The sequence below is a fragment of the Amphiura filiformis genome, chromosome 19, assembly GCF_039555335.1.
Source record: "Amphiura filiformis chromosome 19, Afil_fr2py, whole genome shotgun sequence".
NCBI classification, from domain to species: Eukaryota; Metazoa; Echinodermata; class Ophiuroidea; order Amphilepidida; family Amphiuridae; genus Amphiura; species Amphiura filiformis.
The window spans coordinates 54096910-54241088 of record NC_092646.1 but is presented as its reverse complement, the minus strand read 5'-3'; the positions used below and the strand labels follow the sequence as shown (position 1 = coordinate 54241088).

Genomic DNA, 144179 nt, shown 5'->3' with positions numbered 1-144179 from the left:
AATGAGTGTTATATTGGTTTAATAGCTTTTAATGGGGTTTAAGTCCTGCAAAGGTCGTGGTGAATTCCCGGGGGTGAATTCTACTGTAGACAAAACTGCATCATGTACCTTAGAGATGGCACAAACACAAGAGGTGTTACCCCTCCCCACTCCTCAATAAAAGAAAAAGGGGAAAAAATAAAGGAAAATATAAACGAAGAGGAGAAATTTGGAAAGGAGAGAAAAGATAAGAGAAAAGGGAGAAGATAAATATTAATTGCGTATATATATATACTTTTATTGAAAGATTACTTTGAATGAACATCATGAAAGTGATCAAACCATAAAGTATACGCCTAATTTTAAAGACTATAATCATGATAAAGATAATTATTTTCCTCAATACATGTATATTGAACATATTGAATGATTAAATAGTTTGTTAGAATTATGAATGAAAGTGAACACAATCATGATCTTGAAAATGCCGTGTCAACAGAGAAAATGGATCTATCTATTGTCCATAATAGAAATTCTATATAGCCTAGACAATAGACATGATCTATATAACGTTTGTGAATTCATTTAAAAGACTGAGCTCAATGAAGAACCTTATATGCATACAAATTGCATACCCAATAGAAGCTAACATAAGGCATGAATGTTTCTCATTTCATATCATAACATAAATTACTTAACGATATGTTCATGATTCATCTGTTTTTATGGTACAATAACTAAAACTTATCTTCACGATAGATCTGTTATTTCACGTAATTTATTTTAGATCTGTTATTTGTTCTCATCATATTTTTCCGACTCTGATATTTGTGTTAGTTGTATCTGCAAGATTGTTGTGTATTTTGCTTGCTAAGTGCCTACATCGTATAAATCGTTATTGTAATGTGTTATGTTATCACAATCTTTTTATCGGTAGTTGATGTTGCCTTTTGACAATATCTGAGAGATATGTCACACAAAACCTCGAAGAAATAAAGTGAAACGAAATATTGGCATAAAGATCAAAACAGCTTCTTATTCTATGAGAATAAAGTTCCATCTGAAACTGTCACAATAAACATGATAAATGTGAATTAAGTAACTATATGGCAACTCTGTATCAAAACAACTTGTATCTATCCATCGACGCTTAAAAGATATTACATAGCCTACTGCATGGGATTTGATTAAAGGTAAAGATATGCAATATAATAACAAATCAGATAACTCAAATGTAAGGGATGCTTGGAGGTTATGTTGACCTATTTTCAAACTATACTAATTATTTTTCCAATTCCTTTATTAAAGTAAAAATATAATATAATTTATATACATACGATTGCGCAAAAAATTGTGGTTTTTTTTTCAACATTAAAAGTGTAGATTGATTGATTACAGGTAATAATAATCTTCATACTATTTATTGCATGCTCAAAGACTTGAAATCAGCAAAAGTGTAATTTTTAAAACACACCTCAATCAAGATAAAAATTTTTTTGTTACAATGATTTTAGAGAGTTCGATCGAACCCCACAACCCCACCCCGGCTACTGGCCTAGTAGGGCCTCAAATCTGTCAATACGTCAAGATACAGGACAACACAGAAGTATCTATACCAGGAAAGTTCAATTTTATTCGGTGTGAATGGCATTGATATTGCTCATTATTGTTTCATATCAAATTGTAAGCGCTCCTTATTAGCAAAGTCATAGTTCATTGAATTTACAACCGTATGACAAAACAGGCGAAAATAGTAACTTTTTGCACAAGATTTGCAATTTAAAGAGAATTGGCCATTGCTTATTAAAATGAAGCTAGCACATGGACAATATAAATGTGCTCTTTCATTTAATGACATAAAATTTGAAAAATATTTAAGAAATACTTGAGATTTTGACTTTAAAAACCTACATTTTGTGTAGGAATGGGTAATTTTCAACAGTTTACCACATTTGCCTCACTATAAACATTGAATCGCGTTATCTGTTGACCTAATGAAAAAACGTGTTTTTAGGGAAAGTGTTAGCTTTCGCCCTATATAAGAAACTGCTAATTGGATGAAGGGAACACTTGAGATTTTGACAAAACCAATTACAGATGTCTATTTTCCACTATGTCTCACACAGCTCTTATGATGCTATGCACTCAACCGTGTAGTATAAAAACAGACTGCGTAGAGGGTAGACTCGCTGTGCTTGGAAATATCTGTGTGCTCGGGTGTATCGAGGTGGAAATTGAGCGTAGATGCATTTACAAGAGAATCGTTTTTGTAATCAAACCTTTTCATATGTCATTCTAAATTCTATTATATTTAGTAATATGTATGTCACAGTGGCTGCCCAATAATTCTGCCACACTGTGCATGCAAGCATAACAGTGAATTGAAAAGCACGCGCTTCAAAGTTGACCAATTTTAGAAAACATCTATGTCAAAAAATACATTTCCTCATATCCTGCATTTATCCAAATTGTTTGAATTTTTAATATATGGTGTATGAAGACTTTCCAAGGCTACCATCACAATGCATTGACCGATTTCAATTCCGTTTTTTGATTTTTGATACTTTAATAAAGCTCATTCATGTAGAAAATTCTATTATATTTAGTAATAGGTATGTCACAGTGGCTGCCCAATAATTCTGCCACACTGTTCATGCAAGCATAACAGTGAATTGAAAAGCGCGCGCTTCAAAGTTGACCAATTGTAGAAACATTAAGTAACGTGCTTCTGCTGCGCTTATTTTTGGGTGATATGCCTATTAATTTAGCTTTCTTAGGAATTTTATATTTTAAATATTGGGCATGGAATTAACGGAATATTGCGTAAAATTGGGAGTTATGACAAAAAATTACTAACCATTCAGCACACATTTACTTGGCCGTCATGCAGGTATTTTTGCTGTGTCCTGTTCTGACTTGCACTAAACAGTCAATGAAAGTAACAGAAAAATAATTGGATGCACTGTTTATTTTTGATTATTTGTATTTTCAAACACGGTATGGGTAATTCTGGGACACCCTGTATTTTATGAAATTTTAACCATAAAATGCACCCGGAAAATGCATCAATACTGATCGCGTGATTGAAATTTCATTATGTAGTCCCCCCCCCCCAACCTCAACGTCTGACTGTTCTAGATCCACCTCTGGGTCTAGATCCACCCCTGCCACCACTGCCTCCCCCCACCCAAAGGCTTTGCTAACGAGAACGTTAACAAGCAATGTTCATCCGGAGATTTTCACGTTGGCGGCGTGCAGTGACTTTTAACCACTAAAATAGCCCCTGGATTGAACACAATACTGGTCTTTTCAATGATACTAATCTTACAGGTGCAAGTGATCAGCATGATATGGTTCAATGCAGAGGTACCGCGTGAAAGTATTAGTGCAGCGCGGTATATTCAAAAATTGTTTTCACCTATTGCTATGGTAGTTAGTCCGATTATTACGCAACTTCGCCAGCGTATAGTGCGGACACTCTTCACTCGCAAACCACCAAAATTCAGTATCGAAATCAATAGGAACAGAAACAGTATGGTCTACACATTCCATTATATATTTCCCTAAAATTATCACATTTTTTCTCCAAAATCCTATGCAAATGATTCTCCACTCTACGCAGAAATTATGTGCGATAAATCATACAAATTTTACACAATTTGAAATAACTTGAGACAGTATTGGAATATCTTGATTTTGAAGGGCAACATAAATATATAGAGAGTTCCCGTGTTTTGGGTTATCCGCCATCTTGGAGGGAAACCTAAACTCCGTTTACAATTTTCAGAATACCAACACTCGCGCAATAATTAGCAAATGTTATTTTGTAGAATGTAGCACCAATAGGGTCATTGACCAAATCAAAGGAATGAGGAATACGGCGGTGCGAATCACGTTATAAACACTATTGTAGTCCGTTCCGCTTGAAAACACGGGAACTCTCTATTAAGAAATCAAATATCGCGCCCTCGTCGCAACCTCCATGTAATCGCAGGTCGTAAAAGTTAATCCGATAACAATAGAGGGTATTCATTACTTCATCATTTATATGGTTGCTCATGCATAAAATTCCTCCACATAGGCTGTTTAGCTTAATCGGGAAGTGACCTCTTGAAATAATATCACACTGATCAGACTGATCTTTATGTTATTACAGCGAGGCCCACATACAATGTTGAACACAAAGTGAACGATGTTATAACTTGGAGGGCTAACAAACCAACACCGCCAAATTCGACTGACGTGTGTACAACGTTGGATGCTATGAGGAAATTGAACACTCGTTGTCTGATCATGCATGTGTGTTTATGGTTCGGATAGCGGTTACTTAGCAACTCTCGTTCTGCTTGGGTTTATTGAATACACTCTATATAAAGTCATGTCGTTTCCAGTCCCTGGCTGAACTATTTTGTTCAGCTATTGGTTTTTTAATAATTCTTTTACCCCATAGCATTAAAAAACTAGTATTTTGATAATTAAAATAGCTGGATGCGGTATGCAGCTGATTGGGGTGGTTACGGGTCGTTAAAACCACTAACCGCGAAATGAGGATATCGAACTAGTTTGCCCCGCAGGGCTACAAAGAACCGCTAACCGCGTAATATGGATATCCAACTAGTTCGCCTCGCATGGCTACAAAGACCCACTTACCGCGCAATATTTTTTTACCTCAAAAGAATTAATATCTACAAAATAAACACTGACAACTAAGAAAACCAACAAGTAGCCTATAGATGACTTCGTATGGGTCTTTAGAAACTTTCATAAATGGGACCAAGTTTTAAAAAGGGTGAAAAGCCACACAGGAAAGATTTTTTTAACTTTGGCCACTTTTTACGTTTTGAAACGTTTTTTTGGTAGATCAGAACTTTCCAATAATAGGGCAGTACACATGTGCTGCATTGTAGTGTATCATTGACGTGCCACTGAGAATATTTTTACCGGATTGTCACTGTTAACTACTAATTATTTTCATGCAATGATAGATGAAATACATTGAAGTTTACGTAAACCAATCTTCCAAGGAATGTTTTTGCCCCCTTTCTTCTTGGGTTAAGGAATCGGATAGCAACGTATTTTTGTGGGACCTTTGAGCACATTAGACACAACAAATTGCATTCTCAATACGGGGAATGTCCTTCTGATATCAAATAATTTATAAAATTGATATTTTTTATATTTAACAGTCCTCGAAGTAAACTAAATATTTAAAAAAAATGTATCTCTTCAATTTTAAAATGATGGACGGCTTTTCCTCCCAGCTATACTTTAAAGCTATATTCTAACATTTGCTGAGGAGGATATTTTATCAAAAATCTGAGATTTGGAATAAAAGCACAGGAACCATCGTTTAATCATTACGATGGACATCACGATGGAAATATTAGTCTAACGCATAAGCGATGTTCATAACACAGTACGTACATGACGTGGCAGGACGGTCATACACACATCAAAGGATCGTGCCGTAGTACAACCGACGAAGTGACAGGCATTTGGCGACATAGGCGTTGGTAGTAATTCCAATTTCCTTTTACCTCATGTGTTCGGCTCAAAATCAAAAGGGGACATATCTGACGGAAAAAACTAACATTTTATGGAAAAGAAATACTAATCTAATTGTTTATGAAAATTATACAATATGACTTTAAAAAACAAATCATTAGATTTATAAAGTTTAATTCGAGGACTATGACATGAGGTTTTCAACAACAAAAAATTTTTACTTGAAAATTGAAAGTGCCACCGTAAGAAAGAAGGGCTCTACTAAGCATCTCTACTGCATTAGGCACGCTTTAAGCACGGATTTGTAATTGTCACTGCACGGATTTTGATCGCACTGCACGAACGTGCCAAAGGCACGTTAAAATAGTCCCTGTGTTGTTATGGATAATGTTAAAATTAAGGCTTAGGTTATCTGTCAGGGTTGGGGTGAAGTTTAGGGTTACGGTTAGGGTATATGGATTAGGGTTTATACATCAGTTCTTGGGGTTCTGGACTAATGACACTTCGGACTATCGATCTGTAACGCTAAAAGGTCTTGTTTGATCCTTAATGCGTTAAGTTACATATGTCTTTTTTTTTCTTTTTCTTTTTTTGCTTAATATTAGTGTATTATTAAACCATATGTAAAGGGTGCCACAACATCACGCTGAACGTTTAGTGGCATCCTCATCCACTGCTCCGCATACTTCGTCATATTCTAAAATGTCCCTCACTTTTCTGTATACACTCAGAACGCTAGTGAATCGATGGCTTTTGTTATACGAGGTTCACTCAGTCATTTAATGAGGCAATACAAACGATCGAATTTGGTGCTGAAATGAGCAAGATTTTGAGTTACACCTTTTCACTGTCAAATTAATTTTCTCGGCCAAATGGAAAGCATTATTTTTTATTTTTTCAGAAAATGTTTTTTTAATATGCTAGTTTTATCAACATTATTTTTAATTCATACCTAACACTTTCTGTGTGCGTGTCTGTGTATGTAACTTGTTCCTCAGCATTTTACCTTGAAACACGAAGAGACAAAATACACAGACACTACAAAACAAAAATCCATACAATGGTGTTTTGATTGTTTGATGGATATATAATTTCTAATTAATTTGAACACAACAGCTAGTATAACCTACAAAACCAAGAACAGAAGTATACTAGAATCTATTTTCCTTGCCTTTCATGTCAAAAAAGTAGTCATGTTGTTTTATATCTTGTGCACTTTTTAATTAAAAATGAACAAAAGATATTTCTGATTTGTTATTAATTCATATGAGAAGGTGGCATTCTTCACTCTACCCATAAGAGACAATTATTTCAGTAACCATGGTGACCTATTGTATATGAATATCAAACGATTGGTTTGCCAAACTGTATGTATTGTACACTCTTATTTCGTACTATTCATTTTTTAATATAATCTCTACTCATTTATTTTTCTTCCCGTAACTTTTCATTTTGATGAGATATACTATTCATTTTGATTAGGTATATTATCACTTTGAACCGACAATCTTATAAAAAAGAATAGATTTCGTTTAATTTTAACTATTCAAATTGACAAAATCTCCAACTCATTATTTGACAAGATTGCTTATTTCATTTTGACAACCTTCTGTTATAGTTCCCTCTAAGAAGATAACTACTCAAACTTGATATGTTGACATGAATCTAATCATATAATGATAGATAGTATCCAAATGAGACTGACTACAATAGTGTTTGTCACATCTAGTAACATCTTCACTTACTCCATTATGTTGCATTCAATTCAGTTCGATGATGATCTCGGTTAATGTCCTCGACATGTTATTTTGATGAGTCATTTAGAAGCGAAGTCTATTATGTTCCCATTAGAATAGTTTCTCTGGTCCAAAAATGAGTAGATCGTTTAAGCGTGTAGGTTATAGAATGTGTCTTGAGAAAACAATTAACACAGCCAAATTAAAAAGTCTCCATCAGACTCTGATTAAATGGGGATGGAACTAGTGGAGACTTTTTAAATTGGCTGTGTTTAGATAGTCGTCATTGGTCCACTACTGGCGATTTAGTCATGCAATCCTAAAAGAAAGTATACGTATAATTATTGAGAGAATCAGTTGCCATTCAACTGTCAAGATGGTCAAGATTCATCGGTTCTGGAATTATGTTCGTCCGTGGCTCACGATTTAAATCCCCATATTTCAATCATTAAAGACGATTACCTTTGGTTTTTGCTCGATAAAAGCATTTGTGTTTCATCCATTGACGATTCTGCGCTGAATATAAATCAAGCGGGAGAGTCTATATAAGACCTGGACGTTTACCTGGATACGACGTCAAAATGGGAACGAAAAAGCAACATGGTCAACTGCTCGGGCATTTGGCACTAAGTTTTTTGATCACGTTAACTCAGGCCGATACAAACGCAGCAGAACGGATACGAGTGGTGCACTTTTTGTGCAACTACACAACTTTCGCACTGGGTTATAATTGGATGCAACCGGCCTTTAATTTGGCGTCTGAAACAATTCAAAAACGGATTGAAAATGGAATTTACCAGAATTTCACCCTTGATGTGACCTCTTCTTTGCATGGATGTAGTTACTCTGGACTTGGTAATGGTGTTGATTTGTATACAGCACAACCATATCATGCGATTTTTGGACCTCCTTCTAGCGGACCGACTGTAGGTAAGATGTGGTTCTTACAATTACATGTGTGTCCGAAGGACCTGTAAAGCTATCAAAAATATATTGCTGAAAGACTAAGGTCCCGGACTAAGGTGACCCGTGCAGGGAAACATTTTTAGAATTACATGGAAACGTTCTTTGCCCGGTTCTTTGATATAGGCTTATTACTTGATACTTTTTTTTTTATTATTTTTTTTAATATATTTTTAAAATTAATCTTTACATTCTTAAACTACCGTATATTCATTATATTTATTTGAATTTACGCCAAGCCCGGGTCTTTTTTAAGTTATTGGGTTCAGTTTTGGTTCTAGTGACGTAATTTTTCCTTGTTGTAACTGAGCTCGTCAGCTTTGTCCTTTGTTATGAACCGAAAAATAGAAGAAATTATTTCAGTTTTCCAACATAATTATCTAACAGCAAAATTGAGGTTACGATTAAGTCAGCAGATCAAATTAGACAAAAGAAATATTTAAGTCGAGCAGAGAGAGCAGCCAGGACGGCTAAGGTAAGTGTGACATACCTGTTCAAATGATGTTATTTTTTCTTTGAGAATAATGTACTTCAGTGATATTATTGACTGCCGATGAGAGCACTATATAGAATAACATTTTGACCATGGCCATGATGGCTTGTTAGGTTTCTCAAGCTGTCAAGCATTGTTTCTTATGTTACCAATATTATTTCAAGGTATAGTGGAATCTTATTTCGGCTCAAGCATATTCTTTCGTGTAATACGTTATTTACCTTGTACAATACATTAGTTCTACCTCATTTAAACTACTCTAATATAATTTGGGCAGATCCTAACAATTGTAATTTGAATTCTATTTTTGTTAAACAAAAGAGAATTATCAGGTTATGTACCAACTCTACGTGGCTGGATCACACATCACCTTTATTTTCTCAGCTAAATACCTTGAATATTTTTGATATTCATAAACTTATCAAAGCTTTATTTATGTATAATTTCAGTATTAACAACATGCCTTGTAATTTTGCCAATTATTTTGTTAAAAACACGGCCATCCACAATTATTCCACTCGTTCATCGAGTTTGTTTCGTCCTGCAATATTCAAATATGATTTGGCCAGAAATACCATCAGAAGGCAAGGTCCCCTGCTCTGGAATTCCATCCCCGATGATATCAAACTCGCCTTGTCTCCTAATTCTTTTAAACGCAGCTATAAAGATTACTTGATTTCTTTGTACTCATAAATTTATTGTATTCACAAATGCCATGTATCATAAAATTGTATCATTGTACTGTAAGTTAACACACATACTTATATATTTCTCGATTGACCTTTTTATGTCATTGCCATTGCCAACGTCTTTGTCTGTCTGCACTAATCCTGTCAGTCTGCTGTTTGCACCCTCCGTCCTTGTCTGTTGTCTGTAGGCGTCTTTTGTTTTTGCACTGAGGGCAATCACGTCTTTCGAGCTTTGCTCTTGTGATTGTCCTACCATCCTTTTTTCGATATTGTTACTGTATTATGATATGATGATGGTGAAAATAAACTTGAACTTGAACTTGTTAACCTTAAACGCTTGATTTTTAAGCTGACAAACTTGAAAAGCCTCAATACCGTTAAAATGGTTTATAATAAGCATAAATTATGTGCCTATTAACGAGTTGCTCGGACAAGAACGAATTTTTAGGGTAGTTTGTTAAAATTTTCATTTTTTTTCTTTTAGTTTGCAAATAAACTCCTTAACAAAAGTTTTGGAAAGTTTTTTCAAGCATCAATATATATGTGATATGTTCATTTCGTGTTGCATATCAATGGACAGCTAATTTATTCCCCTTTACAATGACACCGCGTTTGAAACAATGACCTTTTTCACGGCTGAGTACACGTCTTATGAATGTAGTGGGGGTCTCAAACAGAATATGAAAAATTGGCCAATATTCTGTCAAACAGAATCATCATACACTGGAACAAGGAAACATTCAAACATTACAAACTAGCGCACGAGATCAAATTAATAATACTTAATCGTTATGTTCAAACAAAACTAGTCACAAACATCAATAGTGTGTTGAAAAACCTCCTCCTCATGCTACTGATCACACGTTCCTGTGGGACGGCATTCCATACTTCAGCCAGGATTCGTCGCAGGTCATTCAATGTGGTTGGCTACTCTGGCACGCACAGCACGACCAAGCTGGTCCCACAAGTGTTCAATCGGGTTGAGGTCTAGGCTGATGACATCCCATTCCATTCTTTCTACTCCCATAATTCTGCAGGTAGTTGTTGATTACCCTGGATCTGTTTTGGCGAGCGTTTTCATTTCATATTGGAGCATTGTAATAGGTGAATAGGTCCCAGATTACGAAAATATGGGATGGCAGCTTGCTGCACAGAATAATGGTCAATTTGTTATATTCTGTTTGAGACCCAACTACATTCACTCAGCCGTGAAAAAGGTCACTGTTTCAAAATTATGCGCATGGTTTTGAAATATTTGGAGCCTGTTTAGGCTGAATTCACCACAGTTGGTCCAAACAGTGATTGCATAATCAAACTGAGGAAGGACCATGCTATTATAAATAGTAATTAGTGAACTTCTCGTGGTTGTTTGACGGGATTAATTAATTTTTATTAAATTTTTTTAATCAAATTTATTAATGTTTCTAACAAAACAATATATAATGTTCAATTCTAGACCTGAACAATACATTTTTTGTAGATATCTTTGATATAGATATTATTTTATTCTAAATCAAATTATTCCCCTTTTTCGTGATAATTTTTATTTTATAATCCGAACATTTGTGTGCAAATTGAGGACGCTATTTACATATATTTTGAATTTAAACTCCTTACATATCATGATAAAAAGTTGTTGAAAATGTCCTTGCCATTTGTTAGTCTTTTTTCTGATGTTCTAATAATATGTCTACCCCTTTTAAAGATGCAAACTAGATTTAAGATAAATAACGCCATCATTGTCCAAATTTATTTAAATATTACTACATGTTTTACTTGCTCATTCCATTTCAAACATGTTAAATTGGAATCAATATGAAACTAAGATATTTACCATGTTTAAACGACGTGACATTATCTATCTCACACCTGATAAAATACTACTTGGGGCTGATAGAGTATGCTCATTGACACAAACACATTGGGTTCGGTTGTTCGATATATGCTTTGAACCACTAAAGGTCGATTCATAGTGTATATTCGAAGGCGATGCACTATGAACCGACCCTAAATTCTCGCCAAATGATACAAATCTATTCATAAGTATCTTGTGATTAACCATATCAAAAAGCAGCACCACTATTGTTACCACTGTCAATTTCCATGTTCCCTTGCTGGCGGAAACAAGATTGACCTACATACAAAACATTATTTTCAGTGATATATTTATACAACTAAAAATAGTTGTGTACGATCTTCTCAAAGACATCTCCTGATTCCCACTAGTCAAATTTGGATAACACCGACAACTTTCAGATCATCCGTTAAATTATCACGCTTCAATGACGTATTAAAAACCTTTTCAGAGAAAAGGAACAATGGCAACATATCATACTTTCATACTTAAGGGTATACGATGTATTGTTGGTCGAAGCAGCAAAAAAAAAAATGTAGTTCACAGCATCTTGCGAATGGTGGTGAGCTTTAGCAAAAATTGCATTGCTCAATTCATAGCGAGCGTGTAGAAGAATTCAAATATCACAGATATACTTTTGTAGGTCCTGTGGTTCTTGAATTATGTCGTAAAGAGGGCTGAAACAACAACACTTTTGTAAAACGTATACATAACTCATTAACAACATTAAATTAAGCAAGTTTTCAAAGTATATGATTTGTAGAATGAACTTTTGCAAAACACCAGAGTGTTATTTTTCAATAATATATTGATTCAGATAATGAAAATCGATTTTTTTTTTGGCTGCTTCGACCAACAATACCTCGTATACCCTTAAAGGGGCATTTCGTGATCCACAGCCTCATCCCCCCCCCCCAACTTTGTTCAAAAACAAATTGAGATTTTTATGCCACTGGAAACCTCTGGCTACATAATGTTTATGTGCCAAAAATGTCTTGCCGATTAATTCGTTTAGCAAAAAATATCGCCAACGAAATTACAACACTCATCATGTATAACTCGCAAACACAAAATCGGAATCATACTGAAATTTTGGGAATAAGCTTTTATAGGAATATCCTCCTTTAAGTAACTTAGTACAAATATTATCAATGAAACAGTTGTTTTCTGCATCAGTGATGGTGTCATGAGGTCTCATAGCTGTGGAAATATTATAGGTCTTCATCACTTTGGATACTTTTTCAGTGACGCCCTTAAAATATGCAACCATACCTTTATTATTCATGTCATCCTCAGTCTTTTTAGTCGCTTTTCAGTGGCGTACCAAGGCCGCTTCACCTCCCCCCCTCCGGTGGGGGGGGGGGGAGGGGGCTGGAGGAAAGGTGAATTTTACCTCCCCTCTTCATCAACAGCCCGAAAAGTTTAACCCAATGTTTTTTAAATGGTTTGAAAAAGTGAAGTGCAAAAAAAATTATGTATAATTCCACTTGTTTCACAATTATCCGCCCCTTTCACACCCTTCTTCTTCTGCAATCCCTTCCTTTTTTGCGGCGCCCTTCTTTTACCCTTCGAGGCTTGCAGCCCCCCTCCCCCCCCCCCCCTATATACGCCGGGATATACGCGCATGCTTTCTATGGCATAACATTTTGCATTTGATCTTTACATTTGATCAACAACTCTTAAAATCACGCTGGAAATCCCTCTAGAATCTGTTGCCAGTAACTTCAATCACTCCTCATTAACAATAGCTGCCCTGTGAACATTTTGCAATTTAAAAACACAGTATAGACGAATCCAATTTCACGCATTCCTACACCCCAATAGCCGCCATAGCTGGGTCCCCCCTTAGGTCTATTCCACCTAAAATGTGAAATGATGTGGCCTTGGCGGGGATATTAAACTACATTCTATCACCAGTGTTACACGTAGACAAAAGAATGGTGAAAGTTTACAACACAATACAATTCAACATCGATTTTTAAGCGGATTTAATCCACCCAATTGGGCAGTAACAACACCAGTTTTGTGCAGATTTCTGACCATCACTTGGCTCGTTGGATTCGTCTATATTGTACTCATCTAGCTTTTATATTTCCCCACTTGTGGCACTGAGCAGTCGATTTCTGAACCTTCAGTTACGTCACTTTTCTTTAATAATTCGGTTACAACTTTTTCTGTGTTTTCCACATATTCTTTGCGTCACTTTCAGTTTGTACTATATTCACCTGATTTCTAAGCACAGTATTGTTACATTGACAATATCATCACGATTTTCCAACAATAGAAAAAAGATAGACATTGTCCTTGACCCTGAGGGTTTTAATTGGAGCATGTTATTACACACCTTTGTAAACTAAACAATTCCCAGACAGCTGCGGTTTCTACATGAAACCTTTTTTGGGACACATTATGTTTTTGTCATTTGTAGGTCTACTAAAGTATCACTCCCAAACTTAATAATCAATGCCTGCCTGTTGGCTCATTGATGTGTGGGGGTAAATATGATTACTATGCATTTAAATGTTAAAATTACTCCCCACCCCAACCCCGAACGAAAATACAATGTACATGTAAACAAATTCCCAGTTCTAGTTTTTCATGGGTGCATTGATGGAGAAATACATATTCATCGACAACAAAAAGCAGGTCCGAGTTTTTGATACCGGCCGCGGAGGGCAACACAACCATCATGTTTTTTGCCTAATAGCCAAGCAAAAAAACACGTAAATAGTTGCCCAGCTCTCCAATAACTATCAAGTTATTAACTTGGTCAAGTGCCTGCATTTATAAACTGGTATCATCATGTAACATGGGTAACAACACGAGAAAGATGGGTGAATTAGACGTCGTGTACTTAATTCAGAAGTAGTTAATTCATCAAAATAAAGATCGAATTATCACTCGGTTTTATTAAACCAGACGTAATTCGTATTTAACATTTAATTTAACATTCATAGTTTTTGATATTAGTTAACAACACTGTTTTTGATGCATACATAACATTCTGTGATTTGCCGCTCTATTTATGTAACTTGTTACGAGGAAACCAAAGACAGACACTTGAAACAACATTACAGATAATTGTGCTTTGTATTAAGATCACGGTAACCGGTTTTGAATAGGGAAGATATTCAATTTAAAATGTAATTCCAATTCATTTGAGCACAATAGCTAGTATAACCTACAAAACGAAGAAAACAAGTGTAAAATATCTAATTTGCTTAAATCTGCGATGTGAAGGTCAGGAAATAGGATGATAAATAAATACAAATGCCATTGAATCCTATAGAATCCTACATATCTTTAACTCTTTACTGTGTAATATGCTTACTAGACATCGCAGATATTGCAAACTATTCTTTTTTGAAACCTCTAAGCTAGGCTAAGCTAACTTTTACGAAAATTGGAGTAACTTTGACTTTTGACCCATGCACAACAAGCAATCGACCTTTTGTGCCCCGTAAACTATAGGTCGTGCACGCACAACCCATTACAGTTCTGGGATCCGTGGGGCCAGATGCATAATTTGACACACTTAAAGTGTTATTGCAATCAAATTAATTTTTGCCACCTATACGATCCTATGGGGGCATTTGAGGCTCTTTTTGAGAGTCTGAGAGTCACGGTCTCATACCCTAATTGACAAAAATAATCTGGTTGCCAACTTTAACGCAAACTTGCTGGTTGGAACGCGCTTTATCTAAAATGGAACCAGTCTATATCCCTCTGGAATTCAAATCACTGTTCGCTCTCTTTACAGCCCTTAACCCAACGGACTGTAGCTTCTATTCATATATACACCACCCTACGCCATACATAAATTCGCCTAGCTCCATTTCCCTAAAATGGAATTTTCAAAAAAGGAAACTACATGTAGTTTAGCGGAGAAGGGCATCGAACCCATGCCGCCTTTTGCCGCTATCGTGGCTATCGAACTAATGTCATTATAGTACCAATACGCGCGACCAGTCGCCCTTTCGATTCATAAGTAGCCACCCTGAAATTTTAAGCTGTAGGATACACAACTCAAACATAGCCGACAAGCAAAGACAGAAAACGCACTATAATGTATTATGGATTGTGACTTCGGTGCACGTGGTCACCAGCTTCAAAGGTACCATTTTTCTTGTGAAGACGCTCTGGATATTTACAATTTATACAAATATTCCACATAGAACACCAAATTTAATTTCAGAAAAAGATTAGATTACCATACAAACGAAACAGTAGTAATCTTACGTATAACATATGAAAAGGTTTGGCTTTGGATACACCCGAGTACACAGGTGATATTTCCCAAGCACAGCGAGTCTAGCCTTTTTTTGACCAAAATGTAGGTTTTAAAAGTCAAACCCTTAACTGTTCCTTAAAATATGTTTCAAATTAGAGCACACTTATATAGTCTATATACTATATAGCTTCATTTCAATGAGCAATTCTCTTAAAATTGCAAATCTTGTGCAAAAAGTTACTATTTTTCGCCTGTTTTGTCACACGGTTGTAAATTTAATGAACTATGGCTTTGCTAAAGAGCGCTAACAAATTGATATGCCACGATAACAATCACATTAAGACACTTCAGTTTTATGAATTTTTGCAACAAAAAAAAACCCATTTCGTCGGGGGGGGGGGTGTTACGCTAATTGCTTAAGCCATTGTTTGTCATTTTCAGAACAAAGAACAAAATGTGGTTCAAGTATGCATCAGTTACGTAATCACCCTAATTATTTCGGATTATTCCCTTTCATTTGTATCATTATCATTTGTTCTTGTTCAAAAGTTGGTGATTAAATAGGTTTAAATGCATGCTTGAACCATATCTTGTACATTGTTGTCAAAATTACAAAAAAAATGACTTAAAAGCGTAGCAGGCTGACGATTTGAAGGTTTGTGTTTGAGTATACTGCGCTGCGCGTTCATAAAAAGTAGAGTTAATAGTCGAGACTAACACCAAATGTTTTAATTATGTTCAACGCTGTCGACACTCCGTCAACCAACTACATATACATGAGGCGGAGAACTATACATTGACGTCTGTACGGAAAAACTTAAGTTATAGCACGAACATTTAACGAGCTTTAATTAATTCAATCAACTTGTATATGGTTTAAAAAATAACCTTCCTAAATGGGACTAAAACGGTGATAAGCGCCTTTTGGCGCCTCTTGTACGTTTTGTAACTTGGTAGATTAGAGATATGCGTGGTTCAAGATTGCCTTTACAGATCTTCTCATGTCAATCGATAAAGGCAATGCCAATTGGATTTGGTCGATACAAGCATGTTTTGTTTGTTTTACTCATAAATGTTTGATTCTGCGCAGAATATATAACTAATCAAACGAATGAGCATATATATAAATGAGCATTTACCCGGATATTATACGACGTCAAAATGGGAACAAAAAGGCAACACGGTCATCTGCTCCTGGCGCTAAGTTTTTTTATCACGCTAACGCAGGCTGACACAAACGCAACAGAACAAATACGAGTGGTACACTTTTTGTGCGATGGCATGCGTTCCCTACTAAGCTATGTTCGTTTGCAACCGGCTTTTTATTTCGCGTATGAAACAATTCAAACTAGTGGCAAATGGTGGTCATAGACCACAAACCTAGCTGGGGCATGTTGGTGTTTTGGAGGTATCTGACCCCTGCAAAATGTTCCAAAAATGTTCCCTGGTCATGAGGTTTGTTGTCACCGAGTTTGAGTCCCATACTCCTTACAGATGCCTAGAAAATTAAATTAATAAGATTTGACCCAGATAACCTTTGACCTGACCCCTGCACAGCGTTCCAAAGTGTTCCCCTGGTCAGTAAGTTTGTTGTCACAGAGTTTGAACCATACCCCTTACATATGTCCAGAAAATGCATTTCGACCTCTGCAATACCTTTGACCTGACCCCTGCAAACTGTTCCCCTGTTCATGAGATTTGTTGTCACTGAGTTTGAGCCCCATACCCCTTACAGATGTCCAGAAAATGAAATTATAAGATTTGACCCCAGATAACCTTTGACCTGACCCCTGCAAAATGTTCCAAAATGTTTCCCTGGTCATTAAGTTTGTTGTCAGTGAGTTTGAACCCCGTACTCCTTACAGATGTCCCGAAAATGCATTTCTAAAATTTGACCTCTGCATGACCTTTGACCTGACCCCTGCAAAATGTTCCATTGGTCATGATATTTGTTGTCACTGAGTTTGAGCCCCATACCCCTTACAGATGTCCAGATAATATAATTGTAAGATTTTACCCCTTAATGACCTTTGACCCCAATTCTGTGTGTAAGGTATGGGCACTGGTAAAGCCGATGCACATGTGTAAGTGACATCATTGTGCTATGTAATATGTGGCAGAAGAAGCATTTTGAAGATATTTGGTTATATACCGAAAATGCCCCTTTAATGACCTTTGATCCCAATTCTGTTTGCACCATATGGGCAATGGATATAGGCGATACATATGTGCAAGTTACGTAATTGTAGGGTGTAACATGTAGGAGGAGAAGCATTTTGAAATTTGTTGCCAGAAGAAGAAGAAGAAGAAGAAAGAAAGAAGAATCGGATAGCAAAACAGTACCTAGCTCGGGGGGTTGAAAACCCCCCAGCTAGGTAAAAAGGATTGAGAATGGAATTTACCAAAATTTCACCCTTGATGTGACCTCTTCTTTGCATGGATGTACTTATTCTTCACTTGGTAATGGTGTTGACTTGTATACAGCACAACCATATCATGCAATGTTTGGACCTCCTAGTAGCACAAGGACAATAGGTAAGATACGGTTGTTACAATTACATAGTGTGTCTGAAGGAACTGTACCTTCAAAAAATGTTAAGAACTAAAATAGACCGCGCGTGGAAATGTTTGTTGATAAGTTACGTAATAAACAAATTCCTGATTTTATTTCCGGTTTTGGTTTTGGTTTTGCTAACGCCAGTTAGATCTCAACATCCAGCTACACAGTAAAAACTTCTTAAACAAGTTGTTTAAAATTTTTAACAACCGCTGATTAACGAGTGAACAGAACAGCCACCTTAAAACGTTAAACATCTAGGTTTTTTAGAGATTAAACATTAGGTTGATTAACCTTTTTAAATAACTTGTTTGAAATCATTATGGTCTAGGTTGTTTAAGGGCTCGGAAAGAAACGTATAAAAAGCGCATAAACTTGTTATCTAAAATCAAGTTTCTCAGCAAATAAATGTTGGTGGTTTAGATGTATCTTTCCATTATTTTTGTAGGTTTATACAAATTGTCAGAATCTGTTTGAAATCCTTCGTTTTCATCCTTTTTACGTACCGTGTTTACAAGATAAAATGGCACATGTTATTTTTGTCAAATGTGTGCCCCTTATAAAACCACGCCGAGTGATTGCTTTCTCCTTTTGTACTGTGCTACAAACCGATCAAAGATATAATGTCACCATTTATCAGAACCAAATGCAGTACTGATTAAATTTTAGAAGTTTGTTTTGGGGGAACATTTTGGAGAATCTTGCATGACAAAAAACTGTTTTGTTATACTATCGGTATCTTAATTACGGAACGTTAATTAAGACATCTAACTATCTACATCATTTCTCAACATTTTTGCACTCGCTATTCCATTTCATTTTCATTCCAAATTGAAGCTAGTATTGCAAAACAACGAGTTTTTTTGCTATCGGTGGGTCCGAAATTTCAGAGCGATATGCTTGTTTATTCTAAGAGCCATTGTGCGGACGCGATTGTAATCACCTTACTGCACATCATGCAGTTATTGTTGCCGAACTGTATACAAACGACATAGGGGCACTCACAATAGGCAATTGACCCTAGACAATTGCCTACCCAAAGACGATTATCACCACAAATGCACCATGGTTTTGAAAAACGCCCTAAAACAAGTTCTCATTGAAAATACAAACGTAGGAGGGCTTTACAGGCTCCAGCAGCAATATCACGTGGGCTCTTAGATTTAGGATGGTAAGTATGAGTAACGGAGGCTCTCATCTACTCATTAGAAGTGTTCAAAAATTAACAGCTCTTGAAAGCATCTTCCAGTTCGGGATTGACACCAGTATTGCGTAACATTATCTACTATTATGCCCACTTCCATTGTCTTGGATTGTGCTGATGCATTCCTGATCCACACACATGAATATCGACCACATTTACTTTTAATTTGGCTTTGTAGATCGCAAACATTATACAGGTGCTTTCAACACTACATTGGCATTATTGTATCTATTTATTATTTGTTTTACAATAATATTGATATGGAAAACGCGGGAGGGAAAACGCTGCTATATTGCATGAGATGGGGGGGTAAATACTCCCACTATTTTGACGGGGTGGTCCAATCAATCATCCCCTCCCAATGTTGACGCCTGTTTGCGGGTTTCTGACCTAAATTAATCTCATATTTGGCCATTTTAGCCTAAAAGTGCCAATTTTTGTGTATTCCACTTTTGCACCATATTTTACCAGTATAGCTTCAATAGAGAGATTGCGAAGAGGCGTTCACTGCTAACACCATACGGGTTACGGAGTGTGACATTGTGCGGTAGAACGTCATAGTGCCGTTCACATCCAAACCAGTCTCCTACACACAGGGGTGCAAATTGTGATTTCTTCCTCTGGAGCAATGTTTTTAGGCTGTAGATTTCCTCAATCACACCAGACATAAAATAGCTTTATTCTGCACTTTGAAAGATGAGACTGGTAACATTACATGTATTTTTAGAGAGACTCTACACGTTAAGTCTTAGTCTTCGAGCTTCCAACCCAGGGCTTTATTGGGACAATGTGGTATTTTAAATTTAGTATTTTACACCTTTGCATCCCTGCCTACACAGCCAGTTTGTGTCGGTTCTAACGCTCGTCGTTCCTTGTATGTTCGTGATTGTTTGGAACTTGGAAATCACTAGTTCAGTGTATTGCACCATAGGAAAACACCAGGAAGTGATGTAATGTGAAAGGTTAATGTGTATAATTAATCTTGGGAAATCCCAAGCTTGCATCATCTAGTTGTGAAGATGTGAATGAAGTAATTGTTTATTAATAGATGATGGGTTTTTGCATGAGTACTGGTATAAGAGGGAGATTGTAAAACTCCACATGTGTGTGTTGGTCTTCGTGCTTCAAAAACAAAAGAAGTACATTTTAATCAGTTTACATAGCCAATAATTGAGCTATTTTAATACAGCAACGAATGAGATTTTTGAGTACGCAAATGTGCTCTTCCTCATCGAAGGATTAAAGTTCTTCTCTCGACTTGCTGGAGTCTGGTATTTTGAAAACAACACATCTGTCAAATACAGTGGAGCAATGCAGAAAAAGCCTGTTCCCTGGAGAAAGAGTGATTGGTGAAAGAAACACCATTTTTGGAGAAAGCAGCACAAGGAGATATATTTTTGGAGAAAGCAGCGCAAGAAGATAAGTGATTGGAGAAAGCAGCATCATTTTCGTGTAAGGATTTTATTCTCAAGGATATTTATAAATGCAAGTGTACAATGGACTTCGCTGATTTTCGCAGGACAGAAGAATAAGGAAATATACATCAGCTGTCCAGAACATTGCAAGAACTCTGTTATCTTCAAGAAGAAGAATGCTGGCTAAGTACTTATTAGTTTAAAGAATAATTATACTTATTTTTGTATGTGCATTTGTTGTCATATATTGTACCAGTCATATTTAGCTTTCAATTAAAGACTTAGATTTTGTTAGCTTAATAAAACAGTGTATTTGTGTTGTGCATTCGTGTGAGTTCGGTTAAAGGTGATTTTGGCCTTGAGTCAAGTACGACTCGTAACACATGGTACATGTACTAGTTTTATGATAATTATATGGTGGCAATTTGTTGTGGGTAAATAATTTACTGGGCGGGCATACTTTGGGCAATGGGCAAGTTAAAAAGTGAAAAAAGTTCATAACAGACATGTTTCATTTCACTTAAAATTCTTCAAAACACATAAAAATCGCTTTTTTCCACCAAACACGTAGACATATTTTGAGAATGGGTTGATCAATTATACTGGTCATCCTGGTAGCCATTGTCCACTACAGCTCACAGCTGAAAAGTGCTTTTTTTTAATGAATAGTGGTAGTCTTAAACATTGTTCAATCTTTTAAGATCAGCACATTTTATCTTCAAAAATTATTATTATTTCATCATGACATAAGTTTGGTAACATATTAATCACTACACATTTTGAGAAATTTGCCCCAACTCAAGGTTATCTTTACTACACTGAGCAATAGACTGTGATTGCATTGCTATAACATGGAAGCCATGATAGGTAGCATATCTGAAATGGTGGTCAGAAGTGCATATTTTGAGATGGGTTTTGGTAGGTTTTAACTTTCTTCAATTTCTTAACATCTGCACATTTTGTCTTCAAAAATGGTTCAATTGTAACAGTATGTAAGTTTACTTTCCTCAATCAATCTCAATTCAATAATTGCGTTTCAACACTAGTCTTAAAGGTAGGTGATCAGATTTTTTCGTATTGTGTTTTGTACCTCACATTGAGGTCTGTACCAAAATAATCCAGTTCCCAAGTTTTGAGGTAAATTGCACTAGCCGTTTTGATGTTAGAAGTAAAAATGTGTTTCACAACAGCCCATAGGACGGTATGTGTGGTATACCACAATTGGGGATGAGGCTGTCACTTTACCGATCATAACATCTAAACGGAATATATTTTAGGCCTAAAATTTCACTGAGATTATGAGAAAATCTGAGCTTTCTTCTGATGCCAAAATCTTAATTTTGATAGGAAAAAGTGGGGGATGGATGATGCTGTTGATCAGGTCACCCATCTTTAATGCACAGAATGCTGTCACTTCAACCTGTTGTAGTTTTCTTCGCATTGAGAAAAAAGAAAAGTTGATCTCTTTATATAGGAAGGTCCTCTCTATTAACTGACCAATCATGAAAGCGTTTGGTTCATGTTTTCTGGTGGAATTGGGATTTTCTTGAAACACCCTGTGTTAGGCCTAAATATTGGGCCACAGCATGTACTGTGCACCATTTATCAGCTCTAGAACTTGGTGCATGGAGCTGTGTTTGCATAGATAATACATGGGTGAGTGCACACATACACACCCACACAGTGAGTGGGAAACTGTGTTCTAGCAGCAGCTGTGTTTGCATAGACAATACATGGGTGAGTGCACACATACACACCCACCCCCACAGTGAGTGGGAAACTGTGTTCTAGCAGCAGCTGTGTTTGCATAGACAATACATGGGTGAGTGCACACATACACACCCCCACACACAGTGAGTGGGAAACTGTGTTCTAGCAGCAGCTGTGTTTGCATAGACAATACATGGGCGAGTGCACACATACACACCACACAGTGAGTGGGAAACTGTGTTCTAGCAGCAAATGTGTTGAGAGTGGACATAATAGATGCGGTTATTAAATGATGGGTGGGGTTAACAACCAAATTTGTAGTCATTACGTAACTCATAACTCCATTTGTTAAGGTCATTGTTTATTATAATGAGGGTGCGCTGCTGGGGGTAGAGAACAAATCTAGAAGGACTCACGCCTGACGTCGTGATATGTCTAAGTGTTGAGTCATTCTAGAAGGACTGGCCGCGAAGGGCATATCACAGCAAGTATGTTTCGTATAATAGCCGAGCAAAAACGCGTAAATAGTCCCGGACTCCCGGTAAATACATTGTCCAACTCCCCAATAATTATCCATAATGACTAGCTTGTATCAACATGTATCATTGTAACAACACGAGAAAGAAGGGTGTCGTCGTGAGTAGTTGTAATTCATCGAAATAAAGATTGGATTATCACTCGGGTTTTTTATTTTTTCAAACTAGACTATTTAATTTATTCACAATTTTTAATGTTAGTTTTATCAACAATGTCTTTTTTTATTTAATCTGACTATCTGTGATTGCTATGTGTATGTAACTTGTGCATCAGTCAACTTTTCACCTTGAAAACACATCGACACAAATTTACAGACATTGTCGTGTTGTATCAACAATGCTGTGACCTGTTTTGAATAGATAAGATCTTCAATTTTCCGATTAAATGTAATTCCAATTCATTTGAGCACAAAAGCAATTATAACCTACAAAACGAGGAAAACGGGTGTAAAATATCTAATTTGTTTAAATTTCATGCAACAAAAATAGTCACATTACGGTTCGACTTCACGGCATTGTAAACTTTTGAAGCCTTGATTAAATTTGAACAAAAGGTGTCTTCTCATTTGCATAATTTGGTGGGGTATTTTTTGTTACTTTACACATGTTTTATTTAATATTCAATTTAAGATGCGCGTAGATAATATCATTCGTAAATAGTAATGCAAGATTTCTATTTACGAATGTTCTAGATGCATCAATCACGACAACATACTATTACGAAAATAATGATCAATCTTGTCTCGACGATGTGCGGTGTTCGAGGTGGGCATTCGCCCCATCGATGATGCCTCACATACTTGGGGAGCCAAATCACATATTTTGCTAGCAAGTGACATGTTGAGTTATAAAATCTTGGCCCAGGTGTTTTCTATGGGTCATCGTCATGGGCAATAACCTTTGGGTGGCCCACTAAATCAATCGTCAAAACCGGTAAATCGGCAGTATTTGGAATTAGAAAATTACTCCTTTTTATTCATAAATCAAAGGTCCTTTTAAGTTTCATTCTGGAAAATATGACGATCAAATCATGTGAACTTTTATTTTTAAATCAATTTCAAAAATGTCCATGTGTTTTGTATGGGTAACTTACGTTACTAAGGGAAACATATGTTACCATTAGATTGAAAGGAGTACTGGGGAATTGATTGCCTCAAAAAAGAATTGAAAATTTAGATGAAACAATTAGAATACTTTTCATTAAGCCTATTTTCTGTAAGCCCCTTTCCTAAGTACTATGCATGGTGGCGTTATAAGAAAACAATACACGGGTAATCGCACACAGTTATAGTAAATTTTAAAAGGGTTTTAAAATTAATGGTAACGTATGTTTCTGTCACGTGGGTTACATTTTAACTACAAAATGCCCAACAAATATGTTGGAAATATGTTCACGAAACCTTGCGACATATTTCGATGGTATTTTTAATAAAAATTCCCTTTAAAAGGGAAGGCCAGCCTCAATGCAGAAGAGGTCTTGTAAATAGTTTGGGTCACCGTGAAAGGCATTTTTTAGGATCACGCTTACATCCATGTTACATGACAGTTCACCAAACCATCAATGGTGAGAACATGCACACTGAAACAGCAAAAAACATTACTCTATAACTCCTGTCAACTCTTTAATTCATTACTCCAAATTGTTCTGTAATTTTTGTCTTTTCTGCTTTTTGGGTCACCGTGAAAGGCATTTTTTTGGGATCACGCTTACATCCATGTTACATTACAGTCCACCAAATCATCCATGATGAGAACATGCACACTGAAACAGCAAAAACATTACTCCTATAACTCCTGACAACACTTTAATTCATTACTCCAAATTGTTCTGTATTTTTGTCTTTTCTGCTTTTTACCGCATGTTTATTATTAAAATCAAGAAATTCACTGCAGTTGTTAGTTAATTCGCTATGTAAACTCAACTTACATGCACATTTTATTTTAAAATGATTTTATATTAATTCGCAATGTATAGTTTACTATAAAGTAGATAGTGGCAAGCACATGATAAAGAACTGATCACTCACTACAATCTTCACTTATAAACTGGTTTTTTTTAATGTGTTGATTGTTCGTCCAAAACTCCTGCAAAGCTATGGACATGGCATCTTACCTACTCCATTCTGTAATAGTCTACATTGTATGTTTTCTCAGTCTTCAATCATTTTGTTAAATGTAATTTTATGAATCAAATAAAAAGATAGAAAAGTGGTCTCACTTTAGTTATATGTCATTTTACAGTATTTATAATTTATAAAGAAAAACCATATCCCTGGTAAGACAATAATTTATTTATTTTCTATAAGTGCATGTCAAAATATGGGATATATTGTTCAATATTATAGCTATACCCTAAAAACTTTATTTTCCATCGGATTTTTCCCGTTGAAAAGACAAAACTGGTGTTCAAGATAGCAATAATATCATCAATAACATTTGAGTCATTTTTATCCATAAAACGATACAGGATAGGATAGATAATTACTTTGACTTCAATGTGGTCCATATGAAGATTTTGATTCTACAACATTATCTGTTAATTATCAACATATCAATTTATGCACTCGCAGGCAACCAAACATCATGCTATGCTCAGTAGTCCACTGATATGTCCTCGTTGTTGATATACCCCGCTAATTTACCTTGTTGACCATGTCATTTTTTTGATATGCTGATTGCTGAACAAGTTTATGTTTATATGTGTAGGCCTAACCTATGATAACTTTTTAAGTCATAATTAATTCAAACATAACTTTGGCAATACTCAATCGTTTTCGTTCGTTGAAACGGCAAAACATACTTTCTTTTCCTTGCAAATCGAATTAGCAGACATCAAAAACATTTCCACCACAAGAAGTAAAAAAAAAATTCATACCAATAGAAGAAGGCTATAATCTTAGCTAATCTTTAGTGTACACAAACCCCATCTATGAATTAGATACCAGCCCCTTATGGGCCGGCGAAAACTCAAAGTAGGCCATGGCATATAAATTCGCTGATTTGTATCAGTATAGATTGTTAAATACGAGCCATCTTCCAAATGAATGCACATCTGGTTAAGATCTGTAAGCATAGTAAGTGGATGCAGGAGAATTTTATCAAACTTGATTGGTTTTATTGGTTCTACGTAGACAGCAGGTGTCAAAGGTTAATTTCCCACCATAGGGATTCTGACATCACTCCTTCAATGAGTGCACGTAAATTTGGCCCGGTATTTTGGACTCATCAAAAAAAAAAAAAAAAAAAAAAAAACGCAGTGATTTATAGTGCGCTACGCACAGGCACAACGCCTAGACGTTGATCCACAAGCCTCAGCACACTTTACAGGTTGTCGCTGACCACTACGGCCCACATCATTCCACAAACCATTAAACAACAAATCAGGGACTTTGCTGCTTCAAGAGCGCACACCCTAGACATTCCACAAATAACCATCGCAACCAGGATCAGCTCCCCGAGTTTCGTACGGGTTACAACGAGACAAATTAGCAGTGAGTTCCTTGTCCAGGGAAATTTCAAGTTAACTCAATTTTCTTTCCACGTGAGCGTACTAGGCACCGCCCGGGTTCGAACCCACAACCTCTCGCACCACAGTCGAACGCCTTATCGATTGAGCTAACTTGACTGCTTGACTGCCATGACTCAATGTCATGTCTCTTAATTCTCTAGTATTGTACGTTCCCGTGTACGTTCAGCTTCATTTCATATCAGAAACATTGGTAGATAAAGTCTTCATGTTACTGAACAAATTCTTTACAGTTTTGTTATCTCTCGGCTTCATATGTGACGTGTCATGTCAAAAGCAGACACTTTTGTGCAGGAACGTAAATGGAGAAATGGCCAAAAATCTGCCCGGGTGATTTTCTTACAATTTAGGTTTGTTGCAAATTTGAGATGTTATTAATGTTAAAAATATTGTCTGATAGTTTCAGACCGGAATATAACTGGCATCTTGTATTTTTGAGACATTTTTCAAGGTAATTCCTACTCTCAACATTGTCAATAATATTTTTAAAGACCGATATCTCAATTTCCAATTTTATAATACCATAACTTACGAACTCAATATCTTCGCTTAGGAATGTCCGATTTCATTGGGGAAAACGGCATTGTGGAGCAATATATCTCTATATTTATGATTATGTAAAAACCTCAAAATTGATAATCTGCCCAAAAGTGTCTGCTTTTGACATGACACGTCACATATGATGAACTCCCTTTTGTTTGACCTTCCTCAAGATCAGATTGCGTGTCTTCAGCGTATTCAGAATACTGCTACGCGCTTGGTCACCTTAACTAGAAAGATACATAGTTTTAAGGGACATACATTGGCTGCCGGTTGGTTACATAATAGCATACAAAGTCAACTAGACTTAGCTGTGGTCTAAGACCACGAACACAGCCGTGTTGTGACCCCTTAATGACCTTTGACCCCAAAATATATGAAAGCCCCATAGACATTGGCTAATGTCAATGCACATTTGCACGTGGCATCACTATGCCATGTTATTTCGGGCAGAAGGGGCATTTTGAAGGTTTTTCGTCTCAGACCGGAAGTGACCCCTTGATGACCATTGACCCAAAATTAAAAAAAATACCACATATACACCGGGTAACCACAATTCATATATGAACATACCGTTACTGTCCTTTGTTTTTCTTAGCTAATAAATTTTTTGAAGGTATTTCGTTTTATACCGGAAGTGACCCCTTAATGACATTTGACCCCAAATCTGTGTACACCCCATACACACTGGGTAACACCAATGCATGTGTGCAAGTGGCGTCACTGTCCTACGTAATTTGTGGAAGAAGATGCATTTTATAAGTATTTCGTTTTATACCGGAAGTGGCCCCTTAATGACCTTTGACCCCAAATTAAAAAATACCACATATACACTGGGCAACCACAATATATGTGTGCATATACCTGTCTGCTGTCCTACGTTTTTCTTAGCTAAAAAAATGTTCGAAGATATTTCGTTTTATACCGGAAGTGACCCCTTAATGACCTTTGACCCCAAATCTGTGTACACCCCATAGACACTAGGTAAGTACAATACATGTGGGCAAGTGGCGTCACTGTCCTACGTAATTTGTGGGAGAAGATGCATTTTAAAGGTTATTTCGTTTTATACCGGAAGTGACCCCTTAATGACCTTTGACCCCATATAAAAAAATATCACATATACACTAGGTAACTGCAACTCATATGTGAACATACAGTTACTGCCCTATATTTTGTTTAGCTAATAAAATTTTTTGAAGGTATTTCGTTTTATACCGGAAGTGACCCCTTATTGACCTTTGACCCCAAATCTGTGTACACCACATAGACACTGGTTATTAACAATTCATGTGTGCAAGTGGCGTCGCTGTCATATGTAAGTTGTGGGAGAAGATGCATTTTAGTTGAAATCACGTTTTGACCCCTATGACCCCTGCGTGACCTTTGACCCCAAAAGTTTCATGTGACATGTAGGGGCACGGTCAATGATCATTGTGACCAAGTTAGGTCAAAATCGATGTAAGCGTGTGAGTGCTAGAGCAAATGTAATGGTTGACAGAAGAAGAAAGAAGAAAGAACTAGACTTAGCTGTGGTCTAAGACCACGAACACAGCCATGTTGTTACCCCTTAATGACCTTTGACCCCAAAATATATGAAAATGCCCATAGACGTTGGCTAATGTCAACGCATGTGTGCACGTGGCATCACTTTGCCATGTTACTTGTGGCAGAAGGGGCATTTTGAAGGTTTTTCGTCTCAGACCGGAAGTGACCCCTTAATGACATTTGACCCCAAATAAAAAAATAACACATATGAATTGGGTAACCACAATTAATGTGTAAACATACCGTTACTGTCCTATGTTTTTCTTAGCAAATAAAATTTTTGAAAGTTTTTCGTTTTATACCGGAAGTGACCCTTAATGACCTTTGACCCCAAATCTGTGTACACCCCATAGACACTGGGTAATAACAATGCATGTGTACAAGTGGCGTCACTGTCCTACAGAATCTGTGGAAGAAGATGTATTTTAAAGGTATTTCGTTTTGTACCGGAAGTGACCCATTAATGGGATTTGACCCCAAATAAAAAAATACCACATATACATTGGGTGACTGCAGATCATGTGTGAACATACCGTTACTGTCACATGTTTTACTTAGCTAAGAAGATTTTTTGAAAGTATTTCGTTTTATACCGGAAGTGACACCTTAATGACATTTGACCCCAAATCTGTGTACACCCCATATACACTGGGTAATAACAATGCATGTGTGCAAGTGGCGTCTCTGTCCCACATAATTTGTGGAAGAAGATGCATTTTAAAGGTATTTCTTTTTATACCGGAAGTGACCCCTTAATGAACTTTGACCCCAAATAAAAAAAATACCACATATACATTGTGTGACTGCAGATCATATGTGAACATACCGTTACTGTGCTATGTTTTACTTAGCTAATAAAAATTTTTGAAGCTTTTCGTTTTACACCGGAAGTGACCCCTTAATGACCTTTGACCCCAAATCTGTGTACACCACATAGACACTGGGTAATTACAATGCATGTGTGCAAGTGGCGTCACTGTCCTACGTAATTTGTAGGAGAAGATGCATTTTGAGTTGAAATCACGTTTTTGACCCCTGTGACCCCTGTGTGACCTTTGACCCCACAGTTTCATGTGACATGCAGGAGCACGGTCAATGATCATTGTGACCAAGTTAGGTCAAAATCGATGTAAGCATGTGAGTGCTAGAGCAAATGTAATGGTTGACAGAAAGAAGAAAGAAGAAGAAGAACCTGTAAGAAAAAAGACACAGCCGTGACTAACGTCACGGCTGTGTAAAGAACCTATAAAAAAAAGACACAGCCGTGACTAACGTCACGGCTGTGTAATCAAATGATCTGGGCCAGAATACATCAAACGTCTTCTTCAACCATATAACCTATGCGTCATTCCAGCGACAAATCACTTCTCTGCAAACCTCGTTCAAAACATTCTTGGGGACTTGGTTTTTACACAGCCGTGACGCTGTGTCTTTTTTCTTACAGGTTCTTTCTTTCTTTCTTTACACAGCCGTGACGTTAGTCACGGCTGTGTCTTTTTTCTTACAGGTTCTTTCTTTCTTTCTTTCTTTCTTCTTTCTTTCTTCTGTCAACCATTACATTTGCTCTAGCACTCACATGCTTACATCGATTTTGACCTAACTTGATCACAATGATCATTGACTGTGCCCCTACATGCCACATGAAACTTGTTGGGTCAAAGGTCACGCAGGGGTCACAGGGGTCAAAAACGTGATTTCAGCTCAAAATGCACCTTCTCCTACAAATTACGTAGGACAGAGACGCCGCTTGCACACATGCATTGTAATTACCCAGTGTCTATAAGGTGTACACAGATTTGGGGTCAAAGGTCATTAAGGGGTCACTTCCGGTATAAAACGAAAAACCTTCAAAAATTTTTATTAGCTCAGTAAAACATGGGAGAGTAACGGTATGTTCACATATGATCTGCAGTCACCCAATGTATATGTGGTATTTTTTTTTATTTGGGGTCAAAGCTCATTAAGGGGTCACTTCCGGTATAAAAAGAAATACCTTTAAAATGCATCTTCTTCCACAAATTATGTAGGACAGAGACGCCACTTGCACACATGCATTGTTATTACCCAGTGTCTATGGGGTGTACACAGATTTGGGGTCAAAGGTCATTAAATGGTCACTTCCGGTATAAAACGAAATACCTGAAAACATTTCTATTAGCTAAGAAAAATATAGGAGAGTGTTGGTATGTTCACACATGAATTATGTCTACTCAATGTATATATGTTATTTTTTTATTTGGGGTCAAAGGTCATTAAGGGGTAATTTCCGGTATAAAACGAAATACCTTTAAAATACATCTTCTCCCACAAATTACGTAGCACAGTGATGCCACTTGCACACATGCATTGTTATTACCCAGTGTCAATGGGGTGTACAAGATTTGGGGTCAAAGGTCATTAAGGGGTCACTTCCGGTATAAAACGAAATACCTGAAAAAATTTCTATTAGCTAAGAAAAATATAGGAGAGTGATGGTATTTTCACACATGAATTATGTCTACCCAATGTATATATGGTATTTTTTTATTTGGGGTCAAAGGTCATTAAGGGTAATTTCCGGTATAAAACGAAATACCTTTAAAATACATCTTCTCCCACAAATTACGTAGGACAGTGATGCCACTTGCACACATGCATTGTTATTACCCAGTGTCAATGGGGTGTACACAGATTTGGGGTCAAAGGTCATTAAGGGGTCACTTCCGGTATAAAACGAAATAATTTCAAAAAACTTTATCAGCCAAGAAAAATATAGCACAGAGACGGTACATTCACACATGAATTGATGTTACTCAGTGTATACGTGGTATTTTTTTATTTGGGGGTCAAAAGGTCATTAAGGTGTCACTTCCGGTCTGAGACAAAACACCTTCAAAATGCCCCTTCTGCCACAAATAACATGGCAAAGTGATGCCACGTGCACACATACATTGACATTAGCCAATATCTATGGGGTTTTCATATATTTTAGGGTCAAAGGTCATTAAGGGGTCACAACACGGCTGTGTTCGTGGTCTTAGACCACAGCTAAGTCTAGTTACACAGTAACGTCACGGCTGTGTCTTTTTTCTTACAGGTTCTTTTCTTTCTTTCTTCTTTCTTCTTCTTCTGTCAACCATTACATTTGCTCTAGCACTCACACACTTACATCTATTTTGACCTTACTTGGTCACAATGATCATTGACCATGCCCCTACATGTCACATGAAACTTGTGGAGTCAAAGGTCACGCAGGGGTCATAGGGGTCAAAAACGTGATTTCAACTAAAATGCATCTTCGCCCACAACTTACGTAGGACAGTGACGCCACTAGCGCACATGCATTGTTATCATCCAGTGTCTATATGGTGTACACAGATTTGGGGTCAAAGGTCATTAAGGGGTCACTTCCGGTATAAAACGAAATACCTTCAAAAATTTTTATTACCTAAACAAAATATAGGGCAGTAACGGAATGTTCACATCTGATTTGCAGTTACCTAGTGTATATGTGATATTTTTTTATATGGATCAAAGGTCATTAAGGGGTCACTTCCGGTATAAAACGAAATCATCCAGTGTCTATATGGTGTACACAGATTTGGGGTCAAAGGTCATTAAGGGGTCACTTCCGGTATAAAACGAAATACCTTCACAAATTTTTATTAGCTAAACAAAATATAGGGCAGTAACGGAATGTTCACATCTGATTTGCAGTTACCTAGTGTATATGTGATATTTTTTTATATGGATCAAAGGTCATTAACGGGTCACTTCCGGTATAAAACGAAATAACCTTTAAAATGCATCTTCTCCCACAAATTACAAAGGTCATTAAGGGGTCACTTCCGGTATAAAACGAAATATCTTCAAAAAATTTTATTAGCTAAGAAAAACGTAGGACAGTAACGGTATATGCACACATAAATTGTGGTTGCCCAGTGTATATGTGGTATTTTTTAATTTGGGGTCAAAGGTCATTAAGGGGTCACTTCCGGTATAAAACGAAATACTTATAAAATGCATCTTCTTCCACAAATTACGTAGGACAGTGATACCACTTGCACACATGCATTGGTGTTACCCAGTGTATATGGGGTGTACACAGATTTGGGGTCAAAGGTCATTAAGGGGTCACTTCCGGTATAAAACGAAATACCTTCAAATTTTTTTTTATTAGCTAAGAAAAACAAAGGACAGTAACTGTATGTTCATATGACAGTAACGGTATATGCACACATAAATTGTGGTTGCCCAGTGTATATGTGGTATTTTTTAATTTGGGGTCAAAGGTCATTAAGGGGTCACTTCCGGTATAAAACGAAATACTTATAAAATGCATCTTCTTCCACAAATTACGTAGGACAGTGATACCACTTGCACACATGCATTGGTGTTACCCAGTGTTTATGGGGTGTACACAGATTTGGGGTCAAAGTTCATTAAGGGGTCACTTCCGGTATAAAACGAAATATCTTCAAAAAATTTTATTAGCTAAGAAAAACGTAGGACAGTAACGGTATATGCACACATAAATTGTGGTTACCCAGTGTATATGTGGTATTTTTTAATTTGGGGTCAAAGGTCATTAAGGGGTCACTTCCGGTATAAAACGAAATACTTATAAAATGCATCTTCTTGCACAAATTACGTAGGACAGTGATACCACTTGCACACATGCATTGGTGTTACCCAGTGTATATGGGGTGTACACAGATTTGGGGTCAAAGGCTGTGTCTTTTTTCTTACAGGTTCTTCTTTCTTTCTTCTTTATTCTTCTTCTTCTTCTTCTGTCAACCACTTCCGGTATAAAACGAAATACCTTCAAAAAAATTGTATTAGCTAAGAAAAACAAAGGTCAGTAACGGTATGTTCATATATGAATTGTAGTTACCCAGTGTATATGTGGTATTTTTTTATTTTGGGTCAAAGGTCATCAAGGGGTCACTTCCGGTCTGAGACGAAAAACCTTCAAAATTCCCCTACTGCCACAAGTAACATGGCATAGTGATGCCACATGCAAATGTACATTGACACTAGCCAATGTCTATGGGACTTTCATATATTTTGGGGTCAAAGGTCAATAAGGGGTCACAGCACGGCTGTGTTCGTGGTCTTAGACCAGAGCTAAGTCTAGTTACACAGCCGTGACGTTAGTCACGGCTGTAGTCACGGCGGTGTCTTTTTTCTTACAGGTTCTTTCTTTGCACAGCCGCCATCGGCGCTGTGCATTGTTTTTACCGCGTTCTTTCTTTCTGATTCTGTCAACATTATGATCAGCCATCGTAGCCACATGCTTTCAGGTATGTTGACCATACTTGGTCAGTAGAACCGTTTGGTGGTGCCACAGATGTCACATGATCAACTTCCGGTCAAATGTCATCCACTTCCGGTCAATGGCTAAAACTTGGATTTTCACTAAAAATGCTACTCCTCCCACATATTACATAGCACCGTGACGTCACTTACACACATGCATCATCTATAGCCAGTGTCTAAAAGTTATACCACAAAATTGGAATCAAAGGTCATTAAGGGGTCACTTTCGGTAAAGGTCTGAAAAATGTGTAAAAAATATTCAAAAAATCACTGTCTTTACAAATTACATAGCAGAGAGTCGCCATTAGCACACATGCATCGCTACTATCTAGGGTCTTTAGGATGCCTACAGTTTTGGGGTCAAAGGTCATTAAGGGGTTACTTCCGGTCAAAAACCAAAATTATCAAAAATGTTTTTATCTCAAAATGTAAACAGACCAGAGTAATATAATCATCATACATGAATCAGTGTTACGTGATGTATGCATAGTATTTTTATTTTGGGGGTCAAAGGTCATGAAGGGGTCACTTCCTGTTTTTAGCTAAATAACTTCAAGAATTTTTATCTCGACAAGTCAACATGGTAGAATTTTTAAATTAAAATTGGAACAATGCATTTTGTCGGTATACATAAGTTGTTTTTTCATTGAGGTCAAAGGTCATTAAGGGGTCAAAAGGTCAATCATAAATTAAAAAAACAACCAAAATCCATGTATAAGTTCCGATTAAGCTGAAATTCACCAGGAATATTCCTTATGACATCCTAAGCATTATGTAATATTTTTGCGGGGTCAAAGGTAATTAAGGGATCACTTCCGGTTCTCACAGATTCATTTGTCACTGCTGGCTGTGCATCCTCGCGGTCGCAGGCGAACGCAATCAGATCTCGTTCTTTCTTTCTTTCTTTCTTCTTTCTTCTGTCAACCATTACATTTGCTCTAGCACTCACATGCTTACATCGATTTTGACCTAACTTCGTCACAATGATCATTGACCTTGCCCCTACATGTCACATGAAACACGTGGGGTCAAAGGTCATGCTGGGGTCACATGGGTCAAAAATGTGATTTCAACTCGAAATGCACCTTCTCCTACAAATTACGTAGGACAGTGACGCAACTTGCACACATGCATTGTAATTACCCAGTGTCTATAAGGTGTACACATATTTGGGGTCAAAGGTCATTAAGGGGTCACTTCCGGCATAAAACGGAATACCTTCAAATTTTTTTATTAGCTCAGGAAAACATAGGACAGTAACGGTATGTTCACATTTGAATTGCAGTTACCCAATGTACATGTGGTATTTTTTTATTTGGGGTCAAAAGGTCATTAAGGGGTCACTTCCGGTTTAAAACAAAATACCTTTAAAATGCATCTTCTCCCACAAATTACGTAGGACAATGACACCACTTGCACACATGCATTGTTATTAACCAGTGTCAATGTGATGTACACAGATTTTGGGTCAAAGGTCATTAAGGGGTCACTTCCGGTATAAATCGAAATATCTTCAAAAAATTGTATAAACTAAGAAAAACATAGGAGAGTGATGATATGTTCACACATGAATTGTGTTTACCCAATGTATATATGATATTTTTTTATTTGGGGTCAAAGGTCATTAAGGGGTCATTTCCGGTATAAAACGAAATACCTTTAAAATGCATCTTCTTCCACAAATTACGTAGGACAGTGATGCCACTTACACACATGCATTGTTATTACCCAGTGTCTATGGGGTGTACACAGATTTGAGGTCAAAGGTCATTAAGGTGTCACTTCCGGTATAAAACGAAATAACTTCAAAAAACTTTATCAGCCAAGAAAAATATAGCACAGAGACGGTACATTCACTCATGAATTGATGTTACTCAGTGTATACGTGGTATTTTTTATTTGGGGTAAAATGTCATTAAGGGGTCACTTCCGGTCTGAGACAAAAAAAAGCCTTCAAAATGCCCCTTCTGCCATAAATAACATGGAAAAGTGATGCCACGTGCACACATATGTTGACATTAGCCAATGTTTATGGGATTTTCATATATTTTGGGGTCAAATGTCATTAAGGGGTCACAAAACGGCTGTGTTCGTGGTCTTAGACCACAGCTAAGTCTAGTTCTTTCTTCTTTCTTCTTTCTTCTTTACACAGCCGTGACGTTAGTCACGGCTGTGTCTTTTTTCTTACAGGTTCTTCTTTCTTTACACAGCCGTGACGTTAGTCACGGCTGTGTCTTTTTTCTTACAGGTTCTTCTTCTTTCTTTCTTTCTTTCTTTCTTTCTTTCTGTCTGTCAACCATTATATTTGCTCTAGCACTCACATGCTTACATCGATTTTGACCTAACTTGGTCACAATATTCATTGACCGTGCCCCTACATGTCACATGAAACTTGTGGGGTCAAAGGTCATAGGGGTCAAAAACGTGATTTCAACTAAAAATGCATCTTCTCCCACAACTTACGTAGGACAGTAACGCCACTAGCACACATGCATTGCTATTACCCAATGTCTATGCGGTGTACACAGATTTGGGGTCAAAGGTCATTAAGGGGTCACTTCCGGTATAAAACGAAATACCTTCAAAAATGTTTATTAGCTAAACCAAATATAGGGCAGTAACGGTATGTTCAAATATGAGTTGCAGTTACTTAGTGTATATGTGATATTTTTGTATTTGGGGTCAAAGGTCATTATGGGGTCACTTCCGGTATAAAACGAAATAACCTTTAAAATGCATCTTCTCCCACAAATTACGTAGGACAGTGAGGCCACTTGCACACATGTATTGTAATTACCTAGTGTATATGGGGTGTACACAGATTTGGGGTCAAAGGTCATTAAGGGGTCACTTTCGGTATAAAACGAAATATCTTCAAACATTTTTATTAGCTAAGAAAAACGTAGGACAGTAACGGTATATGCACACATAAATTGTGGTTGCCCAGTGTATATGTGGTATTTTTAATTTGGGGTCAAATGTCATTAAGGGGTCCCTTCCGGTATAAAACGAAATACTTATTAAATGCATCTTCTTCCACAAATTACGTAGGACAGTGACGCCACTTGCACACATGCATTGGTGTTACCCAGTGTGTATGGGGTGTACACAGATTTGGGGTCAAAGGTCATTAAGGGGTCACTTCCGGTATAAAACGAAATACATTCAAATATATTTATTTATTAGCTAAGAAAACAAAGGACAGTAACGGTATATTCATATATGAATTGTGGTTACCCAGTGTATATTTGGTATTTTTTATTTTGGGTCAAAGGTCATCAAGGGGTCACTTCCGGTCTGAGACAAAAACCTTCAAAATGCCCTTCTGCCACAAGTAACACTAATGTACATTGACACTAGCCAATGTCTATGGGACTTTCATATATTTTGGGGTCAAAGGTCAATAAGGGGTCACAACACGGCTGTGTTCGTGGTCTTAGACCACAGCTAAGTCTAGTTCTTCTTCTTTCTTCTGTCAACCATTACATTTTCTCTAGCACTCACATGCTTACATCGATTTTGACCTAACTTAGTCACAATGATCATTGACCGTGCCCCTACATGTCACATGAAACTTGTGGGGTCAAAGGTCACGCAGGGATCACAGGGGTTAAAAACGTGATTTCAACTCAAAATGCATCTTCTCCTACAAATTACGTAGGACAGTGACGCCACTTGCACACATGCATTGTAATTATCCAGTGTCTATGTTGTGTACACAGATTTGGGGTCAAAGGTCATTAAGGGGTCACTTCAGGTATAAAACGAATAACACAGTGTCTATATGGTGTACACACATTTGGGGTCAAAGGTCAGTAAGGGGTCACTTCCGGTATAAAACGATATACCTTCAAAATGCCCCTTCTGCCACAAAAAGCATTGCAAAGTGATGCCACATGGACACGTGCATTGACATTAGCAAATGTCTATGGGGTGTTCATACATTTTGGGGTCAAAGGTGATTAAAGGGTCATAACACGGCTGTGTTCGTGGTCTTAGACCACAGCTAAGTCTAGTTTCAATTGCTTCACCACGTTTCTGGAATACCCTACCAACTAAAGTTAAATCAAGTACGTCTCCTGCACAGTTAAATGTTCTTTAAAAACTCAGTAAATGAAAGAAGCATTTTCCTGATGTACGTCACCATATTTTGTTCCCCTATTAATTGGTGTTATTTATGTATAGAATAAGTAATATAAGTTTTATTCTATTTTGTAGTGTAATGGAGGTAAGTTTTGTATCGCGCCTTGAGCGCCATTAATTTGGTGCGCATTATTATTTATAATTATCATTATTATTATTATTATTATTATTATTATTATTATTATTATTATTATTATTATTATTATTATTATTATTATTATATTATTATTATTATTTATTCTTACTAGCGGGACACCGCGCTACGCGCAGGTCCCCGCTAGGTGAGTAAATGGGAGCGTTCACTAAAACGGGAGGAATTACTGAACAGGTAGAATCATTGAAAAGGTAAATTTCATTTATCTGAGTCTGACCCTCGTTAAGCCTAAGTTTCCATTTTAGTTTCTTTCTTTCTTTTTAGTTCCTTCTACATGGGCCAATTTTGTTCCATTTTTTAAAAACATTTTGCTGCTAAGCTTTCAAATTTCCGTTACCATGTTTTTTATTTACTCTATCCCGTTCCCATTATTTTCTAAATCTGTCCTTTCTTACATTTCCCTGTTGACTTCATTTTTTATTTGCTGCTTAGCTTGTGATTTCCCGTTTTCATGTTATTTATTTAGTTCTGTCCTCAGTTTAATAGCCTTTTTTATTTAAATCATCTAATTTTATTAGATTTTATTATTCTTTCCTTCTTTAGCCTATTTTATTCCCGTTTTCATTTTCTTACTGTGACTAACTATAGGCTAACCCACATACTCGTAGGCCTACCTGTTTGTCCTCATTTTGTTTTCTTTTTTAATTACAGTAGGCCTACCTCTTCATGTTGTTTGTACTTTTCACATCTTTTCCCCGTATTTATTACGCCTACCGGTCGTTCACCCGTATTATCACTCATTGCGCGACTCTGCGTCGTTTACCCGCGACATGGCGTAGTGCTGCGTTACCCGCTCGCTATCGCTGCGCTACGCGAGCGGCTTGGCATTAGATACGCCCGTACGACGCGCACGGGCTAGCTTGACAACTGAGTCCCTTTTTTGTTTACCCAGCCTAGCAACGTACCACATTTTCACTGATTTTGAGGCCAATTCTTGACCGTTTTCAACCAAATAAAGTTTAAACACGTTCCCGTATATTCATCGATCTCCCGTATGAATTTGGCGACATGTGGATCGAAACTGACGGAGCCTTTCCATGATACATAGATACATAGATACATACATAGATACAACATTTCCCTATTTATAGTAAGACTAGCGGGTGAGTAAATGGGAGCGTTCACTAAAACGGGAGGAATTACTGAACAAGTAGAATCATTGAAAAGGTAAATTTCATTTATCTGAGTCTGACCCTCGTTAAGCCTAAGTTTCCATTTTAGTTTCTTTCTTTCCTTTTTAGTTTCTTCTACATGGGCCAATTTTGTTCCATTTTTTAAAAACATTTTGCTGCTAAGCTTGCAAATTTCCGTTACCATGTTTTATATTTACTCAATCCCGTTCCCATTATTTTCTAAATCTGTCCTTTCTTACATTTCCTGTTGACTTCATTTTTATTTGCTGCTTAGCTTGTGATTTCCCGTTTTCATGTTATTTATTTAGTTCTGTCCTCAGTTTAATAGCCTTTTTTATTATAATCATCTAATTTTATTAGATTTTATTATTCTTTCCTTCTTTACCCTATTTTATTCCCATTTTCATTTTCTTAATGTGACTAACTATAGGCTAACCCACATACTCGTAGGCCTACCTGTTTGTCCTCATTTTGTTTTCTTTTTTAATTACAGTAGGCCTACCTCTTCATGTTGTTTGTACTTTTTAACACACATCTTTTCCCCGTATTTATTACGCCTACGGTCGGTCGTTCACCCGTATTATCATTCATTGCGCGACTCTGCGTCGTTTATGCGCGACATGGCGTAGTGCTGCGTTACCCGCGCGCTATCGCTGCGCTACGCGAGCGGCTTGGCATTAGATACGCCCGTACGACGCGCACGGGCTAGCTTGACAACTGACTCCCTTTTTTGTTTACCCAGCATAGCAACGTACCACATTTTCACTGATTTTGAGGCCAATTCTTGACCGTTTTCAACCAAATAAAGTTTAAACACGTTCCCGTATATTCCTCGATCTCCCGTATGAATTTGGCGACATTTGGATCAAAACTGACGGAGCCTTTACACGATACATACATAGATAGATAGATACAACATTCCCCTATTTATAGTAAGACTAGCGGGACACCCGCGCTACGCGCGGGTCCCCGCTAGATGAGTAAATGGGAGCGTTCACTAAAACAGGAGGAATTACTGAACAGGTAGAATCATTGCAAAGGTAAATTATATTTATTTGAACCTGACCCTCTTTAAGCCTACGTTTCCATTTTAACTTCTTTCTTTTTAGTTTTTTTCTACATGGGCCAATTTTGTTCCATTAAAAACAAAAAATTCTGCTGCTAAGCTTCCGATTTTCCGTTACCATGTTTTTTTATTTATTCAACCCCGTTCCCGTTATTTTCTAAATCTGTCCTTTCTTACATTTCCATTTTAGCTTCTATTTTATTTGCTGCATAGCTTGTGATTTCCCGTTTTCATGTTATTTATTTAATTCTGTCCTTAGTTTAATAGCTTTTTTAATAGCTTTTTTATTTAAACTCCCTGATTTTATTATAGCTTTTTTCCCCCTTACATTTCCTGAAGAGTTTCTTTCTTTCCTTCTTTAGCCTACTTTATTCCCGGTTTCATTTTGTGAAAACCCACATACTCGTACAGCCTGTTTGTCCTCATCTTGTTTTCTTTTTTTATTTATAGTAGGCCTACCTCTTCATGTTGTTTGTACTTTTTAACACACATCTGTTTCCCGTATTTATTACGCTGCGGTCGTTCACCCGTAATGTCATTCATTACGTGACTCTGCGTCGTTTACGCGTGCCATGGCGTAGTGCTGCGTTACCCGCGCGGTATCGCTGCGCTACGCGAGCGGCTTGGCATTAGATACGCCCGTGCGACGCGCAGGCCTAGCTTAGTAACTGACTGCTTTTTTTGTTTACCTTGGATAGCAACGGACCACATTTTCACTGATTTTGAGGCCAATTATTGACCGTTTTCAACCAAATAAAGTTTAAACACGTTCCCGTATATTCATCGATCTCCCGTATGAATTTGGCGACATTTGGATCGAAACTGACGGAGCCTTTATACCATACATAGATAGATACATAGATAGATACATACAACATTCCCCTATTTATAGTAAGACTAGCGGGACACCCGCGCTACGCGCGGGTCCCCGCTAGGTGAGTAAATGGGAGCGTTCACTAAAACGGGAGGAATTACTGAACAGGTAGAATCATTGAAAAGGTAAATTTCATTTATCTGAGTCTGACCCTCGTTTAGCCTAAGTTTCCATTTTAGTTTATTTCTTTCTTTTTAGTTTCTTCTACATGGGCCAATTTTGTTCCATTTTTTAAAAACATTTTGCTGCTAAGCTTGCAAATTTCCGTTACCATGTTTTTTATTTACTCAATCCCGTTCCCATTATTTTCTAAATCTGTCCTTTCTTACATTTATTTCCCTGTTGACTTCATTTTTTATTTGCTGCTTAGCTTGTGATTTCCCGTTTTCATGTTATTTATTTAGTTCTGTCCTCAGTTTAATAGCCTTTTTTATTTAAATCTTCTAATTTTATTAGATTTTATTATTCTTTCCTTCTTAGCATATTTTATTCCCGTTTTCATTTTCTTACTGTGACTAACTATAGGCTAACCCACATACTCGTAGGCCTACCTGTTTGTCCTCATTTTGTTTTCTTTTTTAATTACAGTAGGCCTACCTCTTCATGTTGTTTGTACTTTTTAACACACATCTTTTCCCCGTATTTATTACGCCTACGGTCGGTCGTTCACCCGTATTATCATTCATTGCGCGACTCTGCGTCGTTTACGCGCGACATGGCGTAGTGCTGCGTTACCCGCGCGCTATCGCTGCGCTACGCGAGCGCCTTGGCATTAGATACGCCCGTACGACGCGCACGGGCTAGCTTGACAACTGACTCCTTTTTGTTTACCCAGCATAGCAACGTACCACATTTTCACTGATTTTGAGGCCAATTCTTGACCGTTTTCAACCAAATAAAGTTTAAACACGTTCCCGTATATTCATCGATCTCCCGTATGAATTTGGCGACATTTGGAAACTGACGGAGCCTTTCCATGATACATAGATACATAGATACATAGATACATAGATAGATACATACAACATTCCCCTATTTATAGTAAGATACATGCTGTGTACTGAATACATCATACTTATTACAAAGCTTTGTTTTTACATGTAACAATTTCGTTAAGACTTTTATTAATTTTCAAAAAACAAAACATTTCAAGGTTTATGTTTGAGTCTACTGCTTGTTCGTAAAAAGTAGTAGAGTTAATATATATTGACTTAGCAAATGTTTCATAATTTATTTCAATATAATCATGTTCAACGTAGTTCTAAACCCCCTCACCGTGGATAAAAGACGCGCGATTAATGGGCTTAAAATTTTTAATTTTTAAAAAAGATTATAATCCCAGCGAACATGGCGGATGCGGGTAAAGCTACTTGAATGAGTTAATTACAATTTCACTATTGCATTTATGATTTATACATGTTGACTGATTTAATGTTTTGTACCCTTAACAAGGACCCATCATACCTATTGCAAAAGCTTTGTTTTTACGTGTAACAATTTTGTTAAGACACTTAATACCGTTTTATGAATATTCAAATAATAAAACATTTCATAAAAGAAGTAGAGTTAATAAATGGAATTAGCAAATGTTTCGCATTTTGTCGACTCGTCGCGATGGTCCGTCAACTTGCGACTACATGTACATACATGAGGCGGAGAACTACACATATGGGTAAACTTAAATTGAGCACAGACATTTAACGAACATTACTTAATTCATTCTACGGAATTTCAGAAAACACTGCAAACAAAGCACCAATAAATACAGGTAAATGACTTTAAATGCGCCTTAATTTATAAAAATTAACTTTCCTAAATGAGACAAAATTTTAAACAGGTGAAAAGTCACAGAGGAAAGCATTATTATTATATTAACTTTGTTTTTTTGGCAAATTAGAGATATCCGCGGTTAAAGATTTAAACAATTTAAACATTATGCGCGATCGATAAAGACGATTTCAATTGGATTTGGACGATACAAGCATTTGTCACTAATTAACGGTTGATTCTGCGCAGAATATGTAAGCTTATAAATTAAATCATACGGATGAGTATATATAAGACCTGTTACCTGGATATACGACGTCAAAATGGGAACGAAAGGGCATCATTGTCATCTGATCCTAGCGCTAAGTCTTTTTATGACCGTAACGCAGGCTGACACAAACGCAACAGAAGAAATACGAGTGGTGCACTTTTTATGCGATGGCACGCGTTCCGTACTGAGTTATGTTCGTTTACAACCGGCTTTTTATTTGGCGTATGAAACAATTCAAAAACGGATAGAAAACGGGATTTATCAAAATTTCACCCTTGATGTAACCTCTTCTTTGTATGGATGTAGTTACTCTGCACTTGGTACTGGTGTGGACTTGTATACAGCACAACCATATCATGCAATTTTGGACCTCCTAGTAGCTCAAGGACAATAGGTAAGATACGCATGGAAAAACAGTGGCATGTTCGCCGTTGCAAATAATAAAGGAGACAAGTAGAAAAAGTGATCCCGACTGGGAATCGAACCCAGGACCTCAGGTTTACGAGATCTGCGCCTTAACCACTGGGCCACGCGAGCCTCATGATTAGGCTGGTTGAAATTCGAACCCATAAGCGGTCACTTAAACTTACCTCCTCCCCGCAAATAGCCCATAGTAGCTAGGGCCGTAAATGCGAGAAATAAATTGTCATCCTCCCTGTGACGAAATATTGCATGGAAAAACAGGGGCATGATCGACGGGATTTATATAAATAAACTAAATTTTTCACCAGGTTCGCCGTCGCAAATAATAAAGGAGACAAGTAGACAAGGGGAGGAGATAAGTTTAAGTGACCACTTATGGGTTCGGATTTCAACCAGCCTAATCATGATGCTCCTGTGGCCAAGTGGTTAAGGCGCAAGTCTCGTAAACCAGATGTCCTGGGTTCAATTCCCAGGTCGGATCACTTTTTCTACTTGTCTCCTTTATTATTTGCGACGGCGATCCTGGTGACAAATTATGTCTATTTAGGTAAGATACGGTTGTTACAATTACAGAGTGTGTCTGAAGGAACTGTACTCTCAAAAAATTATAAGAACTAATATAGACCGCGCGTTATGGAATATTTCTTCACGAAGTGATAAGACTAATCTGAAAGGGGCCTGCATAAACCGATATTTATTGGGGTGTGTCGGGTGATGGTGTCAAATAATATTTGATAGACAATGGGCTTTCCATGAGTTTACATTAATGATGGTGCTCATAATGTAGTGAATTAGCTAAAAACGGCGGATTTAAGGAGACTGAATTTGAGTTTTATTGAAGTTTAAGGTGATATTTACCGAACCTAAATACCAATAAGTGTTGATCAGAACTGAAATGCACTTGTAATGTACCAGTTTTATATGTGAGAGGAGCTTTTGAAAAATGGCTCTTAAAAGTGGTACGTACTTCGAATGTTTGAATGGTCATTCATTTGGCCCAAGTAGGGCCATTCAATCTCCCTGAGTAGGTACTACTTACAAGAGCCATATTTTAAGCTCCTCCCATTTTTAAAAAATGGGTAGATTGCAAGTGCATTTTCAACTCTGAAGAATGCCAATTGCTAACGAAGTTTAGGAAATATTACCTCAAACCCAATAAATTTGATAATAACAGAACAATGCATACTGCAGTTACTGTCCGTTTTCCTATACACAATACACAGTGCTCTCACCATTGACGCGTGACCTCTATATATGGGCATTGCCTAGTTAACATCACTGTGTGAAAAATAACCAGCCAATATTTAAACTATTCTCCAAACTTCTAGCAAATATATTTCTCTAACATGACCTAAAATTACAGCTAGGTTAGATGTTCAGAAATAGTCGCACTTTCGTAGAATATGAGTGAGGGCAAAGCATAGCTAGCTCATAGCTAGCCAACTCCCCGTGTTAATTGAATGGAGATTTGACCGAAAATATTGAGCTATATTGGTAACGGACCGCTCCGTTCTGAAGGATGCCACAAAAAACGGTACAAGCTACATTTAAACTATTCTATGAAATTCTAGAAAATATAGTTTTGTAACATGCCCTAAATTTTAGCTAATTTAGGTGTTTGGAAATAGTCGCACTTTTGTGTTTTAGGAAGGATATATGAAGAAATTATTTCCAAACCGTGTTAAGTCAACAATCATTATGTTGCTCATTTTCAAGAATGCTGGTTTACAAAAAGCAGGCCATTGTCTCATTTCGTGAACAAAGGTACACATACCATTGTTTATTTTTGTTTCCTTTATAATCGGTTACCCAACTGAAGCTATAATACCAGCTTTATTGCGATATCGCACATGTAAAACAGACACTTGTGCACAACCAGAGAAGATCCGATTTAATCAGTTGAGCTGTTTCAATGAGTGTTATCTTGGTTTAACAGCTTTTAATGGGGTTTAAGTCCTGCAAAGGTCGAGATGAATTCTACTGTAGACATGACTGCATCATGGTTGCATAAAGGCCGAAATTGTCTATAGCAATGACGTCCCAATAATTTAATGAAGCCTGATGACAAATGAGCACAAATAACCATGAAGGTATACATCAATGAAGTTCTGCGTCCGATAGTTGTACCGTACGCTGCAGCTGAAGGCGATGGATTCCACTTACTGCATGACAACGCCAGGCCACATGTTGCAGCCCTAACCAGAGAGTTCTTGGAAAACGGAGGGGGTGGATACTCTCGACTGGCCTGCAAAGATCCCTGACCTTAATCCACTAGAACACTTGCAAGACACTCTTAAGAGGAAAGCTAACAAGGCAATCAAACCTGACACCACCTTAGAAGGCCTTCGGCGCATCCTGCTCAGGAAATGGCAAGAAATTCACCAAGGAAAGATAAGACATCTTGTTCAGAGCATGCGACGACGACTCCAGGCAGAGATAGACAGTTATGGTGGGCACACCAAGTATTGAGACGTCAGCAGAAAGAGTTCATGAGATAAGTCAGAGATAAGTAAAGGGTAGCAAGTATTGATGTTGGAAGTCGAAGGAGTAAAATAAAGTAAAGTTCATGGTTAAGTAAACAGAGCACATCGGTTTCTTTTGTCTTGATTTTGTGTGTGGGGGTGTGTGTGTGTGTGGGGGGGGTGTACACGCATTTGGCTTGAATAGGTGCTAAGTGCAACAAAATCCGACTTGAAGCCACTCAAGCGCCCATAACTCGACCAAATGATATCGTAGAGCAACAAAAGAGGTATCAAAATGCGCAGGAGAAACCTGCGCTTTATATACATTACATAAGTTTTTGCTATATATTTCAGTTCCCGATATATCTGACCATCTATAATCGTTTCGATACTGTCTGGGCTGAGTTTAGCATGCGGTTGGTGTTCCCGAATCACGTGTCACGTAAAGTTCGCAATCTCTCTATTATTAGTTCTACAACGGTAGGTTTCTCTAGCTTTCTAGCATTGCTAAGCCTAGTTTTAACTTAAAAGTCTCAGACATTCTAAACAAGTTGCTTAAAAATTTAAACATACGCTGATTAACAGGTGAACTGGACAACCACCGGTTTAAAACGTTAAATATAATAGGTTGGTTAAAAGTTTAAACATTAGGTTGATAAACCTTTTGTTTAATATCATTATTTAAACAACCAGGGTTGTTTAAGAAAATTGCCTGTGTTGTTTTAAGAAATGTTGTTTAAATTTCATGTGTTGTTTCAATGATGGTTGTTGAATCGACCAATTCGGTGCCATAAAGTCAAAGCTTTTCCCCCTTTTCCACATAAATAGTCATTTGAAAGACCGTGTTAAGACTGAAAATCAAGTTATTATGCCACTACACACTTTAAAACCCCGTGTGTGTTTCGTAAAATACTTTTTCATCTCAAAAAAATGTTCATCTCATTTTATCCACAGGGTTAATCAATTCAACCCGGCCAATTATGTTTTTGCTAAATAGCCGAGCTCAATAGTTGCACATCTTTCCAATTATCCATATGCACCTGGACTAGCGACCGCATTTGTGAGACGTCGTATGCAATAAGTAGTTTAAATTCTAGAAATAAAGATCGAATTATTGCTTTAGATTTCATTAATAGCGTGTTATGCTGTGTAGCTTTAATTCAAATTCAATGTGATCGAATTAAAGTTGAACACATGAAAAGGTGTGTGGCTAAAAATATGTACCAAGTGATCAGCAGTGTGTTATTCAATTACACAAAGGTAACCAACATTGTTATATTGTGAACAAACGTAAGTGACAATTATTTAGAAATTCAATTTAGTCGTGGATAAAGCTAATGAAAGTTAACGTCATGTTTTCCGACACATGTTTTTGTTGAGTGATGAGGTGACTCTTTCATTATTCATTATTTGACTGTTTGTTTGTTTGTTTGGTTTTTTTATTATTATTTTTACCTATATTGTTGATGTAAGAGCATATCAAAGTAGGAATTCATGCTTAGTGTTTACAGACATTTTGCAACAGTTTGGGAAAATATTCGAGTTTGCTTTGTATTAAAATTAAAAGAAATTCGCAGTTCTTGTAATCACCAAGAACGTGATAAGGGAATCCTTACACTTTCATTAGTGACAACATCTGCTACCGCTACAACTAAGGCAAACTACCAAAATCATCAGCATAGCATGTCTGACATTTTATTATTTCCATCTCAATTTGCTTATCATTTACGTTTTCATGAAAGTAATTAAAATGTGATGCGGGTTGGTGACGGACAACCTTTCGTATTGAAGATCACATTTTGTTCCCAAAAGACCTACATTTTTCGTATGATGGTCGGCTTTTTCTCCCAGCTACATACCTTTAAAGTACATATCATTAGATTTATAAACTTTACTTCAAGAACTGTAAATGTTAAAAATATTAATTGTTAATAGTTTGCTATTAAATTTGTATTATATCTCGAGTTTCAAAATATCAAAATTATTTGATATCAGAAGGACATTCCTCGTATTCAGAATGCAATTTGGTGTGTCTGATGTGCTCTCAGATCCCACAAAAAATGTGCAAACCCAACCTATAACTAGTAACTCTCGTCGTATCGCCCATGCCTACAAGTACAAAGTCGCTATTGTGTCTTGTGAATACTTTCCCGGTATATTTATTATGTGATTATTATAGGTGACACAGATTAGATTTGTTGAGTGAAATATTAAGCTAAATTTACTCAGTTGCGTTTCTGTGATGGTCAGATCCAGTGTATGCAATAATGCAAGGATATAATTGAAAGCTTGAACTAACATGGCTAAAACCAGCTGCTATAAACCTTATGAACAACTGAATTTATTGAATACTATGTGACACAATCTTATACAACAGAACCAACTTGAACAATTTAAGGGCCAATAAAATAATAATGTTGTCACGGCTGTTTGATGTATATAGAATTGGCTTCATTATTAACTAAATGCAAACTATAGATGGCGCTATTTATCCTAAATCATATTTCTTTGTTTGCATGGGTTAGGTGATTAATACCGCCATTAAAACAGCTGGAATAGGTGAAAGAAGCGACAAGGAAATTTTATAAACATATTTTATCAAACAATAAAAGGAATAATTTGTATTAAAAGCTTGAAAGGGTCATTTCCAGTAACTAAATAGCGCCACCAATTGTATCATTATTATATCCGAAAAAGCTTTAAAAATACTATAAAACTGAATAATTTTGTAAAAGAGGGGAAATTAAAGTTGAGAACGACGCAAAAGTATCTGTATACATTAGCACGATATCACTTTTAGATGTTTAAGCCTAAAATCTGGTTATACATGATGTTTTGTTTGAAAAACTAATAAATGATCCCATCAAACAACGTGCCCCGGAATATTCCACAGTATTCATTAAAAAGACATAAAAGACATTAGTTTTCACTTGTTCTGATATTTTCAGATATTCTAGAAATTGGTAGTAAACAATCATACATAATGTAAACCACTAGAATGATCATGATTACCACAGAATTAAGTGATGGCGCTATTACAGCAACTTATGTATACAGATTTATGATTCTCATTGGCTTGTTGTGAGGTAATGAGCTATATTTCAGAATGATGTAATATGCTGTAATTAGTGGGTGATTATTTTAGAATGGTAATAAATAATATATAAGGGCTGGAGAATAATGAAACAAAAGGCAGCAGATTAGATTTATAAGAGGGAACTAGAGGGTCTTATATTTTTACACAAATACGGCTATACCCGCATGTCATCGCTGCACACAAACTAAGTTATAAGTTCGTATTTGTTGACAAATTGTAAAAAGTAACTTTGCGCTCATTTTAGTGATAAAGTTTTTACCCCAGCACTTTACCCGGGGTAGGACCGGTCATCAAATTGGCCATGGGGGGCATTATTAGTTTCTACAGTAAAATCTATGTCTTCATTTCGCTGTTGTAACATTATTCCATGAGCTACTGACTTTTTACTTGTGAATAGTCATTTCCTTTTATATTTAGGAAAAATCGGTGAAAATCGTATTTTTATAGGCGCCCTCGCATTATGACGTCATAGCAACAGTATGTGGGGATTGTATTTTGGTATCACTGGATAGAGGAGACCCTCTAGCTATACATTGGTACCAAATATAACGGATGATGTTTATAATTGAATATTAGAGGGGTCGTAGTCCGTGTTACAAAATGTGACCCGTTCTGACAAAACCAGGAATAAGTTGACATTTGAAGAACTTATTTCCAAACCGTGTAAAGTCCACCCACCTTTTTAAAACAAATTAATTCATTAAAAAAATCAAAAGTCTCCAGATTTTAACTTAACATGTTTTTTATGGTCCTTTATTATGTCACCTTCACTTCACAGTAATTTTATAGAAATCTAACTACTTTTCATTACCATAATTCCAATTGGTTTCAAAGTGAATCTTGTGAACACGGTTTTGAAATAAGCTCTTCATTTGATGATTTGAATAAAAAAAGCACTAGACAATAAGCTTAAACATGATACCAAAATTATAATTATACATAGCATCAATGCTTTTTAAGATATGGATAATTTTGTAAATGATACCTTGATATTTATGCCAAATTGCTATTCTGAGGAATGGGCTAATAGGTTTCCAGCCTAAAGCCTAAAGGGATTATCATAGTTCAACTGTTAATTATAGATTAAATACACCTCTTTTCAAGGATTTGAAAGTCCACTAAATTAATTTTTTGTTACATCCCTGCCCAATTTTGTGCCTATTTTTGCATTTTTCTCAAAAATTATAGCGCATTCTTAAACACTTGAGAACGTTCCTGCAATCTCATTGGTTCTTACCCGTGTGATATGACACGATATCACACGGGTCAGCGCGTGTGCATCAACGCGATACGCGTGCTCGCTATTTGAACCAATCGGAGGCGCATAGCAACAACAGGACTGATCGATTTTAAGCCCTAGGTAGTTCCTTTTAAAATGTATAGGATTTAATTTGATTAAAATGTGTAATACTTATGATATTTCTATTTGAATTGAAGTATTTAAGAATGAGAATAAAGGTATTGTTTTTAGCCGCTGTCGTGTATCTATCGTCTCATATAACACGGGCGACATCATTATTTTTGGCGTAAAACAACTCGGCTTCGCCTCGTTGTTTTACTTAAAATAATGATGTCGCCCGTGTTATATGAGACGATAGATACACTCCAGGGGCTAAAACCAATACCTTTATTCTCTAATTGGTGACAAGTTAGATATGTATATTATAGGGGTAAGGACTACAACTACTGCACTGGAAATTTTATTTCAACACAGCCAACAGTTGTGGAGTCAAAAATAAGGGAAAACCAATATTTGATCAATAAATCAATAACTACTTGAGTTGCTGAATTTTCAGTGCAGTAAGTTGTAGTCCTTGCCCCTATAATATACATATCTTACTTGTCACCAAGGCGCTATAATGTTTGAGAAAAATGCAAAAATAGGCACAAAATTGGCCAGGGGTGTAGTACCCCCTTATAAAGGTCTATAACTCAAAAACATGCCTTGCGACTTCTTCCGGATTTTGTTGGAGTTAATAACAAATATGGCGCAGTAGTTTTAGGGTTAATAAGGAATCAGTTGCTATTTTTGTGAGCCGAGTAAAAATCAATGCTGTACATGTGCTGACGAACTCGAGACATTCTGCTACATATCGTGATATCGTATTTGTTTTTAAAAAGTAGGTTTGAGCCTACAAAGAGATAGGTCATCATATGATGTCCATGTATCGTCGAAGCCTAATGGTATATTCCTATGGCCGATCAAAATTCAACGCTAATTTTATCTTTCCATAATGTTCGCCGCCTAGAAATAACTCTGAGCTAATATGTTAAAATTAAAGAACTAAATAAAAGTGTGAACGAGGATGAAAGAATGAAATGAATATGGAAGAAAAGGTGTAAAGAAACAAGAAAAAAATCAAAAATATGAAGTAAATTAAAATAGATAGCGAAAAAAAAGTATACGATTTACTGAGACTATATTATAATTTAATCAGAAGTCAACAGTGATAAACAAACTTAAGAAGATTATATAAAAAGCTTTTTGCAGCTAAGAGGATTGAATAGGTAAATATTGACAGACAGAAGATTAAGAGAGGTCTCCAGATGGGTAACCATGGTGACTGGTATCGGATTTCATGTAGGGTATTACAATTATACGCATGGTCTACGTCCAGATGAGTCTTCTCCGCTCAAAACGTATATTAAAAATATTTGTTTTCTGTATTGTTTCTTTAGAACCCAAGAGATTTAAAAGGAAAATGTCTAATTTTTTTTTATATTTTTATCATCACAATGTGAACAACGCTATTAACTGTGAAGTCGTCATAGGCGTAGATCCTGGGATGGGGTATAAATCCCCAATATTTTGCCAGGGAATGATCCATACAATCATCCCCCAATGTTTGACGCCTGTATGTGGGTATGTGACCAAATTAACCTCATATTTGGCCATATTAGCCCAAAATCTACCAATTTTTGCGCGCTCAACTTTTGCACCATATTTCATAATTTTAGCTCCAATATGGCAAAAAATTTCGCGCGCATAAACTAATTTGGTTTCAAAAAAGAAATCTACACTACTGGAAGTCGTAAATTTCATAGTTGTAGGTAATTTTGTAGTTTTATAATTATTTCATCACCGTTAGAACAATTAGACGAATTGGTAAGCACACAAAAGAAAAACCACCAAAACAAATTCATGTTAATCTGACGCCTGCTCCCACAAAATGAGCATAAAGTCGCCAGGGCACTATTCGCCGTAGAAGTGGCGTAATTAATCGGACTAACTACCAACAATAGACAATACAATTTTAAATGTATCTATCTATTGCTATGTTAGTCAATCCGATTATTACGTCACTAGATGAGATGACTTCTGACGTAATTGCCTGGCAGTATGTGCACGCATCATCACAATTCCCATTGTTCCTCGCCTGGCAGTATTATACGCTACCGAAAGATTCCTGACGTTGTTGTTGTTGTGATGCCATTGCAAAGATATTAAAGTTCCCACAAGTTTATTGTCAGCGAAAGAACGTTATTATCTACTTAAGGGATCTAAAATGAGCGTTTATTGCGTTTCGACAGTATTTTTTGTGGGACATGAGATCACCTCATTCTGAATACGAAGCATGTCTTTCTGATATCAAATAATTTTCATTTTTGAAAATTACAATATAATCAAATTTTATGACAAATTATAAAATTTGACATTTTCAAATTTTTGATATATAACAGTCCTCGAAGTAAATTATATAAATCTAATGATATATTCTTAAAGTGTATGTAGCAGGAAGGAAAAGCCGACGGTCAATTGAAAATGTTGACCTTTCATATTGAAGATATGGATTTTTTTCCCAAAAAGACCTAATTTTTTTGGGTGTTTTGGGAAAAAAATCCATATCTTCAATACGAAAGGTCAAAATTTTCAATTGATCGTCGGCTTTTCATCCCACCTACATACACTTTAAGTATAAATCATCAGATTTATAAAGTTTACTTCAAGTACTGTTAAATATTAAAAATATCAATTTTAATGATTTGCCATAAAATGTGTATTAAATTGCGAATTTCAAAAATCAAAATTATTTGATATCAGAATGACATTCTTCGTATTCAGAATGCAATTCGATATGTCTGATGTGCTCTAATGTCCCAAAATAAATACTGTCCAAACGTTCATACCCCAGCCCTTAAGGATACGATACATGATTTACCGACAAGTGACTCATTTCGGAATGCGATCATGAATTTTGAAGAAAAAAAGTTTCCACAGGCTTCGTTGGGACTCGAACCAGCGATTCTAAACTTCCTTCGATTACGCGTCTAGCGGTTTACCGCTCGGCCACCGTGGCAGTTGAGCGGATGAGTGTAATGATAAAAGATAAATCTCATAATGCCATCTTTAGCCTTTTGTTTACTAAAAAAGACGCGTTTTGTGAAGATAGATTAGCCGTTTTATGCATAAATAGCACGAACGCTTGGGAAAGGTTTCAAACAAATAATAAAGACACTGATGTGATGATGAAATTGCGTAAGTCGGGAATTATCTGCGTCGCAATGTTTTGTTTTGGTTTTAAGAATTTGACCTTAAAATTTACGACTTCATGACATTATCATTCGAAATCAACAAAAGATATTTCAACACTATATGTGACCGTCCACGGCGAATGAGCCGTAAATTCCTCCCCCGGTCAATTTTGTTTTATTTCGTGTTTAAAAAATAAACATCATAAACTTAAAAATGGTATATCATTTGACTTCAAACGATATCCAGAAGCGAGGTTATGGTTTGTTAAACTTTGCTCCTTCAACAAAATTATAGCTTTTTACGTTTTTACATGTGTCTCTTTTTCCACATTGCTGGCAATATATATCAAACAGTCACAATTGGCGGTCATTTCAAGTCATCCCCAAGTCAACGAGGTTTAAGAAAGTTCTCTCATTGTTAATTGTTGGTTATGCATACCTGTACAAAATACAATGCCTGGTAACCCACCACTTGAACAGGATTTAGCAAAAGCAAACAAAGACCAGAGCTATTAAAAGTTCTATAGCCGGCCATCTAAGGTAGAAGCTTATTATCCACTTCAACAATAGGATTATTGATTAGTTTTGACTATCAAAATAAGACGGAAGTCGGGCCAGCTTAAGTTATCGATGAATACGACCTTCGTACACATTTTACACCGTAACACAGAATACAATTTAGGGAATTTACGGCTCGTTTGTGCTGCCGGGTCACATATGTCCTCATTGTTTCTCTTGAATGTTTTGTACATGTATGTGAAATAGCTTCAACAATGGTTAGCTGCATAATGGTAAAAATAGCCTCGACCTAAAAAAGGGCGAGAGGTACCATATTTACGGATTCAGGCTAAATTTAAAATTGATATAAAACGTTTGTTTTTGATCGATTACAAAATTAATTTTGTCGTATAAAGAAATTGTATCTGGCGTGAATTACACTACAGTTTTTATTCCTAGGGCTCTTTGACTTCTTCAAATAATTTTTTTAATGATAGAGTGAATCCCCTGGCCCTCTATAATTACGCACAAAAGATCGAGTCCACTTAAGGTTATTAATTATTTTAAACTGTTGTGATTTGGTAGTTCACAACATCTTACGAATGGCAGTGAGCTTTGGCAAAAACTGTATTGCTCAATTCATAGCGAGCGTGTAGAAGAATTAAAATTAAAATATCACAGATATACTTTTATAGGTGCTGCGGTTCTTAAGTTACATTGTAAAGAGGGCTGAAACAACAATACTTTTGTAAAACGTATACAACTCATTAACAACAATAAATTAAGCAAGTTTGCAAAGTATACGATTTGTAGAATGAACTTTTGCAAAACATCAAGGTGTTAATTTTCAATAATATATTGATTTACATAATGAAAATCGATTTTTAGGTTGCTTCGACCAACAATACCTCGTCTACCCTTAATACGTGTACTTTGCTGGAACAGATAAAGAAAGTAATTGAAACCTTTTTCAACCAAACTCTTATTTAATTCTCATAATAACTAACCCCATTAGTGATTTGACTATCTGATCCTCTATACTAGACGTTGGGGACAGTGGGGTATAGCTAGGTAAATGTCATGGCACCCGAGGGCGCAAGGACGCATCATATGCCCCCGCATATGCCACCCCATTCCCGGACCACATTCCTGAAACAATTGCCCCCCCTAGTTACGCTACTAGTTGGGTTGCCTTATCGACCACCACGTGACGATGCTTTCCATTATATTATAGGGTCCACAATTTAAGTTCCCCCCTAATACTTTTTAAAACTGGTTTGAGACATATTAAACGTGCACACTTATTTTGCAACTTCTGCAGACGATTTAGATCTTTCTTAGATATACCACATTACAGTAATCAAGACGTGATATAATAACAGCTCTAACAGTATTATAAATTCTTTTCAGAAATAGGTTCAAAACTTGCTGATAATATTGATGAAAATGATTTTTGTGATTATAAGAAAACTAGTAATATTAAGAAACCTACATTTAACTTAGTTCATGTGAATTATGATTATGTATTCAATCAATTAACAAAATTATCTGATGACAAAGCTACTGGCTTGGACAACATACCATCTAAACTACTTAAGTTAGCTGCTCCTGTCATTACACCAATAATCACTCATCTAATTAATCACTCTTTCACAACATGTAAATTCCCAAGTTGTTGGAAAAGAGCTAAAATAATTCCTGTTTTTAAGGCTGGGGATCCTAGTGACCCTAGCAACTATAGGCCAATTTCAATTCTTGTTGTTATTTCTAAAATTGCTGAAAGGGCTGTTTTTGATCAGTTATATAATTACTTAAATGATAACAAATTAATCAACATTAATCAATCAGGTTTCCGTCCATCTCACTCCACCAGTTCTGCCCTAATTAACATTACTGAAGATTGGTATAATGAAATAGATAAGGGAAATCTAATTGGCCTTTGTTCACTTGATCTAAAGAAGGCTTTTGATACAGTAAACCATGAAATTTTCTTAGATAAACTTAAATTATATGGAATTGGTAAACATTGTATTCAGTGGTTTAAAAGTTATCTAACAGGACGTTCTCAATGTACTACTGTTAATGGTACTCTATCTGATACGTGTGAAATAACATGTGGAATGCCACAAGGGTCAATCGATGGCCCACTTGCTTTTCTTATTTATATTAATGATTTGCCAAATTATGTCACACACTGTAAGGTTAATATGTATGCTGATGATACTATAATATATTATGCCTCTAACTCAACTAAGGAAATCATGAATTGTATAAATGAGGATCTTAACATAATAAGTAATTGGCTGAAAAGCAACAAACTTAGTCTTAACACTGATAAATCTGAATTCATGCTCATAGGATCTAGGCAACGTTTGCAATCTGTTAAAGATGATATTCACAATGTTTCTGTAACTATAAATGGTGCTAATATTAAACAAGTTAATGAATGTAAACATTTAGGTGTCATCATTGACGACACATTGACATGGAATCAGCAAATTGGTCAAGTTCGTAAGAAATCTCTTAAAGGTATGTTTATGTTGAAGAAATGTAAATCTAATTTTATTTCTACAGATATTTTGAATATGGTTTATAATGCAATTGTACTTCCTCACCTTAAATATTGTAATGTTGTTTGTATGTCTATAGCAAAGAGATTACAAATTATCCAAAACAGAGCTGCTCGCATTATTTGTGGAGCTCCATGGGATACCTCCAGTGCTATTGTCCTAGATCAGCTCAATTGGAAGCCACTTTCTCACAGACATCAGTATAATACCTCAATTTGGATTTATACAATTTTGAATAACTTCCCAGCAAACACAAAACGTTTTCGACATCATTCGCAAAAGGTTATCAAAGGTTGTCAGAAAACGTTTAAATGTCGGGTTATATAAAGAGTGCATTAATGGTATAAAACGTTTTCATAACATTAAATAACATTTTGTTGGGAATTTACTGCACAACAAACACAAATGTTTTACAGAAAACATTTAAATGTCGGGTTATATAAAGGGTATAAAACGTTTTAATAACATTCCAAAAACATTTTTGAAAACTTGGTACAAATCATTCTAAACAGAATGTTATTTTGGGGTTGAAAAAATATTGTGCAAAAAATGTTTGCCCAAAATATTTACAATAACGTTTTCAAAATGTTTTCACGACCTTTATATAACCCGACATTTAAATGTTATTAAAACGTTTTGTAAAAACGTTTTAAGAACATTTCTGTGTTTACTGGGTGCAAATATTTTAACATGATGTTATTTAAGTGTTGACAAAATATTTGGCCAAAAATGTTTGCAAAAATAGTTTACAATGACATTTCAAAAACATTTTTAAAATATTGTTGTAGTGTGTTTTCATACAAAACGTTTTAAAACGATTTCATGACCTTAATATAATATAACCCGACATTTTAATGTTATTAAAACGTTTTTACCTAAACCAAAACCCAAAATATTACTTATTTAAAACGTTTTAAAAACGTGTTTGTGTTTGCTGGGTTAGCACCTCCTTACCTTTCAACTGTTTCCTCGTTTTCTAATAATAAATACAATTTTCGGCAAAGTAAAAATAATGTTTTCATCCCACAGCCTAAAACTGATTTCAAAAAACGTAGCTTATCATATAGAGGTGCAATCTTATGAAATAGTCTTGATGATAGGGTCACAAATTCACCTGATTCATTTACTTTCAAAAATATGCTGAAAGATGTTTCATTTTAATTCTTTTCAGTTTTGTTTATAAGTTTATAAATTCTTTCATTTTTTCTCCTTATTATAAGTTTATTTATGATGTTTTGTATCTCTTAACAATTCATTTGATATATTTATGAAGTATCGCTTGTAAACAGTTTTACAAGGTAACCTAATATAAGTTTATATGATCTTTTGTATCTCTTAACAATTCTTTTGATATTTTGTATAACATATCTCTTGTAAACATGTTTTGTTAAATATTTGTTAGTACTGTAGTTTGTATCCACGGCCCCAAGGAAGAACAACCTAGGGTTGAAGTGGGCCCACCGTGGCTAAATAAAGTTGAATCTGAATCTGAATCTGGCAAGTATCATAATCAATGTATGGGCGAATTCTGTAGATGTTTGATAGACTTATATAATTGAGTTACATGATCAGACATACACATATGATGATCGAAAACAACCCCAAGCAAGATCTTCTGGACAGTCAGTATCAGGGAGAGCTCTATTGGTGTTATTAAGAAGCTCATTTACGGTCTTAAACATGTCCTTGACACTACAGTTATTAAGTTTGTCTGAATAGTGAACAGTTTTTGCTGCACGTAAACAACCTGTAATGATGCAAGATATTCTACGCGGTAGTGGCATCAGATCTTGATTTTCGCCATTTCCTCCCACTGCGACGACGCTCTCTTCTGGCATTATTTACAGATTCATCATACCAGGCAGGACGATGTCTAATCCTCCTTGATTTTGTGGAGGGAGGGGCATGACAGTCAATGACTTCAGAACATGCCTTGTTGTAATCAGCAAGCAAAGCATTAACATTGTCATATTCTTGATTGGCAATATGACACATCTTTGTATTAAGATCATTAGAAATATCATCATGATCAATAAGCACAGTGTATGTCACTGTTTCAGTCGATGGTTTGGGAAGGTCCAGGACACAATTGATCATGAAATGATCCTTGGGAAAATGACATCTATCAATAATATATCTCTTCATTATGAGATCATCCTGCCTGGTAATTACTAAGTCAAGTATATTTACACATCTGTGGGTAGGACCGATAATATGTTGAACTAGGCCTGCCGAAGCCAGGATGGTAGAAAATTGTCTGACGTCAGACTTGCTTGGCTTATTGTAATGTATGTTAAAATCACCCACAAGAAGGATTCCCCCAGGCAGTAAGTCTACTCCACTCAAAACATCATCAATGTTTTCAAGATAGGTGGCTAACTTGAGTTGCGTTCGGTCACACTGGTTAATTGTGTAAGAAAAGAGGCCGTTTTAAAAGTTGCACCTTAGTCCATAGCAGTCAGGTTTTCTTTAACAAACATATTATGAATAAACCTGATAAATATGAGAGTTGACTCAGGGCTATCGACTAAGATGCAACTTTTTTAAACCATCTATTTTTTTACATAATGAGCCCTTGTGACTAAACTTAGCAGTCAAGTTAGCTCAATCGATAAGGCGTTCGACTATGGTGCGAGAGGTTGCGAGTTCGAACCCTGGTGGTGCCTAGTATGCTCTCGTGGAAAATTTGAGTCAGCTTGAAATTCCCTTGGACAAGGAACTCACTGCTAATTTGTCTCGTTGTAACCCGTACGAAACTCGGGGAGCTGATCCTGGTTGCGATGGTCATTTGTGGAATGTCTAGGGTGTGCGCTCTTGAAGCAGCAAAGTCCCTGAATTGTTGTTTAATGGTTTATGGAATGATGTGAGGCCATAGTGGTCAGCGAAAACCTGTAAAGTGTGCTGAGGCTTGTGGATCAACGTCTAGGCGTTGTGCCTGTGCGTAGCGCACTATAAATCACTGCGCTTCTGTTTTTTTTTTTAAACGCAATGACGTGTTACGCTATAATTTGTTCCATATGTGTAAAACAAATAAGGCTACCCATACCTTTTTACAGGTGTGATTTTTTTCGATTTATTTAAAAAAGTATTTAGGGGGAACATATAAGTTGTGGACCCTATATATACCAATACTACAAATTGATTCAGGACTAGATTAACCCTAACAGAAGCAAGGACGAAAAAAGAGAGTAGGTGAATAAAAAAGGCACTCAGTACCCCCGGGAATAAGTATCTTAGACCCCTAGCGTGTCACGCACAGGCGCGTAGCAAGCGGGGGGGGGTGGGGGCGGGGTGGACGAGGGTTTCAGGGCCCCCAAGCAAAAGAGAAAATGAAATAAGCATTGATTAAAGAGATGCTAAAAGGCAGGGCCGAATTTACCTGGGCAAGACCAAAATTTGGAGGCCCCAAACTCACCGTGAGGAAGGCATGTGGAGCCTACTATAAGATCGACAGTTTTGGCAGAAGCATGACAAATTAGAGCAGGCTTAGAGCGAGATAAGCATATTTTGTTCCGATCTTATACAAGGATATTAATTTGCGCGCGAAATAATTTTCAATTTCAGACAATTTTAGCCCAAAATGAAGGTGAATTTTGCTATGTATGATATGCACGAAGCGCGCAAAATTGTGCGATTTTTCCATATTTTAGTCCAAAACATGGTATTGTTGGGCTAAAAGGAACATGCACAGGGCAATTTTGGGGCCCTCTGGCCAGTAGGCCTAAATCCGGCCCTGCTAAGATAAAAGGGCCCCGCTCTGTTTCTTGTCCATGTGCCCTCGAGGCTTTTGCTACGCCCCTGGTCACGCACAAGATCACCGACCAGTAGCCACGGGGTTTCAAATGAACCCGTGCGTAAATATGATTGCGTCAGGTCATCACGTCATGTGGGATGCATGCATGCGCAATGGTTTTCCTTGTAAGATTTTGCAACATTTTGCGTGATTACGGTTAACAGCGCTTGAAAACTTAACTGCAGCGCCATCTCTTTTCAACACACGAAATATGTCTGCAAATTGCTTCTTATCGTGGTGTACTGGGGAGGGCTTACTTTCCTTGTAAACTCGTATTTTCAAATCTACCCTTTTCATAAACATGATCAATTTACATGGTGTGTTGAAGCTATGAAATAATCGTCTAAGCCATGTACATTGGTAAGAACCTTATTGTCCCCGCCAATGGCAGTTTGTTCCTATCTTTCTCTTGCTTGTAAAGGACCCCAATGGAAATAAGATTTTCCCAAGGCTTTTTGGGCTATCCTTGGTACTTGTGTTGATTTGTAATTTCGTTATACAATTTTGATGTGCAATATATTTTATTTTGTTATAATAATACTGTATATGTAGTGTAATTTGTATGTTATTCTTATAGTACCAAATAAAATCAACCATCAATCAATCAATCAACCGAAGTTTGGAAAGGGAAATATAAAACGAGCTCAGATGTGTGTGTGGCTGTGTCTCTGGGTGTTTTTGCAGAAAATGTTAATCTTTCGCAAAAAAAGTACTGCATTTCAGAATCTGGGGACAGATATATAACATAGATCTCGTAACCAGTTCCGATCAGTTGTGGCGTCACGGGGGCATGGGGCCGGCACCTAGGTTTCATTATCATTGAGGTATAGGACTTTTTATTTTTTTCGGAGAAGAGCAGATATGGCAACTGCTTGATTATATTTCTACATGTTCATACTACACACTCCGAAAATTTTAGAAAATTCGCACGAGTCCGTTTTTAAAAAATCACATTTTTGTTCCTAAAATGGGGGTTATAGCGCCCTCAACGGGCACTCTCTCCATAGGGCTACATGTAAAGACCAGTTATAGACAAATGGCCCTAAAATAAAACGGACTCGTGCGAATTTCCTCAAATTTTGCATATGATGTAGATTTAACATCTAGAATGTAATGCAAGTGATGTCGTTGCTGCTCTTCTAAATTCATTTTTAAAATGTCCGCCCCAGACCAAGGTGGGCCCCCTAAAATTCACTTTGTCCCCATATCCCGTGCCCGCATGCCTCCATATCCCACCGAAAACAATTCCTGGCGCCGCCACTGGTTCCAAAAAGGGTAACCCCGGCATTCTATACATCCTACCTTTGGCATTGAATTATTCAACAGGCTAAAATTTTTTTTTTAAATATGTGGACCGATATAGACAATTCTATAAATATATCTTTGTGATATAGATATTTGCACGGGCAAAAAAAGAAGCATCATTACTCAAACGATGTGAAGCTCGACATGGACAGGCACCTGCAAAATGGACGAAAGCGTCAAATTTTATCCGTAATAGGTTGCTCTGTATAGTATGTTAGCCCATCTATCAGAGGCGGCACCAGGAATTTTTCTCTGGGGCAGGGGGAGGCAAAATCGACCAAATGTGCGCAAAATTGCCGCAAAAAGTGAAATTTACATAAAAATGGGAGGGGGCAAACTGGGGGAAAGAAAAATATTTGGGGCCCCTTGCCCCCCCCCCCGTAACGCCGCCACTGCCATCTATCCTTCGTACAAAAATCGAAATGTTTGATTTTCTCTTTCTGCGAATCACTGATAGTACCTTCAAATTAGCGGCACTGATCTAAGGTAGCTTATGTTAAGTCTTGTTTTCTTATTTCATAGGTCTGAGTGATTTAGCCAGATATTGGAATATTCCGATAATAAGTGGAGCTTCGACATCCTCTGACCTTGCTAATAAGGATCGTCACACGCATTTCACTCGTTTGAGCTACGATGTGACTGGTATGGCGCATCTCATCTCGGAAACATTCAGACGGTTTAATTGGACAAGGTAAGTTGACAGCATAATCATTAATATGCCGTAGAGGTATTGATGTAACAGGAATAATTACCCCATGAATAATTACCATAGCGATGTTTCTAATCAAAACTCACGACTGTTTGGATTGCACCCCTGCGCTAAAAGTAGACTGCACATATCTATGTACAATAATTCGAAAAACTATTTTCGCCTGTTTTGTCATACGGTTATAAATTCTATGAACTATGCATGCGCGTAGTTTGGGGGGGCTTTGGGGGCGCCAGCCCACCGGGGTCAAAGTAGGGGGCGGCAAAAACGAAGAGGCGATGGAAGAAGAAGGGGCGGCAAAAACAGGGGCGGCAAAAACGAAGGGGCGGTAAAACGAATTAGCAAAGAAAAAAGGGCGCAAAAATTTGAATAAGCATACAAAATCTTTTTTTTTTTTTTTTGCTCTTCACTTTTTCAAACGACCGTGAAAAAATTGGGTCAACCTTTTCAGGCTGTTAAGGAAGGGGCGGCAAAATTGTTTCTTCTTCAGCCCCCCGGGGTTGGGGCGGCCACGGTACGCCACTGATATGACTTTGCTAAAGAGAGCTTACAAAAAAGATCATTTCTACTACACTGCAAATGTTCCCGAACACATGACGCTTCTCAGACGCGTCTGAGGTGTTCATAATTGTCTCTTTAGAACACTAGTGTATTTGAAAATATGATAAGCCTTGCACATTAGTGTTCTTTTAGTATAATGTAGAACACATAGTATTGATCAGAGGTGTCACAAGTGTTCTGAATGATTATATTGAATACTGGTGTTCAAAAATGGAACGCATGAGCAGATAGAGGCGTTGGAAAGCTGCGACGTGTCAGCGAGAAATACACGGTGCTCCTTTGAAGGAGGGATATAAGTAACAACAACAACAATGGCGATGCAACGTGGAAACGCTCCCGGAAACGCTATTCCAAACTGTCTTTTCAAGACAAATGGGATGATAGTGAGAGTAAATTCGAAGGATTTAGAGAAGAATGAAATTCAGGGCAACTTTGGGAGCGACTCGGAGCCCGTAGGCCTAGCCTATATCTGTTGACAGCGATGAACAAGCATCGGAGAGACACAAGAGGGTGACTATGGCCGAGCGATTAATGCGTTGCGCTGTCAGCCGGGAGATACGATCGGCGAGGGTTCGAGCCTTGGGCTTGCCTTAGGTGAAAACTCTCTGATTTCATCGGAATTCTTCGGAACACCGCCATTATCTTGTTTATACTACCATGCATTTGTTTATTGTCGAGTAATGAGATTTTGACAAGGTTGAACACCAGCATTCTAAAAATCAATGTTTGAACACGTGTCATGTGTTAAAAAACCGTTACATTTCTTTCATGTGTCCGAGGTGTTCATAGATAGTAATTTTGAACACCAGAGTTTAAAAAAAAAAAAATGGCTGCCATGACTGAAGGTTTGATCTAAATCTGCTCCTGGAAAAATAGGGTCTAACCCCACTGCAAGCTTTGCATATCACTTCCAGAGGCTACCAAACCTAGTCTAACACCTTCAGCAGCACTGTACATTTGGTTTTATATCTGTGACTTTTGATTTCACCACATTTTGATGTTATATCAGTATCTACCTGTGTATGTTATGACTGTTGAATTCTGCTCTGCTTAAGCTTACTGACTGTCTACCATTGTAAGTGTGTATGAACCATGTGCTTCAGTAAACCAGTGGTAAAGCCGCTCATTGAACCAAGTAATGTCAACTGGAATGCTATTGATACAGACTTGAAACAGACTATTTTCTCTACCCACACTCGGTTGTGTGCAGACGACATTGAACCATCAGTGGCTGCCCATGAATTTTCACAAACTCTCAGAAACACTCTTGTTCAGCATGGATTCAGCGAAAAACCTAATAAAGGTCCTCATAGGCAACGCCGTATTGAAAAAGTTCGCGAGAACGCTAGTACGTTGAAAAATCAAGCCAGACGTGATATATGCGGAGATAAGCACCACGACTTTATTCAAGCGGTACGTGGCCATAACAAAGTCACCAAAGAAGCCGATAGAGCAGACCACGCGCGTCAAACCATCCGCAATGAAAGACTTTTTCGCAATGATCCCTATGCTTATGCAAAGACTGCTTCCCGTGGTACGGAATCAAATGAGCTGCCTTCATTTTCCTCTGATGTCTGCTATGAGTTTTATGAAAATACATACAAAGCTCCGTCAGAATCGTTTGCCATTCCTGAGGGATTACAAACCCCATCTATTAATGCACAGTTCAATCTTGCTGCTATCAAGCCGAAGGACATTAAATTTTCTCTGCGAAAATGCTCCTCTTCATCGGCGCCAGGTCCTGATCAAATTAAATACAAGTACTTGAAACACTTGCCTTGTACTCACCATTTCTTGGCAACCTTGTACAATAAGATCGTGTTTGAAGAGAAAACGCCACCTGCGTCATGGTCATCTGGAGTTGTTAGCCTTATCTACAAGAAAGGTGATACTAATGATCCTTCGAACTTTCGTCCTATAGCACTTACCTCCGCCATCTCCAAACTTCTTCACAAGATCTTAGCCAATCGCCTTGAACAGTTCTTCCTGCGGAATGACATCATTGATCCAGAAATTCAAAAGGGTTTCCTGTCTGGATCAAACGGGCTGATTGAACACATTTACTCACTTAATGCTATCATTGACGACGCTGAACAAACTAAGAGCAAGGCCTATATAACATTCCTTGACCTGGCTAACGCTTTCGGTTCGGTGCCTCATGAGATTATCTTCCAACTGCTTGAGTTTTACCGCGTTCCTCCAGCTGTCATCTCCTACATACGCAAGATCTATGACAACCTTGAAGTTTCTGTGAAGTCTACACAGTGGCAAACAAAACCAGTGCCAATTAAGCGAGGTGTCTTCCAAGGTGATACGCTTTCCCCTATTGTCTTCCTGATTGCATTCAATCCATTGCTTGATGCTATCAAACAGCATTCTGAGTTCGGTTATCGACTGACAGTTCCAATTCCATCGTCTGTTGGCTTACCGCCATGTGGTGCGTATCTGTATTTGAAATGTCAACAACCGCGAACGGGCTGGTACTTAGTTCAGGTAGACCAATATAATGTTAACGGCTCTGTGGATGTTACGTTCAAAGGAGAGAAGCAATCCACCAACATCAATCTCCAACAGACTGAATGGTGTTTAGCGTGGGGCTCTGATAGGCGTTACCGCTCATCAAATCCACCTGAAAGACCCTCCCGAAAGTTCGCTGTAAACTTCAAGAGTCTAAAACGGGAAAGTCTTCTCCACATGTCTGCAAATCATTCGCTGACGACTTGACTCTGATAACGGCTGACAAATGCGCTCACCAGAAGTTACCGAGCAAATTCCATGCCTTAGCCTCCGCGATGGGCCTCACTCCCAGACCAGACAAAAGCTATCATCTTGCCATCAATGATAACAATGCATCATTCTCTATGAATGGTGATAGAGTCCAGTCGGTCAAAGACAAACCCACTACCTTTCTTGGGAGGATTACCAATCATCGGCAGGCTATCTCGACTGCATCAGCTGGATCCAAGCTTCTTGAGACTATTGACTCCAGTTTGAAGAGCATTGATAGGAAGCCTATCCGCGGTGAATACAAAACATGGATTGTCTTGTACTACTTGATCCCTAGTATACGGTATTTTATGACTGTTCACAATATCGCGAAGACAAACCTAGAGAAATCGCAAGCAAAGATAAACAAACATGTGAAGTCATGGCTCCATCTTCCACGCAGTGCGACAGTTGCCATTTTGCACCACCCTTCTCTTCTGGGCATACCTTACCTCCCTGACTTTTCAGAAAATCTGAAAGCCAATGCACTCAACCATCTTTTGCATGCAAAGGATGCCCTTCTGCGAGAAATCTTGCCATCTCTAGACACTGACGCAACTCTGATCCCCGCGTTTATACTACCTGGTGTGAACATCATCAAGGACATTGATACTCAAAAGCCCTTGAAGTCGTGCAAGAAAGCCATCTCTAAGACCACCACCGACACTTCTGTTGCCAAATGGAATGACAAGCTCCAAACTCTGTCAGTACAGTCCAAGTGCCTGGAAGCTGTTGAACTTGAGAGTGACAATAAGCTATGGAGGAAGATCATGACCATTTTACCACCTGGTCAACTATCTTTTGTGCTCCGTGCATCATCAGACACATTACCAACAGAGGTGAACCTTCGTAGGTGGAAGATCCAAACTTCAGCTGTTTGCTGCCTCTGTAGTCAACCCAATCCAACAACTTTTCATGTTCTGAATGGCTGCCAGGAAGCACTTCAACAGGGTAGATTCACCTGGAGACATGACTGTGTCTTGTCATCAATTGTTCAATTCTTGAAAGACAATGTCCAAGATGGCAGCACAATATATGCTGACATCCCTGGCTTCCAAGCAACTAGTAACCCTCCTTCCACGGTTCCTCCTGACATTTCGTTAACCTCAGCAAGACCGGACATTGTGGTCATCAATCGCAATAAGAATCGTGTGACTCTGGGAGAACTAACTGTTCCCCACAACTCTAAGCAAAGTATGTGCAATGCCAAGGACAGAAAAGCAAACAAGCCAAACTATCTGACTCTTATCCAAGAACTGGGTGAACAGTTTGATAATGTGCAATATGTGACCATTGAAGTTGGATCTCTTGGTCATACAATCCAAAGTGACTTCCATGCTAGTCTGAAGTATCTGTGTAATGCCAATGTCTCCAAGCAGTCTCTGAGAGTCATCATGCAAGATGTTTGCAAAACCGCCATCACCTGCTCGCAGTCAATGTTCAGTAGGCGCAAGTTGTCTGTCTGGTCTTCTCCACCTCTCTCCTTCTATTCCCATGGCAAGTTTACCTCTCGGGTTTACAACCCTCCATAATCATGTGTGCCTGAATGGCTCCCAGAGACTAGTTGCTTCATCCAACTGACTTGTTTCAAATGTGACTTTTCCAATGTTGTATACTTGTATTTAGTTATGATGTGCAATACGACCATGATTTTATGCATTTGCTTTGTTATGCAGTTATAGGAGTGTGTGCATGTAAGTGTGTAGATTTGTGTTGTGAATGAGTGTAGTCAGGAGCAGGAGTGTGTAAGTGTTTAGTTGAGGTGTATGTGCAAGGGAGTAGATGAAGCATTAGCGGGTTGAGTATGTAAGTGTGGGTATAGGTGTGTTTGGGTAGATGCTGAAGAATGAGTTTTCACCATTGGTTTTGGGAATTTATTAACCTTTTGCTTTCTTAAATTTTAAAGTTACCTTGCCTTGCCCCCTGCTGGACAGGGTAAGCAAGTTGTCCTAGGTTTAATATCTCTGTTGTGTAATTAATATTTTTATTCTTGTGTATTTCATGTATTTTTGATGTTTCGCAAATGTTAATAAATGCGGTTTGATATAGATGTATATGTTACACTAGTGTTCTGAGGTAATAACACCTGTGTTCTCTACATTAACACTAGTGTTCTCTAAATAAGTTGAACACGTGTCATGTGTTAAAAAAAACCGTTACATTAATGAACGCGTTCCATGTGTTCTGGCCAATTTACAGTGTACCTACAGCCCAATGGAATTCTCTTCCTGCCCAAATTCCAGCCATTAGATCGAGGACCATCTTCAGCAGGGAGGTTAATCGCGTTAACCCCAATTATGACAACACCCATGTGGTTTAGAACAACATGACCATAATAAATGATCAAATTTGGTATGAAATTAACTTTTTTCTGATAAATGTTCCTTGAAAGGGTGAAGTTTCATTTTCACATCATTTAACTTAAAAGTGAGACTTGTGATGAATTTCGAAAAATAGGAAAAAGTCTGGCAACACTGTACAAACAGATGTGTTTTCCCCAAGCTCAAATGTAATTGTTTCATAAGACCAATGTATCATCTAAACATGCTGTGGTCGATGTTGAATTCGGAGCACTACCATATAGTTTATGAGTTATACAAAGTTGGTATATTTTCATACTTTGAAAAAATTGAAAAACACCCCTATTTCAAATGGTATAACCCACCCTGACACCTGGTGATTATTTCTCTTAGTGATCGCTCCCATTTACTCAGCTGGAGATTATTACTTTGCGATTATTTCTAATTAGCTCTCTCAAAGACAAGCGCGGGTTTCGGACTTCTCGCTACAAAAAAACAAACATTTATTTTGCTAGTTAGCGCAAATTAGTGATTATTTCTAATTAATGATAATTAAGCCCTAATTGCGCCCTGGGGGTTTCAATTAGTTTAATTAGCATTAGCTTAATTAGTGTGTTTTAGGACTTTTTTCTCGTTACAAGTATCCTCCTACTTATTATTATTCAAAAAATATGATAAAGATTTTTGGTTTCCCAAAAAGAATATAATGCCAATTAGTTTAATTATCGTTACCGTAATGGTCGTGAATACGCAATTATTGTTTTGGACATTTCAATGCCATCAAAATTGAAATAATCAAAATAAATGAAGACAGAAAATAAAGAAACATTAGCACGATATATCGCGCTGCTTTCAGTAACGCCCAAAAATACAGAAAAGAAAATATGCTGGGGAAGAGAAAGATGCAGGGTGACGAAAGAAAGAGAGGGGAGAGAGAGGGGAGAGGGAGCGAGATAGAGAGGGTGATCGACAGAGCGTGACTGCTAGATAGACATATTCGTACTGGAAGAGAAATAATGAATAGTCACTCAAGCATCATTTAATTCAAATTAAGAATCAGTTAAAAGGACGTCTCCGAAAATGATAACAATATGCCTTATATGTTAGAAAAATAATTATCAAGCATGAATCACGTGAAACTCATAATCACCATAAAAACGAATAAAGACAGTCGGCTCTCAACACGCGATATTCAAAATTCCCGCGCCGAAATTTTCAAGTGCAATGACGTAATGGTTGTTGTGCTCAATTGTCGTCAGCCTTCATTGTATCACTAGGACGTCATTGCATTGCCTGTGAATTTGGAATATCACGTGTTGAGAGACGGCTGTTTTTATTCATTTTTATGGCCAAATATGAGTTTGTTTCAAATAAAATCACGTGATCCGTGCTTTATAATTGACCTTTTCGGTAAATCCCGTAAGCCTTTGCGAGTACACCTAAGAACTCGTCATTCTGCGTCACGCCGCTCCGCGCCGATGCGCACATCGTTTATCGAACACCGTTACTGCGCATTGCAAGTCGGCGTGACGTCAAATGACGAGTTCTCAGGTGTACTCGCAAAGGGTTATGGGATTTACCGAAAAGGTCAATTATTTTTCTAACACATAAGGCAAAATGTTGTGATTGCTGGAGACTTCCTTTAAAGATTCAAATTGATGAAGGTCGAATACATAAGAGGAGAAGATAAGAGGATATTAAATATTTTCCACTCTCTTGCTTTCTGCTTTAAAATCGAAATATTATTGTATTTATATTTTGTCTCACGCGATAATAAGTATAGTTCAGTTACAGTTTTTAACATCAGGGTTTATATTTCAATCAATCAAATATTTTAGATTGAAATAAAGAAAAAAAATCCTTTAATGTTATAAAATTAATTAATTTCTATTTGAAAGGCAAATACTACAAAAAAGATGTGCTGACTGAAACAATAATACAAAATATCCTACATAGTACAAACTATTCTTTTTTGGATTGTTATATCAAGTGAACAATTTGAGACCACTTTGACCAATGTGGATTCCATATGAAGACCTTCAACCTTTCACCAATAATTCGACACTAATAAGTCATAAATATGTTAAAGTATATTTTGTTGAATCTTTATTACCCGAGGAATACTTTGAAATTGATTTTAACACAATTTGAAACTTGTCAGGGTGGAGCCCTGTGGACTGGTATAAGTGGACTACAGAGGAACATTTCTTATATTTACCTTTTTTCATAGTTGGGTTTAGTTTTTCGTTTTTGTAGATTTGAATGGCGCTTTCAACTCATGAGGTCATTTGCGCCAGTACACCTTTGTCAAATTGCAGCTGTATATCTTCATTCAGTCACAAAACCTTATATGCTTCATTGTATATCAGTTATTTTCCATCAGCTTTCAGTGTTTTTTCAGAGCCACACCAGGCTGAGTCAATCGAGGAAGGGCTACAACGTGGCCAAAACTTTACATGATCCTCCGCTAGCTTGATTTCCTCACATTCAAGCCTGTTCCCCATTGCCCAAGTTAGAGTTACCCATCCGATACCACGTGGAGGTTTGGGTTGAGTTGCTCATGAACAAATACTATGCCAGCTCTGCGGGCCTTGCCGACCTTCATAGTTGGGTGTCTGTGCTCTGCAATTTAGCTGACTTTGGCTGGCCATAAAAGGGTTGAATAATTTGAATTGAATCCTATTTCACTTTCTGTCCCCCAGTGCCCCCAAATATTTATTAGACCACGCCGAATGAACACCTACTTCTGAAAAAAATCCAACACCAAAAATGGTACTCCGTAAGGCACAGCCACAGGTCGAATTTATATCCGTGTGCTCCCTGGTGTAAGCCTTAAGAAATCGCTCACGCTCAGATGCCAGTGTTGTTTAATTTAGCAGGTTTTATTCTGTCTTTTATAGATGCAGTCACGTCAGGGGATCTGGATATCTGAGTGGAATTCCAGCTGACGCCGTAGATGATAAATTACAAGACGATTACGTTAGAATGTACCAATACCGGACAAGGGACTTCGATAACGTAACTGACGCTATAAGGAAGGCGGGAGAAGTATCAAGGGGTAAGCATTTTAACGCTCCAGTATGTTCCACTGTTTTTGACAAATGTATTTGACACTATGAACCTAGTCTGACATTAAATTGGAATCATAAAACTAATCAACTCGACTCTCTTTTATTTTGAGAGGCTACGATATCGTACCTTAAGCCCGATCCTGACTCCACATCGCAGCGCGATGCGATACTGCGATGCTATAAAAACTGTAATCTGAGCCAGGTTTTTACGAGCTCAGCGGTGAAAATTCTTATCGCGCGTTGGACATTTTGGTCCGCGAAAAAGTTGAACAATGTTCAACTTTTTCGCATCACGCTGCGATATCGCAGCCGTGCACGCTTCTGATTGGCTGCTGGAAAATCAAGGTCGGTAGAATGACCTTAAAAGGAGATGTAGACCCCACATGCTTTTTAAAACATCGCAACATCGTGCGATGAAATTAAAACGTATAATTTTAATTTCATCGCGCGATGCTGCGATGTTTGAAAAGCATCGCAGCATCGCATCGCGCTGCGAAGTGAAGTCATGATCGGGCTTTATCGTAGATGAATCTTCAAGCCGTCTGATGATCTGGTCTTGTGACAAGGTGGTGCTGCCAGAGTTCGTTGAGCTTGAGTCAAACTTCTTAAGCCCGATCCTGACTCCACATCGCAGTGCGATGCTGCGATGCTATAAAAACTGTAATCTGAGCCAGGTTTTTACGAGCTCAGCGGTGAAAATTCTCATCGCGCGGTGGAAATTATGGTCCGCGAAAAAGTTGAACAATGTTCAACTTTTTCGTATCGCGCTGCGATATCGCAGCTGTACACGCTTCTGATAGGCTGCTGGAAAATCAAGGTCGGTAGAATGACCTTAAAAGGAGATGCAGACCCCACATGCTTTTAAAACATCGCAACATCGTGCGATGCTGCGATGTTTGAAAAGCATAGCAGCATCGCATCGCGCTGCGAAGTGGAGTCAGGATCGGGCTTTAGGAATGATCTTGATCACATAATTGTAGGCCCACGTCAAATTGTAGCACATACCACCTCCCCTGTTCAATGAAGGTTGATCTTTCTTAACGTGGATCGTTTCCTTGACGACGTATCCTCTCAAAATAAAAGTGAGCCCAGTTGCACTTTTATCATGTTTATGATTCCAATTTGATATTTATTACACATGGATGAATGACAACATTCACAAACCAGCCTGACATGATATTCAAAGGGACTGTGCAATAAAATAATATCTGGCCCGGGGAGGGTGAAATGACCAGAATGGCAAACTCAGCCAACACAACAAATTCTTGAAAACATGTTTGGTTCTGGTCAAAAACGTTTTAATAACATTTAAATGTCGTGCTATAATTATACATTATTGAGGGTTGCTGTTTCACCGTTTTCGGGTCCCAGCACTGGAACAAGCTCCCTGTTTATTTCATGTATTTTGTTTTGGAGCAAAAGCGCCGTGTTATTTGTAGAGCGCAATAGAAATGTGCTTTAATGATGATGATAATAATAATAATAATAATAATAATAATAATAATAATAATAATAATAATAATAATAATAATAAATATCATAAAAATATTTTTAAAACGTTTTATATGAAACAACACTACAACAACATTTTAGGAATATATGTAAATAGGGGTAGGATAGGATATTTATTTTTATCTCCAGTTCTTTTACGAACCGCGAAAGCCGGTTGAAGCCCGCCAAAACCACCCTTTTAATGATAAAACGCATGCAACTTTTACAAAATCGTCGTACACTCTGTGTTATGCTTACTATATCCAAAAAACTATACCGATATCAATTCTGATGCCAAATTTCGTTTCATCTTCAATTTTTATTCTTGACCCAGGAATTAGATTTCTAATGGTGTATTAAATATGGACCTTGTCTATATATAATTGAATACATGAATACAAAACCCACCCAAGTCCATGGGAAGTGATTTTGAGAGAAAACCGGTGTATCATTTTAATTCCGTAAGTTAGATTTACCTGGTCAATATGGTAAGTTTTACGTGCAAATGAGTGGATTAAACTGTATAAAGTATAACGATTAGCATTTCAGGGACTTTGTAGGGTTCATTTTAAATTTTGGACTTGGGCGGTTTTTTGAATCATATACAAAGACAACAACGTTGGAATGAGATTACCACTAGTAAGATAATAGAAAATAAAGCACACAGGTATGTATAACTATAATGTTGATAAGCATTCTGCCATGTAATATAAACCGCACACGTTCCTTTATTAAACCCATTTTTTTCAAAAGGCACTCTCCAGCAATGAATGTGTTACAAGTGGACTTTTATACATACTGGATTTCAATCAATGTGTTACAAGACTCACATCACGGAATTGGATGGTTCATTCATACATGCTATTTCTCACATGCTCAATAGACACAGATGATGAATTTAAGTTGTTCTTTCATACATATGACAGGCCTATGTATAGCAATAATTTCCCATGCTTAACTCAATTTGGCTAACGTATGGACTTGGGTGGGTTTTGTATTCATATATTTAATTGTTAAGTTATCATCAACACAAATATTTCAGATAGGGTTAATTAGAATGGCATAGCATTATTGTCAGAGGAAATAGATCAACCTAGCAAGCTGCTCAGCCAGGTAGAAACATCAGTAGGAAAGGTCGGACTGAGAATGAATGCTGGCAAAACGAAGTTCATGGCATTTAACCACAGCAAAGGACTCATAATCAAGACAAACAGTGTAACACAGATTGAGGAGGTCACACATTTCAAGTACCTGGGGCATGGATGCAGAGCTCAGAAAAGGATGTTAAAATCCGAAAAGAAGCAGCCTGGAGAGCTTGTAATGGGATGGCTAAGATCTGGAAGTCATCTCTCTCAACAAGGTTCAAGCAACGCCTATTTACAGCAACAGTTGAATCAGTACTGCTCTATGGGTGTGAGTCATGGACAGTCACTTCCAAACTGGCAAAGGAGCTGGATGGCTGTTACACCAGACTGTTGAGGGCAATGCGCAATGTCCACTGGAAGCATAATATGACAAACAAAGAGCTGTATGGTGACCTCCCAAAGTTATCAGACAAGATCAGAGAAAGAAGGACACGGTTTGCTGGCCACTGCTACAAAAGCAAGACAGAACCTGTATCTAAATTGGTGCACTGGATTCCAAAGCATGGGAAAAGAAAACAAGGAAGACCCGCCCTAACATTTGTCGACATCCTAAGACAAGACACAGGACTTGAATCTACTGACATGGTAACTGACATGGTAAAAGCAATGCCATCACAGTTCGAGGACAACACTCGACTTAAGCAAGTAAGCAAGCTAATTAGAAGATCAGATTACCATAGGAACCATGTTTAACAAAGGAAACAGCAATCTTTTGCGGGGCAACGCGGAATTTTGACGTATATAAAATTAAAAAAGAAATACTCGCCCTTCTAAACCAGATCAATTATAACGCGATTATGTATCACGGATCGTTATATAATATGATGTACATTTAATATTAATATTATTCCTTTATCGGATGCTACAGTTTTTATACAAATCAATTTGATTGGAATCCTTCCTACTCGGGTATTTTTAAAAGGTGACCAGATTTCCTTAGGCTGTACATTAAATTAGCGGTATTTTGATTATTTCAAAACTTGTCAGCATGGCGTTTTGCGGTGCAGTAGTCAATGTAAACAAGGTAAAGATTCTTTTTTCTCATCAACCCATACTATTTGAGACTCGGCAGAATAAAGAGGAAGAAATTTTACCGCAGTCACATCGCCTTCTTTTGATCAACTGTTCATACATATGCCCAGAGTTAAAGCGTCAAGTGATCAAGTAACCAATTTAACATTCGTGCTGAAGTAAACCAATCGAAGGAATTCAAATATCACAGTTACATTTTTGTTTGTCTTGTGGTTCTTGAGTTATAATGCAAAGATGGTGAAACGAAACACCTTCATAAAACGATACATGTCTCAAGAACCACAATACATTATCCAATTATCGAAAGTGCATGTCTTGCAATCCGTCTATGTTCCGTACCCATTCATGTCTGCAGGGAGTAACTGTTAACACATCAAATAATTTAATGACGTTGAACAAAACAATGCGTCTTGAGTTGCTGATCTTTGGGTCTATTTGCAACGCATGCCTAACTCTAGCCATTTTTACTCGTGATCTAACAGTTCGCGGTCTTCCGGACCAATTGTCTCGGTCCCATCCGGTTTGCGTTCCTCCGTCACTAAACAAACCGCCTGGCGACAACCCGTGAAATTACGACCGCTGATTGGTTAATGAATTTACAAATAAAACTGTTTTTAATTGGCTACATCATGCAGTTATTGTTAACTACATGTATGCACACAACACAGGGGCACTCACAATAGGCAATTGAACCCTACTGGTAGCGCTGTATCGAAGCTATTGGGGATGAACTAGTTAGTATCATATAAGCTATGATTTTAGTATTTTCTCTCTGTTTCAATTACTTATTCTTTTCCAAATATCTGAATCTTCGACCCGGTACAAGCTTTAATAACGGGGAACATACATTTTATTAAAAAGAAATCCTACCATCTATCCAAACTCGCCGTGTTATTCCTATGCACATTTTACTTCACCCGGCAGCCATTTCTTGATCGTATTTTGAAGATTGGCGTCATAAAACCGCCATAGGTACAAATTTAGTCATTTCTGCCAATCAATTATGGCTTATTCTCTACATGTCAATCTTTAAATAATTGGCATAGTTCTTATAATAACGGTACTCCGCCTTGATGAGTAAATGACAGCAAACAGCTGCAAACCAGTGAAAAATATCCCAAAACTCAGTCAGTGGGGCTCCGTTCGTACATGTCAATAGAGTCATTATCGATTGGATTAGTCGTCCGTAGCGGACAATTCGGTCGCTCATTGGATCAATATTATCAGGTGGTAATAAATTTGCATTGGACAATAGATTACTATACAATGGTTTAGTACTGCATATATTGGTTTAATCTTCAATAAGCGGGTTTATGGCTGGACGTAAGTGCACTATGTATAGGACGTGACTTGTGTAAGTGTTAATAAACATATAGAAAATAAGAAAATTATAGCAAAATATACGATAACTTCGCAGCCACTGGGGCACAGTGTATTTTATCTTTAGGAAAAATCATTCCGTATAATGCGTGTACAGATCCCTGACAGTGATGCAAGCAACCAATCAGCATTCGGAAAATCGTTGACCCAATGACGTCATCGCTGGATTTTTGCTCGACTCTCGGCTTCGATTTATCGTGACCTTTACTATGTGTGAATTATTACCCACAATGCATAGCTTCTAAAATGACTTGAATACACGATGAGAATGTACCATTTCCATGCTTGAAGTGGTTTCAAACCCCGTCAAAATCCGTCAAGGTAAAGGGATGTGTGTAAATAGAAATGTGCTTTAATGATGATGATAATAATAATAATAATAATAATAATAATAATAATAATAATAATAATAATAATAATAATAATAATATATCATAAAAATATTTTTAAAACGTTTTATATGAAACAACACTACAACAACATTTTAGGAATATATGTAAATAGGGGTAGTATAGGATATTTATTTTTATCTCCAGTTCTTTTACGAACCGCGAAAGCCGGTTGAAGCCCGCCAAAACCACCCTTTTAATGATAAAACGCATGCAACTTTTACAAAATCGTCGTACACTCTGTGTTATGCTTACTATATCCAAAAAACTATACCGATATCAATTCTGATGCCAAATTTCGTTTCATCTTCAATTTTTATTCTTGACCCAGGAATTAGATTTCTAATGGTGTATTAAATATGGACCTTGTCTATATATAATTGAATACATGAATACAAAACCCACCCAAGTCCATGGGAAGTGATTTTGAGAGAAAAACCGGTGTATCATTTTAATTCCGTAAGTTAGATTTACCTGGTCAATATGGTAAGTTTTACGTGCAAATGAGTGGATTAAACTGTATAAAGTATAACGATTAGCATTTCAGGGACTTTGTAGGGTTCATTTTAAATTTTGGACTTGGGCGGTTTTTTGAATCATATACAAAGACAACAACGTTGGAATGAGATTACCACTAGTAAGATAATAGAAAATAAAGCACACAGGTATGTATAACTATAATGTTGATAAGCATTCTGCCATGTAATATAAACCGCACACGTTCCTTTATTAAACCCATTTTTTTCAAAAGGCACTCTCCAGCAATGAATGTGTTACAAGTGGACTTTTATACATACTGGATTTCAATCAATGTGTTACAAGACTCACATCACGGAATTGGATGGTTCATTCATACATGCTATTTCTCACATGCTCAATAGACACAGATGATGAATTTAAGTTGTTCTTTCATACATATGACAGGCCTATGTATAGCAATAATTTCCCATGCTTAACTCAATTTGGCTAACGTATGGACTTGGGTGGGTTTTGTATTCATATATTTAATTGTTAAGTTATCATCAACACAAATATTTCAGATAGGGTTAATTAGAATGGCATAGCATTATTGTCAGAGGAAATAGATCAACCTAGCAAGCTGCTCAGCCAGGTAGAAACATCAGTAGGAAAGGTCGGACTGAGAATGAATGCTGGCAAAACGAAGTTCATGGCATTTAACCACAGCAAAGGACTCATAATCAAGACAAACAGTGTAACACAGATTGAGGAGGTCACACATTTCAAGTACCTGGGGGCATGGATGCAGAGCTCAGAAAAGGATGTTAAAATCCGAAAAGAAGCAGCCTGGAGAGCTTGTAATGGGATGGCTAAGATCTGGAAGTCATCTCTCTCAACAAGGTTCAAGCAACGCCTATTTACAGCAACAGTTGAATCAGTACTGCTCTATGGGTGTGAGTCATGGACAGTCACTTCCAAACTGGCAAAGGAGCTGGATGGCTGTTACACCAGACTGTTGAGGGCAATGCGCAATGTCCACTGGAAGCATAATATGACAAACAAAGAGCTGTATGGTGACCTCCCAAAGTTATCAGACAAGATCAGAGAAAGAAGGACACGGTTTGCTGGCCACTGCTACAAAAGCAAGACAGAACCTGTATCTAAATTGGTGCACTGGATTCCAAAGCATGGGAAAAGAAAACAAGGAAGACCCGCCCTAACATTTGTCGACATCCTAAGACAAGACACAGGACTTGAATCTACTGACATGGTAACTGACATGGTAAAAGCAATGCCATCACAGTTCGAGGACAACACTCGACTTAAGCAAGTAAGCAAGCTAATTAGAAGATCAGATTACCATAGGAACCATGTTTAACAAAGGAAACAGCAATCTTTTGCGGGGCAACGCGGAATTTTGACGTATATAAAATTAAAAAAGAAATACTCGCCCTTCTAAACCAGATCAATTATAACGCGATTATGTATCACGGATCGTTATATAATATGATGTACATTTAATATTAATATTATTCCTTTATCGGATGCTACAGTTTTTATACAAATCAATTTGATTGGAATCCTTCCTACTCGGGTATTTTTAAAAGGTGACCAGATTTCCTTAGGCTGTACATTAAATTAGCGGTATTTTGATTATTTCAAAAACTTGTCAGCATGGCGTTTTGCGGTGCAGTAGTCAATGTAAACATGGTAAAGATTCTTTTTTATCATCAACCCATACTATTTGAGACTCGGCAGAATAAAGAGGAAGAAATTTTACCGCAGTCACATCGCCTTCTTTTGATCAACTGTTCATACATATGCCCAGAGTTAAAGCGTCAAGTGATCAAGTAACCAATTTAACATTCGTGCTGAAGTAAACCAATCGAAGGAATTCAAATATCACAGTTACATTTTTGTTTGTCTTGTGCTTCTTGAGTTATAATGCAAAGATGGTGAAACGAAACACCTTCATAAAACGATACATGTCTCAAGAACCACAATACATTATCCAATTATCGAAAGTGCATGTCTTGCAATCCGTCTATGTTCCGTACCCATTCATGTCTGCAGGGAGTAACTGTTAACACATCAAATAATTTAATGACGTTGAACAAAACAATGCGTCTTGAGTTGCTGATCTTTGGGTCTATTTGCAACGCATGCCTAACTCTAGCCATTGTTACTCGTGATCTAACAGTTCGCGGTCTTCCGGACCAATTGTCTCGGTCCCATCCGGTTTGCGTTCCTCCGTCACTAAACAAACCGCCTGGCGACAACCCGTGAAATTACGACCGCTGATTGGTTAATGAATTTACAAATAAAACTGTTTTTAATTGGCTACATCATGCAGTTATTGTTAACTACATGTATGCACACAACACAGGGGCACTCACAATAGGCAATTGAACCCTACTGGTAGCGCTGTATCGAAGCTATTGGGGATGAACTAGTTAGTATCATATAAGCTATGATTTTAGTATTTTCTCTCTGTTTCAATTACTTATTCTTTTCCAAATATCTGAATCTTCGACCCGGTACAAGCTTTAATAACGGGGGAACATACATTTTTATTAAAAAGAAATCCTACCATCTATCCAAACTCGCCGTGTTATTCCTATGCACATTTTACTTCACCCGGCAGCCATTTCTTGATCGTATTTTGAAGATTGGCGTCATAAAACCGCCATAGGTACAAATTTAGTCATTTCTGCCAATCAATTATGGCTTATTCTCTACATGTCAATCTTTAAATAATTGGCATAGTTCTTATAATAACGGTACTCCGCCTTGATGAGTAAATGACAGCAAACAGCTGCAAACCAGTGAAAAATATCCCAAAACTCAGTCAGTGGGGCTCCGTTCGTACATGTCAATAGAGTCATTATCGATTGGATTAGTCGTCCGTAGCGGACAATTCGGTCGCTCATTGGATCAATATTATCAGGTGGTAATAAATTTGCATTGGACAATAGATTACTATACAATGGTTTAGTACTGCATATATTGGTTTAATCTTCAATAAGCGGGTTTATGGCTGGACGTAAGTGCACTATGTATAGGACGTGACTTGTGTAAGTGTTAATAAACATATAGAAAATAAGAAAATTATAGCAAAATATACGATAACTTCGCAGCCACTGGGGCACAGTGTATTTTATCTTTAGGAAAAATCATTCCGTATAATGCGTGTACAGATCCCTGACAGTGATGCAAGCAACCAATCAGCATTCGGAAAATCGTTGACCCAATGACGTCATCGCTGGATTTTTGCTCGACTCTCGGCTTCGATTTATCGTGACCTTTACTATGTGTGAATTATTACCCACAATGCATAGCTTCTAAAATGACTTGAATACACGATGAGAATGTACCATTTCCATGCTTGAAGTGGTTTCAAACCCCGTCAAAATCCGTCAAGGTAAAGGGATTTTATAAAATATTTTATACCGGCATTTTCAGGAGAATCTTGGAAGACTGGTGAGATTTGATAAAGTTCAGAATCGTTCAAAAACGTGAGTTTTAATTGCAAATATTTAATTTTTTGTGTATGAATGTCAATGTCTATCTCAGTATCTGTCATTGACATATCGTAGCGTTGAATGCGTTGACGGTTGTGAAGCGGGTCCGTTGCAAATTTTTTGCGGTTCTGTTGTTTTTGTGACATTAAAAATCCATCTTTCGCATGGCCGTTGTGTGTGTATGTGAATGGGGGTCGGTTATGCACGCATGGATTCTGTTGATACGACCTGCATGCAGAAATACTATACTACTGAACATGTTCATCAGGACTGTTATGAAACATAATAGTAGGATTTTCTTACTTCTAGTCCAATAAACAGTACTCACTGTGGACGTTTCGATGTCTACCAGACATCTTTTTCTACACTATTGTTGTTGTGACGAACTTCTGTGTATCACTGATGCATCAGTTCCTGGGGTTCGCAACTTGCTAATAAAGGAAATTAAGGAATTGAGAAAACAACGTCTGGAGGCAGAAATATACAGTAAAAAAGCGAATTTCCTCTCGGTATTGAGAAGAGGTCAGCAGATGAAGACTGTGAAACAGTCTTACGTTATTTCCTGAAGGGTGAGCTAAATCACGAGAATGCAGAAACCATGATCTTTGCTAACTGTCTCCCTGCAAAGCGCAGTGACCAATCTAAGCCAGACCCAATCATCGTCAAATATATACAGATGAATGATCGTGACTCTGTGCTCCGCTTGTCCCCTCGTTTGAAGAAATCCTCAGGCAGATTTGGAATATCTCCTCATCTACCCAGGGAATTGAAGATGCGAAGACAGCAGCTTTTGCCGATCAAGAGACAAGCAATCGCAGATGGCAAGAAGGCTGTTATCAAGACAGTAGGAACTGAAGTTAAGCTATTTATTGACCATAATCTCTATGTTTTCAATTAATCCTGCACTGAGCTTCTGCTTCTACAGGGTGGGCCATTAAAAAGTTCACACTTTTTCGATGGCTTATTTCTCAGAAATGAAAACACATATTGAAATAAGTTGAACATATTTGTAAACCTCTATGTCTGGACTGTCATTGCTGAAAAGGGCATTAACATCCATGGTCTAATTACAAAATGGCGACCATTTAAAGCAGAGAAGTCAAAAACCACTTTGCACACACGTAAGACTATAGACAATGATCATGCATATTAAGTTTTTAGGCTTAAGCAAGTTTTAAAAAAGTTTGATGACTCTATATGCATTTACTTGAGTGTCATTGCCGGGGTCATCGGACTCATGCGTGTATGAGTTGTTTACTGTTTGAAAATCATTCACCTGTGAAATTGACACAAAAGGCTGATTGGACATGCTCATTTACATAACAAATACACTAGTTTTGGAGGAACTTCAAATTTAAAATGCCTTGCGTGCGTTCTTGTCATTCATGTTAGAGATACCCGTGTAAGTACTTTGAGGTGATTCTTGCTGTTCAAAATGCGGCAGTTTACAAAGGAGGAACGAATTTTCATCGAGGAGGAAATTTCAAGAACCGGAAAGGTGCGCTCTGTCCTGAATGCATGGCCGAACCAGTTTCCGAATACCAGACTTCCTAGTCGCCGACACATCTATAATATTAAACAAAAGTTTCACTTACATGGAACTGTTCTCAATCGGAACAAATCTAACAGTGGGAGACCACGAACAGGAAGATCAGCCAATCACATTGCCGATGTTCGAAGAGCTTTGCCAGCTAACCCAAGATTGAGTACTCGACGGAACAATTGTCCCCATATTCCAAGGACAACGTTCAGACGAATCATCACTCATGATATCGAATGGCACCCTTACAAGATCCTTAAGCGTCATGGACTGCAACCAGGAGATCCAAATCGGCGACTTCAGTTTTGTAACTGGTTAGTTAACAGAGCACGTCGCTTTCTTGATACCGCTGTTGTTGTTGACGAGGCAAACTTTCAAATGGACGGGTCTGTCTCTTCTCAAAACGTACGGATGTGTGCACCGAAAGGCAATCCTCCGAGAGACTTGCTTTTAACGTTCCACATGACAAACGCAAAGTTAGTGTTCTCGCAGCCGTCACAGGAAACAACCGGTTGATAGGACCGATATTCGTTGACCAGAACATAAATGGAAACGTTTACCTCGACATAATCAATGATCAACTAGAGCCTCAACTGGTCCAAATATTTGGACAGCAAGCGAACGGGGCCATCCGCAGGGCGTGGTTCTTTCAAGACGGAGCGCCAGCCCACCGTGTTATCGCTGTTAGAGACAGATTGCAGGAGTTGTTTCCGCATCGTGTTGTCGGCCTTGGACATCATGTGGAGTGGCCTCCGAGGAGTCCTGATCTGACAACTTTGGACTTATGCCTTTGGGGTGATGTCAAGGCGTCTGTGTATGCCGAAGGTCCGCCAAGGAATTTGCGGGAGCTGATGAGACGTATTACAGATGCGTTCACAAGGATCCGACGCACCAGGGTTACTTCAAGAGCAGTTCACCATATGTACGATCGTGCGATGATTTGTATTCGCGAGCAAGGAGGCCATGTTGAAGGACGATAAGAACACTTTAAAGACAGAAGCATTTTCACTGTGGCATGCATAAATACGTGACTTTATGGAACCATGATAAGCAGTAATGAAGAACAGAACTATTTTTATCAGAGTCAAATATGATTTTACTTGTATTCTTACTTTTCTAGTGCAATATTTTTAATTTCATGACAATTTGAGACAAATAACTCGTTTTCATTGAAGCACTGCTACGGTTTACATGTGTCTATATGAAGAAATAATTTCCGAAGAGAAGGAGAGACATTCCTGACACCTATTTATAAATTTATCTTGTTATATCTCTATATAAGATTTATGTTATAGTGCAATAACCATCATGAAGACTCGGGTATAAAATTATGCACATTATCTAGAATGCGACTGCAAACAAACGTTAACTGCGCAGATTATTTAAAGCTACTGTTACATATTCTGTTCAACTGGAAGGCTACATATTCTGTTTGAAAAAGAAATATTTATTTAAATATGGTTAATTTACAAGAGAAATATTGACAGAACTTTCATGCGTACTGTTATTTTTCTTCCTTTGTTCCTAATCCATTGTGGTGTGAACCAGCGATCACCATATATCGCGTGATCATCTGCTCCATTTGACTTACGTGTGTGCAAAGTGGTTTTTGACCCCCTTGCTTCAAATGGCCGCCATTTTGTAATTAGACCATGGATGTTAATGCCCTTTTCAGCAATGACAGTCCAGACATAGAGGTTTACAAATATGTTCAAATTATTTCAATATGTGTTTGCACTTTGAGTAATAAGCCATCAAAAAAGTGTAAACTTTTTAATGGCCCACCCTGTATTATGCTATATTAAATATAATAGCATAATATGATTTTCACAAATGACTTGAATTAACATCAAACTTTGCAAAGGATATATCTGACTCTAATTCGATATATTTAAATATCAGTGCTATTATTATTTTTTTATGATTTACATGCTCAGTGTTCCGGCAGCGTTGTTTCATATGGTTTTGTGAAATGTTCCGTAGCAGTTTTGAATTAAATTAAGTTTATGCTCATTTAATCATGTGATATAGTCATGATCAAATTGTATTTTAATGTCATTAGTCTGTTTAGTCTATTTTCATCACCATTTGTTGAGTTCCTTTCCATTAACATGTTGAAATCATTTCTTTCATGTTCTCTATAATTATATCCTAATGAAATAATCACTTTTTTGTGCTGGCCGTGTCCTCGACCCGCCAACCCAATTTCATTTTTGCATATCTTTATTCTCTTATTATCTCGTGTATTCTATTTTTGGTTTTCCTGTCATATAATTTTGCACAAATATTTTGATTTCTTTCGTCTATTTTTTGTTTATCATATTTTTTCTCTGTTTCTTGTGTTTCTTGTTCTATGTTGGTAGTGTGACTGATGGCTGAGTGTATACTGTATTTATAAGGTGAATTGCAATTCTATTCAATGTAAGTTCTGTAAATCTATGTGTCATAAAAGATGTGTTTATGGTAATCTTGATGACGACAGTTGGTTCTGCTACAAATTCTGATATTTTCCCATTTAATCACATTCTTGATGATAATGCTAAAGGTATTCCTCGTACACCATGGATCACCAAGACAATTCTCAGGTCTATCAGCAGAAAGGACAAACTCTATCGAAAGTATAGATCATCGCCAACTGCTTCTAACAAGCGTGCCTTGACAGATTATAAGAACAAACTTACCTCTGTTATTCGTGCATCTAAAAAGCAGTATTACTGTAACTTACTTGATGTCCACAAACGTGTGGTCAGAGATAAGAGTTGTTAAGTTTGGAAATCATGCTGTCCCATGATGCATTTATGAAAATACACACTAAGGGTATTTGGTAAATGTAATATAGTTCAGTTATAACATGGAGGGGATGGGTGGGGGTAAATGTTGAAATATGGCCGTATAAAACGTGGTGTGCCCCAGGGTTCAGTCTTATGCCCTTTACTTTTCATCCTATTCTTAAATGAAATTGCTTTTTCTTCTGATAAACTTGCTTTTGTAATTTACGCAGATGACACAATTTATTGTTTCGCATGCCTGATTTAATAACTATTGTATAACCAGGAATTAGATAAGCTTTCTGTATGGTTTAAATCTAATAAGTTGTCATTAAATGTAGATAAAACAAATTACAATATGTTTAAAAACAGGGATAACAATCGTGTGTATAATGATTTGACTATTTTTATTAATGGAGTTCAAATCTCCAGAGTTTCCCATACAAAGTTCCTTGGTGTTCTCTTAGACGAGTCTGTAACTTGGTCAAAACATACTTCAAATGTTGCTAATATTTTATCTAAGTATTGTGATATCTTGTATCGCCTTAAAGAAGTTCTCCCTTCCAAAACATTATTTCATTATACAATACTCTTGTGCTTCCCCACCTTATCTTATTGTAATTTAATTTGGGCAGATTCAAATAACACCAAACTCCACTCAATCCATCTAAAACAAAAAAGAATTATGACTCGAGAATTTGCTCGAATTCTCACTGGCTCGAGTATACTCCACCTTTATTTAAGAAGTTTAATACTCTGACTATTTATGATATCCATAAATTGACCCTTTGTTCATTAATATGTACAATTATCCTTCCAACAACCTTCCTGTTAATTTTGCTGGTTATTCCATTCAAAACAGGTCCTTTCACATCTACCCCACCCGCATTTCTTCATTTATCGACCATATAATTTCAACACTGATTTACCAAGAAATACAATTAGAAGACAAGGTCCTCTGATTTGGAATACAATTAAACATGAGTTAAAGAATGCCGAATCACTGTATGTATTTAAAAGAAAGTATAAGTCGTACCTGTTGTCATATTATCAGGAACTTAATTTGTTTGTTTATTTTATACCTGCAACTTATAGTTAATTTGAATTTTGCTATATGCCATCATCACTGCCTTCACTTTAGTGTCTAGTCTATGTCCTGTTCTGCACTTACCCAGTCATGTCCCGTGTTTGTAGTTGTCCATACTGCAGTTAGGCCAACAAAAAAAAGATGTTTGCTTGCCCTCAACCGACCGACCCTAATTTGTGATGCGATCAAGCAAAATCAGTCGGAACTCGGAAATATAAAATTTTCATTTTCTTATAGGATAGTAAAAAGCATTTACAGATCTGGATTTTGCAGAGAACACCATTGAAATTGAACAACCAGTTCCAAAGATATGAGCAATTAAAGTGTCTCCAAAACAAGAGGAAACAAAAGGAAATATTTCCTTTGTATGGCTATATCTCAAAATTAATATTGCCGAGTTCCGACTGAATTTGCTTGATCGCATCACATTTTGGAAATCAGAAAAAAGGTTTATTTCTATGTTTGCATTCTGAAGATGTAAAAAAATGTATTTCAGAGCTTGTGTTCAACATTTTACTTGTTTTGTAATGTTAGTTGATTCATTTTGACACCAAAATGGTCTGATTTTTCATATTTTGAGGCTTAATTAATACAAACAGTAGAGTTTGCTAGTAATTAAAAGAAATTCCGACCGACCGACCCAATTGTTAACATTCATTTGAGGGCAAGCAAACAATTTTTTTTCTTGGCCTCTACAAATTGCGTATGTTAGAAGTATGGGTAATTGCCTAGTTAACGTCGCTGTGTGAAAAATATCCGGCAAATATTAAAAGTACTTTTCTAAAATTCTAGAAAATCTACTTTTGTAACATGTCCTAAATTTTTAGCTAATTTAGATGTTTGGAAATATTCGCACTTTGGTGTTTTAGTGCATGTTATAGGTAATAGTGCATTGCCTAGTTAACGTCACTGTGTGAAAAATAACCGGCCAATATTAAAAGTACTCTTCTGAAATTCTAGAAAATATAGTTTTGTAACATGTCCTACATTTTTAGCTAATTTAGGTGTTTGGAAATATTCGCACTTTGGTGTTTTAGGAAGCCATTAGGCAGCCATTATGTTTCTCATTTTCAAGAATGTGGTTAAGAATATGCACAGTATTGTCTCATTTCGTGAACAAAGGCCACACAGTAATTGTTACCTTGCGTTTGCTTTATAATCGTTCACCCAACTGAAACTATAATACCAGCTCATTGCTCAAAACAGACACATGTGTGTGTGGATTTAACCAGAAAAGATCTGATGTAACATAGTTGAGCTGTTTTCAATGAGTGTTATCTTGGTTTAATAGCTTTTAATAGGGTTTAAGTCCTGCAAAGGTCGTGGTGATTTCTACTGTAGACATGACTGCATCGTGCATTTTTTTAGTAGTTATTTAAGGTAGTATTCTATAATTATCATCATTTTTTTTAATTGCAACTTCTAGGGTGACCATACATTTCGAGCCTTGCTCTTTTTGGTCTCCTCACCGATGTTTTCCTTCATTATTATGTTTGTATACTATTGTATGGGGAAAATAAACTGAAACTGAAAACTGAAACTGAAACTATTTGCATTTGAATATCACGATATACCAGTCATCACAATACTATAATCATGACTACATGCACGAGGTGACACTAAATTCACGGTTTTTGTATTAACAACGCAAACCTATGACGAATTTGGTTGATTTCAGGTAAGTTTAGTGAATCGAACCTGTTGAAGAGAGTAAACACGCCCTCAATCGAGGTCCCATCAGGCAGCAGTGATTTATTTTTCCAAGAGAGTCTTCTAATTTGATAAGCGAATGTCTTTTTGGCTATAGTAATGTCGAAATTAGGACCTATTATCAAACATACGAAATAATTGCATGTCAGGTATATAAAATATGAATTTGTCGTATTTGTCGTAATCATATTCTCCTCATTATCCTTCTAGATGTCGTACAAAAGCGTCACAAACATTTATTTCACTTTGAATCACCCTGAATCCCTGCTAGATATAAAGCCGTCTTCTTCTTTCAAATTATTAATATAAACAAGTAAACAGGTCACAAAAGTGGTTAATAGTTTGAGAGTTAAAATGGAAAATCGGACTAAATATTATTATAGGGTTTCTGCAGTTTTCTCTGAACTCAATAATATTGTAAGTCTTTAAGGGATCTAAAATGAGCGTTTATTGCGTTTCGACAGTATTTTTTTGTGGGACATGAGAGCACCTCAGACGTATCGAATTGCATTCTGAATACGAAGCATGTCTTTCTGATATCAAATAATTTTCATTTTTGAAAATCACGATATAATTCAAATTTTATGACAAATTACAAAAATTTGATATTTTTCAAATTTTTGATATATAACAGTCCTCGAAGTAAATTATTTAAATCTAATGATATATTCTTAAAGTGTATGTAGCAGGGAGGAAAAGCCGACGGTCAATTGAAAATTTTGACCTTTCATATTGAAGATATGGATTTTTTCCCAAAAAGACCTAATTTTTTTGGGTGTTTTGGGAAAAAAATCCATATCTTCAATACGAAAGGTCAAAATTTTCAATTGATCGTCGGCTTTTCATCCCACCTACATACACTTTAAGTATAAATCATCAGATTTATAAAGTTTACTTCAAGTACTGTTAAATATCAAAAATATCAATTTTAATGATTTGCCATAAAATGTGTATTAAATTGCGAATTTCAAAAATCAAAATTATTTGATATCAGAATGACATTCTTCGTATTCAGAATGCAATTCGATATGTCTGATGTGCTCTAATGTCCCAAAATAAATACTGTCCAAACGTTCATACACCAGCCCTTAAGATTTTCTCTTACGTGCCGTGATTTTGCAACTGTTATATCCATAATTCAACAATTATGCTGATCGAAATCGTATTTTAACGATTAAGTAAAATACCGAAGTTACATGGTTGAGATTCTTAGAGACATATTGTTCAATCTCTGCGTTCAAGGTCGGTCAGTTTTCTCTGAACTCAATTGAGTGGCCCAGTATAAAAACGGCCCATGGCACATTTTTGAATAATAGAGGGCGCTGTTGAAAAATGTCAAAGGTCACCAAAGGTCATCCATACAAACATAACACATCATGAATGTAACTCGGGAATGTTGTCAATTTAATCTTTTAAGCATCAAATTTCTTATGTATTTTATTGAACATTCGTACATTTACAGTGCCGTTTTCTCCCAATGACGAAAAATGTGCCATGGGCCGTTTTTATACTGGGCCACTCAATTGTAAGTCTTTAAGATTTTAAATTGCGTTATGTGATTTCGCAACAGTTATGTTCATAATTCAATAATTATGCTGATCGAAATCATAATTTAACGATGAAGTTAAATGCCAAAGTTACGTGATGGAGATAATTCTGCGTTCATGGTCGGTCATTTTTCTCTGAACTCAATTGTAAGATTTTATCTTGCGTGCTGTGATTTCGTAATCATAATTCAGCAATTATGCTGATCGATATCATAATTTAATGATGAATAAAAAACCGTGAGTTTATGTGCTGGAGATACATGGAGATATACATGTACGTTGATCAATATCTGCGTTCATGGTCGGTCAAATAATCTCATTATAGGCAGATACCTTGTTGTCGAATATAAGAGTTACATACATTGTCGCATCGTCACCATTCTCATCGAACTGCATCATGTATCTGGACATTTTAAGAGTGATAAATCGTCTCCTGCTACGATAATCTCCTAACTCACTTTTCAGCCGAATAAGCTTTTAACCATGTCTCTAACATGTGTACCTGCTGTAATAATGAGCAATCATAATGAAGATTTTGGGGTGAGTTAGGCAATTTTGACAGGTGACAAATGGTGAGTTCATGCCTAACTCAGGTGTTTGTTTGAAGATTTTGCTGTGATATTTGCTGAAAGTCACATGTATCAGTTATGTAATCACCCTATTCGTTTCTCCTTTTAATTTGTCTCATTATCATTTGTTCTTGTGCAAAGATCGGTGAATAAATATGTTTATATGCAGGCTTGAACCAAGTAAAATGTGAGTTAGACAATTATCGTAGCAGGGTGCAGAAATACAGCATTGAAGTGTCCACTAATTAGGCTATACTAATTACTGTCTACTGATTACTAGTACCTGTTATAAGAAGTGCCAAAGCGTGCCTTCTACTCATGGTAGCCGATTGCAACATCGTGATTTCTATGTGACAGTCAGTGTCTGAATGCTGTGACTTATTCTATTTGACAGTCAATGTTTGGATGCTGTGAGTTATTCTATTTGACAGTCAGCATGGTCAGTGTCTAAAATGATGTGAGTTATTCTACATATCAGTCAGTGTCTGAATGATGTAAATCATTTTATGTGACAGTCCATGTCTGAATGATGTACGTCGATGGAAGTTCGGAAACACGATGAAAATGAATAACACTTGGATTTGTAAAGGGTGCTACTTCTTTCTACTTGTCCTTTTAATAAGACTTGCTGAATGTAACGTCAACATAAACGTCATGTTAATGCTATCAAACAAACAACATATCATCCACGAATATCGTATCAAGCCTGCATTTGATATTGCGATTGAAAAGATTCAACAAAATGTTCAAACTGGTATTTATTCCAACTTCACCATATCTTACATCTATAGTAACCAAGGATGTGCAGGACCGAAAGTGTTGGGTCCAGGTATTACGAGTCAGATCTACTCATCTAATGATATTGTGGCATTGTTTGGTCCTCCGTGTACGTCTTCTGGTGTCGCTGTAAGCGATATGGCATCATATTGGAATATCCCGATGATATCAGGAGCGACGACGGGGTCTGAATTGGGGAATAAAAATAGGCACACTCACCTCATCCGTACATCGCCAGGTCTTGATGGCATGGCTGCTTTCTTCAGTCGCGTTTTAAAACTTTTCAAATGGAAGAAATTGTCGCACATTGCTGATTTCTATACATTAAACCAGTACTTTGGGAACGTAGGAAATGCTATACAGAATAGATTGTTGAACGAAGGATACAGTGTAAATAAAATTGCTTTATCTGAGCATCGCAACATGACAGAAGCAATGATAGAAGCTGCTAAACGTGCAAGAAGTAAGTTTTGTTGTTGTTGTTGTTGTTGTTGTTGTTGTTGTTGTTGTTGTTGTTGTTGTTGTCGTTGTTGTTGTTGTTGTTGTCGTCGTTGTTGTCATCTAATGTATGGTTGTGACCTTAATAATTATGTAAAATAGATGCCAACCATGCTGCGCAACTTTGCATAAAGTATAAAGAAATATAAAGATGAGCAAAGAGAGAGTGAGAGGGGGAGAGAGAGAGAGAGAGAGAGAGAGAGAGAGAGAGAGAGAGAGAGAGAGAGAGAGAGAGCGAGAGAGAGAGAGAAAATTAAAATTTATTTTCTATAACAGGCAGAAGGGAAAGGGTGAGAATGGAATCATAAGACAATCCAGAGGATGATTTAAGCACTTCCCAGCAAGTCTTGCGGTTAGCATAGCTGTGTGAGTTAACATGACACCACTGCCCGCCCACTGCATACACACGTGCATGGTTAAATTTGAATTTGGACAGATATATTTACAATCAAAACACCTTCAAAAGGTTGGTCGATTTCACATTTTATGTTATCTACAGGATTTGAAAAGTAAAGTGGCAGTTGAAACTCTAGTGATAACACTTTTACAGTGCATGATGGGGCTTCCTTAAACCATCCTCTGAAGACAATCGGTCCTATATTACCCCCGGGTGGATCTTAGTAGAAAATAGTATGCGGGGATTTGCGACAGATTTTATGTGCATTTTTAGCCATTTTGGTTTATTGGTGACACTAAATTTCATGAAAATTTAATTTAAGTGCGGAGTGCTTGAATAGATTGCCTCGAATTTGAGATGAAACGATATATTTTATAGTACGCAGTTATCAGTGTAGTGTGCATTTCAGCCTCATATTGGTGACCTCATACAGCATATAAATACCCAAGATTGAATCAACTGTTTATGTAAGCTTATGTATATTGTTTGTTAACATTCAAACTTAAAAGCAACGTAAAATGCAATTTCAGAGTCTTAATGAGTATGACAAGGTCATCCACATAGCAAAAACATACAAATAGTAAATGAAAATAAACCAGCCCATCATACCGATAGGGCAGGAATGGAAATTTAATAATACAGAATTTAAGGAGGCTGTGTACTCTCAGACATGCATGCAGTAAAAGTGCCATAACTTTGTAATTATTCACGCAAGACATATAAAAGTATACATTTTTTATAAAGGCAAGTCATCAATGAATCTCAATATAAATACAGATTTGGTCAATTATGAAGAAAATCACACAAAAAAGAAAATTTTTGGCAATTTTTGTTCGGTACATCATAACAAAAAAACACTCTTTCCAAAAATGTTTGTTTTATCTTTTTCTTAATCTTGAGGCACATTTTCAAAAACAGTTTTGGTCAATGTTGTCAACATAGACCAAAATATTAAAAAATGAGAAAACCGTTTCTTAAATCGATCATGCTTTTTATGATGAGCATAATTGCTTACCTATAGATGCTGTATTTTATTGAGTTATCGTGTACCTAAATCGTCATTTTACCAAGAAAATTAACATTGAAATAAAGGCCGTTGAAGTTTAAAGTGGTCACATTTTGCACTCAATGCGGCAGTTCTCGTTTTTCTACCTTACAATACGTGAACATCGGGTAAATCCACAGCCCCTTGACATGCTTGAGAAGCGAAATCTATTCATATCTTGATGTTTAAATCAGCTAAAACGGAGCCATTTGACCGCTAGGTTTTTGTGAAATCAGTGCTTCGCAGATAAGCGTTGCGTATGCTTAGCGTATCTGTGCGTTAACAAATTGCGCGACTACAAAACGTGATGCGTTGATGCGCACGTGTACCCCGATGGTACAACAAAGATTTTCTTTCCTTTTAATTGCGGAAACGAGTGAAATAGTGAAATAAAATCCATAAGAGCAGTTGAAGTTGACAAATCTGGATTTTCTTTCCTTGAAGTTATAAAAAACATAACAAAGTAAACATGGTAAATACATTTCAAAAAAGCTCAATTTCGCGAAAGAAACAATGTCTAGAGTACACAGTCACGTTAATAATACAGTATCAATTATTAGCTATCAATGTTTTCATCTTATAAAAAAGTATTTGTCCTTCGCTCCTTATCATAAGAATATGTATAATATACATTGTATATTTTTAAAAAAAGCCATAGTCTGGTCGTAAACAAGCTTGTTTTGGCGTCTTTAAAATCTTGTTTGTTAAGGATTTTGCTTCAACTCATTCATCTGAAATCCCTAACTATTCGTTTTGATGAGATACATTATTCATTTTGATTAGGTATATTATCACTTTGAACCGACAATGTTATCACCATGAATAGTTTCCGTTTTATTATAACAAGTAATTATTTAAATTGAAAAGATCTCCAACTCATTATTAATTTTGACAAAATTATCCATTTCAAAAAAGTTCTGTTATATCCCCCTCGGAGAAGACAAATTACTGCTACAGCTTCATCTACCAAATACTCAATAACGTTGCTAAAAGCAATATCTAATTGAGATATAGGAATGGTGGATTTGGATGAACAAAACACATAAAAATGGAATGAGTTACTTGATGATGTGATCTGAAATAGCTGCTTTAAAGCTGTCAGTGCTACATGTAGTTATGTTGAGCATATGTGACGTGTCATGCCAAAAGGAGACACTTTTGGGCAGGATCGTAAATGGAGAAATAGCCAAAATTCTGTCCGGGGTGATTTTTTCACAATTTGGATTTGTTGCGAATTTGTGATGTTATTAATGTTAAAATTTATTGTCTCATAGTTTCAGACCGGAATATAAGTGGCATCTTGTATTTTTTTGAGGCATTTTTCAAGGTAATTCATGCTCTCAATATTGTCAATAATATTTTTAAAGGCCGATATCTCAATTTCCAATTTTATAATTCCATAACTTTCGAATTCAATATATTCGCTTAGGAATGTCCGATTTTATTGGGGAAAACGGTGTTGTTGAGCAAAATATTTAAGATATGTAAAAATAGGTATATCACCTCAAAAATAAGCGCAGCAGAAAAACGTTATGTAATGTTTCTACATGGAATCAAAAATCAAAAAACGGAATTGAAATCGGTCAATGCATTGTGATGTAGTGTCAATTTTAAGATGCTCGTAAATGGAATTAAAACCTGCCACAAATGGCTATAATGACAAAATTGGCACATTTCGAGATTTTGAAGGTTTATTTGGACGCTTGCTTGAAAAAGCCGCGTTAATTTAAGTACCACAGGTTAAATGCCTATCTTTCCTAACTTCGTTAAAGAAAACAGAATTAAAAAATCTATCATTGAATAATTATAATAAATTAACCAAATATACTATTTTAGCAAATTCAGCCAATCTGCAGATAAATTAAAGGTGAAAAAATGACTAAGTTCAGCTAATTAATATGCAAAATTGATGCCAATAGAAAACCGTACATGATATCAGGGTGCGGTTTTTTTGCACACATATGTATACAAAGTTATTTCAATTGATAACAAAAAATACACAAAAAGTAATTAATTATGCAAATTAGCTAATTACAGGTAATTATGTATTCATGGTATTTTTATGTAAATTAGGCATGAGTAATTTGGGTTTTTTCAATATTTAATGAAAGTCTATTCATTCACCATAAATATGTCAAGTATGAACCTAACCTCTTTTGATGTTGAATAAAGAAACTGCAGTTAATTACTTAAATATAATACAAAACATACAAAGTTTGACATTTTGACAGGAATAGAATTATCGTTTTTTTCCGTAAATATGGTATGTGTCACCATTGCTCAAATGTTTTGTTTCAACTAGTTTTCTCGAAGTGTTTCATTCGTTGTCGACGGAAATGATTTACATGCTAAGACAGATTAGTATTTCAGCTAAATGGTGGTAGGTCCCTTTATTTCAATAGGCCTATATTTACTGATTTATGAGCGATCTTCAAAAATTTTAATTTTGGGGACCTGATGGTAGCCTCGGGAAGGCTTCACACACCATATATTAAAAATTCAAACAATTTGGATAAATGAAGCATATGAAGAAATTCATTTATCGACATGGATGTTTTCTAAAATTGATCAACTTTGAAGCGCGCGCTTTTCAATTCACTGTTATGCTTGCATGCACAGTGTAGCAGAATTATTGTGCAGCCACTGTGACATACCTAGTAAAAACCTAAAAATTGATAACCTGCCCAAAAGTGTCTCCTTTTGACATGACACGTCACATATTTGAAGGGAGTTCGTTCCTGTCCTGTATTGTGCGAGGATAAAAACTGTATTTATATACGTTGCTGTTGGTTTTAAAGGAGAATGCAAAAAAATGCTAAATATCATCCTGTTTTCGGTAAAACCAGTGTATATGTGTTCAATAATTACGTTTATAACAGATTAAAGCATGTGTTTTCATCAGTAATATTCTCCTTTAAGAGCTCTGAATTTGACAGGATGCTATTGCCTTGTAATTTTCTTTGCTTGATGATGAATGTAGTCTGGTATGGGTATGGCAGTGATTTCATTTTGTATTGTCAACATGGTGGTTAAACGAGATTGCTTTCAACGTTGTTCCAGTGTTGGCCATTGTAATTGTGTGAGCGAGAGTTTCTGTCATAGCACCCTTGGCTCTGCTGTCGTTCTTGGTGTCAAACCGAGCAGCTCTGTGCTGTGTCTTTCCAATCTTTGGACGTCTGCTGTTGTATGTGGGTCCCACACAACACAGGCCATCTTTAAATAAGGTCTTACTCTATAGGGCGAAGTAGAGTTGCTCCTTAATTTTCTGCGGGTAAAAGGTTCTACGAATAAACCAGAGAGCCTTACATGTATTTGATTTGGCAATGATATGTATTAAGGTGGAAGGTCCATATAAGATTATGAGATATTTCTACAACTACAATCTGAGAAATAATCGTTCGAACACTTTTGAAAGGCCTTATTGGAAATGATTCCCATTCTACCCTCGTACAGTGTTGGCATACCCAATATGCTCATCTTCACCGTATTTTCTCCCAAAATGTTTTGTTTTTGGTGGGGAAAGGGGAGGGGGTACGCATAAGATGAACATTGCGACAACAAGTTTTAGTTTCCAGTGACTCATATAGAGTAAGCACTATACGCTGGCGAAGTGACGTCATAATCGGATTAACTACCATGCAATAGATGAATACAATTTTTGAATATACCGCGCTGCACTACAGGTAGATTGCACTAATCAACTGTGTATGTCTGCAAACATAGATTGAATATACACCACTCTTCGCCATACATAAATTCGCCCAGTCCCATTTCCCAAAATATGAAATTGAAAAAAAAAGTGAATTTCAGTTCGGCAGAGGGGGGCCTCGAACCCACGCCGCAGCTTCATACAGAATCTAGCGCGCTAATCCATTGGACCACATGAGTTGCTGGTAGCCTGATTTTAAACATATAGGTTATAGGCAACTCCAACATTTCTCGGGTATATAATAGAAATACAACAATACGTGTATTGTGCAGCACACAATACATAATATCGATTTTGACTGCATCGTGCATGGTATATCGGTCCGTGCAATGTATAGTCCACGGAGTATAGACGTTGGGTTTCCCCCCAGTTTATTCAAGATTTTCACATAGAACCCCCAAGATGTTTTTAGAAAATCACTTGTTGGGAGAGAAATTGTACAAAATAATGCACGCGTACTGAGATGTTGATGCGTCTAATTCACGAGCCCCGAAGGGAGAGTTCATTAGACGCATCAACATCTCAGTACAGTCTTTGATTACACTACACGGTTGAGTGGAGCTGTGGAGCTTCTAGCTGAAAAATGGGCCTCTTTAATTGTTTTTTGTCGAAACCTCAAGTGTTCCCTTCCTCCAATCAGATTTGTTTTTATATCAAACGAAAGCTAACACTTCCCCCTAAAAACACTTTTCGTCACACGGTTGTAAATTCAATGAACTATGACGCTGCTAAAGAGCGCTTACAAATTGATATGATCGTGTCGGTTTGCAATGTAGGGAGCCCAATCAGCCTACCATTTTGCTTGTAAGATGGTCTGGATTTTTGCAATTTATAGTAAAAGTCCACATAGGTCCCCAAAGTTTCTTTCAAATATTGAAAGATTAGATTCCCGTAAAGACGAAACCGTAATCTTTACTGGGGACCATCAATTCAGTGTTAATTTTTACTAAATTCAGAAAATATTTGAGAATCGGAGGCGCGTATGAACGTGATATGAAGCGTGATATGAACGTGATGCCCAGTGAATTCCGATCACGGATGAGGCTATTTGGATGAGTGAAGATGAGTGAGTAAAATAATGAATGAATGAATGAATGAATGAATGAATGAATGAATGAATGAATGAATGAATGAATGAATGAATGAATGAATGAATGAATGAATGATAAAAGAGAAGAAGGCAGAGTGGAAGTGTTTTCGGTAATGCTAGTAGGGTACTGTAGATATGTCCACTTTTTTAATTTGCGTAACTTAATTATACTTATCTTTATTAAAGTTTAGAACCTCGCAATAATTAACTATGTAATAGTTACCAAATTATGTAAAATTTTAATTACTTTGATTAAAATATACATAATTTTGATATATCCACATTTGCGTAACTCAATTACACTACCTTTATTTGATCTAACAAGACAGATTTAATGATATACAACTGGAGCATTGATGTCAATAATTTAACATATCTCCAGCCAGTTTCCGTAAATTCATATATTGCATAAAGTAATCTTAATAGTAAAGATGCCGATTCAGACAAAACGAATTGAAATCGAATTACAAGCATTTGCTGTAATTCGTCAATAAATGTCATTCATGGAGATCTTACACAAAGTGTATGTAGCTGGGATGTAGAGCCGTCCATCATATATATGAAAATGTTGACCTTTTTTTATTGAAGATTGAAGAAAAGATGAATTGAAGAAAAAATGTATATCCTCAAATTGAAAGGTCAAATTTTTCATATGATGGGCTGCTGTTCCTCCCAGCTTCTTACACTTTAAGTACATATCATTAGATTCATAAAGTTTACTTTGACGACTGTTAAATATGAAAAATATAAAAACATCAATTTTTAATAATTTGCCATAAAAATATATATTACATCGCGAAGGACATTTCTCATATTCAGAATACAATTTGGTGTGTCTGATGTCAAAATACTGTGCAAAGGTGGGTAACCGACCCTTAAGCCATCAGAAGAACCAGTAATGTCCACTTTGGTCTACTGTACTGCTGTACACGTTTTCTCCGTTTCCGATGAATCCTGTTTAATTTTTACTCCCCTATAGAAAAACATATTCAGACATATTCGCACAAGCTAGATAAGACATATTATAATCATGGAAAATATAAAAAAAATAAAGGGCTGGTAATCATGCATTACTCGTCTCGAAAGAGCTCAAAATAAATAACTTAGAAAATTTTCTTGATGTCCTTTAAAGGAGTATTTCGTGATCCTAGCATCCTCTTTTTATGACATTTTTCAGTACATATCCACGGAAAAAGCATATTCCCAAAATTTCAGTTGATTCCGATTTTGCGTTTGCGAGTTATGCATGATTATGTGTATTACACTGCTCCATAGACAATACGTTGTAATTTCGTTCTGGTGCACCAGAACGAAATTCAAATTTCGCGATATCTTTGCTAAACGAATTAATCTGCAAGAAATATTTTGTACATAAACATTATGTAGCGAAAGTATTCCAGTGATATAAAAATCTCAACTTTTTTTGAGAAAAGTGGGGGGATGAGGCTGTGGATCACGAAGTGCCCCTTTAACATGTTTCCATAGTTAACCATCGTTAGCCTTGGAGATCTATTCTGTAGAACTGACCGTCCGATTTATTGGGACGTCTATCGACCATCAACGAGTAATGTTCAGAAGCAGAGATAAAGTTGAGACAGGACGTTTGAATGACCCTCGTATACTGCTTGATCTTGAGAAAAGCTTCGGATGGCTGCTATACCCGTCTCTTGCGGAAGGCACTAGATATCTCATGGCAAACTCACACCACCAACAAAGAACTATATGGGAATCTGTTACCAATCTCTGACAGGCTCAGGATTAGAAGGTTAAAGTTTGCAGGGCACTGTGCAAGAAGCGAAGAGGAAGCAGCTTCAATCGTGCTTATGTGGCAGCCCAAACATGGAAAGAGAACAAGAGGTCCACCCAAGAAGTATTATATCAAGATGTTGGCAGATGATACAGGATTAACAGGCCCATACATCAAAAATTGTATGCTTGACAGAGCAGTTTGGAGAGCCATTATGGGAGTCCGACTACAAGAGTCGACATAAGCAAGTAAGCAAGCTTGATCTAAATTGGGCACCTGGTTTACGCTCAGTTCATTTGTTATCGAACATTATTACTATGATTACATAATGTCTTTCGATTGAGGCTGTCGTAAGTTAATGTCATTAAGTTTGGATCATATAGGTCACAAGTGAATGTAAGTGAAACAGACAATACGTAAACCCAGAAATTACATAGTATCCCTGGATTTGGTCTAACAAAAATCACAAAGACAAATTAAAGACACTATCAGCATAAGCAGTAATTTGCTCAATCCGAAATGTTAATTGTTATACACATCAAGAATTAGATTGTGCATTTTTGCAGTGGTGTAGATTTCTTTTTGACATTGGTGGGGGGGGGAAAGGTTGGAAAAATTTTTGGAAATATAATGAATGTAGTACTTTTTGCGACAGAATAAAATTTTGCTATTTTGAAGCTAAACTGATGAAATATGGTGCAAAAGCGGAATAAATTTGCACTTTTGAGGCTAACATGGACAAATATGAGGTTAAGGGGTACTACACCCATATGGTAAATTTGTGACTATTTTTGCATTTTTCTCAAAAAATAATTATACGCTGGTAACAAAAGTTATGTATATTATTGGGGCAAGATATCCAGTTACTACACTGAAATTTCAGTGACTCAAGACAAGCGGTTCAGTATATATGATAGGAAATGAGGTACATCCTAGCGGTACCTTATTCCTGATCATAAATAACAAACCGCTTGTCTTGGGTCACTGAAATTCCAGTGTAGTAATTCGATTCCTTGCCTCTGATATACATAACTTTTGTTACCACTGTGTTATTAGTTTTTGAGAAAAATGCAAAAATAGACACAAATAGACCCCCTTAATTTGATCAGAAACCCATATTCAGGCGTCAACATTGGGGGGATGATTGTATGGAGCATCCCCCCTGGTAAAATATTGGGGGGGGGGGTAAATCCCCCCATCCCCCGGATCTACGCCTATGCATGATTTTTGTAACAGGTACAGGTGTGCTAAGAAACTATGCAACTGAACATAAGACCGGAAGTCGCCTTGCCTAACAAGTGACAATCACCATTGAAGGTTGCAGATTATGCTAACCGTATGGTCATTTAAATAGAGCAACACGCTATTGAACAGAGATTTTTTAGCATAATTGCCACAAGTTATTCTTGTCTTCAATAATATTTCTCAAGTGGAAAAAACACCCAATGAGGATTTGGCGCTCTACATAACTTTCACTTCGAATCTATTCTTAAACATTTTAAATATTGTACGTTTTCGTTAGGCTCACTATGTTAGTGCTTTGATTATCTTTGTAATTTTGTATTTTTTCATACTGTAAGTCTTCATTAAAAAAAATAAGACCATGCAGTCACGCACCTAGCAGTGTTATGGACACTGCTGCAGAAACTGTAAATTGAATTTTGGAATCAATGTGTGTAAACACAATCATATAATTAAATTAAACAATCATACAATCCAAGTTAAAACTCAAATACAATTGAGTTGTTGCTACTGCTGTGATTTCCCGATACTGTACCTGCTACTTTTTTTTCAATATATATCTCAAAATAAGATGCAACACCAACTCAAGTCATCTGCGTCATCTTCATCGCGGCTATTGTCCTTGACCCATTTACAGAGCTTTACCATAGACCCTTAAGCTTTATAACCTGTACCGAATTGGAACACATACAATTAAGCAATCAGGTATTCCTACTGCCTGGCCAACTGACTTAGAAACTCGGTTTTTATTTTTTATTTGAAAAATATATGGACTAGACAAAAACTGTTCTTGTAGACCTCGGACCTGACAGGATATTTTGGTAACATTTTGAAAATGTTTTTTCTTCATTTATTTTCGTTTACATTTTGACAATATATCGGGACAGTTATTCCTAATGATTAAAATCTGTCGAAAGGAAAGTCCATTTCAAAGTTATGGGTGATTAAAATCAAAGTGGAAAATTATATTGGTCAGCGATTCACGATTAAACCACATCCAAAATGAAATTGCTTCAGGCTAAGGAAGCCTGATTACTGTTTAGAAATAGCCGAGTGGGAGGATTTTCAATGAAATAATTTTTGTGCAAAACCTGAAGCATCCTTTGTATAAAAGAATATTTGAATATAAACTGGACATCATGTATAACGATTCGTGATACCCAATTGCGGTACAATTGATCTGGGTTAGAAGACAGGGTATTCTATTTAAATTTTATATACGCCAAATTTGTATATATATTTTTTAATTGAATGAAAATGAAGACTGAAATGATGGTTAAAAATCTATGTACTGTTGCGTTTTTATAGGATATAATCTTTTATTAAGTAAATGAAGCGGACACTATATCATGCTCTCATTTACTTGTGTGACACAATCACAATCACATTGACAAGTTTGACATTAGCAACAATGAGTTGTACTATTATTTACCATAACAATGCTGCATAACAATATGCAGACTATTATTCTCATTTCGGAAACAAAGCCTCACACAGTATTGCTACTATGCGTTTGCTTTGTAATATTTCATCCAACTGAAACTATAATAACTAATATCGCACAGGGAAATCAGATACATAAGTTTGTGGACTTAACATGGTTTATATGCTAGTCTCAGATTGATGACGCTGAAATTCTAAGTTCAAATTTTTTTTTTTATTTTTTAGCCCAAATATTTCTCATGATATTGATATAAATATGAATTGTAATATCATAACTTACTAATATATATAAAGAAGCGGCTGATTTTATCCATATGTTTAAAAACCATTAATCCATGTGAACAACAACAGTATACGTTCTGTGCATTGAGAATGTTTATAGTCCCTTCCGGCAAAGCAGGCACAGTCATTTCATGACGTCAACTTTTTTTCTAGGTCAAATATGTCTTGTCCGAAGGAACTCATCGCTTAAGTTGGTTTTTGCGGAATATCAATTTTAAACGTCTTATTTTCTCAAAAAAAGAGTAATTTTCATTGTCCTCATAATATTAGCTTGCCAATGATATGATGTTATCTAAGCAATATATATGACCTGTAATAGATAACTGGCATAGTAATTGTTCGCGGGCAACTCAATCCAGTCCTCCACATGGTGCCGTATCGGTAACACCAATGAGGCACGGGCGTGGAAGCGAGGATTTCAGCATTGTCGGAGGACCAAGTAAAGTTTTGGCCACGGTGTAGCTGCTTATTCGGCTCTAAAAAGACACCGTTTGGTTTGTGAAACAAGTCTACAAAGAAATGAATTCAAATCAACGCACAAGTATCCGAGCGGAAACAAGTACAGCATAGCGTCAAGCTGAAATAACCAAGTGCAGCCAAGCATATAACCATTATTGTATTGTATTGTATTGTATTGTATTGTATTGTATTGTATTGGGAAAAAAGCTATTGTACACGAGAGAATTGTATAGCAGCTGGTTCAAATAGCCATAGCAGCTGGAAACACCAACCAACAGAGCAATTAATGTAAACAATGTGAATGTGTTATAAGTCAAATTTAGCAATATGTTTCAAATTAAAGTGAAAAAACATTTTGCAATGTAAAAAAATAAATAAAACAATCTTGTGGATGTTAAAACTATTGAACGATATATTGGTGTTCAACGATGTTTTATTGACTTTTCCTTGTGGATGCCTTCTGTTTTCTTTCAGTAATTATCCTTAGTGCGAAAGGTAACGAGGTACGTGAGGCTATGGCGGCTGCGTATGACCTTGGTTTCATCAATGGCGAGTATGCGTTCCTAGCATTTCACCCTTTTAATAATTCGTGGCAGTTTGGAAACTACGAATGGAAACAGGTACATTCTAAATAATTACTACAGGGTGTCCCCCCCCCCCTTTTTCGCCTATTTCTGAAAAGTTGATCAAAATATTTTAGTATATAAAGAAACCTTTAATTGTTAGCTTTAATAAACCAAAACAATTATTTCAATCGGCTCACAACTTTTGAAGATATGCCCTTTTAAAGACAAGTATCCGTTTTTCACTCTGTCCAAGGAAAGCAAACAGAGTGGTTGGGATGGGTCATGCTGTGGAGTGGCCTGCAAGATCACCAGACCTCACACCACTTGATTTCTTCATTTGTGGCAAAATCCAAGATCTTTGCAAACGTATGACTGCTATTATTGGCAAGTATCCGGCGCACAAGGTTGGTACGCAACGCAATTGATGCAATGAGGACTAGGGCTGAAACCTGTATTCGTCAAGGAGGCAACCAGGTAGAGGGCAGAGCAGCACAGTAACTCATTTCAAAAGAACCAAAGACAAACTAAACAGCCCTTTTCAGGCCTACCTTTTATTCCAAAAAGAGAAATGACTTATGTTGTCAATAAAAAGAAAGCAAGAAACAATAAAGTAAGAAAGTAAGAAACATAATAAAACAAAAAGGCATTGCAAGTATAGCAAAAGAAATCACATCCCACATCAATTTCGGCCAAATTAATGACACTTAACAAAATCCATAACCCATAAGCCCACCGGTAAAGCCCATTCCCTAAAATAAAGTTGTTATTTTATAAAGTTATCATCGAGGAATGTTTTATATTCATGCATGGTATATGCACTTTTCAATCTTTGAAGTAGCCAAACTTCCTCCGTGGACAGAGTGAAAAACGGTTACATTTCTTTAAAAGGGCATATCTTCAAAAGTGATGAACCGATTGAAATAATTGTTTCGGTTTATTAAAGCTAACGGGTAAAGGCTTCTTTACGTACGAACATATACTTGATCAACTTTTCTGAAATAGGAGAAAAAGAGGGCACATTGAATGGGCCTCTTTTTTGGGGGGACACCCTGTATGTAGAATATGTAGAATAATTATGAGAGCACTTTAATTGATTGACAATCTTATCACACCATTCTTGTGAGATACTTGTGCAATAGTTTGTGAAAGTTATGTCACACAGATCCACCTTACCGCCCTCCCCCCTCATCCTTCAATGAGGTGCACCTTTCAGGCATTATGGGTCTTATAAAGCTATGCGGGATCCATGATTTATATCCCACAAACAAATTCTACCCCATAGGCTATTGCTGCAACTTACATAGTCATGATAGTACCCCACAAGAATACTCGCACAGGAACCACACACCCCTACATATAACCCCACCATCAGTGGCGTAGCTGGGATTTTTTCCAGTGGGGGTGGGCATACCTGTATGGGGCGGGGGCCCAAATCCACCAAACAAAAATGGGGATAGGTGCGGGTGGTGCGACGCACCCACATCTAAAAGAAAGTGTACTTTTAACTTAAGAAAATGATAAACTGGGTTATTACTTTGTCAAAGAAATTGCGCGCTCCATGAGAAAAATGTGATTTTTTATTATTAATTTGGTCTTAATAGGATTGAATTTTGGCCATAATTCTTGCAAATTTCCTGGTTAAAGTGCGCGCGAAGCGCCCTAAAAATTTACAATTTCAGTTCAAAATGAAGGTGAATTTTACGTAAAGGCCAGTGCGCGCGAAGCGCGCAAAATTTTGCAATGTTAACATACCTTTTAGGGGCCTGGACCCGTACCCATCTGGTGTAATGGTAAATCCGGCCCTAAGTTTTAAATAGCTCAATGGTAAATGACTAAATCGGCCAATTTTGTGTCGATACTGAAAATGTTCGGTTGGGGCATGCAATACAAGAAACATGTCGGACACAGCCTTCTTGACCACCTTTTTCGACTTTTCTTTTTGGGTTGGCCCTTTTATTGTTTTATTTGTTTTAGTCAATATACTGCTCCAATAGGTACTTTTGTGCAATTAGCATTTCAAAAGATTTCATTTCATTGTCAAGAAGTCAAGTATATTGTCGAGTATAGATAATAATCGTATGGCACTATACATATCGTAGGCCTATGGATTCCCTCTTTCCCTTTCCTTCTCTCCTCCCTCTTTTCCTCTGTCTCTCTCCTCCTTTCTCTTTTTTTTCCCTGCACTAGGGGGCGAGGGCCCAAATAGACAATTTTTGCCAGGCTTATTGATAATAATCGTATGGTATTGCATATCGTATGGATTCCCGTCTCTTTTCCCCTCCTCTCCCTCTCTCCCCTCTCTTTTTCTCCTTCTCTCCTCTCTCCCTCTCTTTTCCTCTCTCTCTCTTTTCCCTCTTTTTCCTTGCGCTAGGGGCGGTGGCCCAAATAGCGCTAAGGGGCGGGGGCCCAAATAGGCAATCGACAATAGGCAATAGCGATCGCCCCCCCTGCACCCCCCCACGCAAGCTACGCCACTGCCCATCATGCATACACAACGATACTTAAACGCATTTATCGTTTTACTATTACTTTGTTCCGCTCTATAACATATCGTAAACTTGCTTCCAAACAGAATGATGGTTTAGACGAGAAAGTCCGAAAAGCATATGACGCTCTTCTACATATCAGACTCTACGAACCTTCAACTCCAGAATATGCTGAGTTTGAACGAAAAATAGCTGAACGCCAGCTGGAATTGTATAACTGGACGCGTCCTGAAGGTGATAACGTGAGTATATTGTAGAATAAAAGTAGGATAAGGCATGTGACCCGTCTTTACAAAACCTGGAACATGTCGACGGACCTACGTACGTATGAGATTTTAAAAACTACTTAAAGGTCCGTAACCCGATCAACAGCATCATCCCCCCCCCCATTTTTCTCATTGTTGATGAGTTTTTGATATCACTAAATGAATCGTATTTTTCTCATTACCATCCTGCAATTTGACGCTTCAAATCGATGTATTTCCAAAGAAATCTTGAAAAAAAACACCTTGTTAGAGGCTACCACTTGATCGATATTTTACACGACACCGGAGTTTTGGGTAGTCATAGAAAGAGATCGGAATATTTAAGCCTCAAACATGTCATGATTCAATGCTTTATTGACAATACAGTGTCAGTGGCAGGCAAGGACCGTCACCGAATAAATGCCATATATTATTTCCCTGATTATGACTCCTGATCAGTTAATTATACTGTATGAAAGTATATGCCTTATGTGATGACATAATGTTTGTAGACAATAGACAATGCAAAACGAAATTTTGATATTATAGCAAAATAATGTCCACTTTATTCGAATAGACCAACTACTTTGCTGGTGCTTTCCACGACGCGCTCATACTCTACGCCAATGTCGTCAATCAAACACTAGCAGAGAACGGTAGTGTTAGGGATGGAGCTGCCATGGTGAAAAAGATGTGGAACTCAACTTTTGAAGGTTGGTATTTGACCGGGCCCTGCACCGTTTTTAGGTTAATACACACCTCTGGTGAGGAAGGTACTGAGTTTAATACCCGGTGCATTGCACGTATTCCATGGATAAAAGTATAAATTCAGTTGGTAACAAAAATATTTTAAATTAAAACTTCCACTCTTTCCATGTCGGACTCAGAATGGAAAGCCAATCACGGAAAGTTGCCCATGCAAGGAACACACGCAAATTAACACAGTTCACTGAAAAGAATATTTGGTGTCTTCCTGACATTCGTTAACACCTAAGACCTATACAGCTATTTGCTCATTCGAAAAATCGTAAAAATCATCACAAATTGTTTGCAGCTTTGTTAGTAGCATAGTTGTACTAACACAGCCTGTTAGTAGTTAGGCCGAAAGCCTCGTAATAAAGACAAGATACATTTTACATGAAACTATAATATCTCTACTCAGCTACATGTATTTGAATGGTGTTTCAACTTTGTCACTACTGGTGATTTCCTTGTTTTGTTGTCAAATTTTTAATTTCAAAAATACCTAATTTTACTAACTTATCCTTCACTTCAAAAGGTCGATAACCCGATCAACAGCATTAATCCCCCCCATGAGTTTTTGGTACCATATAATAATAGATCATATTTTTGTGTCAGTTCCTGAGAACTGACACCTTCTAATGCAGGTTTGACGATCATTTGACAAATTGAATCATATCAAATGATCACATGATCTGTAAAAATATCCAATATCGATATCAATATTATTTGCAGCAACGAAACGGACCACAGCTGATGTACTAGAGTGTCTATTTGAATACAAGTATGGGGGCATAGCCGTGCGCGTGCGCAGAATCTAGTCTCAATTCTAATGTAAATTGGGTCCCAAACCAATTCGACCACGTATCGTCAATTCAGTCCCAAACCAATTCGCCCACATGCCAATTCGAACCCTGTATAATTGATGTACAAAAAAAAATAACTTTTTCGTGATTTTCTCTATAACCGTTTAAGCCTTGATGTCTTGCATTCGGTCACAAACCAATTCGGTGTACTTTGTGCACTTAACCCTCTAACTTTTCTGGATCCCTTCAAGCTTGGTCTTGTGGCACTCTTTGAGCATGTTGAAAGGGGACCATACCGGGGTATAATACTCAAGGATTTATTTGACAAGAGCAAAATGAGATTTTTTCATTGCGCTTGGATCGTTAGATTCAACAGTGTTTTGAATGATATAAACTGGTGACATCGTCAATGTGGGGTCCCTAGTTAAAATTAGGCGACAGAACCACACCGATATGTCATCAGCGTGTTTGTAGTGGGAGCAGATGTGCGGTACATAAGCAATAGCCGTAACGGGTATGTACCGTATATGATATCCTTCTCAATGGAAGGATATTGGCGGGGGGTGTTAACGGTGTTTGCACTGGAAACAGACGAGGATAAATTGTGTATTGCATCACCGGAAGTAGCAGCCTCTTCATGATGCGTTGGATGCGAGCAGGATATTCAAAAACTTTTCTCAGCCCCAAGAGTTATCAAAACATACACTTCTAGTGCCCGTTTCTATTCATCGTTATGTATTCTTCTCCCGTGCATTATTTTCGCGAACTACCCTTCACAGCCCAAATTATATAAACCTGCACGCTAAACAATGCATTATCTAAAACCTGCACGCTAAACAATAGATTCTAGATAATACGTGCACGCTCAAATACTAGAAATACTACTTTCACATAACCATAAAGTAGAGTTAGGTGGCGCTTTAGACACAGAGATCACATAACTATATAATTGTCTGTTCGATATATATACCAACAAAAAGTACGAATATACATTCTGTGGTGTTAAAATGGTATAGTTACAAACGGTGTTCTATAATAGTGTACAATTACCGAATAAGGTGCAACTCGCTAGACTTGAGTCCAGTCCTCGTTTACGGAGTTTAGGATTAGGGTTTAGGGTTGGGATAGGGCAGTCTTCTAATAAGACTAGTAGAGTTGCACCCTTGCAAATATCATTGTCATAAATTATGATTAATGACCTCAAATAAATCAAACATCAAATGAGAATAATCGAGCTTCTATTAATTGAAAAGGGCCAAAAACAGGTGGATCATAATTATACAAGATGACACTATTGCAAAATATTCAGCATTTTACAAATGAAATACATGTAGGCCTATATCTAAAATAACATAGCCGGGCCCGGGAAACACACACTAGCGCATAATATCATGATCATGCTTTATAATACCATAGGCCTTCAAACATTTGTGTTTGAAGGCCTATGATAATACTGAACAAATTGTTAAATCCCAATGTCGTGTGTTTTAATATAAGTAGTTCAAATTATAGAGCTATAAAGTCCAGTTGATATTCACCGTAGTACTAGTCTGACATCTAAATCGATCGTTTCCAACTGGTTCAGTGCTCTCTGTGTTCGAAACCACAATATTAAATGATCACAACATAAAGTCAAGTCAATTAAACCATGCGTGAATAAGTTACCTAAGTATGACGTATGGCGCAATCGATACCATTGATTACAGGGATTGATTTTCTTTACCAGTTGAATGCTACGTAGCTGGTCAATGTCCTGACGGTGTTTTTAAAATGTAAGATATTTTCCCTAATATTAAAACTAATATAATGAATGCAGCAATTAATATTGCCTATTGTTTTAATAGGCCTACACTCAAAGTGTATGACGGATAATGTACTCGTGCAAATGCATTCGTCAAGATAATTGCACTTGCCATGGAGTTATTGCATTTAGCTTTCGAGCCTATCGGCTCTCAAGCTAAATGCAATAACTCCACGGCGCGTGCGATTATCTTGACGAATGCATTGCACTCAGTTCATTATCCTTATCAGAAGCTACCTTTTGCCGTCATGACCACACTGTTGAACGAGTTGTTTATAGATCGCGCCACATGATTTATGCGGTAACTATGCCTCACTCAGCGCCGCCTAGAGCCATTACGGGCCCGTGGTAAATGAACGTCAGGGGCCCTCTTTTAACGGACCTCCTGACGTCTCATTTCTTTGCTTTTATGGGCCCATTAACATGATTAAGGTTTGTTTTCTTTATTTTTACGGGCCCCCTAGGTAACGCACCCCCTTAACCCCCCCCCCCCTTGTCGGCGGCACTGGCCTCTCTATAAACAACAAGAGTTTCGCACAGCATCATCATCCTTATATCTTAGTGTCAAAAATTGCCGTGATAGTATGGCGAATCCACTCGTTCTTCAACAGCTACGCATGGCGATTTTATTCGAGATAGCCGAGCGACTCAGGCTAAGCATACGCGTATCACTTGAATATGAGATACCGCAGCGTTTCCATTTATGCACGTTTTTAAGATCTGCGCATGCTCAGTACCCCCATATGCCGTTGCCATTTTGAACGTTGCCGTTGAAAATTCGATTTGTTGTCAGGTAAAACTCAGGTTTTGTTTTCAAGACACTAACTTGAAGTTCAATACACTCATCTGCGATTGCCTTTTTCTTTCAACACATTATATTTAACTTAACTGCATTTTAACCGAAATGTTTTTAAATTGACCGATAATAATGTGATATATTCAACTGTTTGGGAATCTTATCTTATCAAAAGAACATGCATAGCCCATTCAGCTCAGACCCACGTGCTGTATTATAGCACTGGCTATAGAATATCAAAAGTTTACATTACAATGGAGCATATTGAGACGCTATGTATCTGCGTCAATAATAGAATATTGATTTAAATGGAATTGGATACATCTCTTCATCTGAGTCTACACTACATCACTAAGCGATCTAGCGATCGGTTTCTAGCCAATCAGATATGACTCCTTTTCTTGGATTCGGAAAAGCGAGCTACCTTATTGGTGAAATACCAATCGCCCGTCGCTCACCAAAGGAGTATTTGGACGTAATTCGTTGCAGGGAAAAATAATTATTAACCTGTTGTCGACGATGTGTTTCGGTATACATACAAGTATCGTACACGATGTGTTCGCCGTAGAAGTGACGTAGATAATCGGATTAATTACCATAGCAATAGAGGAACACTATTTTGACTATATCGCCCTGCACTACAACGTTCACGCGGTACCGATGCATTGAACCATAGATGTCAAAGAAAGGCTGATCACTCGCACCAGTTAGATTAGTATCTTTCAAAAGAGCGGTATTGTATTCAATATATGTTTGCTGACATACACAGGTGATTAGTGCGATTTGCTTGTAGTGCATGGCGATCTATTCAAAATTGTATTCCTCTATTGCTATGGTAGTTAATCCGATTATGACATCACTTCTACGGCAAATAGTACACTAAACTCTGTATATTCACTATAAATACGCTGTATGAGTGAAAACAATTTCTAAAGGAGTGTCACCCATTATTGTATTTAGTGGGAACTGGATAATTGTGGTATGTCATATTGTAACACCTATAGACGAATCCAATTTCACGCATTCCTACATATCTACAGCCATAGCTGGGTCCCCCCTTGGGTCTATCCCACCTAAAATGTGAAATGATGTGGCCTTGGCAGGGATATTAAACTGCATTCCATCACCTGTGTTACAAGTAGACAAAAGAATGAAGAAAGTTTACAACACAGTACAATTTAACATGGTTTTTAAGCGGATTTAATCCACCCAATTGGGCAGTAACAGCACTAGTTTGGTGCAGACGGGACCCAGTAATGGCAGACTGAATTCTGACCATCACTTGGCTCGTTGAATTCGTCTATAGATTAAATATAGATTCCATCTCTCTCCATGACTGTGTATTCAGAAGTGATGCATATTGATCAATTTCAATTCAATGAGTTACATACACCTGACGTCTTTGAGTTTGTTTATCATTATTGTTATTGTGTCATGCATGAGGGCTAGAAGAGTTGTCCATACAAATCAAACACTAAAGTTAATACACTGCGTACTTGCATATATCGTACATCAATTCAATTATGATGTATTTATATCCATGACCTTTAAATCCATTATTACATTACTCTTTTAAAAATGTGTAGCACACAACATGACTTGACGAACATGATGTTGTAATATTACTCTCCCTTTTCTGTACACATCTCCATGTAAACATCTAACAAAAAGTAATTACCCCTTTAAATAATGATCATTTTTAAATAATGACCATTATTCCTAAACCGTTGATTGTATGCCAAATTTGGAATATGCAGTCCAAGCAAAATTTATTTCCAATTGTTCCAATAGTCCCAATATTGATATCACAACGTTAAGGGATGTGTAATGGGCGGGAACCTGGTTTGGATTCCAGAGGGAGTGTGCCTGTAACAGACACAGCCACCAGAAAAGGACCAACTCAGATCGCGCGCAAAATAAGTTTTCTCAGCCTGGAAAAAAATAGGCAGAGCTGGGATCGAACCCGGGACCTCCCTGTTGTAAAACTCAGTGCATTACCACTTAGCCAACTGACAATTAGCGATGAGAAGTTTGATAGTAATACTTGATATTGCTGAATAGAATAAATCAATACTGATAGGCCCATTTATCTAATGTACGATGCTATTCAAAATTAATAGACGTTCCATAGGGGCATATAAAACTAGGAATATAATGTGAAATGACTATCAATCGATCAATCAATCAAGTTTTCAAGTTATCAACAATCAATCAATCAATCAATAAGAAACCGATGAATCATGGAATATTACTAATTACTAATAAATAAATAAATAAATAAATAAGTCAGTAAATAAATAAATAAATAGGCATAGGACTAAATAAATAAATAAATAAATACATAATGCAGGATGCAGTTAGTATTTTAGTTTATACAAAATTCCAAACATTTTATTATAATTTTCTGCTATACACGCAAAGGACCTGTGCTTGTAATATACGAGCACCGAGTTCGCGCCTAATCAATAATGAGTCTTTCACCATGCTCACACCATAGTTAAACTATACTGTATCCCTGTAGGATTATCTACTGACCAGGTGCTAAACAACTTAATTAAATGGATGCTATAACGTACCCAAGCAAGCGAACATATCAAGGTCATAGCAGGGCATTATACAAAGAATGGTCAAAGGTCAACGTTTCCAAAGAAGTATAGTATAGATGTAGACGCAAGCTTTCGTGCGGGAAACATAAAAACATACTCGCCAGTCGTGCGGTTTTCATGACATTTGATACGGCGCTGAAGTCTAAAGCTGTTCCAAAATCAGTTTCAGACCCTGTTTCCAGACGACAATTTGTATGTTGTTACAAGGAATTCAAAGTAATTTTATCATCAAGTGACCCACATAGAGGAATACGACATCTATCGTGAGCTAATCTGCATTCTGTTGTCGGCAAAAGCCGACGATCAGGTAAAAATTCTAAAAGGAGCGTAACTAGATATTTGCGTTAATTTAATGATAAGTTTAAAACGCATTGAAAACGCCAAATTGCAGTTATAAAATATATAATATTAGTAAATCACCAAAGCGAATGGTAACGTCTATATGGAAAAGTACTGCAATAACAATAACAAACTATGTGCCCAAAGAGTTTGGAAAAACGCCCCAAAATTTAAAACAAACACGAACCTTCCAAAATAAATACATATTCGCACTCGGCGGCCCCGTCACTACCTGCCGCTGTGCTTTTGGATAACTCGTTGCTTCCCCTCTCCAGATACCTATACTTAAAGTTCGCCCATACCACACGCCTTAATGAAATTACCCAAGATTTGAAAGTTGCAGCAAAATCCTATTACCTTGTATTCAGTATCCATTGAAGGAAATCTTATCAGCTCTCATTGGATATTCTTTTTGTTTCATGCATTTGGAGAGGATCAAAACATGTGATAATCATTAACAATTGTCATTATTCACATCAGTGATCATAATTCACGTAATGTCAAATTGAAACATGATGATTTCAATATTGTTTTCCGAATAACAATGTCCTAAATGGCCTACAATTGCAAGTTATCCTTTCAGTGGTAAAGTTAGATTTAAAATTTACTGATTGGGTGGTGTTCACAGCAGATGTAACACTTGGTCTTCCAGTTCTTGGTCACAGAAAACGTTGCACTTGTAATGTTTTAATATGGGATAAAGTAAACAATGACCACTGATGTGAATAATGACATTTTGTTTTTATTGATGATTACATGTTTTGACCTCTTCCAATTCTCGAAACAAGAAGATTAATCCAATGAGCGCAGAAAACATTTTCTTCCATGGACACTGAATACAAGGCATAGGACTTTGCTGCAACTTTCAAATCTTGAGTTACTTTCATTTAAATGTACGCTGCGACATTATATTGGGACCATTGCAACAAATGAGGTGTCATAATGCGCAGAAATAAATTTTGCTTCGACTGCATATTCCAAATTTGGCATACAATCAACCGTTTAGGAATAATATCCATTATTTAAAGGGGTAATTACCTTTTGGTAGATGTTTATAATATAATCCGTTATTCATTTAGGGATTCAATCATGTTTCACCGTTGTTCATCACCGATTAACAACGATGCGTCTGCTGCCCGAGCGAAGTAAACCACTAGTATGGTCGTTGAAGACAAAAAACAAGTTCTACCCGGAAAAAATTGATAACAAGCTGATTTTGCACCAGATAAGCAGAATGCATTATAGAACAACATATCCAAAATCCGCAAAAATCCACCATGGGGAATTTGTTTTATCCAAGATGGCCGCCATAACATATATTTGACTGTATCTCAGCTTCTGAACCAGATATAATAATGATTTCAGCGTCCTTGAATAGGTGTAAGAGGTCCGAGAATTAAAATTTGTACATATCTAGAACACTGGTGTCTTCATTCACACTGGAATCCAAGATGGCCGCCAAAATGGCCGTCACAACATATAATTAGGAAGCAAACACGTAGAAGAGTAATTATAATGTCGTAAAAGAATATTTATTACACGAATTTCGGGCCTCGCCCTTCGTCAGGTGACAATAATAGTGTTGTGAGGCCTACACAAGAGAAACATTTAAAACATGATTAAAACGCGAGCGCAGGTGAATGGTGGGAGCGACACGCAAGCGACACATGAGCGACAAGCGAACAAGCGGGCAGAGCGTATACAAATCCAGCGCGTTAAACATGTTTAAGTTGGAAAACATAACGTGCAAGACGGAAAATAAAATAAATTCTTAGTCAGTGGGAGTGGTCTAGTTCGTAGACACATTTCTGATTGGACAATCGCATGATTTCGGGTGCCGTCTATCAGGCCGTAGACGACCCCACGTCATCATGCGTCTTGATAATGTGTAACACGCGTGTAGAGGTGCGCGTATGTATTGCGCTGGATGCGTAGAGTAGTGCGGAATACGCAAACGCGCTAGCAGTGCGCGCAACAGAATACGGTGAAGTTTTAAACAAGTTTCGTTCATTTTATAATGAGGGGAGTTTTTATGACGGTAACTTAGTTTTTGCTTTAAAAAAGTGTTTACAGTTATTAAAATAATATTTAACTGACTAAGAATGAGAATAAACGATAGGAATTTTTATTTTGCCTATCCTCTACCTATGATAGACGACAGGCAGGTCCAATATTTTTATCGTAGTGGATACCGGCTGTGCCGGCAACCACTACTCAAAATATTGGCACTATAGAGGATAGGCAAAATAAAAATTCCTATCGTTTATTCTCTAAATAATAAAATGCGCAAACGCGTGTGCGAGTACAAAAATATTATAGGCGTCGCGCAAGCACAAGCGTAGGCCTAAGGGTAAAAACGCGTAGAGCGTATACAAATAAAGAGCGTTAAACATGTTTAATTAAAAAAATGCACGCAAAACGGAGAAAACAAAAAATATTTTTAAAAAAAAGGGGGCGCAAGCGAGCGTAACAAGCGAGGCCTAAAGGTTGAAACGCGTGGAGTGAAAATGGGAAACCGCGCGAAAAAGTATAAGAAAAAGGGAGCGCTGAAGAAAATTATGATTAAAATTTAAAACTGTTGAAACTAGCATTGAGTCCATTGGGTTGAAGGGTGCCGAGTCTGAAGATTAATTTCTGTTCCATGTCTCTTCTGGCTTGGTCGTCACCGTGGCATTTGTAGACTCCGGAAACTTTGATGTGTGTGGTGTTGTGTCCACTGCCGGAGAAATGTTGAGCTACTGGCAAACCTGGCATCCTGAGGCGGATTGATCTAAGGTGTTCTGTAAATCGATTCGCCATTCGTCGTTTGGTCTCGCCTATGTACAAGATGTTGCACTTTGTACACTGAATAGCGTAAATGACATTGGTGGTAGTGCAGGTGAAGGCTTCGGTGACTTTGACTGTTTCTTTAGGTCCCGCGATGTTATCGGTGGATGATATATGCTTACAAGTGTTGGAGCGTGGTCGGTGACAAGGTGATGTGCTGCCTTCTTGTCGTCTGTCGGTAGGGCTGGTGATTAGCTGTATCTCAGGTTCTGAAGCAGTTATGATGACGATTTTAGTCTTTTTGAAGAAGTCTTGGAGGTCAGAGAATTCAAATATGAAATAATCTATAACACTGATATCTTCATTCACACAGGAATCCAAGATGGCCGCCAAAATGACCTCCACCATATGACATTATTAGCTATAGCTTTGTTTCTGAAGCAGATACGACAATGATTGTGCGTGTCTTTGAATTTAGGGGACAAAGAATTCAATGTTTTACATATAAAAGTACTGGAATATAAGATGGCCGGGAAGATGGCAAACTAAAATGGCTAAAATTATACATAATAAGTATAGCTCTCGCTATATATACAGGAGATGCTTTTAATCTATCTTAGCATAGGTTTTGGTAGATTCAATGGCGCAGCACAGCCACATCATGCTGTAAAGAGCTCTCGGTTGCACCACCGTTTTACTGGGATTTACCAACCATTTTCATCATATAACCCAACCAACATGCATGGTAATGTACCAACACCATTCTGAACAATAATTCACGACCATGAACTACATCATTAATTGATATTTTGGTGGCAAAACTATTTAGCTGTCTTCAAATTTTGCTGTACTACATGTAGTAAGCTAGTTATAGTACAGTCATCCAGCCACGCACAGGCCTGTACGGTTCAATAATCCCGCCTCCAGTTCAACTCTCTGCGTGCTTTGTTTACACCGTTCCATTGAACTGAACTGTTTACGCATTCATCGCCCTTCGCATAATTTGTTTCCGTTTGTTTTGCATTTGACTTATTTTCCATCATACTCCGGCTTCTAGTTTTGTCCGATTTTGTATAACATGGAGGAACTACGTACCATGCTTGTGGCAATGAAACTAGAAAATCATCAAAACTTTGCTAAAATAACAAGTCAGCTTGATCAGTTTCAAAAGGACTTTTCTTCACTGAAAACCGACGTCACTGATCTAACTTTAAGCGTCGAGCATTTAGATGCTGAAGTAAGTGAGATTAAAGATGAAACGATTCCTGACCTGCGCAAGCAACTGCAGAAGGAAATTGATAATCTAAAGAAGGCGAGAATAACTGCCGAACTGTACAGCAAAAAATCAAATCTGCTGTTTTACGGCATCCCAGAAAGTCCCCTTGAAGATACTGAAGCTGTCCTTCGCACTTTTCTGACTGTACACATGAACTATGAAAGAGCTCAGACAGTAATCTTTGCCAATGTCCATAGATTGCCATCAAAGAATTTGGAGAATACTAGACCTAGTCCCATCATCGCCAAGTTTCTAGAAATGAAGATCCGTAATGATATATTGGACAAGGCAAAGAAACTGAAGAAATCTCCGCAGAAGATTGGTATAAGTCCGCATCTACCTGCTGAAATGCAGACAGCAAGAGCCCAACTCCTGCCAGTCAAGCAACAAGCCATTAAAGATGGGAAGCGTGCCTACATCAAGACCACTGGGATTGAAGTGAAACTTTACATAGACAATGAACTATATAGACCATAAACTATTTCTCCATTTAATTCCTAGATTGAGGTGAGACTCTGCATCTAAATTTTGTGCAGTTTGAATTAAATCATAAAGGATTTTTTTCATGCCATCATTGTCTCATCCTTTACAGAACTCGTGTGGACTTTGACTCCACATAATATGAACTTGCTTTGACTTAAAATAGTAGTCTCTTACATCATTTTGAAATGTTTCTGGGTCTATGCATTTGCATTTATCTCATGTATCACGTTACTCGGTTTATGTGCAGTTTGTAATCGTATATGATTTTTCCATGCCATCATTGTCTTTTTTTCAGAACTCATGTTGGACTTTGACTCTACATAATATGTCTTTGCCTTTGATTTAAATTATTAATTTAAAATTATTTTGAATTGATTCTGGGTCTATACATTTTGCATTTATCTTACTTATTGTCAAATCATGTTACTCGGCATATGTTTCTTTTTTTTTCACCTTGCTGATTATCAATTGTATAGGCCTACCCCTAATTTAATTTCTTTTTATCATATCCAGCGAAATGGTTTTGCGTTGTGCTCTCTCGCCGTTGAGCCATATTTGTATCAAATTTCAAATTTGGTAGCACTTTCTATTTCGTTTGTTAAATTTTCATAGTTTTTGTTTGTTTGTGTGTTTTTTTATTTTTGTTTTTGAACTGTTGGCACTGTGATGGTTGAATGCAATAATTGTTACAAATATATTTATGGTACAAATTCTATTCAATGTAATTTGTGTACATCAATTTATCATAAATGTTGTGTTGATGCAAATCATGATGATATAAACAACTGGTATTGTTTCAAATGTTCTTGTACTATTTTCCCCGTTAATCATATTGCTGATGATAATGAGTTCTTATTTACAATTCAATCTTTGAATAATTGCCATACTTATAATAAGTTTTTAGAATTAAAATTTGATCCCTTATTATTTGAAATTGGTATGAACAATCATACCAATGATTATTTGCAAAGTGATGTCTTGAATTCATGTAATTATATTTTTGATCCAAATTCAGACTTCAAACTGTCCATCAAATCTGGTTTCTCAATTCTTCATTTAAATGCTCGTAGCTTTAATAAAAACCAGGATCTTATTAATGCTTTTATTTCCAATTTAAATGTTACCTTTTCAGTTATTTCTTTATCCGAAACCTGGTTTAAGGAAGATCACTCTAATTTGATTAACATTACCAATTATAACCTGCTTAATTTTCCTAGACAGGGTAGAAGAAGTGGTGGGTCTGCTCTTTACATTCATGAGTCGTTGTCTTACATTGATCGTTCTGATTTAAATCTAACACAAAACCAACATAATGTTATTAATCATTCGGAGTCTGTTTTGTTGAAATAATTTCTCCGAATTCTAAAAATATAGTTGTTGGTAATGTGTATAGAGCCCATCATACCGATGTCGATGTTTTCAATTCTGATTTATCTATATGTTTAGATCAGATTCTAGCTGAAAATAAGTTGTCTTATATTTCTGGCGATTTTAATTTAGACATTCTCGATTTTGACAAAGACCGTAAAATAAATGAGTTTGTTAATAACTTTTATTCTCACAATATGTACCCTCTTATTGATCGTCCTACTCGTATCACCGATACGTCGGCCACTATTATTGATAATATTTTTACAAATGTACTTGACAAAAAGATTCAGTCATGTATTTTCATCAATGATATCACAGACCACTATCCTATTTTTCAAATAACTGATGATGTTGATATTCATATTGATGCTCCTAAATTTATTTACACTCGGTCCTTCAATCAGAGTAATCGGGACATTTTTACAAATCGCCTTGAATTGACCGATTGGAACCATATCTTATCCGATAATTCACCCACTGGTGCATATTCAAATTTTATTTTAAAGTTTAAGGATATTTATGATAGTTCTTTTCCAGTACAGCGCAAGCGAGTTTCTAGGGCTAATGGAGTCCCTCACAAACCCTGGATTACTAAAGCCATCCTTAAGTCCATCAAGAGGAAGGATAAGCTCTATCGCAAATATAAACATTCTCCAACAGCTTCAAACAAGCTTGCACTGTCTGAGTATAGGAACAAACTTACTTCAATCATTCGTGCATCAAAGAAAAGTTATTTTTGTAATTTACTTGATATTCACAAACGAAATATGAGGAAGACATGGGGAGTTTTGAATGGCCTCTTGGGTAAAAGTAAGAAAGGTCTTCCGGATTCTTTTGTTATTAATGGTAACAGTGTGTCTGATCCACAACAAATAGCTGATGGCTTCAATGACTATTTTGCCGACATAGGCCCTAATTTGGCCAGTAAAATTCCTGATGTTCAAACAAATTTCACTGATTTTCTCACATCTGCTCCTTCACCAATGAACTCGATCTTTCTTAAGCCAACAGATGAGGAGGAAATTGTTGATATTTGTTCATCGTTCAAGTCTGGTACAGGTTGTGGTTATGATGATATTAAGCCTGACATAATTAAGAATATTATTCACTTAATTAAGACACCGTTAAGCCATGTTTTTAACTTATCTATTAGTTCAGGTGTTGTGCCGGATGATCTCAAAATTGCCCGTGTTGTTCCCATTTATAAATCTGGTGATTCTACTTTATGTAACAATTATCGTCCAATTTCTGTTTTGCCCATTTTTTCTAAAATTTTAGAAAAATTATTCACAAAAGATTATTTGGATTTCTCGATCGTCACAATTTACTTCAAAATTGTCAATTTGGTTTTAGACATAATCACTCTTCTTACATGGCACTTCTCACTGCATATGATAAAATTGTTTCTGACCTAGATAAGAATTTTCATTCCATGGGAATCTTTTGGACCTCTCGAAGGCATTCGACACCATTGACCATAACATTCTCCTGTCCAAACTTAATCACTATGGGATCAGAGGAAGTGCCTTCGAGTGGTTCAAGAATTACCTTTTGAACAGAACTCAGTATGTTGTCTTCAAAAATCATAAATCATCTTTTCGTTCTGTATCATGTGGTGTGCCACAAGGCTCAGTGTTAGGTCCACTGCTTTTTATTATTTTCTTAAATGATATTGTATTCTCCTCTGACAAATTCAATTTTGTAACTTTTGCAGATGATACTAATGTCATCGTCTCACATCCAAATCTTTCTGATCTAATTACTATTGTAAACACTGAGTTGGAAAATCTTTCTGTATGGTTTAAATGCAATAAGTTATCACTTAACATCGATAAGACTAATTTCATCATGTTCAAAAATAGACACAGTAATAGAAGGTATGAGGATGATCAACTTGATATTTGTATAAATGGTATTAAGGTTTCCAGAGTTGCCAATACTAAATTCCTTGGCGTTATCCTAGACGAATCGTTAACTTGGTCTAAGCATACTGCTAACATTGTTAATATTCTTTCTAAATACTGTGGCATTTTATACCGTTTCAAAGAGTTTCTTCCTTGCAAAACGTTATTTTCTTTATATAACACTTTAGTGTTACCTCATATTTTGTATTGTAATTTGATTTGGGCAGATCAAAACAACATCCATCTTAACACTGTTCACCTAAAACAAAAACGAATTATGAGAATCTGCTCAAATTCCCACTGGCTTGAACACACTCCGCCATTATTTAAGAAGTTCAATGCTTTGACTATTCATGACATCCACAAATTAACGCTTGGTTTATTTATGTATAATTACTCTCACTGCAACCTTCCTGGTACTTTTTCAGATTACTTTGTTCAAAACAGATCCATTCACAATTATCCTACTCGCAATTCTTTACTATATCGTCCTTATAATTTTAAATATGATTTAGCAAGGAACACTATCAGAAGACAGGGTCCTTTGTATTGGAATTCGATGGATTTGGAGTTGAAAAATATTAAGTCAGTACATGTTTTTAAGAAAGGGTTTAAGTTACATTTATTGTCTCGGTATTAATCATGTTAATATTATATTTTTCCAGTTGATCATGAATATGTGAATTATATTGCCATCACATAAGCCAACAACACTCTGTTTGCACCTGTCTCGTCCTGTTTGTCTGCACTTTGTCCTGTCCACTGTTTGTAGCAAGTTTTTCATGTTACTTTGCATATTTATGAAATGTCAAGGTGGCCAATTTTAACGAGCTTTGCTCTCTTTTGGTTTTCCTACCAATGAACTGTTTTGTATATTTATCATGTTATGTATTTTCGGTGAAATAAATTGAACATTGAACATTGAACATTTTGAGGGAATAGGTTTTAGGGGTCACGTATGTTGCTAATTCTACAGGTCTAATCTCCTCAGCATTCTGCATTTTTCTCCCGTACAATCCCCACATGGTATAACAGCTTATAACAGATTTAAGTCTTGCAAGACGAACATCCGTTACTTACTTCGAAATTCCTGGAGGAGAGCTTACACTTGCATCGAACAAATTGAAGCAAGATTTGGGGTGATCATCCAAATCTGTCATGACTGGTGTTAATACATGTACTGGGTGCGTCAGAGAGTTTCCAACCCCATTGCTCTTGAAAAGTCATCGCTTGTGCGCTTAACCCAAAGCATTGCTCACCCGCTTGCAAATGAACCCAGAGGCTGTGAAAATATGCTGCTCTTACAGTAGGTGGATGCTTCCGTGCATTATGAGATACCTTGTTTGAGGATACCACAGTGATGAATTTGGCGAAGCGTGGACCGTTTAGAGAATCGTCTTTCTTGCCATCACATTACGATTACAAACAATCTGATGCTGGCTTCACCAATTTGTTGAATTTGTTCTACTTTCGCCTCAGGATTGTGCATGATGCATCACCATAGGTAAATTTAGTTTTCCCATGGCCAGCAGAGACGGTGTCACAACTACTCACTGCACAAATGAACAGGAGATGGGATGTCACTACTTCACCAGCTTTGTTAGCAAGGTCTTGAACTCAGTGGTACATCAAAAGTACATTGTCTTGCCTGGCAGATTGAAGGGTACATGTCACTACAATGTATGAGCATATCCAGTACTATTGTGCACGATATGAACATTTGCTTCCAAGTATCGAACCAGCAACTAGATGAACTGACTTCTTTGTCATCAGGTTTAAAAGCTACTGATAGTGATGGCGTCAACTGTGACAAGACAGAGGCTGTTGGGGGCAAACATTCAGAAAACGCTTGACAATAATTATGAATATAACAGAAGCGTCATTAAAAGAAGTGGCCAAGTGCAGTCTTTCAGTTGAGCCAAATCATATGTTTTCACGCCTTGTAAATATAGTACAGAGGGAAGACAACATGACTCCATAGTTTGAATATGAATTTGCCACAATTCCCACAATTCACACATAAACCAGTGAAAGCACAACTAGCAAAGCCCTTCTAAATAGAGTGGAATCTCCTGAGCAAAGGGCGCATCTTATGCATGATCTTGATGGCAGCGCCATTCTTCATCAGGTTAACTGCAGTAAGAAAGTAAAATAAAAAGATGTATGGTAGCAATGCAATAATCAACCATCTGTAATCAAGATATGGAAACTGTTGCGTTGTTTTTGATGGCTACGTACAGGGTCCATCAATAAAAGACCTCGTTGATAGGTCGATATTTGGAAGCCATTGATAGTAGCATGCATCCTAATTCAACCAGAGGAACTACATAATAATAATAATAATAATAATAATATACGGCGCTTACTATAGCGCAATACCAAACATGTTCATTGCGCTTTACAAAATAAGAACTTAAACACTACATGGTCTTATGCAACAAGCAATATTAAAAACTACACAAAAAAAACAACAGATTAATACAAATGTGTCTTGAGCGAGCGTTTGAAAATGTCAACAGATGGAGAAGATCTTATTGAGAGTGGTATGTTATTCCAGAGGCGTGAGCCGAAGACACTGAAGGAGCCATCACCGATACATTTCTGAGATCTTGGAATGGTAAGGCAGCACTGATATTTTGATGAGCGTAGACCGTCCCGTGACGGTTTGTGGGTTTGAACGCATTCCTCAAGGTAGATTGGTGATAGACCATTCAATGTCTTGTAGATATGAAGAAGAACTTTGAATTGGATACGTTTGTCTATCTATTGTGATCCTGAGGCAACAGTAGAACAAATTGGTGAAGCTGGCATCGTATTGTTTGTTATCTTTATAATGATGGCAAGGAAGAGGATTCTCTAGTTCTAAACGGACCACTTTTTGCCAATTTCATTACTATGGTATCTTCTAAAAGAGCAGCATATTTCCACAGCCTGCGGATTCATTTGCAAGCGGGTGAGTAATGCTCTGGACTAAGCTCACACCCAATGAGCTTGATCAAGAGCAATGGGGTTGGAAACTCTCTGACGCAGTACATGTATTAACACCAGTCATGGCAGATTTGGATGGAGCATCCCAAAGGTTGATTCAGTTTGTTTGATGCAAGTGTAAACTCTCCTTCGGGAATTCTTGTGGAAGTAGTGGCTATTAATTATGACGAAAACAGTGACTGAGGGTTTGTAATTACTTCAGACACTGATACATGGCCAATTATTGATTCTAATGTGATGGGCAACTTCAACGTTAAAAGAAATAGCACAATTTCAATCTGTGACCCCTATTCCTCAGAACCTATTCAAAGATTAAAATCATCTTCAGTAGCTATATAGCGAGAGCTAATTCTGTAAATTTTAGTCATTTTGGTGGCTATCTAGAATTCCAGTGTGAGTGCAGACTTCAGTTGAGCTTTATATAATTATGTACAAACTTGAATTCTTTGTCCCCTATTTATTCAAAGTCACAAAAATCATTGTTATATCTGCTTCAGATGCAAAGCTATAGCTAATATCTATAACACTATATAGCTAATAATGTCATATGGTGGTGGCCATTTTGGCAGCCATCTTGGATTCTGGTGTGAATGAAGACAGCAGTGTTTTAGATAATAACATATTTCAATTCTATGACCTCCAAAACCTATTCTAAAACACTAAAATCGTAATCAAATCTGCTTCAGAAGCTGAGATACAGCTAATTATATATTGTGGCGACCATTTTGGCGGCCATCTTGGGTTCCAGTGTGAATGAAGATATCAATGTTATAGATATGTACAAATTTGGATAATAAAAATTCCCCATGGCGGATTTTTGCGGATTTTGGATATGTTATTCTATAGTGTATTCTGATTGTCTGGTGCAAAAATCAGCTTGTTAACAATTTTTTCCGCGTCAAAATGTTCAACGACCATACTACACGCAGACGCGCCGGACGCGAGTTATTAATCGGTTATAAACAACGGTGAAACATGATTGAATCCCTTTCAATAACGAAACAACTCAACCTTACAAGAAGATCGCGGTATTTCTCTGTTGATATCGGCAATAAAACTAAAGAACAAAGCGGTAATATTTAGCTGCTACCGCCAACATAAGAGAGTTCATGTTTACGCATACGTTCCAAGCATGACGAATTTTACGCGCTCATGCGTAACGCGTACGCATAACCTTGCGTTCGCGTATACGCTACTGGACTGTGGATTCATCACGGATTAACAACGGTTGGCTCCTGTACAAAGGTATAGGAAGAGTTGTTGACGTTTGCATGTGAAATAAGGAAAAGTAAACACGTCAAAAGACACACACCTCAAAGTCATGGAGTCATTGTGGGTACCACCATTGCGTTGAAATCACTGCACATAACGTACATATTTTGTTATATAATTTATATTATTATTTTAGGAATAGGAGGTACAGTAGCTATCAAAGCCAACGGCGACAGAGATGCTGATTACTCACTGTACGACTTCAGAGAGGAAAACTTTGAGGTGAGAGGATAGCAAGCTGATTGCTTCAAATGTGGTGTTATTGTAAAGGGGAATAGAGTAGCTATCCATTGATATCAACATCGTAAACTTCACCTCTATCACTCGAAATATCTCGCACTATTTTGATCAGGTCGGCTGGCGAGTGCAGCCTCAGAGTTAGTCTCCTACGCAGCCAGTTTGGTTACGCTCCCTCCACATGTGGAGGGAGCGTAACCAAACTGGCTTCGTAGGAGATTACGATTTGCGATCGTTCTGACATAATTATTATCAAAATCTCAAAATTATGATACTACAAATAGGGCGAATTTGACAGTTTACTTATAGATTTTAAGTTGGAACATGTGTAAGTATTACAAATATGCCAAAAAATCGGTTTTGAAAAAATAAAGGTATATTCTGAAAAAAGATCGTACGTTAAGCGGCAAGATATTTTGTATGCAAAATCTCCTATAATTATACTTGTCAGGGCCAAATTTCAATAGTTGCACACTCCTTACAAATAATCGAGATAAAATGGCCCTGGAATTTGAAAAATTGAGAATCATGAGGAGGGCTAGCACAACAGTCGTTAACGTCTGGCATTACGTTCACTGATATGTCTTTTAAAATACATGCAATTATTAAATTATAACCATAGGTTGTGGCAAGTTATTACGGGGCAACGGGGCAAATTGTTATTGAAGGTGATATACATTGGCCAGGAGGGGCAGACGGACCACCACCTGATACTCCATTTTGTGGATATGAAAATGAAAATCCGCTCTGTCGTCAACAAGGTAACGACGTGATTTTTTAAACTACATAATGTTATTGACTTGTTGTTATTAAACCATTTTCCTTAAATCAATTGTCTCATTTTACAAGTGCACGTGGCTCATTGCAAACTAATTCTAATTTTTACAGAAACTGTTTCGCCTATAGCAATAGCCGGAATAGCGGTCGCTGGACTTGGAGTCATTGGCATAGTTATATGCTTTCTTATTTATAAGTATGTATGAAGTTGACTAGTCTCAGTTAATTCGTCAATTTGTTTGTTTTGTTTAGTGTCTTAATATATGCCTGTAGATGGAATTCCACGGTATTCATAATAAAACGAGTCTTACTATTCTCAACATCAACTAGTGAATGGTATCTTAACCCCGGTGTGATACATGTAGCTAATATTTTAAGGGATTACAGTCGTGATCTTTTTTATCTATCATTTGTATTTTATTATCCCTCCATTGTATTACAGGAAGATGAAGATGGACGCTGAGCTCTCCAATATGTCATGGAAAATCAAGTGGGATGATCTCATGTTTAAAAATATTGGCAAGTCCATAGGAGCGTCTTTAAAATCATTATCAAACGTAAGTCTGAAAGTACTACTTCATCATGCTAATATTAAAGTTTTGGATTGTCAAAATGATTGAATGAATGATTATTCTCAGTTTCATTCACCGTTTATCAGTGGGAGCTGGTGGTCTAATATAACCTGATAAAATAATAGTTTGTAGCCGGACTATCCCCATTACCATGATTACCTACTTTATACTTAGGGAAACGATTAAGCATCGGTAATGATCTCCGGTACTTTAGTAATATTTGAGTTGCGGGTATTGTATACCTCGACTGCCTACATTAGTACCCAGTTTCAACCACCGTTTATCAGTGGGAGCTGGTAGCCTAATGGTGAGGGCATCCGTTTAGTGTCTACGTGATTTGAAGGTCGTGAGTTTGAATTAGGTGCCGGTAAATTCCCTTGCTTTCGGTTTGTCTTTATTCATTGGCTTAAGTAATTGTAACAAAGCATTTATTCATATCTTTTAAATAGGGTGCTTTTAAGCACTCTATTTAAAATCCCAAAAAGGGAGAGCATATAAAAATCCAAAGTATAAAACTTCCGGAATAGGAGTCGTTACTCTGGGTATCACGCCATAAAGCGATCGTCAGACTACCCGGTGGAGAAAATTTGCCTGGAGCACCATGGTAAATAAATATATATTAAATAACGAAGCCTGTATGTATTTGTATTGAATAGCTGGAGAGATCAGTAGACGAAGCAATGGAAAACCAAGTTTTTGCAAACGTGGCGATGTACCAGGTGAGAAATCATTAGTCAAGTTGCGCGACAAGTAAAAATACCTCGATATCCTTTTTATTGGAGGACATACAAAATGGAGGACATTTCATACCGAATTGCGTTTTTGCCTTTGTTACCAATACCGTCGACAAACGGCAAGGAGGCGTTACTCCTGGGCCCAGGATCTTAGAGGGCCGTACAAAGTTAAAGAAAATTTGCCTTAATGGGTACGTAAAACAAGGAAAAGGTACACTAGCCCCTAAATCCCCTGTTCGTTGCTTTCAACGGGTTCATTATTTTATCTTTTCGTTTCTTTTTATTGACCCAGTCTCTTTTCTTCACTTCCTAAGGTATCTTTTAGAATGGGTTCGTAAATAAAGCCAAGTAAAGATACCCTAGTGAGCCTTTAATTGGTACAAACGAGGTACCAAATGTGCAGAACATACTTGGGCTTCTATATGCTATTTCAGCTTGCCTTGAAAAGGTTGCGGCAGAGGTTCGAAATGTTGTCTTCAAAATAGGGGGTGGCTAAATTGTGTATTACTTTCTTGTATAAATTTTTTAAGTTGACAAAGTTGGTCCAGCCTGCGGTCGGTGTGGCATACCTTAAGTAAGCTGATCGGTGTTTTAAAATATAATAGTGACCATGCAGTTTATAATTATGTTGAGCCATATCATACAAATAAAGATATTATGGTATCCCTAGTTGAACCTGTCCTGGTTATTCGTTTCGCATAAACCTTTGTTTTTCAGGGTAGAATGGTTGTTGTGAAGCGCATTCAGAAACAAAAAGTGGACATAACACGAGATCTCCTAAAGGAAATGATGAATGTATGTACATTTATTTATTTAATTACTATTAGCATCATTATTATCGAAGTAATCAATAGATGGGAAATTTTGTAAGTTGAGTGTCTGTAAGATATTGCTTTTGTGTACGGATAATATTTGTGCGCAGTATTATTTAAACTAGGTTTTTCTCGCTAATGTATTGTATCATTTTGTTTATAGATGCGGCGAGTAGAACACACCAATGTTGTACGATTTGTCGGTGCGTGTATTGATAGTCCCAATATTGCAGCTATTGTGGAGTATTGCCCTAAAGGAAGCCTTCAGGTATTGTTCGTTTGTTACCGAAAAGAGAATCAAATCAAAATTAGGCTTTGCAAACTACGATATTATTGCCACGGATGTTTTATGCACGAAGATGAAAATACATTTTGATTTAAGCTTTATTAGAAACACTTCAACGTTTACATATTAATAAAATATAATAATGAATTTAATTGTGGTAATGTTTCAGGACATATTGGAGAATGAAGCTTTGAAGCTAGACTGGACTTTCAAAATATCCCTCATGACAGATGTATTCCAGGTGAGTGAAATTAAATCGTTACCAAAATAAGATAAATATTACTGACCAAAAATATAATTGCGAAAGAAAAATGATTTTTCACTTACTATCCATATACCGTAGGTTAGCAGACATATGGAAAGGTTCATCTAAAATATCAACCACCTCAGGTGATCTCATGATTAGGGTTAACCCTAATCCCTATCCCTCAGGTGATACCTAAGCCTGATATCACTTGAAGTGATGGTTTGGATGAGCATTCCCACGCCTGCATTATATTATGTTCCATCAATTATTCTTCCTCTTTTTTGTGATTCATTCGAAAGTTGACAACGAAAATATCTACCGACTGATTATAGTTGTGTGAAATTATTTAGGTTTTTTGTTCGGATATTCCGCACCACCATCCCCCTCCCCAGTACGCGCCTGCTGTTTACCTTTTCATGAAAGTTGTGCGTCTTTATTTAAAGGGACTACAATATATCCATAGCAGCGTATTGGATCATCATGGCAGCTTGAGCTCATCAAATTGTGTTGTAGACAGTCGCTTTGTATTGAAATTGACCGATTTTGGGTTGGATGTCTTGAAAGGCGGAATGGAAAATGTCGACGATGATGAATTTGCTGCTGCAAATAGTAAGTGTCTTTGAATGTAGACAATGTAATTAATAAATAGTGCTTGTCGTTATCCAGTAATTCCATGACTACCATTTTTTCTACTAAGTATATATATCCTGTTTGCATATAAGAAAAACCTTAGTTTATACAATACGCGCATAATTTCTTACACTTCCACCCCCATCCACACATACACCCCATAGCTCCCCATCCACTCCACCCACACAAGAACAACAAACAGACACGCAATTTTATGACGTTGCTTGGGCTAAAATAGAGACTTTGTTGAAACCACAAACTTTAATGTCTAGAGGATTATAGAGGATTATGTATTCAAAACCACTCTGCCATTAAAGCCGCTTGAAGTAAAAGTTAACGCGAGAATCTACAGTGTGCCGTAAATTATGATGAAAATACGTCATAATTTAGAACAATAGTTTGCATATTTCCTCATAGACTACATAATTACCACTTACGTATTATCTAGTTAGTAGACCAATTATTGGAAATCTAATTTGGTTTGGGTAAAAAACATGCTACATGGTGCTGAAAATTATTGATTGAATTAGATCAAAACGTCACACTTGATATATACTTTTGTGTGTGCTCATGACGTACACCAAATCAGTTTGCGGAACCAGGTTTTGGCTTGACTTCAACGCCAAGGGGATTAAGTTCCCGTAAAAATGGCCTGGTTTTACTTGAGCCAGCAGTATACGATACTTCTGGAAGAGTAAAGCAGGTGCATAACATTTTTATATATAACATGTCATAGGTTATGACTGGTAACCCAGCAAACACAAAACGTTTTCGACATCATTCGCAAAAGGTTATAAAAGGTTGTCAGAAAACGTTTAAATGTCGGGTTATATAAAGGTTTATTAAGGGTATAAAACGTTTTCATAACTTTTAAAAACATTTTTTGATAATCTACTGCCCAACAAACACAAAATGTTTGACAGAAAACGTTTAAATGTCGGGTTATATAAAGGGTATAAAAAGTTTTAATAACATTCCAAAAACATTTGTGAAAACTTGATACAAAACATTCTAAACAGAATGTTATTTTGGGGTTGAAAAAATATTTTGCGAAAAATGTTTGCCCAAAATATTTGCAATAATGTTTTAAAAACGTTTTCATGACCTTTATATAACCCGACATTTAAATGTTATTAAAACGTTTTGAATAAAACATTTTAAGAACATTTCTGTCTTTGCTGAGTGCAAATATTTTAACATAATGTTATTTAAGTGTTGACAAAATATTTGGCAAAAAACGTTTGCGAAAATAGTTTACAATAACATTTTTAAAATCATTTAAAAATATTGTTGTAGTGTGTTTTCATATAAAACGTTTTAAAACGTTTTCATGACCTTTTTATAACCCGACATTTTAATGTTATTAAAACATTTTTACCTAAAGCCAAAACATAACTTATTTATAACGTTTTTAAAACGTTTTTGTGTTTGCTGGGAAGAGAGGGGTAGGGAGGAGGAGAGGGAGGGCATTGGAAGTGGACAGGGAGGTACTTTGCCGGTAGCCAAGGGGGAGGGGAGCTCCCCCGTGGGACATCTTGTCTTCCTTCTTGACCCTCCCCTTTTGGATGCTGGCCGCCGTGATATTTTACGCTTTTAGGCCTTTTTCTGCCATTTTAAGCCCATTTTTGTAAAAACGTTTCCCTTTGAGAATCGGCCCACGCCCTCCTACAGAAAAACTCTGACAAAGTCACTGGGGAGGGGGAAACAGGAGTGCGAGTGGGTAATTATATGAGGGACAAGTTTGAGAGAGCGGGTACATATAGAGGGGAGAAGGATGGGGAAATATGGAGAAGGTAGGGAAGGGGAAACAGGTGGGGAAGGGGAGAGAGATTCAGAAGGAGGGGAAAGAAATAAAGAATATGTATTTCATTAGGCTTTGCGTAGTAAATTGGAATATGAAATTGACAAAGCCGACGAGCCTTTATTAAATAATACATAGGCCTATAGGCCTATAAATATCGTAAGAATATAAATTGAAACGTATAGCTAGTTTCAAAATAATATGATAAGGAGATTAACGCTGGGTCCCGACATAATACATGTTGAGTGGTATCGCGAGTTCATTCATGTTTACTCAAACGAAGCTCTTAAGGTAGAGTCTTTTGTCTTGAAGTGGGACTAATAACCACTTGACTAAACAAAAGAGAGACATTTTGATGTAGTCGGTTACAAGCTCTTACACAAGCCCTTCTTTTGAACGCACATTGATACACATGTCCCGAGTTTAAGCGACAAGACGCTGTTGTTGCAGTAACCAACCATACGTTCGCGTTGGAGTAAATTTGAGCAAGAAATCCAATCGATATTTCTGAAGTTGCCGTTCCAGTTAAAGTAAATTTTCAAACTTCATTTCGCAAAGTCTCTATTAACAATCATTAACCTGTTTTAGTTAGCGTATATATGAAAATATTTAGCCAAACCAATCAGTGTGTTTTCACTTTCAGGTTACTTTAAAAATAGATTTTATTTTAGTCGCCTTATGTTTTCAACTGGAATAAATATAATCTGCTCCTAAAGTTGATTGAAAAACTGTTTTTGCTAATTTAAATTTCTTCAGAACTTTTGTGGAAAGCACCAGAACATTTAAGGCAACCTGACTTAAAGCCAACAAAAGAGGGCGATATCTACGGAACTGGAATAATTATGCAAGAAATTGTTACTCGTGGCCTCCCGTTTGATACGGAAAGACAGAAAATGGAAGTTCCGGGTAACGTATTTTATTCAATCTCTTCACGTAAATAAATCAAAACTGTCTGGAAGTCTTAAAGGGGCATTTCGTGATCTACAGCTTCATCCACCACTTTTCTTCAAAACAAGTTGAGATTATTATAATGTACAAAGATTTCTTGCAGATTAATTCGTTTAGCAGAAATATGGTCAAATTTGAATTACGGTTTGGTACACCAGAACGAAATTAACACAGTGGTCTATGCAGCAGTGTAATACACATTATCATGCATAATTCGCAAACGCAAAATCAGAATCAACTGAAATTTCGGGAATAAGCTTTTTTCGAGGATATCTACTGAAAAATGTCATAAAAAGTGGATGTTAGGATTACGAAATACTCCTTTAAATCATTACCTATTACAAATCTAATGTGACCTTTTTCTTCAAAAAAGTGTCTCCTATTAAATCCATACCTTGGGTTAACATTTGAAGTACAAATGTAGGACTTTTTGTCGTTGGTCCGTAATTTGCACATAGATTTTTCAAGCGTTACTTTCAAGCAACTTCTTTTAGAAAAGTATAATATGTATATATTAATTGCTTAGTCGAAAACGTTAATCTGAACTGCGTTACGTTTCTAAATTATTTTGTATATTATATTAACATGGCAGGTATTTTAGCTCAAGTTAAGGCAAAGCAGAGTCCGCCATTCAGACCCTCTATTCCACCCGATGCTTGCAACGACAACAAACTTCTGAGGTCATTAATAGAACGGTGCTGGGCGGAGAATCCACATGATAGACCATCGGCATCTACGATACTTAGCGACTTAAGGAAATGTACCAAGTATGTTATCAATCATGTTATTGTAAAACCACAATTGAAAGGGACTTATAAAGCCACATTCCGAGATCCACAAGCACATGTAAAATGTTCTCTAGTCTCTTAGTAATTGATTGAAAAGGTTAACAAATCGGGAGAATACTCTTAACGGTCAGGTCTATTGCAAAAACAAGTTTATCTCTATTCGAAGCGAATAATTATTACATTACAAGTTGACACTCGTTGCAATTTTTTTATGCGTATTTCTCCTGAAAAAAGAGAAATTGTGTGGGTAAAGTTCGGGCTCGTACGTGTTCTTCTCCCGTTTGAAGCGAAATTAATTTTCAAGGCAGCGGACTATGACGTAAGTAAATGAAGCGGACACTATATCATGCTCTCATTTACTTGTGTGACAATTTTGACATTAGCAACAATGAGTTGTACTATTATTTACCATAACAATGCTGCATAACAATATGCAGACTATTGTTCTCATTTCGGAAATAAAGCCCACACAGTATTGTTACTATTCGTTTGCTTTGTAATATTTCATCCACCTGAAACTAGCATTACAATATCGAACAGGGAAATCAGATACATGAGTTTGTGGACTTAACACGGTTTATATGCTTGTCTCAGATTGATCACGATGAAATTCTAAGCTCAAATTATTTATTTATTTTTAGTCCTAATATTTCTCATGATATTGATATACATATGAATTGTAATATCACAATTTACTAATATATAAAAAAGAAGCGGCTGATTTTATCCATATGTTTAAAAACCATTAAATTTGTAATACTTAATTTAGAGGTTTTTTCTGTGAACAACAACAGTATACGTTCTGTGCATTGAGAATGTTTATAATCCCTTCGCGCAAAGCAGGCACAGTCATTTCATGACGTCACTTCTGTCTCGTTCGAAGGAACTCATCGCTTAAGTTGGTTTTTGCGGAATATAAATTTTAAACGTCTTATTTTCTCAAAAAAGGACTCATTTTCATTGTTCTCATAATATTAGCTTGCCAATGATATGATGTTGTTTTTGCAATAGACCTGTCCTTTTAACGACAATAGAATGAACAAATTGGAAATGTACGTCGGTCTTTGATATCCGCGTCCCCATAACATGAAGAGCGCCACCAGTTGACGAATTTCAATTTTTAAAGTTTGTAAGTTTTCTATTACAAAGAAAGCAAGAGCAAAAATGAACGATGTCGTCGTATCATTCAAGGAAGAAATAAATATCATTTTGGATTCGTAGGTAACTCTCTGTGTCCGGGAACAAGGAACTAAATTATAATATTCGTCTCTCTTGACGTGAAAACACGGTTAATAGCCTATTCCCTGCAGGGATTAGTTATTACATTAGTAGCTAACATAAAAACAAAAATGACAAGAGTGGATAATTGTGTAATTTGAGAGTGACGGAGTGTCAAAATATTTGAAGATATAAAAGAAATTCTTGTCGGCCGTAGGTCATTGTAGGTGAGCGTGTTTTACTAGCATTTAATAAGAAACAGAAGGAAAACAACATTAATGTAATTATTTACAACTTAATGGTCTTTTCTAGAGGAGCTTTGTCTGGTGGTATCTTAGATAATTTATTATTACGGATGGAGCAGTATGCCAATAATTTAGAATCTCTCGTAGAAGAACGAACATCGGCGTTTCTGGAGGAAAAGAAACGATCTGAGATGCTTTTGTATCAGGTGTTACCCAGGTAGGTATAGTCCGGCTGCAAACTATTGTTTTATATGGTTTTGCCAGGTAAAGTGTTTTTCTTCGCTGATTATTAATCTATAGAGTACCGAAGTGTGACGTCATATGACCATATTTCAGTAGAACATGATGAAAAACATCCACAGTCCAAATTTGGTGGGAATCGGATCATGAGGGCCCAAGATATGGCCGCATGAATACCTTAAATAAAAAAAATAAAATACCTTATTAGCCCCATTGAAATCAGTGTAAATTGGCCTGGTGTGAACCATCAAATGAGATGAGAGGTGGTACAAAATGGGGGTGTAGAATTGTCACCCCTGGGAAATTCAAGATTTCTAAGGTCAAAGTTTATACAGGGGTCAAAATTCAAAATTGGGCAAATTTTTTAAAAACTCATACCAAAATGTTTCTCTGATCCTAAGAATTCAAAAAAGTATAGTTTAACCCACCACCATGACCACCTCGTTTCAGAGTTATGAGCCAAAAGGTCAAAGGTTAACTTTGAAGAGGCACTGGGGCTGAAAGAGATCAAATGCTTCAATTTTGATGAAAATGGTCTCAAATTGTTGGTACTATTATCTCAATCGAATAAAGAATTCACCCGGGAGAATTCAGAGAAGTACCCGTAGGTCAACATCAGTAGGACTCAATTGACAATGATCTTTTCATCAAAATTGGAGCATTTTTCAATTTTAATCCATGTGGAAGAAAAATCAAGGAAAATTGAAACAAGGGCGGAAAAGTGTGAGATGTGAAAACTGCTTGACGAAATGTACAAATCTCGCCCACACGGAGCAATAAGGCTGGCTACGGCTAGCCTCGTATAGGCAAAACTTGTTACCAAAGTTGTTCCCAAAGCAAATTGGCATTATGACATCGCGATTGGGGCGTGTGGTGAAGTGGGGGAATATCTAAACATACTGATATTCATAAAATGGTGTAATTACATTGTGTACGAGTACAAATGAAGTAAGGCACATTGTGCATTTTTAAACATTGTGCTTATCGTTAAACCTGTGGTAATATGTTTCTCGTCTACCGCAGAAGTGTAGCTGATCAACTCAAGAAAGGAGAAGCAGTAGACCCTGAGACTTTCAGCTGTGTTACCATATATTTTAGCGATATTGTCGGTTTTACATCATTGTCTGCAGGGAGCAAACCTTTGGAAGTAAGTTCAACTTGTCACAAAACTAGATAACCCTTCCTCTGGGTACGTACGCGGATAACGACTGGTAACGTAGACTATGCTATTTATAATCAAAACACGGATCATCCATATCTTTAGAGAGTTTTCCTTCCACTTCCTATAAATTCTCTTTCTCTTTTACCGTTCCTGGGTCAGGCAGGCGAGTTTTCTATATATCACGTCCATGCACAATGCCTTACCGTTTGTGTAAGCGACAACTTAGATTGCATCCGACCAATCAATGTAGCTCTCGGTTGTGCGGTCCTTGAACAGACTTCTCTGGTAAACATTTAGCTATTCTTGCAGCAAACCACACTCGCAAACAATATTAGAGAACTTGCGATTTCCAAACGCCGTGATCATACGCCGGTGTAGCTATTCAAAACCACTCTCCTGTCCCGTAGTTAGCCAACATTGACGATTCTGCATGTTTGAAATGACCGTGCAGGCGAAGACGAAAATGTTCGAAATGTGTCCATTTTACAATATGAGCATACATGTGTGCGATACTTTCCGTATAAAAATTGACATTGCGATTTCACGTTTTGGACACCAACGTCGTATAAAACATACAGGTGAATTTGAAATATGCTGATTTTTCCGCATGTTGAGGTTCATGCAACGCGCTTAATTTAACCACGAAAAAGTCTCATTTTGAAAGTATATAGATGTAGTGGTCCTTAATAATACCAAAAATATATGTTTTTGGCAACCATAATATTTGGGAAGCACCGAAATACAATAGCATGTTAACCTTATTTTAGTCAAAATCAAAAGAATGCTGTATCGAAGTAAGCATTAGGACCCGGTGACCATTAAATTTCAAGCGCGTCGCCCTCTATTGACCAGATCAGATGTTAGTCTTTGTTCCATCCGCCTTATTCTTCTTCGTGACGAATGAGCACAATCCAGCTTGGAACCAAGATGGACAGTCTTAAAACTACATTATGTATTCTGTATTTTTTACACGTAATCCTTTAGCCTTTCCAGCCTTCATTACAATATAATGTTAATTAAATTTGTTGCAGGTGGTTACTTTACTGAATGATCTGTACACCTGTTTCGACGAAACAATTGACGAATTTGACGTCTTCAAGGTAAATGCTACGTTATTATTATATACTAGCGGTCACCCGTACAAAATTATGCATCACCACCCTCCGAGTTTTTATTGCGAACAATTTTACCAACTCCCTAATTTTTTACCCATTGATCAGTCGTTTCATTTAATTCATTTTAATCAACTTCTTCTTTGTTGCTCCTCCCGTGTTGTTCCCTATCCTCCCGTTCTTTCCACTGTTCCCCCTTTAGCTCAAATCCCTCTTCTCCCTCTTATCCACTGTGCCTCTTATCTGTTTTTGCCATGCCAAGTTTGATGGCCGGTCACCCATTTAAATCCAACCCATGGCACATTTCTCACTCATTTTGATTTCCCCGTCTTTTTGAGATGACGCAAACTAAATGATACGTGTTTTTTTGTTTGACGCGGCGTGTTGATACGCGAAGACGCAAGATTTTGTTGTTGACGCTATGTAGTTGTTAGGCGGACATAGGATACAAATATATTACTGCCATGAGAGGTTCTGGTTAAAACTATGGGCCCGAGGTGAGATCAATAGTACTATTTTAAAATAGTATTAATTGATCTCAACGAGGGACCATAGTTTTAACCAGAACTTCGAATAAATGCAGTATATATTTGTTTTATATACTTCATTAATATGTTCTTTGTTCATTGATTGGTTAAAAGAAAATTATTTGACGTTTTGAATCTCCAGCTTCTATCCTGAGTGAACAGCACAACCAATTTAAGCACAACCTATATTTTTCCCTTCAAAAAATCGAATAGGCTAAAATCGGGCTAACCAATTACAGCAGCGAGAAATCACGCTATGGCAGTTTCGCGTGCGTGAACTGTTCCGTCGCATCAAATGCGCGCACGCGGAAGGCATGGTCAAAAGTACTATTTACGGCTTGGATGTACTATTTACGGCTCATCCGGGACATTGCAAATACTATTTACGGCTTAGAGGTACTATTTACGGATAGGAATACTGATGGTAGAACTATTTTTGGTCATGTGATCCACTTTTAACCAATCAATGAACAAGAATATATTAATGAAGTATATAATAACTGATGCTCACTATTTTGAGGTCCCTGGATATGCAGCGTAACTCGGTGAATGATTAGATTTGCAAAAGTGACATTGGCAAATGCATCACCACCGTTCGAGTTTTTATCACGAAAAGTTTTGCAACTCGGTAATTTATTATAGATAATGAATGTCACATTATTATTGAAAAATCTCCTTATGATCTTCTGACGCAAATAAATCCTCCTCGATATCCAACAAGTGAACCAAACTCTCACGCCCGTGTGGTCGGTCGGATTTTAACATTTGCCGCGTTCAAATTTGTGCCCGAAGATGAGAGTACGCGGTCGCTCACTGGAATAGTGTATAATAGTGTTTGCACTTGAATGCACAATCCACGCTATTTCATTATTATATTAGGAATATTATGAGCCTGCCCGGGGGTGGGAATTTCCAAACGGCGTGCCAAAAAATGTCTGCCTCCATCCACCCGCCCCCTCTCGGCCTTCCAAAAAACGTTTGCCCTTCCTCTCAGCCTGCCAAAAAACGTTGCCCTCTTTTGCACATGCCAAATTGGTATCCCAATTTGCAACCCTTAAATGGTTTAGATACATAATACGAACGCAGCGACCAGGAAATTTGCATATTTAAGCATTTCCGTACTGTTTTCCTTAGCCTTTTTAGAGCGTCTTATTTAAAAGGCGCCTTATGAATGTATGCCAAAAATTGCTTCCCCCACCCCCTCTTTGCTTGGCAAAAATTGCTCGGCTGGCCAAAAACTTCTTGCGCCCCTCCCCCACCCGCCACAATTTAACCCTCATAATTATTGCACAGCCCCTATAAGTATTGTCATTATTTATTTCTACTTTTAGGTTGAAACCATTGGGGATGCATACATGGTTGTATCTGGTCTACCAATACGAAATGGCGACGATCATGCAAAGGAGATTGCTTTAATGGCATTGGCGCTTGTTAAGAAAGTCGCTTCCTTTAGAATTAGGCATCGACCAGATCACGTAATGCAGCTTCGCATTGGGATTCACTCTGGTAAGTAAACGTGAAAATATATTCTTATTAAATTGTTAAGGTTACTCTTGGAAAATTAAGATTGCTGATACCCAGTACCCAGTAGCACATATTTATATTAATTTAAAATAATTGTTCCATACTTCTTATATCTGAATGATGTAAATGGGGGGGGGGGGGTGAATATGCCGATCAGATCACGGGCCTAATATTTCAAGTTTATATTTAAATAATAAATCATTTATTTTTCTTGATCGGCGTTCCACTCTCAGGGATTTAACATTATTATTCTTATATTTTGATATCATACAGGTCCTTGTGCAGCTGGCGTAGTGGGACTCAAAATGCCGCGATATTGTTTGTTTGGAGACACTGTCAATACTGCGTCGAGAATGGAATCAAATGGACAAGGTTTGTAAACAATAACAATTAAAAATAAGAAGAAAAAAAAGAATCTGATAGTAATTATTCATATCCTATTTGTCTCCATTAACATCTCCCTTTGTACTTTCAACCAAATTAGGTTTTGTGACAGCTTACGTGTATTGTAGACTCACAGAAAAAGAAGCGGTTTGACTTCGCAAAAATGGCATAACTCAAATCTTCAAGAAAGGCTAGCATTCTGTGTAGACATTTAATGGAATCGTTTACGCCTGCAATTAACAAACACATAGATTTTGATTTGGCGGCAACAACCTATATTTATAATAGGTTAATGAATGCGTATCACTTGTTGGGGTGAAACTGTACGAAATAATGCACGCGCACTGAGGTGCTGATGCATCTAATACACGAGCCACGCAGGGGGAGTGCATTATACGCATCAACATTTCAGTACAGGTGCATTATTTTGCACAATTTAAGTAAATAATGAATACATTTTGAATTTACATTTTTCCAGAGGATTCAAAGCGCTGTAATTTCGCTGCAACTGATAAATCATCAAAATCCGATCGCATCAACTAGGCTGGTTGCAGCCAAACTCGGCGCAAACCTATCCTAAACTTAGTTTGTAACATCCACCAATTATCTGTGCAGCTCCCCAAATTCCATTGGTTGAAGGATGTTTTTGTTAACCAAAAACCTGCGAGAGTGAACATGGATCGGGATAAACTAAGTGCACGGCCGGGGCTTGAACCCGTGAACCTGGGAACTCAGTGGTGCAGGCGATGGAACAACTCGCTCTTTTTTAATTTCTCGGGCAACAAGTGATACGCATTTATTAACCTATTTCGTACATGACAACAAAAATCCATTATCTCTAAAAATGTTGGAAAATACAGGCAAAAATAAATGCATCAACCCGCAAGAAAGTGCGCGCCCGTGCATTATAAACACAATCAATCGTTCGCATTTTTCTAACGGTTGCTCTGATTGGTTGCTCTTCCTTCCTTCCTTCCTTCCTTCCTTCCTTCCTTCCTTCCTTCCTTCCTTCCTTCCAATACTGTGCAGGTCTCAGATGGCTGAGAATAAACGCACAATGTTGTTTCTCGCTATCTAAGAGTGTATGAAATTTAATGAAACGACATTTTTCATAATTTCTACGATTTAACAGCTCTGAAGATCCATATAAGCAATTCGACGAAGGAGATTCTGGATACATATGATACATTTGACATCGAACTGAGAGGTTATGTAGAAATGAAGGTATTGATTCACTTTGTGTTGCTTAAAACGATATAATTGTGTATCTTTCGTAGCTAGTTTTAAACGCAAAGACATGTACATTAAAATTATTTAAATTATTAATGTTTCTTGGGGATAGGGAATAAGACTTACTCGATAGAAGTGTCTGACAGAAAGCCAATGATAGCATGTGAGGGTTTGAATCTAAAATCGGACCTCTTCCCATATCCCTGTCCCATCATATCCGGATGGCGTCCCTTAAATTTAGTAGCCTCTGATATGAGTACTATTGGGATTAACCTGGCTTCGGGCGAATGAATGAATGAATGAATAAATAAATAAATAAATAAATAAATAAATAAATAAATAAATAAACAAACAAACAAACAAACAAACAAACAAACAAACAAACAAACAAACAAACAAACAAACAAACAAACAAACAATTACATGATCAGACCGTGTGGTTAAACAGGGTGGGCAAATTATGGCGAACGGATGTAAGTTCAAGCACTTATGATGGTCTGTTGTCTTTTTTGATCGCTGTTGTGTCTTACTACTGCTGACCTATACTTTCCCGGATCGATATACACAAATGTACCTGTATATTTTTCTAACATTTTACCATGATTTATTTTTGCAGGGAAAAGGCAAACAGACGACATACTGGTTGAATTCCTGTGGCACATTGACGTAAATAGCATAAGTTTTCACTGATTTCATCAACACCTGCCTGTTTCGTGCACTGTTTCGTTTAGACCATTTTATTCGAAGGTTACATGTAAATACTAGTACTTAGTAGCATATTAAAGGTGTAACTACTTTAACACTACTGCTGACATTACCTGGTCTCATTACGTATTCATGGTATTCAAATGATTGACAACTCCAGTAAATATAGTCAGTTCAATAATTATTGAAAGCGGGCTCGCTCCTGCTTTAAAAAGAGAAGGTTAAGTCGTGTTCACACAGTCGGATATAACTGAGTTATTACCGGTAATAAGCGACTTATAACTGGCAATAGTAATATTGACTTATTACCGGTATTAAGGGACTTAGGTCAGACCGTGTGAACACGACTTTAGTTTATAAGTAAATAAATTAGTCTTGACTATAGCATTATAATGCTTTTATCTATTGGCTCCAAACAAAGGATTTGAACCGGTTTCCTGCACCGTAATCATGGTGCAGTGCAGTCTATTCAATCAAATGTTGTCATCAACCTATTTGATTCTAGTGCATTTGTTATATGTGTGAGACGAACTGTCGCGGTAGATCATACTGCAGTTACTGTCCGTTTTCCTATACACAATACACAGTGCTCTCACCATTGACGCGTGACCTTTACAAATGATGTACGTTGGAAGAATGGGCACTTGCCTAGTTAACATCACTGTGTAAAAAATAACCAGCCAATATGTTAGCTATTCTCCAAACTTCTAGCAAATATATTTCTCTAACATGACCTAAAATTACAGCTAGGTTAGATGTTCAGAAATAGTCGCACTTTTGTAAAATATGAGTGAGGGCAAGGCATAGCTAGCCAACTCCCCGTGTTAATTGAATGGAGATTTGACCGAAAATATTGGTATCGGACCGCTCACTTCTGAAGGATGCCACAAAAAACGGTACAAGCTACATTTTAACTATTCTCTGGCAATCATCATGATGAGTTTCTTATATAGTACTGTAGGTGATTGACAAAGGGTCGCACTTTTCTGATAAATAAGTGACAGTGAACATGAAATATCAGCGCCCATAAACCCAAGTTAGTAGCTAGTTAGTGGAGGCCGTCACGGGACTGATTATTGATTATTGAAGTGCCTTATTAATAGATACGCACGATTTAGGGCAAGAAAAACAAACCGGGACACTTTTGGAGACATCATCATCATCATCATCATCATCATCATCATCATCATCATCACACTTTCTACATTTTTCTAAACAACATAGGGCCTACCGTTTTAATAAGATTTTTTTCTTGAAATGCATGTAACTATAATTATTGTTTAGAGCGTGATGAAATAAAACATCACGATTTTCATCACAAAACAAAGTAATAGGCCTACAAAAGAAATACATTTTTCGAGAGTGATTAAATAAAACATCACGATTTTCATCACGGAACAAAGTAATACATAAGACATCGTTTGTTTGATTGCAATCAACCGCGACAGTTCGTCTCACACACATAACAATGCACTGCGATCAAATAGGTTGATGACAACATTTGATTGAATGGACTGCACTGCGCCATGATTACGTGCACCGGTTCAAATCCTTTGTTTGGAGCCAATCAATAATTTCACGTACAGCCTCTATGCAAATTAGAGTTTACACACGCTGCAGCTGGGGTAATCGACCGAAGCTGGTTGCCGTTAGTGATCGAATGCATGAGCTTATTTGCTTTACTGAATCGATTTACTGGATTAATTTCCTGTTAACTGGGTTTAATGCCACAAAGGTCGAATCGCCTTTGCCATGGACCATGACTGCATCATGTTGCAATCATGCTTTTGTTGAATGCATTTGAGAAGTCCGCCATTTACGGTATGACACGTCATAATTTATGCACAACCTCTATAGTGAAATATTGCACAACAAACTGTGTTATAAGAAACATGTTGAAATAACGTTGACTTTCTTTATCATTTTTACCCGAACGTCTATGGAGATTGAGGGCGCTGTATATTTTTAATCAGTCTTTGGCTTATAATTGTGACTGAAAGTTGGTAGTAGCCTATTGGTTTTTCCTAGTTTTGAACATGAATTTTCATACAGGATTCACTATAAGGCTCTTCCTCAAAAAATATGTAAATACACAAATAATCGATGTGCATTAAACAAAAGTACGAAATGATCATTTGCTTTGGCATAATGTTGCTGGCATGTAGCCTGATTGTACACATTCACCTTGATATACCGAATAAAGTCGGTCGATTTGTGTGTGTATCCTGTTTTTATACATATTAATATTGTTATAAGAAAAGCGTATGTATACGGATACATAATTATAGATAATGTTTTATACCTCATATAGATATTTGCCTTCTGCTTGGTTAAGGGCAGATCTATTGCAAAAAGAAGTTTATCTTCATTCGAACAGAATAATTATTACATTACAAGTTGCCACTCGTTGCAATTTAAATTGTGTGGGTAAAGTTCGGGCTCGTACGCGTTCTTCCCCGTTTGAAGCGAAATTAATTTTCAAGGCAGCGGGCTGATGACGTAAGTAAATGAAGCGGACACTATATCATGCTCTCATTTACTTGTGTGATACAATCACAATCACTTTGACAAGTTTGACATTAGTAACAATGAGTTGTACTATTATTTACCATAACAATGCTGCATAACAATATGCAGACTATTGTTCTCATTTGGGAAACAAAGCCTCACACAGAATTGTAACTATGCGTTTGCTTTGTAATATTTCATCCAACTGAAACTATAATACCTATAGCATTGCAATATCGCACAGGGAAATCAGATACATGAGTTTGTGGACTTAACACGGTTTGTATGCTAGTCTCAGATTGATCACGCTGGAATTCTGAGCTCAATATGTTTGTTTATTTTTTAGTCCAAATATTTCTCATAATATTGATATACATATGAATTGTAATATCACAATTTACTAATATATATATATATAAAAAAGAAGCGGCTGATTTTATCCATATGTTTAAAAACCATTAAATTTGTAATACTTAATTCAGATTTTTTTTTCTGTGA

General features: G+C 37.0%; 3 protein-coding genes across 3 annotated transcripts; all 3 read left to right on the top strand.

Moving 5' to 3' along the window:
- Window positions 1–56353: 56353 nt before the first annotated feature.
- LOC140140649 (atrial natriuretic peptide receptor 3-like) lies at window positions 56354–126458 on the top strand. The gene is made up of 9 exons (XM_072162405.1): window positions 56354–56675; window positions 62337–62505; window positions 71051–71208; window positions 103023–103168; window positions 105687–105842; window positions 106423–106558; window positions 125131–125216; window positions 125854–125992; window positions 126451–126458. Exons 1-9 carry the CDS (start codon window positions 56354–56356, stop codon window positions 126456–126458), a joined length of 1320 nt encoding a protein of 439 aa, XP_072018506.1.
- Window positions 116779–117560, top strand: LOC140141645 (uncharacterized). Its single transcript, XM_072163556.1, has one exon. The coding sequence runs from the start codon at window positions 116779–116781 to the stop codon at window positions 117451–117453; it is 675 nt and encodes a 224-aa protein (XP_072019657.1). The 3' UTR covers window positions 117454–117560.
- Window positions 126459–126461: 3 nt separating the features above from the next.
- LOC140141496 (atrial natriuretic peptide receptor 2-like) lies at window positions 126462–142032 on the top strand. The gene is made up of 15 exons (XM_072163380.1): window positions 126462–126565; window positions 127237–127299; window positions 128032–128109; window positions 128290–128394; window positions 128582–128653; window positions 129103–129268; window positions 131847–131996; window positions 132631–132805; window positions 134357–134506; window positions 135553–135676; window positions 136723–136791; window positions 138662–138836; window positions 139128–139226; window positions 140371–140462; window positions 141085–142032. Exons 1-15 carry the CDS (start codon window positions 126482–126484, stop codon window positions 141136–141138), a joined length of 1656 nt encoding a protein of 551 aa, XP_072019481.1. The 5' UTR covers window positions 126462–126481; the 3' UTR covers window positions 141139–142032.
- The last annotated feature ends 2147 nt before the right edge of the window (window positions 142033–144179 follow it).

What these genes read in the sequence shown, in the direction of transcription:
- LOC140141645 (XM_072163556.1), top strand. Translation starts at nt 116,779, where the DNA reads ATGGAGGAACTACGTACCATGCTTGTGGCAATGAAACTAGAAAATCAT.
- LOC140141496 (XM_072163380.1), top strand. Translation starts at nt 126,482, where the DNA reads ATGTCATGGAAAATCAAGTGGGATGATCTCATGTTTAAAAATATTGGC. An exon ending in TTGTATCAGGTGTTACCCAG is followed by an intron (nt 134,507 to 135,552) that starts GTAGGTATAGTC and finishes CGTCTACCGCAG; the next exon opens with AAGTGTAGCTGATCAACTCA. An exon ending in CAGGGAGCAAACCTTTGGAA is followed by an intron (nt 135,677 to 136,722) that starts GTAAGTTCAACT and finishes AATTTGTTGCAG; the next exon opens with GTGGTTACTTTACTGAATGA.
- LOC140140649 (XM_072162405.1), top strand. Translation starts at nt 56,354, where the DNA reads ATGTATGCTGATGATACTATAATATATTATGCCTCTAACTCAACTAAG. An exon ending in GAAACTACGAATGGAAACAG is followed by an intron (nt 103,169 to 105,686) that starts GTACATTCTAAA and finishes GCTTCCAAACAG; the next exon opens with AATGATGGTTTAGACGAGAA. An exon ending in GTGGAACTCAACTTTTGAAG is followed by an intron (nt 106,559 to 125,130) that starts GTTGGTATTTGA and finishes TTATTATTTTAG; the next exon opens with GAATAGGAGGTACAGTAGCT.